The sequence below is a fragment of the Bos indicus x Bos taurus genome, chromosome 18 (genome assembly GCF_003369695.1).
Source record: "Bos indicus x Bos taurus breed Angus x Brahman F1 hybrid chromosome 18, Bos_hybrid_MaternalHap_v2.0, whole genome shotgun sequence".
NCBI classification, from domain to species: domain Eukaryota; kingdom Metazoa; phylum Chordata; class Mammalia; order Artiodactyla; family Bovidae; genus Bos; species Bos indicus x Bos taurus.
This window is the reverse complement of record NC_040093.1, coordinates 10,750,212-10,868,980: the sequence shown is the minus strand read 5'-3', so window position 1 is coordinate 10,868,980 and position 118,769 is coordinate 10,750,212. Positions and strand designations below refer to the sequence as shown.

The 118,769-nt window shown below is 48.8% G+C and overlaps 7 protein-coding genes across 14 annotated transcripts; 3 read left to right on the top strand and 4 right to left on the bottom strand.

Moving 5' to 3' along the window:
- Window positions 1-7,905: 7,905 nt before the first annotated feature.
- On the bottom strand, window positions 7,906-8,847 carry LOC113876439 (vomeronasal type-1 receptor 4-like). The gene has a single exon (XM_027515648.1). It carries the CDS (start codon window positions 8,845-8,847, stop codon window positions 7,906-7,908), a length of 942 nt encoding a protein of 313 aa, XP_027371449.1.
- A 15,316-nt stretch (window positions 8,848-24,163) lies between these two features.
- Window positions 24,164-24,777, bottom strand: LOC113876266 (60S ribosomal protein L11-like). The gene is given in 2 exon segments (XM_027515283.1): window positions 24,164-24,409; window positions 24,411-24,777. Coding segments are annotated over 2 exon segments (534 nt in total). The 5' UTR covers window positions 24,746-24,777; the 3' UTR covers window positions 24,164-24,210.
- Window positions 24,778-34,044: 9,267 nt separating this feature from the next.
- Window positions 34,045-44,671, top strand: ZNF114 (zinc finger protein 114). Its single transcript, XM_027515963.1, has 4 exons — window positions 34,045-34,138; window positions 34,257-34,353; window positions 39,469-39,595; window positions 42,907-44,671. The coding sequence occupies exons 2-4, from the start codon at window positions 34,351-34,353 to the stop codon at window positions 44,091-44,093; spliced, it is 1,317 nt and encodes a 438-aa protein (XP_027371764.1). The 5' UTR covers window positions 34,045-34,138; window positions 34,257-34,350; the 3' UTR covers window positions 44,094-44,671.
- Window positions 44,672-50,279: 5,608 nt separating this feature from the next.
- CCDC114 (coiled-coil domain containing 114) lies at window positions 50,280-77,095 on the bottom strand. Of its 5 annotated transcripts, none has more exons than XM_027515272.1 (15): window positions 76,900-77,095; window positions 76,465-76,557; window positions 75,158-75,257; window positions 74,812-75,001; window positions 63,992-64,114; window positions 63,586-63,699; window positions 60,212-60,279; window positions 54,792-54,979; window positions 54,442-54,576; window positions 54,011-54,093; window positions 53,450-53,915; window positions 52,205-52,371; window positions 52,004-52,107; window positions 51,377-51,455; window positions 50,280-51,247 (listed from the first exon to the last, which is right to left on the bottom strand). In XM_027515272.1, the coding sequence occupies exons 2-15, from the start codon at window positions 76,532-76,534 to the stop codon at window positions 50,738-50,740; spliced, it is 2,397 nt and encodes a 798-aa protein (XP_027371073.1). In that variant the 5' UTR covers window positions 76,535-76,557; window positions 76,900-77,095; the 3' UTR covers window positions 50,280-50,737. The 5 variants fall into 5 exon arrangements, with proteins under 5 accessions (XP_027371073.1, XP_027371074.1, XP_027371075.1 ...); XM_027515273.1 differs by having other exon boundaries at window positions 52,208-52,371; XM_027515274.1 differs by having other exon boundaries at window positions 53,747-53,915.
- Window positions 77,096-77,407: 312 nt separating this feature from the next.
- TMEM143 (transmembrane protein 143) lies at window positions 77,408-106,881 on the bottom strand. Of its 4 annotated transcripts, none has more exons than XM_027515277.1 (8): window positions 106,550-106,871; window positions 105,964-106,204; window positions 104,125-104,229; window positions 96,166-96,360; window positions 94,510-94,637; window positions 93,291-93,570; window positions 88,053-88,242; window positions 86,371-87,456 (listed from the first exon to the last, which is right to left on the bottom strand). In XM_027515277.1, exons 2-8 carry the CDS (start codon window positions 106,180-106,182, stop codon window positions 87,197-87,199), a joined length of 1,377 nt encoding a protein of 458 aa, XP_027371078.1. In that variant the 5' UTR covers window positions 106,183-106,204; window positions 106,550-106,871; the 3' UTR covers window positions 86,371-87,196. The 4 variants fall into 4 exon arrangements, with proteins under 4 accessions (XP_027371080.1, XP_027371078.1, XP_027371079.1 ...); XM_027515278.1 differs by having other exon boundaries at window positions 86,371-87,453; window positions 106,550-106,870; XM_027515279.1 differs by lacking the exons at window positions 86,371-87,456; window positions 88,053-88,242 and adding an exon at window positions 77,408-78,148 and having other exon boundaries at window positions 106,550-106,881.
- On the top strand, window positions 80,325-84,716 carry EMP3 (epithelial membrane protein 3). Its single transcript, XM_027515281.1, has 5 exons — window positions 80,325-80,650; window positions 81,623-81,777; window positions 81,993-82,095; window positions 83,168-83,308; window positions 84,430-84,716. Exons 2-5 carry the CDS (start codon window positions 81,700-81,702, stop codon window positions 84,597-84,599), a joined length of 492 nt encoding a protein of 163 aa, XP_027371082.1. The 5' UTR covers window positions 80,325-80,650; window positions 81,623-81,699; the 3' UTR covers window positions 84,600-84,716.
- Window positions 106,211-117,018, top strand: SYNGR4 (synaptogyrin 4). The gene is made up of 5 exons (XM_027515282.1): window positions 106,211-106,308; window positions 108,077-108,274; window positions 114,548-114,785; window positions 116,369-116,508; window positions 116,764-117,018. The coding sequence occupies exons 2-5, from the start codon at window positions 108,182-108,184 to the stop codon at window positions 116,995-116,997; spliced, it is 705 nt and encodes a 234-aa protein (XP_027371083.1). The 5' UTR covers window positions 106,211-106,308; window positions 108,077-108,181; the 3' UTR covers window positions 116,998-117,018.
- Window positions 117,019-118,769: the final 1,751 nt, after the last annotated feature.

Here is a 118,769-nt window from a genome sequence, read left to right as displayed (position 1 = left end):
AAACCCTTTGCTCTGTGCACACTTCTTTGCAGGAAACTCCTCAACCCCAACCATGGAATAAGAAAAGACTTTGTTTCATTGCATTACTCAGGAGCAAAGCTAAAAATACAACAAGGATCAGGAAATTAAGCAAGATTCTACACTTACATGTAGAATGGAATTTGCATGCACGCATGCTCAGTCGTGTCCAACTCTTTGCAACACTACGAACGGCAACCCACTAGGCTCCTTTGTCTATGGGATTTTCCAAGCAAGAATACTGGAGTGGGTTGCCATTTCCTTCTCCATGGAATCTTTCTGATCCAGGGATTAAACCTATGTCTCCTGCATTGGCAGGCAGATTCTTTACCACTGAGCCACCAGGGAAGCTCCTATAGGATGAAGGATTGTGAGTTAGTGGCTTAGAGTTGAAACTCCATCACCACTTACTATGATGAAAGTGAAAGTGAAAGTCACTCAGTCCTGTCCGACTCTTTGTGACCCCATGGACTATACACTCCATGGAATTCTCCAGGCCAGAATACTGGAGTGGGTAGCTTTTCCCTTCTCCAGGGGATCTTCCCAACCCAGGGATCAAAGCCAGGTCTCCCGCCTTGCAGAAGGATTCTTAACCAGCTGAGCCACCAGGAAAGCCCAAGAATACTGGAGTGGGTAGCCTATCCCTTCTCCAGGGGATCTTCCTGACCCAGGAATCAAACCTGGGTCTTACCAACTGAGCTACTAGGGAAGCCATGATGAGCTCAATCACAAATCTAGTGCTTTGATTTTTGCCATAGAGGCAAGTCAAGATAAAACTCTGAATTTTATACCCAACACTACACACACATACACCTGCATGTCCACAGCAGACAATGCCACATATATTTAAACAGTTACCTCTCCAAGTGCCCACATATTCCTTTCCAGGTATGTCTCCTTCATCTTGGGCAGCACAGATCATGCCTAATGCAAGAGTCAAAAGTAGAACATCCATCCTGATGTAAATTATTCCTCACTTATCTTCAGCATCTGTGAATTTGTTGTTAGTTGGTAGAAAACCTGACTCCCTGACTTGTTTTTATAAGAATTGTGTGTTGATGTGGCATATTATGACTGGCTTGTATGTACCTGCTTATAAGTCATCTTCAGTCAGTCAGTCAGTTCAGTGGCTCAGTCGTGTCTGATTCTTTGCGACCCCATGAATTGCAGCACGCCAGGCCTCCCTGTCCATCACCAACTCCCGGAGTTCACTCAGACTCACGTCCGTCGAGTCAGTCATGCCATCCAGCCATCTCATCCTCTGTCGTCCCCTTCTCCTCCTGCCCCCAATCCCTCCCAGCATCAGAGTCTTTTCCAATGAGTCAACTCTTCGCATGAGTTTCAGCTTTAGCATCAGTCCTTCCAAAGAACACCCAGGGCTGATCTTCAGAATGGACCGGTTGGATCTCCTTGCAGGCCAAGGGACTCTCAAGAGTCTACTCCAACACCACAGTTCAAAAGCATCAATTCTTCAGCACTCAGCTTTCTTCACAGTCCAACTCTCACATCCAACATGACCACTGGAAAAACCAGAGCCTTGACTAGACAGACCTTTGTTGGCAAAGTAATGTCTCTGCTTTTCAACATGCTATCTAGGTTGGTCATAACTTCCTTCCAAGGAGTAAAGTGTCTTTTAATTTCATGGCTGCAATCACCATCTGCAGTGATTTTGGAGCCCAGAAAAAGTCTGACACTGTTTCCACTGTTTCCCCATCTATTGCCCATGAAGTGATGGGACCAGATGCCATGATCTTAGTTTTCTGAATGTTGAGCTTTAAGCCAACTTTTTCACTCTCCTCTTTCACTTTTATCAAGAGGCTTTTTAGTTCCTCCTCACATTCTGCCATGAAAGTAGTGTCATCTGCATATCTGAGATTATTGATATTTCTCCCGGCAATCTTGATTCCAGCTTGTGCTTCTTCCAGCCCAGCGTTTCTCATGATGTACTCTGCATATAAATTAAATAAGCAGGGTGACAATATACAGCCTTGACGTACTCCTTTTCCTATTTGGAACCAGTCTGTTGTTCCATGTCCAGTTCTAACTGTTGCTTTCTGACCTGCATATAGGTTTCTCAAGAGGCAGGTCAGGTGGTCTGGTATTCCCATCTCTTTCAGAATTTTCCACAGTTTATTGTGATACACACAGTCAAAGGCTTCTTACAAATAAACAAATAACCCAATTAAAAAATGGGCAGAGGGCCTCAATAGACATCTTTCCAAAGAAGACATACACATGCCAACAGGAACAAGAAAAGGTACTCAACATCACTAACCATCAGAAAAATGCCAATCAAAACCACAATGAGCTATCAGCTCACACCTCTGAGGATAGCCATTATCAAATGGTGAGAGATAAGAAGGATTGTTGAGGGGGTGGAAGAATGGAGACCTTTGCACACAGTCTGTGGGTTGGCAGCTGTGAATCTAAAAGTAACATCTAGAAATGGGTCCAATTTTGTCGCTGGATTCTAAAGTGAACCATGTATACCAATTAACAAATGAGATGTTAAGAACAATGATATTTTCAGTTCTCCTCAACATTTAGTATTTGGAAAGTCAACATAAAGAATGTAGCTAACCATCTCTGTGTTCTTTCTTTAGTTTGGTCAAATGATCTATTTATATTTCCTTTTAAATTATTTGGTTTCTAGATATCTGCCAGTGGGCTTCCCTGATGGCTCAACAGGTGAAGAATCCACCTGCAATGTAGGAGATGTGGCTTCAATCCCTAGGTCACAAAGATCCCCTGGAGAAGGAAGGGCATGGCAACCCACTCCAGTATTCTTGCCTGGAAAATCCCATAGACAAAGGAGCCTAGTGGGCTGCAGTTCATAGTGTTGCAAAGAGTTGGACACGACTGAGCGACTAAGCACAGCACAGCAATATTCAAATGTACAGTATAATCTTATTGATAAGAGTTGCCAGGCTGTACATGACATCCCTAGGATATATATTTACTTCATAGCTAGACGTTTCTACCTCTCATCCATCCATCCATCAAGAGCCAAGAAAGATCTTGATCAAAATGGGAAATGTTACAAAGAATAAACAGCAACCTCAACTAAATAGAGTCGGGGGACCTGAAGGGGACTCTCTCACACCCTAAAAAGATAGCAGAGCCCAATGAGAAAAAAAGGTAAAGACTCAGCCAATGAAAGCAGCAGAGTCTTTGTTGACTGTAGCCCACCCCCCGCTCCCCACACCAACTTCTTTTTCCTCTCTAGAAAGTACTCTACTTTCCCTGCCATTCGAGAACTTATCATGACTCGCCATGGTTGCATGGTCCCAAATTAATCCATATTTGCTGGAGAAACAAATGCCTCCTAGTCTATTTGTCATGTCAAGAGTAGTCTACACCAAAAAAAAAAAAAAAGTAGTCTGCACCAACAGGTAAAATATAAAAGTCCATCCACGAAAATATTTACTTTCAGGGCACCACTAATAAGAAATCAGAAGTGAATAATTGCTGGGTAATAGTGGGCTGCTTACAATAGATTTAAAGTTTTCTCTATGCAACATCTTATGCCCCACCAAATGAAAACACTTAATGCCAAAATGTTTACTTTACTTGTGCTATTTGTCTCTTAGAAAGATATGTTTAATACTATTTTTTGTGTTGCTGATTTTAAATAATTTTGAGATTAATAGTCTCATTTTAAGAAAATAGATTTATTTAGATAGTGTATTGAGACAAAAATGTATATTCCACCAAAGTTTTCTGTACTGTTTATGTTATCTGTATTTTTAAAGCATACATAATTAATACCTTCCAGCTTTAAGGTGTAATATGATTTTTTATTTAATTTTTGTTTTGCTTTGGAGATAGCTGATTTACAATGCTATGTTTAAGCTGTTAACAGCAAAGTGATTCAGTTATATATATATTTTTTATATATGTATGTATGTATAGTAGAGTTAATGTTCTATACAATAGGTCCTTGTTGATTATCATTTTATGTAGAGTGGTGTATATATGCTAATCTCAACACCCTGATTTATCCCTCCCCCTACCTTTCCCCTTTGGTAACGGCAAGTTTGCTTTCTATGTCTGTGAGTCTGTTTCTCTTTTGTAAATGAATTCATTTGTATCACTTTTTTTAGATTCTACATCCACATTATCATATGCTATTTATCTTTGTTTCACTTTACTCACTTAGTAGATATAATTTAAATGAGCCAAGAAAATATAAACAAAAAATTGTTTTAGTTGTAAGCAACTTTGCTGCTTTTATGGCAAAGCTGCCTGTTGCCTGATGCATACAATTTATTTATTTTTTTTTTTGATGCATACAATTTAACTTAGCCACTGTTGAGAAAGTTTTGTGTCATGGATTGAAAAGTAAACCAGTTTCAAGAGACTGTTCAGTAAAATTTTCAGTTCTGATGATTGGAATTCTACTTTTGGAGGATTTATCATATTTTGCAACAAAAATAAAGCCAAGTTAAATATTTTTCAATGGTGTTGTTGGGGATTAATAAGTAAAAATACTGCCCTTTGCCAAGAAACCATTTGGGTTTTTGCTTGCTTTTTTAGGAAGACAGCAATCTGTTTCTAATATTTATTTATTTTGGCTGTGCTGGGTCTTTGTTGCTGTGTGTGGACTTTCTCTAGTTGCCCAATGAGGGCTTCTCACTGCAGTTGCTTCTCTAGCTGTGGGGAGTGCACTCTAGGACACATGGGCTCAGCAGATGCAGCTCTCCAGCTCTAGAGCGCAGGTTCAATAGAGGTGGCACACAGGCTTAGTTGTCCAGAGGCCTGTGGATTCTTCCGGAACCAGGGATCAAACCTATGTCTCCTGCATTGGCAGTCAGGCAGATTCCTATCCACTGAACCACCATGGAAGTCCAAAAAACTATTTGTTTTGATAGTACAGAATACTTTGAAACCTTCAGAGTTACATTTAGAATTTATTGACCTTAGGTGTTACCTCCAGGGAAGCAGAACCAGACACAATATAATGGGAACCAAAGTTCTGGGGTTGCATGTGGGGTGAGATTTGCTGATGCACATGGTGGAACCAAGACACCGAATGGAATTCCATCTAAGGTAGTATTTGAAAAGACTCAAATACAGCTTAAAAAAAAAAGTTTATAGAATAAATGAGGAGAATTTAACCTAAAAATGTTACAGTAGATGGTGTTATTAGTTCCAGATAGTTAGTAGCTACCCTTATCGGGTAATGACTGGGAAGGGGCATGCCAAGGTTTCTGGGAGCATGAGTGTTCTGTTTCTTGATCTGCGTGCTGGTTACATTGGCTGTGTCTATTTTGAAAATTCATAGCAGGGCATAATCGTTGGCATGTTAATTTCATTACAAAAATTAAGGAAAAAATTAGTAGATACATGAAGAAGATGCCAGATGCTCAGTTGAGTTTGGTAGATCAAAGCCAAAGAAAAAAATATCACATTGTGATGACCAAAGAGGTAAGCACTATAATGGAGACAAGTCACAGAAAGGGTGTGGAGACCTTTAAGGAGGAATAACACTTGTGCTAAATGAGGGTAACAATTCCACAGAGATATAACACAGCTGGTGGAGAAGAGACCATCATTTAAAAATGGAAGACAACTTCCTAACTTGAAGTTCATCTGACACGCATGTCCAAACCACATCTTGGTTAGAAGTGTTAGTGGAAGGAGGGTCTGGAGACCCTCCCTCCTGTGGGCCTCAGTTCTTGGTAAGGACGCAAGGAAGAATCTAAGGTCTTACCCTAGCAAGAAAGTTTACTAACTATAAGGAAAAAAAGAACGGGCGGCAAAGAGTCAGACAGGACTGAGCGACTGAGCCCACACAAACAAAGAAAGAGAGGACACCTCAAGAGAGAGGTAGGCCAGGCAAAGGGAGGCAAACGGCCCTGGGTCACCGAGGTTTTAAGGCAGGATCATTTGAATAATCTGGGGGGGAGGGGGGGAGGGGGGGAGTGTCGCTGATTGACAGCCTTGATTGACAGTTGCAGGTTATATACCAAGATGCTCTACCGTGCATGTCCTTCTCATGATTCAGTCTGTTACAATTAGATGCATGTATTCAGTATTCATAGAATATTTATAAGTAGTGAGTCCAATGGCCACCAAGCTTGCTTTAGTACAGAATGGTGTGAAGTGTGTGCATGTGCTGAGGAGGGAAGGTCCACCATTCTCCAGGTGGGTTTTTGTTTTGTTTTGTTTTGTTTTGTTTTACTTGCCCCTGACTTTTTTGATAACTGGTGGGAACATATTAGGGGCTGCTGCGGCTGCTGCTAAGTCTCTTCAGTCTTGTCCGACTCTGTGCGACCCCATAGACGGCAGCCCACCAGGCTCCTTTGTCCCTGGGACTCCCCAGGCAAGAATACTGGAGTGGGTTGCCATTTCCTTCTCCAATATTAGGGGCAGGGCTGGTAAATTGCTTGGTGGGATTCGGCGGCTATTAGGCCGCTTTTCGGGAGACGGCAATGGCAACCCACTCCAGTGCTCTTGCCTGGAAAATCCCATGACGGAGGAGCCTGGTAGGCTGCAGTCCATGGGGTCGCGAATAGTCGGACACGACTGAGCGACTTCAATTTCACTTTTCACTTTCCTGCATTGGAGAAGGAAATGGCAACCCACTCCAGTGTTCTTGCCTGGAGAATCCCAAGGACGGAGGAGCCTGGTGGGCTGCCGTCTATGGGGTCGCACAGAGTCGGACACGACCGAAGCGACTTAGCAGCAGCAGGCCGCTTCTCGGTTACTCTCAGCTAACTTCCTGGCTATCAGAAGCAGCAATGAAAAACACACCTATTTTAAACTACATAGAGAGTTTAAACCCTATGAGACTTTAAGGATGAAGCACTAATTTTAAAGCTCATGGAGAAAACGAAATCTCTTCAGAGGAAAAGCACCCATCAACGTGGTGTTTGATATCTTGTCTGCACCATGGGAAGCTGGAAATAAAATATAAGTGACCCACTGAATGAAAAGGGTTCAGCTGAAGAATCTGATGTCTGGACGATGTAGAATCCATCAGCCATGATGAAAAGTCATTATGCAAAATTTTAAGTTACCGTTTCACTTACATATCTCTGGGTACTTAAATGGAACAGTGAATTAAATAAAAGACCTCAAAATTGCAGAATCTGAAAATGATAAACAGATGCTGAGGAAATAGTTCGCCAAATTATATTTATTTAAAACAAATATAGTGTAGTACTCCGCAAAGGGCCTTGTTTCCTGAAGAAAAGTTATTGAAAATGAAGGAACACATTTCATTAAAATTCTCATAAGAGATTGGATTGAAGTATGATACACGCACAATAACATAAGTGGAGCTATTATTATGTATAAATATATGCAGACGTTGAAAAGCAAACACTGGCATTTAACTACGCAAAAGAGTAAAATTCCTATCCTTCTCAGCTCTCCTAACCTGCTGTCTTTCTAAAGCTCTGTCATACACCCTTATACTTTTCCTATACTATAAATATTCTCTATATGGCCTATGTTACTCATCAACATATGCCCAACCTCTAAAATAGTGCTGGGAAAAAGTAAACCATGCAATTATATGTTTAATGAATACATAAATGACTTTTCCCAGAGCAACAGTGTTGAATAGAAATTAACTCAATCACCATGTAATTTTAAATTTCTAAGCAGCCACATTTCAGAAAACAGCAAAACCAAGCAGATAAAGTTAGTTTCAATGACATATTTACAATACTTTTAATTTATACATAATAGTATATTTTAACTAAGGAATCTATATGAAAATTATTAATTTCACATTTATGTACCCTTCTTCATTGGAAGATTTCAAATGCGAGGGTATTTCTAAGTTTCCACCTCAATGGGAATTATACTAACCCCAAATTAAGTGCTCAACAGTCCATGCTGGAGAGTGCTCTGTTGTGGAAAGATACAAGCATCAGATCATCTACTAAATGTTCTTTGAGAAAAGGTAATTGTCCCCCGTGAAAGGAAGGAAGTCATTTTGGAAATTTTATTTTTCATCAGCACAAAAGGGCACAGGGATGGGTAGCAGGAGGAAATTATCCCAGTAATTCTCTCCATTTCCGGTTTTTTCGTGGGTAAATAAAGCAAGTAGAAGGCCATAAAGTTGTTTAAGCAATAAAAGAAAACAAAGCAACCTACCAGCAAAAGAATAGTGTGGGTGGCTTTGATTTCAGGAGATGACTGGAGAGAGAGGCTGAGGCTGTGAATATGCTGGACTCTCTGGCGGTGTTTGTAGAGGAGGGTCACCATGTAGACGCTGGACCACATCATGAGGATCACAAAGAGGAGATCTCGAAGCACCATGGCATTCAAAAATGCCATTGAATAGTGGTGTTGCAACTGGTTGCTTTGACAGTATATGGTATAATACCCAAGACCAGCAGTTGTGAAATTGTTCCTTGCCCTTACAGTTTCAATGATGTGGATATAGATGAGCAAGTTGATGACCCAGAAGAAAAGGAAAGAGGGGTAAATGCACATCGAGAGTTTAGATCTAAGCCACGCCCACTTAGAGTTAAGAGGATTGATGGTGATAGCTTGGAACACACTCAGGAAAGCAGTAGTACAGATGGAAAGACCCCGGGTAACTCTATATATGTACAAAGTTGTCTTACAACCAACATCGTCCAGAAAATATCTTTCTCCAAAGGATGGCATGACGTCTGGTATCAACTTGAACAAGATAGTCAAAACATTGACCAAGGTCAGGTGTATGAATATGACATCAATGGGCTTTTTCAGGCAAGACTGAGTTAAGAAAGTGTCTATATATAGTATGAAGAGCACCAAGTTCCCCATGAGCCCAATACAAATCAGAGATATGAAGAAAAACCCCAAGATTGCATCACTTGAAAACATTATCTTCATATTGTTTTATATGTTTTCCTTCGATTCGCCAGGTTTCAAAGAAAGCAAAATCAATTATATTTTGAAATTATAAATAATAGAGCCTCTTAAAGAATATGGTATCTGATGGTTCAGCATAAGGAGAGGGAGTTTGTAGTTTCAACTCTTCCATGTTTCAGGCCAAGATGTGTCATTTCCAGGGATTAAATTCCAGGGTTTCTTAAAAGTCTGAGAGTACAGAATTAGGTTTGTAAAGAGAATAGGATTCAAATGACTATTTCAAATGTGGGGAGGGAGGAAGGAAGAAAGAATGACACTAGCAAAGAAGTAGCAAATTAATCCTACAAAGAAATAAATGGAATCAACACAAGCAAAAGCAGAAGTTAATTGATCACAAACTTCATATGGAAAGTAAAAACATATAGAAAAGTTAGATCCTTCAGAACAATCATAAAATCAACAAATCTATGGGGTACTGTAACATTTCCCTTAGGGAAAGCACAAATGATGTCAAGATTAAATTTTTCTAAAGAGAGTGCTGGAGAAGTTGTCAATATTAGAAAATAACACGATACTGTGATTATTGGAAATTTAAGAAATTTGTGGGCAACTTTCTAGAAGACCTAACTTACCAAACAAAGATACTGGAATAATAGAAAAGCATAAATATGCAATCCTTGTCATTATAAAATTGAACAGTAGCAAAAATTGTTCCAGACGAATTCTCAAACATCTCAGTGTTGAAGCATGCCAAACACATCAGATACAAATCGTACTGGTGAACCACTGCTAAGGGCAGAAGGGAGAACATGCCGTTAGTCACATTATGAGGTTGGCATAAGCTTGGTAGCAACACTGAACAAAGATAATGTGAAAACCACAGTTACAGAACTGTTTCAAGAACCAAAGGAAATACAGAGCTACACAAAATAACTGGAAAATTGTGTCCACCACGTGTAAAAAGAATCAAGCATTTGACCAAATAATTCTCTCAAACACGGATATTAAGTTTAACATCGGAAACCTTATCTGCATGATTATCCAGACTACTAAAGGCACAAGACATGTAGGATGGCTTTAATATATGCATCAGATCATGTAATAAAATGCAACCTATAGTGATGATAAAGATATTTAATTACATAGAAAGAAAAAGGTATATTTTTACCTTGATGATAATAGCTACAATGTCTACAGTGTCATAGTAAGTGTTCAATATTGAAAGCTTTTCCACTGAGATTGGCTGTAAGTAAAATTATCTGCTATCACCATTTCTATATTTCATGGTGATTTTATGACTCTTTCCTGGACTTTATACTAAAGAAAGTAAAATGTATAATAGTAGGAAAGAAAGTGACACTATCTAATCTTTGACAGATTATATAAACTTTAGGAAAACAATAAAATCATTGGCCTATTTATTAGACTCTTAAAGAGTGATTTTCAAGGTTACTGAAAGGAAGGGAGGGTAAGGATCATTTGGATTTCTATATGCCAATGTAAAAAGAAATTTAAAATACATCTGAAAAAATGATACCATTTAAATATAAAAATTTGTTCAATCTAGGAATACAATAACAACATGTAAAACCTCTTAAAAAACAATGCTATAATTAGTCTGTGAATAAAGCATTTTGAAAACAAGGTATGATAATTTGAGATTAAGTATATTATCTATGACAATACAGTAAAAAGTGAGATTAACGGGTGATTAAAAAAGAAATAAAATGCGTACTATATATTAAATAGCTAAACAACAAGGTTCTACTTCATAGTACAGGGACCTTCATTCAACATCTTATAATAAGTTGTAATGAAAAAGAACTTGATAAAGAATAAATATATATATGTGAATATATATATATACATATGTATAGCTGAGTCACTCTTCCATATAGCTGAAGCATGGTAAATCAACTACACTTCAATTAAAATTTTTAATTACAAAAAACAGAAAAGAAGTAAAGTGACACTGAATCAAATTATATCAAGTGTATATGAAAAGCAAATAAAGTGTAGAGAATAAAAAGAATGAAAACATAAGTAAGGTGAGGTATAGCCAATACATGGAATGTATGGAGTTTTTAAATCATTGTGAATAATAAACTGCAAAGTCAAAATACAGTGAAGAAATCTGATACAGTTTTTAAATGAAGCATAACTGAGACAATGAAATAAGAGTGGAAAGCGATGAGATACCCAGAAACAAGAGAATAAAGGAAAGTAAAAACAGCATATATGGAAGAAAAGAGAAAGCGGGACAATAAAGTAAGGAAGAAGGTGAAGTATAATTTCTGTCAAACAGAAAATTAACAGGAAATTAAATCTGAAACAAAAAGTAAGGAAGCTTCCGATGGGGGATGGGAATACTGGAAAGGTCTGCATACCGCGGTCTCTTTCTTGAGGCTGTGTTTTAGATCCTTAAGGAAAGCAGTCAGATTCCCCAAGAAGGTGGAAGCACCTTGGAAAGGCCGGGTCTGACCCGCAAAGACTGTATATCAGGGACCAGATGGCAGAGCGTGTCCTCCCAGCGGGCCCCCTTGTCGCCTGCTGTCTCTAGCACCTTGTCTGTTGGGGTCATCCTGATGCGCCCAGAGGGGCAGCAAATTGCTCTCCCACATGCAAAATGATTCTCCTGGTAAACTTATTAGGTTTACTGACAAGGGGGCAAAGGCACGATCTGGGGACGTACTTTTCCCAGGTTGATCTACATCATTAAGTAAACAAAAAAGTAAACTTCAGAATCTAGACAAGTGATCAAAGTTAGTTTCCACTCCGCTGATGGAAATTCCCCTAGGACCTGATAAAAGGTGACCTCCAGAGCAGCTCCTCAGAGGACACGTTCACTTTTCTTCCTGAGTCCATTGTGCGTGTTTCAGCTCCTTTACATTCTATAAAGGGCGAGCATAATGCAGCGCAGTGAGTTTTATCGTAATCCAACTAACACAGGCATCACTCAAGAGTATAACATACAGAGTGTGCTGTGGACTCCCTTTTTTCTTTCCTTTTTCCTTGGCCACCTCTCAGGGGATGCAGCATCTTAGTTCCCAATCAGGGATTAAACCCACGCCCCCTGCAGAAGGGCAGAGTCTTAACCATAGGACTGCCAAGGAGGTCTCTCTAGTGCTCATTTTAAAGCCGCAGAATAAGATTTAAATGTTTTTTTATTTACATCTTAAATAAAAAGTTGTACTGCTCAATATTTCATTCATAACACATGTAAGATGTTGTTGTTCAGTCGCTGAGTCGTGTCAGACTCTGCGACCCCATGGGCTGCAGCAGGGCCAGGCTTCCCTGTCCTTCACCGTCTCCTGGAGTTTGCTCAAACTCACGTCCATCACCGTGAGATGGTGATGCCATCCAACCATCTCATCCTCTGTCATCCCCTTCTCCTCCTGCGTTCAATCTTTCCCAGCATCGGAGTCTTTTCCCTTTCTTTGTATGTAAAATATAAAAATGGGAAAAGAATGCATACACACATACAACACAGCTTAACAGATAGAAAATTAGCAATAACTCTGAACATTTGAGTATGCTTCTATAAATCATCATAGTCTTCTCTTCCCCTCAGGGTTAACCATTGTGGGTATTTTTCCCCCCAGCTTAATTGAGGTATAATTGAAAAATAAAATTGTAATGTATTTAAAGTGTACAGTGTGATGGTTTGATAATCATATACATTGTGACCTGATTCCCACAATCAAGTTAATTAACACATTGATCACCGCACATAGCATATTTCTTTTTTTTTCCTTTATTTTTGGTGAGAACACAAGATCTACTCTTTCAGCAGATTCAAGTACACAATACAAAATTATCAACTACAGTCACCATTCCTTACTATAGATCCTCAGCTCTAGGTTTCATAATTTTATGTTTTGTTTATCATCCCTTTGCTTTTCCTTACAAATTTAAAACCTGCATGTGTTTTGTGAAAATACTATTCGGTTTCACTTTCTGTCAGTGGTCTTATTCTGGTAGCTCAGACGGTAAAGAATCTGCCTGCAATGCAGAAGACCAGGGTTTGATCCCTGGGTCGGGAAGATCCCCTGGAGGAGGAAATGGCAACCCACTCCAGTATTCTTGCCTGGAGAATTTCATGGACAGAGGAGCCCGGCAGGCTACAGTCCATGGGGTCACAAAGAGTCAGACACAATTGATTGACTAACACACACATTGTTATTGAACTTGGATTCTTTTTTAACCTCAAAGATATATTTGTGGAATTATAGAAGTTTAGATTGGTAGCTGAAGTTAATGTATTTTTCCCGTTGCTCCATATTCCAATTTATTACTATAGCATCATTTTTCATTCATTCTCAAGTTGATAGATATTGGCTCTTTTGACTTCTTTCTGTGGCCCAGAGTGCCACAATTTCTATGGGCCAAAACACACAATAGGTCTCTTACTCTGTCCTGGGACAGAGGTACTTTTGTTTGTTTTTTATAATTTATTAAAATGTGAGATGGGCTTCCCTTGTAGCTCAGTCAGTGAAGAATCTGCCTGCAGTGCAGGAGACCCGGGTTCGATCCCTGGGTTGGGAAGATCCTCTGGAGAAGGAAATGGCAACCCACTCCAGTATCCTTGCCTGGAAAATCTCATGGACAGAGGAACCTGCTGGGCTGCAGTCCATGGGGTTGCAGAGTCAGGCACGACTGAGCGGCTAACACTTACTTACTTACTTAACTAGCCATTACCACTGGGAGCACAGAATGCTATGCTGTCTTGGAACCAGGAGATTCACTGGGGGTGCCCTTGTTATCTCCATATTCAGTGATAGAGTTCTAACTAAAGTGTCTACGTTTCAGTTACTGAAAAAGAAAGGCCAAGACTTGAAAGCATACGCCAGCCAAGTCAGCACTTCTTTGAAAGAATGTAATAGTATTTGTTTATGCAGTATCTGTCATTTGCCATGATCTAATTACACTACCATCCCACCACGGGGAAGGCTGGGAAAAGTCAGTTTTCTCAGCCTGGGATGTTGCTAAAAACAATGGACTGCCTCCAAAATCTCAGAAGTCAAACAGTAAGGCAAAAGGAGAAAATGGATGTTGAATAAATAGCCAACAGGGAGAGTCTTGGTTTTCTGGAGGTTATTGAAGATCCAGTTATACATAGACATTGTGAGTGCTTCTGTGTAATAATGTGAGGTGCCATGGGCAACAAAAATGACTCATAAAATCATGTGCCAACGTCTCCAGATGGGATTTAGCAGCAAAAATATTGATAATCATTTCTTTCTTGCAAAGACACCCAAGGTGGGAACAAGGTATTGGAAACGCAACTCAAAAAGATCATCAGTGAATGGATGTAAGTGATATAACTGTGGAAGTATGAGTTCATGGCCCAGAGTGGGAAAGTCAATGGTTTCTGGTGAGGTCATTTCAGTATTTCAAAGTCTTATACTTATCGTTTGTCATTGCTTTGCCAAGCTTAAAGCTGATTACATCATGGCTTCTGCTTGACCACAGGATGACTGGAGTTTTCTAAGGTACAGCTTGCTTTTTTTTCTTTTTTTCCTTCTCTTTGTTCTTTTTTCTTTTAGAATCTTATTTCTGATTTATGCATCTCAAGTGCATCATCCACCATCACATCAGAGCCCTCCACCCCCAACCTCACAGCTCTTGTTCAGAGTCTCGTGGACATTTTTCTGTTGATCCAGAGTTTTAGGGGCTTCCCTGGTGGCTCAGAAGGTAAAGCGTCTGCCTGCAATGCGGGAGACCTGGGTTTGATTCCTGGGTTGGGAAGATCCCCTGGAGAAGGAAATGGCAATCCACTTCAGCACTCTTGCCTGGAAAATCCCATGGACAGAGGAGCCTGATAGGCTACAGTCCATGGGGTCACAAAGAGTCGGACACGACTGAGCTACTAGCTACTAGGCTTTGATTGCAAACCATAATACAAAATGAAGTAAGCAGATGTAAGCTTTTATATATAAAATGGATAGCAACAAAGTGCTACTGGATAGCACGAGAACTATATTCAATATCCTATGATAAACCAAAATGGCGAATATTTTTAAAAGAAAATATACATGTGTAACTGAATCACTTTGCTGTACAACAGAAATTAACACAGCATTGTAAATCAACTATACATCAATAGAAAATTGACAAAATGACCCTAGAAGATCATTTCCAAAACATAAACATTAGACATATTTCTCTGTAACTTAGAGCCACTTGCACTTAAAATAAGAAACATCTTAATGGGATCAGTTGCCCAGTAATATGTGACCTCATATCTTGAATGGCACCCCTTTTCACATCCAGAACCGTGAAGATTTTCTTTCTGTATTATTTCAACAAGGATACCTTTTGTTCATTTTTTAAAACCAATTTTGTCCCCACTACTTTGAGAAACACTCTTTCCCCTCTTAGAAATAATTGATGTTTCTTTGGTACCATGAAAATATGTGTCTTTAAGAGCACTGGTCAGATTTTTGGCTGCTATTATTATTTAATTATGAACTCCTCAGGTCAGGAAGAGCCCCCTGGAGAAGGAAATGACAACCCACTCCAGTATTCTTGCCTGGGAAATCCCATGGACAAAGGAGCCAGGTGAGCTACAGTCCGTGGGGTCACAAAGAGTTAGACACCACTTAGCAACTAAACAACATACATAATAGTCCAGTTCTGCGAACCCTGCCTCCCATGTAATGAACATTAAGCTAAAATACCTTTCTTTAGCTCACAGGAAACCTCCTGACCAAGCCCGTGAAACAGGCTGCAGGAAGGAAGAAATTAACACATCCAAGATCCAGGATTTCAACCCCTTCACTTCTAGTATAAGAGAAACCTGAATTCTAACTCAGAGAAGATGGTTCTTTGGAACACTAGTCTACCATCTTCTTGGTCTGCTGGATTTCTGAATAAAGTCACTGTTTCTTGCCCTAACATCTCACCTCTCGATTTATTGACTTGTACAGTGCGTAGGACAGGCTTGGATGAGGTAACATGATGTCAAGGTAACCTGATTTGTGTTCAGTTCAGTTCACTCGCTCAGTTGTGTCCGACTCTTTGCAACCCCATGAATCACAGCACACCAGGCCTCCCTGTCCATCACCAGCTCCTGGAGTTCACTCTTCTCATGTCCATCGAGTCAGTGATGCCATCCAGCCATCTCATCCTCTATTGTCCCCTTCTCCTCCTGCCCCCAATCCCTCCCAGCATCAGAGTCTTTTCCAATGAGTCAACTCTTCGAATGAGGTGGCCAAAGTACTGGAGTTTCAGCTTTAGCATCATTCCTTCCAAAGAAATCCCAGGGCTGATCTCTTTCAGAATGGACTACCAAAAGTTATGCTTCAATGGACACACACTTGTAGCAATTAAGGCAGACGACTGAAAACCAAATCATTTAAAAGGAAGCATAGATCACTTGACCAAACTAAAGAAAGGACCCAGGAATGGCTAGCTACATTCTTTATGTTGATTTTCCAAACACTGAAAGTTGAGGAGGAGAACTGAAAATATCACTGCTCTTAACATCTCCCTTGCTAATTGGTATGCATGGTTCACTTAAGGATTCAATAACAAAACAGGACCCATTTCTAAAATGCTACTTTCAGACTCACAGCTGCCAACCCACAGACTGTGTGCAAAGGTCCTGTTTCTCTCCACCTCCTCACCCATCCTTCTTATCACTTGACCTTTTGATAATAACCATCCTCAGAGGTGTGAGATGATAGCTCATTGTGGCTTTGATTGGCATTCTCCTGATGGTTGGTGATGTTGGGCACCTTTTCCTATTCCTGTGGCATGTGTGTGTCTTCTTTGGAAAGATGTCTGTTGAGGTCCTCTGCCCATTTTTTAATTGGGTTATTTGTTTATTTGTAAGATGACTTATGAGCAGGTATGTACAAGCCAGTCATAATATGCCACATCAACACACAAGTCAAGCAGTTAGGCTTCCTGCCAACCAACAACAAATTCACAGATGCTGAAGAAAAGTGAGGAGTAACTTACATTGCGAAGAATGTTCAACTTTTGACTCCTGAATTAGGCATGATTTGTGCTGCCCAAGATGCGGAAGAAGAGATGGAGATGGAAGAGAAAATGTTGGCGATTGGAGGGGTAACTGCTTAAATATGTGGTCCTGTCTGCCATGGGTATGCACGCGTGCATGTGTGTGTGTGTGTGTGTGTGTGTGTGTGTGGTGCTGGGTATAGAATTCAGAGTTTTATCTTGACTTGCTTCTATGGCAAAAATCAAAGCACAAGACTTATGACAGCTCATCACAGTAAGTGGTGACAGAGTGCGTTTCAACGCTAAGCCATTAACCCACAATCCGTCTTCGTACACACGATGAAGTGAAGGATGATGCTTGATTTCCTGATTCTTGTTGGCCCAATGTTGTTGTCATTTAGTTGCTAAGTCATGTACGACTCTTTATGACCCCATGGACTGCAGCACACCAGGCTTCCCTGTCCTTCACCATCTCCCAGAGCTTGCTCAAACTCACGTCCATCGACTCAGTGAAGTCACTCAACCATCTCTTCCTCTGTCTCCCTCTTCGCATCCTGTCTTCAGTCTTTCCCAGCATCAGGATCTTTTCCAATGAGTCGGCTTTTTGCAGCAGTATTGGCCAAAGTATTGGAGCTTCAGCTTCAGCATCAGTCCTTCCAATGAACATTCAGAGTTGATTTCCTTTAGGATGGACTGGTTGGATCTCCTTGCAGTCCAAGGGACTCTCAAGAGTCTTCTCCAGCACCACAAAACAATGGTGCAATACTAATTGAGGGGAGGGGGGAGAAGGAATCTTTTGAGAAATCACGTAGGATGTACCCAGAACAGTACCAACCAAGAACAAGACTTTGGGACTTACACTCACTGGCTTGCATCCCCCCTTGATCAAGGACTAACAAGAGTTTAATTCCTTTCCACTGCCAGGTCTCTATGGATAAATGGCCACATGGGCTCCTGCAGGCAAGAGCCTTTCTCATATTAAAATTCTGTCCATACATTGAATACACACACACAACTTGTAAATTATTTTTGTTCCACTGCAATTACAGCAAAACGCTTGGGGCCTCCAAATGCCTGCAGATTTATGGCATGAAAATCTCTGTTTAAAAAGCTGCTTTCTCACTTTTGGGTCATGGGCCGTGAAAAACAGGCTCAGATTGAATATTCACGCATCTTTATCTTTGAAAAGGATGTTGTATACTTATGGTCAGGCATGCTAAGTTGCTCCAGTTGTGTCCCAACTCTGCAGTCCTATGGATGGTAGCCTGACAGGCTCCTCTGTTCATGGATTTCTCCCAGCAATACTGTAGTGGGTTGCCATGCCCTTCTCCATTACTTATGGCCAATTCACCCTTTTCTTGAATGATTAAAGCAGATATACACTGTATGTCTAATAGGCCATAAACAGGATGATCTATAGATCTAATAGACCATAAACAGGATTAGTGTGCAATTCAAACTAAATCACCTCTAAGTGCAAGGCAAATGTGAAGAAAATGAAAGTGAGCTGGGCAGTTAGCCAAAGAAAAGGGAAATTTATTAGAGGGAAAAGAGAGGGTGACTGGCCCTTGAGGAGAACCAGCCTCCTCCCTTTCTGATGGGGTCTTTCTTATACCCTGCAAATGAAAAATTCTCTGCAGGGATGGTTAATTTTTAGCCTGTAGCTGAGTCCTGCGGTCACATTGCCAGAGGTCTGCAATCTGGTGGTCCCAAAGCCTTGAGCAGGTAGGTGTCAGCAGGTCAATTTGGTCAGTCTCAAGGGTCACTGTGATTTTATTCTTTGTTTGCGAGGTCAGCATCATGAGCCATTTCTACCATGAGCTCCCACGGAGGCCTTATCATTCCAGCCTTTTTGATTTAGGATAAGGGCCGAAGGTCAGTCTTCCCTAACTGCTTCCTGCAGGACAGAGGCATTGTGGGGGGCAGGAAGAAATGAGAAAAGCCTGGAATGTGGATCAAGGGGATTTGTGTGGGGTCGAAGTTTTTGATAATTTGAGCGAGATAGAAGTAGCTCATGGATAGTTCGGTTGGTGAAGGCTTGTAAGTGGTCCGGAAGAAATTTTGCAAAAGACGCATTAAAAATGGGCCAAAAGTTAGAATGGGGGTAAGTAGAATGAGAAGACCTAGGAAAGGTGGGATCCAGGGCATCCAATTCCAACTCCTCCGTCAGTTTTCCCATGACTTACTGAGACGTGGACGTGTTCTCAAGGCCTTGTTTGTCATGGTTCTTGCTGCTTCCTTTCAACACCCAATTTGTTGGTGTAGAAGCGGCAGACTTCCTCCAAAAACAGACATAGGCCTCCTGTTTCTGCTGTGAGGAGGTCTAACCCTCTTCTGTTTGGAGGACCCTGTATACCAGGGGATCTAACTGGTTTGGGGTAGTGATAAGGCTAGTAGCTATTTCTTCTAGGCTGTCAGTGAGGTCTTTAGAAAGGCTTTGGTAGTAATTTAAACAGGTTGTGAGTCCTGCAGTCCCTGTCCCAATCCTTTCTGTTTCCAGCGGCTATTCCTAAACTGATCAATAGAGGAATAAATTGAATTGCCCATCTGGGTCGCTTATGAGTTAGTGGGATAGGGAGGGTCTGATTGTTAGGAGCAATAGAAATATCTGGGGCAGATATAGCAGGGTGCATGTTCCTGTCCATTAGTGGGAAGACATAAATAGGTGCTGGTTCCACATAAGAAAAATATTCCAGGAGTAAGAAGACAACAGCTGAAATCGATAGCAAATAGGAGTCTTTCTGGGAACTCCTTAGGAGTCTCTGAGACAGGCAGTGAATTTGGCCAGTGTAGGCCCTACAAGCGGAGAAGGCAATGGCACCCCACTCTAGTACTCTTGCCTGGAAAATCCCATGGATGGAGGAGCCTGGTAGGCTGCAGTCCATGGGGTCGCTGAGAGTCGGACACGACTGATCGACTTCGCTATCACTTTTCACTTTCATGCATTGGAGAAGGAAATGGCAACCCACTCCAGTGTTCTTCCCTAGAGAATCCCAGGGATGGGGGAGCCTGGTGGCTGCCGTCTATGGGGTCACACACAGTCGGACACGACTGAAGTAACTTAGCATAGCATAGCATAGGCCCTACAAGAGGAGTATTTACACCATAGGCAGAAGGGAGCCTCCCTGAGAAAGTAAGAGAATGTCCTGCAGTTCCTGAGACATGATAGATCTGCCTGAAGGGAAGAAGAGATGCAAAGTGTGATTACAGAGGTGCGATGGTACAGTTCTTAGTTGGGGGGTAAGAATTGTTTATAGAGTTTTGTCTGAAAACAGAAAGGAGCTTGTTGTAGACAAATGTCAGAGGTGGTGGGTGTTAAGGAGCAATAACCAGGTTAGATCAGAAGATGGGCTTGGATAGTAATAGAGGCTTTGAATTTTGAGAGAAGGTCTTTCCCAGGAATAGGCGTGGGGCATTTTGGGAGTATGAGAAAAGAATGGGAAAATGGGGTATCTTGAAGTGTGCAAGGTAGGGGCTCAGTTATTCATGGCATAGATATTAAACCATCAAACCCATAACAGAAACCTGGGACATCTTGGTTTTTCCAGAGTCGGCAGGCATAGCAGAATAAGTGGCCCCTGAGTCAAAGAGAAAAGAGATCGGCTTACCTGCCACTGGGCTCCTTAGAGGAGATGAGGGTCAGAGCCTGGAGCCCTGGGCACCTTCAGTCTTCAGCGACTGAAGGAGGAAGAGGCTGGGCAGAGCTAGGTTGGAGGACTCCTGCCAGGGACCAGGAGGGGATGTCTGGATCCCGAAAGGGGGATTTGGGCAGTCGACCTTCCAATGTCCCTTTTTCCCACAGCTGGGACACAGACCTGGAAGGCGCCTTGGCTTTAGGCACAAGTGGGCCCAGTGGCCTTCTTTTGCCACATTTGAAGCAAGGCCGGGTGGCTTCCTGTCTTTGTTGGTTGATGGAGGTTTGGGCCAGGTAGGGCAGTGGCTAAAAGGTGGCATTTGGCCTGATCTCATTGCGTCTTCTCTAGCTTTGCCTGTTTTTCCTGGTTATTGAAAATCTTAAAGGCTAAATTTAAAAGGTCTCACTGAGGGGTCTGAATGGCTTCTGCCTTGTTTCATTTCTTTCGGATGTCTGGGGACGACTGGGAGATAAAATGGGTGTTAAGGACAATGGTGTTCTGTTGAAGCGGGGTCTATCTTGTATATTTTTGTAGGGCTTCTGTTAACCTAGCTAGAAATTGTTCCCCAGTTTTCGTCTAAGTCCTTGAGTTATCAGCTGCTAAGTCACTTCAGTCGTGTCTGACTCTGTGTGACCCCATAGACAGCAGCCCACCGGGCTCTCCCGTCCCTGGGATTCTCTAGGCAAGAACACTGGAGTGGGTTGCCATTTCCTTCTCCAATGCATGAAAGTGGAAAGTGAAAGTGAAGCCACTCAGTCGTGTCCGACTCTTTGCGACCCCATGGACTGCAGCCCATCAAGCTCCTCCATCCATGGGATTTTCCAGGCAAGAGTACTGGAGTGGGGTGCCAGTTATCAGCTGGGGCTTATCAAAGTTGACGGCTTTATGCCCTGCCTTTTGAAGGCCCACAATGAAACAAGTAACCATATGATTACAGGCTGCTCATCCAGGTCCCCCTTCCTGATGATCCCAGTTGGGATCATCTCAGGGGACAGCCACGGCCCCTACGGGCTTACTGTCATCTGTCCTGTGTACCTCATCAGCGTGAGCGGGAGAGGCTGCCCATCCTGGTTCCTTCTCTTCCGGGAGAAGAGTGGAGGAAAGGATGATGTAAATATCATGCCAGGTTAAGTTGTAAGACTGAGTAGGATACTTGAATTCTTTTAAAATAATTACCCGGGTCTGAAGAGAAGGAGCCAAGCAGCTTTTCGATTTGAAATAGATCGTCGAGGGAGAATGGGACGCGAACCCGAACAATGCCTTCTGCTCCAGCTGCTTCCCGTGAAGGGAGGAGTGGAGCGGGGGAAGGAGCGGGGTCCTCTGCGAAGTCTCCCGTTTCAAAGTTGTTCGGGACCCGGTATGGGGAGGATCTAGAGAGATCGGGGTAAAGCCCTGGGTCCGTAGGGGTAGAGGGTGGGGCTGAGAGAGCTTGCCTCGCACCGACTGGGGAGGGGGGCTGGGAGCCGCGGCGGTGGCCTGCGCTTGAGAAGGAGGGAGGGAGCAGGGGGCGTTAGGTTGGAGGTTGTGAAACGATCTGGAGCGGCTGCAAGGGGATTGGGAGCGCTAGGGAGCGGGCTGTGGTCAGAAGGGTCAAAGGAAGAAGAAAAGTCTGAACAGGGATCGGCAGACCTTGTATTAGGAGGATGTGGCCCAGAGTGGGCTAAGAGTATTTGAGAAGCAGAACAGGATTCACAGCGGGAGGGTCGAGAGCGAAGAGCGAAGAAGCCTGGACTGGAGGGATTTCTAACCACTTGCCCTTGCGGCGGCAGAAGTTATGGAAGTCCGGTAGAATATTATAATCGGGAGTTCCATTTTCTGGTCATTGGGACCTGTTATCAAGTCTGCATTGCGGCCAGACAGCGCTAGAAGAGTAAGTCTTTTTGGTCTTATCTCCCCTTGGAGCCCAAGGCTTTTAGGTTTCGGAGAAGCCATCCTAGAGGAGTAGATTTTGCAGTCTGGGATTGAGAATTTCCCGTTGCAGCCGAACAGAAAGGGTACAAGGGCGCGGGAAAGCCAGGAGAAAGGTCGAGAGAAAAGGCGTTCCCTGTTCTCAGGACTTTCTCAAAGAGTAATATAATAGTTGGCTTGAAAATGGGCATCCCCTATTTCAAAGTCAGACGGCACAAGGCGGAGAGGCCGAGGGCTGTGGAGATCCTCCCGCCTAGAGGATGGGATTTCACTCATCCTTGTAACTCATGGATGAAACGTGGGCCGGTGTGGGTGTGTGGACGTCAGTCCAGCAAGGCACGTGGAGAGTCCCGGTCCAGGGCTCCTCTCAGTTTCTCCGCAAGGTCCAAAGGAGGGGATCACCTCAGGTGGGCTGGGAGCCCACCCAGTTGAGGTGGATCTTTCCTCCCGGGCTGACACCCGAATGCAAGGCAAGTGCAGAGAAAAAGAGAGCGAGCCGGGCAGTCAGGCAAGAAAAGGGACATTTATTAAAGGGAAATGAGAGGGTGACTGGCCCTTAAGGAGAACCTGCGTCCTCCCTTTCTGACGGGGTCCTTCTTATACCCCGCCAATGAAATATTATTTGAAGGGATGGTTAATTTTTAGCCCGTAGCTGAGTCCTGTGGTCACATAGCAGGAGGTCTGGAATCTGATGGTCTCGTAGCCTTGAGCAGGTAGGCGCCAGCGAGAAAACAGAATGTCATTTGGACAATGTGGTCAGTCAAGGGTCACTGGGATTTTATTCTGTTTCCGAGGTCAACATCTTGACCATTTCAACCAGGAGTCCCCACAGAGACCCTATCAATAAGCCAAAATGACTTCCCCATACTGAAGGAGGAAAGGAGCGGGTTGCCCTGACTAAACTGACTCTGTTTTAAAGGGAAGGAAACTCCATCTTGCACTCTCCGTGAACTTTGAACTACATATCTGGTAACCATGGAGATAACATACCAACACCTAGCAAGCCTCCCCAACGGATAAGCACCAGACAAGGCTGACCTCATACCTAGACTCCCCAGAGCCAAAAGAACACCATAATCCTCGTAATCAATCACTTTCTGTAGTTCTAATAATGCCCATTGATGTGGGCTACACTGCATGACTAGATGACCTTTAGAAGATGAATCATGACTACAACCTGTTTGTATCTCTTTCTAACATTTTCCAGAGCAGACTTGAGAAATCTGGGGATGTGGGCTTGGGCATGTACACTTCAGGTATAAAAGGCTGTTGTCACAAAGATCAGTCGGGGTCCTTGGCTAAGGAGGAAACTCTGTCTGGGACCCGCCGGTGTAATAAACTGCACTCCACTATCCACGCTGTCGTTCTGAGTGAGTTTTGCTTCTGGGGGCGTTTGGCTATGACATTTGGTGCCTTGGCCGGGAAGCTCCTCACTGTAAGGAGACAAGTCCCGTTTGGGGCTACTCCGAGGCTTCACGACTCGCATCTTCTAGAGGGGGGAAGGCGCCTCACCCTTCTGGAAAGATTCCATTTCTTGATGCCCGGATTTTTAACATTAGTGGGTAGTGGACGGCAGCAGGGGTGTTGAGCACTCAGGGAAGGAGGTTCCCACCGTCCTGATCAACCCCATGGGAGGGAATAGGGGACACACACTGACGGTGAATGTCACAAAAGAGGTGGTGTCTGCGCCGTCTTGGGGTAAATTATTACCAGGCGATTGAGAGAGGGCTTTGGGAGAAGAAACTTGGTCTTTGTGTGCTCGTATTCTGCCCTCCCCGAGGAGGTGTCCCATCTGCTGTGGAATTCTTTTTTTTTTTTTTCATTTCATTGAAAATGTTTTATTGACCTTTTGGATAGAAACGGGAATTTATTTGCCAGGAAGGATGATCCCATCATACTTCTGCTGGAACCAGCGCATGGCCTCCTCTTTGCTGATTCTGTGTTTGGCCCCAATGCAGCCTGTCCTGCGCTTCTTGTCTGCGATGCTGAAACCTGGCCTACCCAGCACCACGTAGAAGTCCAGGCCGTAGATACCGATGCTCGGGTCATACTTGATCCCCAGGTCGATGTTCTTGGATCCCAAAGTCAAAGTTTCCAGTATCTGAGAAGTTATTTTTTCTTAACTCGTACTCTCGCACCTTTAGACCTTTCTCCAGGATTTCTTCCGCCTTGGCCCCACGGACGGTGCAGTGGACGGCGATCTTTTCGTTTCTCCTGATGCCGAAGGACCTGACAGTGTATCTAGCTTTGGAGAACACTGGGGTCTGGCCCGTGAGCTGCTCCAGCACCTTGGCTGCCCGGGTCAGCCTGTCTCCGCTCTCCCCAACGCAGATGTTGAGGCAGAGCTTGCGGATGCGAAGTTCCCGCATGGGGTTCTCCTTCTCACCTTGATCCTGCGCCATGACGGGAAACAGGAAGAGCTGCTGTGGAATTCTTGATCCCCTCAGGGTTATCAGGCTAGAAGGACACAAGTGAATACGAATTGGCCTTTCCAGAGATGGCCTGGGACATGGGATACTTAACCCATCTGTGTTTTCATCCGCACCCGATCAAGCCCACCAAGGCAGAACCGACTTCCAAAATCAGAGGAGAAACAGTCTTGGACCACGTGGTGTTCTGGTTCGGCCGTGCCGGCCGGCAGGTGAAGATACGCCTATCCCCCTTCTCCCTCTGGGATCTGGCAGGTAAGGCTCTTCTCACCCCAATTAAGAAGGAGGCAGAATGGCAATTTAAATGTTTCATTGAGTGGAAATAGAACGAAAAGGGAAGAGAGAAGAATATCCCAGGAGGTAAGCAAAATGGGAGGAAGTGAATCTGAGGCAACTGTAGTGGAGTGCATGATTAAGAATTTTAAGAAGTGATTTGGAGGAGATTACGGGGTGAAGATGACGCCTAACCTGCTCCGTGTACTCTGTGAGGTTGAATGGCGCTCTCTGGGAGTTGGATGGCCACCAGAGGGCCCCATGGACTTAAATAGAGTAAAAGCAGTCTATGCAGTGGTCCCAGGAGAGCCAGGACACTCAGATCAATATCTCTATATTGATTCATGGTTATGGCTGGCTCAAGATCCTCCCCCTTGGGCAAGATTCTATATTCAGAAATGGAAAGGAAAAATATTCAAGGCACAATAATTGACTGATGACAAAAAGGAAATTCTACAGGATTCCGACAGGGACGATCTGCCCCCTTTCCCCCCATGCTGGATGACACGCCTGCCACCCAATGCTCCACCGGGACCGGGGGCCATCTGAATGCCCGATCCAGCAGCCGCTGCTCTCCTACCTGCCCCCCGGGAGGTCGTAGAGACGCCACCTCATCAGGCTCAGATCCCAGCGGTAGGAACCTCTGGTCAAAGTCCACAGGATTCAGCCCCAGCCGAACTTCCTAAATTGTACCTGCCTCTCCCAGTGAGTACTGACAGAAAGAGGAAAGGACACCCAGGAATTAGACAGGCTGCGCTCCGCCAGTGAGCTGGGGAAAAGGGCCCCACTACCAATGTCCCTCAGCTACAACAGCCCCCGGTTCAGGCCTCACGTAGCCTACTATTACCAACCGTTTTCCTCTATGGACATACTAAATTGGCAAAAACACAGTCCACCGTACTTGGAAGAGCCACAGGGCATGATCAGGCTGATGGAGATTATTTTTCGAACCTACCGTTCTAGGTGGGATAACATAATCCAGCTGCTAGTCTCCCTCTTCAGCACTGAAGAAAAACACAGGGTCCACACTGAGGCTAGAAAATGGCTCCAAGAAATGGCCCCCGAGGGTACCTTGAACTCACAGCGGTGGGCAGAGTTAGCCACCCCTGATGGAAGGCCCGACTGGGACTATAACACAGAGGAAGAAAGGGCCCACCTTGAGAAATATCGGGCGTCTATTTTACAAGGTCTCAAGAGGGGGGCCCCGCAAGCCTATGAACATGGCAAAACCTACCGAAGTAGTCCAAAAGGAAACTGAAACACCTACTGAGCTTTACAAAATATTGCGAGACCTGTAGACTTTATACACCAGTAGATCCGGAGGCAGCTGGGCCTCAAATTGTGATAAATACAGGCTTTGTATCTCAAGCCTACCCTGATATCAGATGCAAGCTCCAAAAGGTAGACGGAGTATTAGCCAAGACCAGCTCACAAATAATTGAGATTGCTGGTAAGGTGTTCTGAAACAGAGACGTGGAGGCAGAAAAAGGAGGCTGAGAAAAAATAACGGAAGGAAGATAACAAGACAACAGATCAGAGGATCGAGGGAAGGCCCCTCCCTGGGCCTTCCCCAAAACCTCCACCCCCTCTAAATCGGGGTCAGTCTCCCAGCAAGCCTCCTACAAGGAAGCCCAGGACCACCCTGCAACCAAATCAAGGCACCGGATGATGGGGCTTTGGCCATTGGAAAAATGAATGCCCCCAGAATAGTGGGGCGGGGGGCAGTAGGGGGAAGAACTGGCATCAGCTGTTATAGGGCTGGCCAGACTAGAGACTGAAAAGGGGTACCGGGGCTCAAAGACAAAAGGTCCCCGAGAGCCCATGGTAAAACTAAAAGTTGGGGACCAAATGATTGACTTTGTGGTGGGTACAGGAGCAGAAATGTCAGCGGTGACCAAACTGGTGGCACTCCTCTCAGAGAAGGCCACTGCTATAGGAGGAATAACTGGGGAAAAGCTGATCAGACCATTCCATCTACCCCGGAAATGCCAGATGGGGGACTGGCCTGGAAGTGACTCATGAATTCCTGTATATTCCTGAATGCCTGTTGAGAAGAGATTTGTCTAAATTGGGGGCACAAGTGACCCTTTACCCCCAAGAAAGACCCACCTAGGGCTCGACCACTTATTTACTCTCCTTCTCGGTAACCCCTCAAGATGAATGGAGGTGGCATGACCCTCCAGAAGGGAAGCCAGATGGGTTAAATGATCAAGAGAGAGAGCCGATCCAACAATTCCCTGAGGTTTGGGCAGAAGATAACCTTCCCCCAACCCCTGGACTCACCAAGCAGCAAGCTCCAGTGATAATAGAACTCAAACCCGGTGCTATACCAGTCAGAAAACATCAGTACCCGCTACTACTGGAGGCCTGAGTTGGCATCTTGTGACATAGAAATAGGCTACGGCAGGCGGGCATCCGGATTGAAGTCCAGTCAGCCTGGAACACACCGATCAGCCAGTTAAGAAGGAAGGGGGACAGGACTACAGGCCTGTGCAGGACCTCAGATTAGTCAACCAAGCAGCCGTAACTCCACCCCCACAGTTCCTAACCCCTACACCTTGCCAGCCTCCTCCCACCGAGTGCTAAGATCTATACTTTCCTAGATTTGAAGGACGCATTTTGTTTTGTATCCACATTGCTTTGGTTCAGTTCAGTTCAGTTCAGTTGCTCAGTCGTATCCGACTCTTTGTGACCCTATGAACCGCAGCACGCCAGGCCTCCCTGTCCATCACCAACTCCGGAGTTCACTCAAACTCATGTCCATTGAGTCGGTGGTGCCATCCAACCATCTCACCCTCTGTCGTTCCCTTCTCCTCCTGCCCCCAATCTTTCCCAGCATCAGAGTCTTTTCCAGTGAGTCAGCTCTTCGCATCAGGTGGCCAAAGGATTGGAGTTTCAGCTTCAACATCAGTCCTTCCAATGAATACCCAGGACTGATCTCCTTTAGGATGGACTGGTTGGATCTCCTTGCAGTCCAAGGGACTCTCCAGAGTCTTCTCCAACACCACAGTTCAAAAGCATCAATTCTTCTGCACTCAGCTTTCTTTATAGTCCAACTCTCACATCCATAACATGACTACTGGAAAAATACATGACTATTGCTCCAGTATCTCAACCCATTTTTGCTTTTGAATGGGAAGATCCAGCAGGGGGCACTAAACAACAGCTCACTTGGACTCACCTCCCACAAGGATTTAAGAATTCCCTGACCATTTTCTGGGAAGCCTTGGCTTCCGACCTGAACTCATTCCAGCCAGAACAGTTTTGATGCTGGCTGCTACAGTATGGGGATGACTTGCTGTTGGCTGCTGAGAATAAAGAGGACTGCTGGGAAGGAACTAAGGCTTTGCTAGAGATGTTGATGGAAGCAGGCTACCAAGTCTCGAGGGAAAGGGCACAGATCTGCAAGGAGGAGGTAAGATATTTTGGGGTTGTCCTGAGAAGGGGCACAAGACTGTTGGACCAGTCTAGGAAAGAAGTAGTCTTGAGAATCCCACGACCAAAAACCCTACGACAGGTCCGAGACTTTTGGGAAGCCACTGGGTTCTGTAGAATTTGGATCCCAGGATACTCTCAGATGGCCCAGCCCTTATATGAACTGGCAGGGCCAGAAGGGGATTCACTAAATTGGACAGAGAGGCAATAACAAGCCTTTGAAAAGTAAAAATTGGCTATTACATCGACACCCACGTAGGGTCTGCCAGAACTTACTAAGCCATTTGCTGCTGTTTATGTAACTGAAAAGGACAACGTGGCTATGGGGGTGTTAATCCAGACTGTGGGGACATGGGACCGACCGGTGGCCTATCTCTCAAAACGGCTGGACAACGTTACTACCGGGTGGCCTGGGTGCTTATGGGCAATTGCCGCGGTTGCCTTACTGGTCCGAGAAGCGACCAAGCTGACTTTGGGCCAAAACTTAACCGTAAAAGTCCCCCATGAGGTCAACGCTCTCCCACTATTGTAGCCACACATTCTGGGAAACAAACTCAGAAGGACATTGCAGATAGTGGAGTGCAGTTTATTACACTGGCGGGCCCAAGGCAGTCTCCTCTTAGCCAAGGACCCCACCAGTTTTTGTGAAAACCTTATATACCCTAAGTGTATAAGGTTCCCTGAAACTAGTCTGAACAAAGGAAAAAGATACAATCAAAGTTAACCTGTGATCATATGCCTTAAGCCTACGTAGTTAACAGTGGGCAGTTATCAATAGGCCTGTGGTCATACCCCAATAAGCATAATAGAATGTTTGATTCTATTCAGTTACACAGATAACTAGGATATTCTTTTAGGCAATGGAGAGCCCTGGGGCTCTTCCTTCTGGGGGTATGTCGTTTCCATAGATACTGGGCATATAGCTCAAAGTCCACAGTCCTGCCCAAGATGGAGTCCTGCTTTCAAGATAGAGCCTGTTCTGTTTCCTCCTTCACTACGAGGGGGTCCCCACAAATGGTTGTCAACGTCCTGGATTACCCAATACCAGGGACTTTTATGAGAGAACCCCCATGTTACTATTGAGCTCTGTCAGGCCTTAAATCCGGCTACACTCCTTCCTGTGGGGAAAGGTGGACCTTCACATAATCGTGAAGCAATCCTGGAAGAAGTTTATGCTAGCACACCTGACCTGAGGGACCAGCCAATCCCGGATGCAGACTGGGCCCCGTACGCCGATGGCACCGGACTGGTGAAACAAGGACAGCGGCTGTCGGGGCACGCGGTAGTCACAGAGAAGACCGGCGTCGAGGCTGGCTCTCAGCCATCCCACTCGTCTGCTCAACGGGCCGAATTATGGGCTCTAATGCAGGCCCTCCAGTTGTCAAAAGGTAAGGCAAACATTTACTCTGACTCCAGGTATGCTACCGCTACTCTGCATGTGCATGGGGCCCTATACAAGACATTAAAAACAAGGAAGAAATCTTGACCCTACTAGATGCTGTATGGGAACCTGAAAAAATAGCAGTGATACATTGCCGGGGTCACCAAAAAGAGGACAGCCCGCAGCTGGGGAAACCAGCTGGCAGATAGAGCCGCAAAACGAGCGATTGAGGAGTTTGGAGGTGCTGGGGGTGGGATTGTTAAGACTTTTGTGCTTAACAACTCTCCCACAGTGTACCCCGGCCCAAGACCAGCTGTCTGAAACAGAAAGGGCCACCAAGAATGAAAAGGGTTGGTGGGAGCTGCCATATGGCAGGCTGCTAGTTCCCAAGGCATTGGCCCCTTCATCAGTGTCTAGGGTAAAGCAGACTACCCACTTGGGATGTGACAAAATGGAAAAGTTAATTTGGAAATATTTCTTAATACCACAGCTTTCTTCCCTGTGTAAAATGGAATCCCAGAACTGTTCTGCTTGCTCACAGGTCAGTGCTGCTCCCGGACATAAACAGAAAACTCCAGGAATACAGTTAAAGAGCACCCTTCCCTTTGAACATTCAGAAGTGGACTTTACTGAGATGAAACCCTACAGACACTATCGTTATTTACTGGTCATGGTATGTACCTTCTCAGGATAGGTAGAGGCCTTCCCCACCCGAACTGAAAAAGCAAATGAAGTGGCTCGCTGTCTGATTCGAGAAATAATCCCCAGATTTGGGTTCCCGACCAGTATAGGATCAGACAACGGCCCTGCTTTCATAGACGATTTAATTCAACAGGTATGTAAAGCTCTAAATGTCAAAAGGAAATTACATACACCATATTGGCCCCAGAGTTCCGGAATGGTGCCGAGAACTAACCAAACCCTTAAAGAAACACTTTCAAAATGTATCATAGAGACTGACTGTTTATGGATGGACTTACTTCCAGTGGCCTTGCTCAAATTAAGAGTGACCCTGCATTCCCACGGTTATTCTCCTTATGAAATTGTCTATGGGAGACCCCCTCCCATAGTAAGACAGGTGTTGGCAAATTTGCCACAGGTAAGAGGAGATGGGATTTCACAGCAAATGGAACAATTAGGTAAGGTAATAAACCAGGGAACTAAGTTTGTCCAAGAAAGGGTGCCATTCCCCCTTGAGAAACAGATTCATGAGTTTCATGAGGGGATCAGGTGTGGGTCAAGGACTGGAAATTTGACTCCTTGGCCCCACAGTGGAGAGGCCCATACACTGCTGTTCTAACTACGCCTACAGCAGTTAAAGTTGCAGGTGTCCCTCCCTGGAGGCATCACAGAAGGGTGAAGAAGACATACCAAGCAGACCCTGAGGATGCCGAGTGGACTACACAAAGGGACCCTGCTGATCCCTGTGAAACCCAGATCATCTTAAAAAAGAGGAAGCAGAAATGAGCTCTGCAATCAACTTCTGCTACATGGGCTTGCCGGCATCATCCTGAGACTCGCCACAGTTTCAGCACAAGAGAACATTTTCATCTCGTGGGCACATTCTTATGCAGACTTTGATAACATGTCTAACTGTTGGGTTTGTGGAGCCATGCCTTTGTCAGTGATGGACGGACTTCCTTGGTGGGTGTCTCCTCTCCATAAGGGAGATTTTAGCCCCCTTTGTTCCTTTTTGAGACAACAACGAGAAACATTTCTTTCTTTGGTTATTCACAACCTGTCGCTTCTTTCTTGGTGTAAAGTGGACTCTAATCAGACTGATCAAGGCCATGGGGTGAGATTTGAAGTAAATGCAAGCTTTATAGAAGTAACAAAAGCCTATACTTTTTACTTAAAAATAAAAAAGGATGAGAACTCTAGGGCCAGTAAAAAGGGCCAGTCCATCAGGTACTTTGAACAATTTGACCAGATATGAGACGAATATTTTTGAAGGACTCCAGATCAAAGCCAGCCTATTGTCCCTGCCCCTATCTGTTGGGAGCAAAGGGAACAGAATATTGGATTTGGTGACCATCCTGTAGATCCAAAAGAATTAAAATATGTGGGATACTTTTCCTCTGAGCAATGTGCACAAATATTAAAGGTCACCTATCGCTGGCCAGGTTCAGACTGGAAGAACAACCCTGGGATCCGATCAGTGGTACCTAACGGTACCCAATGGCAGCGTGGATTGAATTTGTGTCCTTGGCTTCCAGTCTGTTGGGTCAGCCGCTGCACTTTAGGATTTGCCTTTGCTCAGGGAAGTATTAAGCCATCCTTACAACAAGCTCCAGTAAATTTGCCTTATTTACATGCACGGCGGGCAAGGTCCGTGTTTCAATGGTATGATTACATAGCTGCCTTGTTCATACCATCTATAGGAACAACAGATACTATGACTGAAGTAGAAGCTCTAACTAACTTCATGAAACAGGGCCTCCTGGACAACACAAAGGTGACCCAAACTTTAAATGAAGAACAAATAAAAATGAGAAAGGCAGTAATTCAAAATCAGATGGCTTTCGAAATACTTAACGGCTGCTCAGGGAGGGACCTGTGCTACAATTAAAGTTGAGTGTTGTGTATATATTCCTGATTTATCTGGCAATGTATCAGGCGCTCTAGCAGACATGAAAAACCAGGTAAGAGCTATATCTAATGATAATATTCCTTTTTGGACTTCTGTTTTGTCGTGGATAAAGGGCGATTGGTGGAAAACCATTGGCCATCGTTATAGTGGCTCGGTTGATTTTGTCATGTGGACCTTGCATTCTCCAGTGTATTGTCAACTTTGTTTTGCTGAGATTGAATTCATTCACCCAAATATATGCCAGAAGACCCAGGGTACAGTACATCCCTATGAATGATGCTCACACTGAGAGCATCATGAGAGGGGAATGAAGGAGGAAAGGAGCGGGTTGCCCTGACTAAACTGACTCTGTTTTAAAGGGAAGGAAACTCCATCTTGCACTCTCCGCGAACTTTGGACTACATATCTGGTAACCAAAGCCTCCCCAGTGGATAAACACCAGACCAGGCTGACCTCGTACCTAGACTCCCCAGAGCCAAAAAGAATGCAATAATCCACTATATAATCGATCACTTTCTGTAGTTCTAATAATGCCCATTGATGAGGGCTACACTGCATGACTAGATGACCTTTAGAAGATGAATCATGACTGTAGCCTGTTTGTATCTCTTCCTAACATTTTCCAGAGCAGACTTGAGAAATGTGGGGATGTGGGCTTGGGCATGTACACTTCGGGTATAAAAGGCTGTTGTCACAAAGATCGGTCGGGGTCCTTGGCTAAGGAGGAAACTCTGTCTGGGACCCGCCGGTGTAATAAACTGCACTCCACTATCCACGCTGTCGTTCTGAGTGAGTTTTGCTTCCCAAGGCGTTTGGCTCTAACAATAATACCTCATGATGTCAACATTTCTTCCATCACTTGTAAAGACAACTTCATCTTGGGGTTTCCCTGGTCGTTTAGTAGTTAGGACTTCAAGCTTCCAATGTAGGGGACATGGAGTCAATCCTGGTCAGGGAACTAACATCCTGCAAGCCTTGAGGTGTGGCCAAAACCAAACCAAACAACAACAACAATAAATTCCCCTTTGTCATAAGCAAGTGGATTTCCAGTCATAGCAAACCATCATCCAACAGGCAAGTAGGTCCTAAAAAGATGGAGGTGGGGAGGAAACGGGGCTCAAGAGGGAGACTGAGGGCCCTCTATTTGGTTTGGCCCTTTTACAGCATAGATCTGTTTGATCCTTTTTAAAATTTTTATTTATTTTGGCCACTTGGTGGTGTGATATCTCAGCTCCCAGACCAGGGATCAAACTCGCGATGCCTGCAGTGGAAGCGGGGAGTCCTAGCCACTGGATTGCCAGGGAAGTCCCTCCATCAAGCACAGATTTTTAAATGCCTCCCTTTCCTAAGGAAGTGTTCGTCCTCTCCGGGCGGGGCACAGGGCGGCGCCGCTGGCTTTCAAATTGCGGAACTTCCTAGCGGGCCGGGGGACGGGGTAGGTGGGGAGGGGGCGGGGACAGGGAGAGCCCGAGGCAGGGAGACCGGAGGGACCGCAGCAGGTCCGGCTGCCTCCAGGGTCTGGCGGGAAGGTTCTGCCGGAAATGCAAATCTGCTGAGGGTGGGGTCAGTTCCTGGGACGATTCCCCTGGAGCTGGCGAAGGTGCAGGTCTGGGGATTCTCTCCCGGCTTGCCTCTACCACCTTCCCCGCCACACCGTCCACGGTGAGCCGTGGGGATCAGGAAGCAGGTACAAAATCCCCGGGCAGGATAAGAACTTGGTTTTGATCCTTCCTGTAGGGGTGGGGGTGGGGGTCTTGTTATTTTTATTTATTTATTAATGTCAGTATCCTTTTCTTTTTTCACAGTTCCATCCGCCTGCCACCCTGCAAACCTCTGGGACTGGAATGAGTGCTTGCCACCAGCAGTCTAGACCCGTCTAGGAGCCGATTGCCGGGGGAAATGGTAATTTTCCCGGGTTGGGACAAGGATCCACGCCCAGGGCGGGGCCGGGTCGCCTTCCGAAGAGTTGGGAGCAGCTGCCTGCAAAAGGCCGGATTCTTTCCGGCTCGGGAGAAAAGGGAAGCCACGAGGAGCCCTAAGTGCGCCCTTCACGTTGCCCCAGAGAGAAGGGGTCTCCCATCCCTGGGCTGCGACCTTGCAGGACGCCTCTGTCGGTTCCCGGCGCCGACTGCGTTTGCCTGCTCGGTGTCATTTGAATCCACAATGTGTCGGGGGCGGGGGGAGGGTTGTCTGTTGTGCTGAGGGTGAGCCGCAAAATTCTAGGGACTGTCAGACTGAGAATATGCGCACTGGGTTCACTGCTCCTAGAGACAGGGCTTCGAGGTTTGAGCTGGGTCTAATCGGCACATTGTCTTTTGCGTGGGTCCTGTGGCCATCCTTCTGTTCAGTTCAGTCGCTCAGTCCTGTCCGACTCTGTGTGACCCCATGGACAGCAGCACGCAAGGCCTCCCTGTCCATCACCAGGTCCCGCAGTTTACTCAAATTCATGTCCACTGAGTCGGTGATGCCATCCAGCCTCATCCTCGGTCTTCCCCTTCTCCTCCCTCCTTCAGTTTTTCCCTGCATCAGGGTCTTTTCAAATGACTCAGTTCTTCCCATCAAGTGGCCAAAGTATTGGAGTTTCAGCTTCAACAACAGTCCTTCCACTGAATATTCAGGACTGATTTCCTTTAGGATGGACTGGTCAGATCTCCTTGCTGTCCAAGGGACTCTCAAGAGTCTTCTCCAACACCGCAGTTCAAACGCATCAATTCTTCGGCGATCAGCTTTCGTTATGGCCCAACTCTCACATCCATACATGACTACTGGAATAACCATAGCCTTGACTAGACAAACCTTTGTTGGCAAAGTAACGTCTCTGCTTTTTAATATGCTGTCTAGGTTGGTCATAACTTTTCTTCCGAGGAGCAAGTGTCTTTTAATTTCATGGCTGCAGTCACCATCTGCAGTGATTTGGAAGCTCCCAAAATAAAATTCTGTCACTGTTTCCACTGTTTCTCCATCTATTTGCCATGAAGTGATGGGACTAGATGCCATGATCTTCGTTTTCTGAATGTTGAGCTTTAAGCCAACTTTTTCACTCTGCTCTTTCACTTTGATCAAGAGGCTCTTTAGTTCTCTGCTTTCTGCCATAAGGGTGGTGTCATCTGCATATCTGAGGTTATTGATATTTCTCCCGGCAGTCTTGATTCCAGCTTGTGCTTCATCCAGTCCAGCATTTCTCATGATGTACTCTGCATATAAGTTAAATAAGCAGGGTGACGATATTCAGCCTTGACGTACTCCTTTCCTAATTTGGAACCAGTCCATTGTTCTTGTTCCATGTCTGGTTCTAACTGTTGCTTCTTGACCTGCATACAGATTTCTCGGGAGGCAGGTCAGGTGGTCTGGCAGTCCCATCTCTTGAAGAATCTTCCACAGTTTGTTGTAATCAACACAGTCAAAGGCTTTGACGTAGTCAGTGATTCAGAAGTAGATGTTTTTCTCTGATTCTCTTGCTTTTTCAATGATCCAATGAATGTTGGAAATTTGGTCTCTGGTTTCTCTGCCTTTTCTAAATCCAGCTTGAACATCTGGAAGTTCTCAGTTCGCTGTACTGTTGAAGCCTTGCTTGGAGAATTTTGAGCATTGCTTTACTAGCATGTGAGATGAGTGCAATTGTGCGGTCGTTTGAGCATTCTTTAGCATTGCCTTGCTTTGGGATTCGAATGAAAACTGACCTTTTCCAGTCCTGTGGCCACTGCTGAGTTTTCCAAATTTGCTGACATATTGAGTGCAGCACTTTCACAGCATCATCTTTTAGAATTTGAAATAGCTCAACTGGAATTCCATCACCTCCACCAGCTTTGTTTATAGAGATGCTTCCTAAGGCCCAGTTGACTTCACATTCCAGGATGTCCGGCTCTAGGTGAGTGATCACACCATCATGATTATCTGGGTCATTAAGATCTTTTTTGTATAGTACTTCTGTGTATTCTTGCCACTTCTCCTTAATATCTGTTAGGTCCATACCATTTCTGTCCTTTATTGTGCCCATCTTTGCATGAAATGTTCCCTTGGTATCTCTAATTTTCTTGAAGAGATCTCTAGTCTTTCCCATTCTATTGTTTTCCTCTATTTCTTTGCATTGATCACTGAGGAAGGCTTTCTTATCTCTCCTTGCTATTCTCTGGAACTCTGCATTCAGATTGATATATCTTTCCTTTTCTCCTTTGCCTTTTGCTTCTCTTCTTTGCTCAGCTATTTGTAAGGCCTCCTCAGACAACCATTTTGCCTTTTTGCGTTTCTTTTTCTTGGGGATGCTTTGATCCCAGCCTCCTATACAGTGTTACAAACCTCCATCCATAGTTCAGCTGCCAGGGAAGCCCTGATTTTTGTTTTTAGATTTCATATATAAGTGATAAATGGTATATGTTTTTCTCTGAATGACTAATTTCACTTAGCATAATACTCTCCAGGTCCATCCATGTTGTTGCAAATGGCAATTTTCATTCTTTTTTATGGCTAAGTAATATTCCATTCTTTTGCTTTAATAAATAACCTTCCATTTAAATAATTATGTCCATATACCATTTGGGGTTTTCGCCAGGGTATTTTTGGAGTATAATCTCATGAATGCAAATGCCAGATCAAGGGATGCCTGCATATCAAATTTTGGTAAATTGGTTCAGTTCAGTCGCTCAGTCGTGTCTGACTCTTTGCGACCCCATGAATCGCAGCACGCCAGGCCTCCCTGTCCATCACTAACTCCCAGAGTTCACTCAAACTCATGTCCATCAAGTCGGTGATACCATCCAGCCATCTCATCCTCTGTTGTCCCCTTCTCCTCCTGCCCCCGATCCCTCCCAGCATCAGAGTCTTTTCCAATGAGGCAACTCTTCGCATGAGGTGGCCAAAGTACTGGAGTTTCAGCTTTAGCATCATTCCTTCCAAAGAAATCCCAGGGCTGATCTCCTTCAGAATGGACTGGTTGGATCTCCTTGCAGTCCAAGGGACTCTCAAGAGTCTTCTCCAACACCACAGTTCAAAAGCATCAATTCTTTGGCGCTCAGCTTTCTTCACAGTCCAACTCTCACATCCATACATGACCACTGGAAAAACCATAGCCTTGACTAGACGGACCTTTGTTGGTAAAGTAATGTCTCTGATTTTCAATATGCTATCTAGGTTGGTCATAACTTTCCTTCCAAGGAGTAAGCGTCTTTTAATTTCATGGCTGCAGTCACCATCTGCAGTGATTTTGGAGCCCAAAAAAATAAAGTCTGACACTGTTTCCACTGTTTCCCCATCTATTTCCCATGAAGTGATGGGACCAGATGCCATGATCTTTGTTTTCTGAATGTTGAGCTTTAAGCCAACTTTTCCACTCTCCTCATTCACTTTCATCAAGAGGCTTTTTAGTTCCTCTTCACTTTCTGCCATAAGGGTAGTGTCATCTGCATACCTGAGGTTATTGATATTTCTCCCAGCAATCTTGATTCCAGCTTGTGCTTCTTCCAGCCCAACGTTTCTCACGATGTACTCTGCATATAAGTTAAATAAGCAGGGTGACAGTATATAGCCTTGACGTCCTCCTTTTCCTATTTGGAACCAGTCTGTTGTTCCATGTCCAGTTCTAACTGTTGCTTCCTGACCTGCATACAGGTCAGGAAGCAATTTTGGAGAATTTTGAGCATTACTTTACTAGCATGTGAGATGAGTGCAATTGTGCAGTAGTTTGAGCATTCTTTGGCATTGCCTTTCTTTGGGATTCGAATGAAAACTGACCTTTTCCAGTCCTGTGGCCACTGCTGAGCTTTCCAAATTTGCTGGCATATTGAGTGCAGCACTTTCACAGCATCATCTTTCAGGATTTGAAATAGCTCAACTGGAATTCCATCACCTGCACTAACTTTGTTCATAGTGATACTTTCTAAGGCCCACTTGACTTCATATTCCAGGATGTCTGGCTCAATAACCTCAGATATGCAGATGACACCACTCTTATGGCAGAAAGTGAAGAGGAACTCAAAAGCCTCTTGATGAAAGTGAATGAGGAGAGTGAAAAAGTTGGCTTAAAGCTCAACATTCAGAAAACAAAGATCATGGCATCTGGCCCCATCACTTCATGGGAAATAGATGGGGAAACAGTGTCAGGCTTTATTTTTCTGGGCTCCAAAATCACTGCAGATGGTGATTGCAGCCATGAAATTAAAAGATGCTTACTCCTTGGAAGGAAAGTTATGACCAACCTAGACAGCACATTAAAAAGCAGAAACATTACTTTGCCAACAAAGGTCCGTCTAGTCAAGGCTATGGTTTTTCCAGTGGTCATGTATGGATGTGAGAGTTGGACTGTGAAGAAAGCTGAGTGCCAAAGAATTGATGCTTTTGAACTGTGGTGTTGGAGAAGACTCTTGAGAGTCCCTTGGACTGCAAGGAGATCTAACCAGTCCGTTCTGAAGGAGATCAGTCCTGGGTGTTCTTTGGAAGGAATGATGCTAAAGCTGGAACTCCAGTACTTTGGCCACCTCATGCGAAGAGTTGACTCATTGGAAAAGACTGATGCTGAGAGGGATTGGGGGCAGGAGGAGAAGGGAACGACAGAGGATGAGATGTCTGGATGGCATCACCAACTCAATGGACGTGAATTTGAGTGAACTCCGGGAGTTGGTGGTGGACAGGGAGGCCTGACATACTGCAATTCATGGGGTCACAGAGTCAGACACTACTGAGCAAGTGAACTGAACTGAGGGTGGGGACTCCCTAAGGAGTCCTGATATGAACAGATGACTCCTTGGAAAAGTCCCTGATGCTGGGAAAGATTGAGGGCAGAAGGAGAAGGGGTGGGGCCAGTCAAAGGATGAGATGGCTGGATGGCATCACCGATGCAATGGACATGAACCTGGGCAAACTCCAGGAGATGATGAAGGACAAGGAAGGCTGGCGTGCTGCAGTCCATGGTGTGGCAAAGGGTCAGACACGACTGGGTGACTGAATAACAACAACGGGGAGGGGACATGATTCAACTCGATGACAGTCCATACCCCACTGAGCCAAAATGCGTGTGTTGTTCAGGACTCGGTGACCTTCGAAGATGTGGCTGTGAACTTCACCTGGGAGGAGTGGGCCCTGCTGGACTCCGCACAGAGGCAGCTCTACAGAGATGTGACCCTGGAGACCTGCGGTCACCTGGCCTGTGTGGGTAAGGAGGCCCCTTCTTCCTGCACTTGCTGACGGACAGGGCCCACTTGCGCCAGGCCCCTCCTGTTCTCCAGAGACTCACCCACTGCCCCCAGGTGGCAGACATGGTTTCCCCCGTGACCCTGGAAGTCTATCCTTTGCTTTCCTTTTTTTAATTTATTTATTTGGCTGCGAGGGGTCTTAGTTGCGGCACTCGAGAACTTCATTTCATCACGCCAGATCTTTTGTTCTTTGGTTGTAGAGCATGGACTTATTTGTCATGTGGGCTTCGGTAGTCATGGCGCCTGGGCTCAGTTGCTCCCCAGTACGTAGGATGTTAGTTCCTGGGGATCTAAGGGGACACCAGGGATCAAAACTGTGTCTCCTGCATTGCAAGGCAGATTCTTAACCACTGGACCACCGGGGAAGTCTGAGGAGTGATTTCTTAATAAGTATGAGGCTTCCTTGGGTGTGGGGTGGGCAGGGGGAAAGTTTTCAAACTAGATGGAGGTGATGGTTGTAAAGTGAAAGCGAAGTCACTCAGTCATGTCTGACTCTTTGCGACCCCGTGGACTGTAGCCTGCTGCTGCTGCTGCTGCTGCTAAGTCACTTCAGTCGTGTCCGACTCTGTGCAACCCCATAGACAGCAGCCTACCAGGCTCCCCCGTCCCTGGGATTCTCCAGGCAAGAACAGTGGAGTGGGTTGCCATTTCCTTCTCCAATGCATGAAAGTGAAAAGTGAAAGGGAAGTCGCTCAGTCGTGTTCGACTCTTAGCGACCCCATGGACTGCAGCCTACCAGGCTCCTCCATCCATGGGATTTTCCAGGCAAGAGTACTGGAGTGGGGTGCCATCGCCTTCTCCCTACACGGTACCAAATGCCAGAGCTGTACACTTTGGTTAATTTTATGCTGTATAAATTTCATCTCTGTTTTTTGTTGTTGTTTTTTTAATTCATTTCATCTAATTAGTCCAGGCTGATAAAAACAAAATACCATGCACCGGGTAGCCCAGACAACAGTTGTTTATTTCTCACATTCTGGAGGCTGAGAAGTCCAGGATCAAGATGCCAGCAGATTCAGTTCCTGGGAGGGCCCTCTTCTGGCTTGCAGACGGCTGCCTTCTCACATGGCAAAGAGGGAGAGACCCCTGGTGTCTCCTCCTCTTCTTTTGAGAAAAGTAACACCATCTTTGAGTCCCATCCCACCCTCATGAACTCATCTAAACCTAATTACCTCAGGAGGTTCCCACCTGCAAATAGCATCCTGTTGTGGGACTGGGGTTTCAGCATGGACTTGCGGTGGTTGTTGCTTAGTCCCTAGTTCAGTTCAGTCGATCAGTCGTGTCCCACTCTCTGCGACCCCATGAATCGCACCACGTCAGGCCTCCCTGTCCATCTCCATCTCCCGGAGTTCACTCAAACTCACAACCATCAAGTCGGTGATGCCATCCAGCCATCTCATCCTCTGTTGTCCCCTTTTCCTCTTGCCCCCAATCCCTCCCAGCATCAGGGTCTTTTCCAATGAGGCAAGTCTTCACATGAGGTAGCCAAAGTACTGGAGTTTCAGCTTTAGCATCAGTCCTTCCAAACAACACCCAGGGCTGATCTCTTTCAGAATGGACTGGTTGGATCTCTTTGCAGTCCAAGGGACTCTCAAGAGTCTTCTCCAGCATCACAATTCAAAAGCATCAGTTCTTTGGTTCTAAGCTTTCTTCACAGTCCAACTCTCACATCCATACATGACCACTGGAAAAACCAGAGCCTTGACTAGACGGACCTTTGTTGGCAAAGTAATGTCTCTGCTTTTCAATATGCTATCTAGGTTGGTCATAACTTTCCTTCCAAGGAGTAAGCGTCTTTTAATTTCATGGCTGCAATCACCATCTTCAGTGATTTTGGAACCCAAAAAAATAAAGCCTGACACTGTTTCCCCATCTATTTGCCATGAAGTGATGGGGCCAGATGCCATGATCTTCGTTTTCTGAATGTTGAGCTTTAAGCCAACTTTTCCACTCTCCTCTTTCACTTTCATCAAGAGGCTTTTGAGTTCCTCTTTGCTGTCTGCCATAAGGGTGGTGTCATCTGCATATCTGAGGTTATTGATATTTCTCCCAGCAGTCTTGATTCCAGCTTGTGCTTCTTCCAGCCCAGCATTTCTCATGATGTACTCTGCATATAAGTTAAATAAGCAGGGTGACAGTATACAGCCTTGACGTCCCTAAGTCGTGTCCAATTTTTTGCAACCCCATGGACTGTAGCCTGCCAGGCTCCTCTGTCCATGGGATTTCCCAGGCAAGAATACTGGAGTGGGTTGCCATTTCCTTTTCCCTGGCATCTTCCCCAACTCAGGGATTGGACCCTCGTCTCTTAAGTCTCCTGCATTGGCAAAGGGGTTCTTTACCACTAATGCCACCATAGTGGTGGGGGGCATCACAAATTCAACCCATAACAGACTCTTTGTCCAGTTTGTCCTGGCAGTCGTAGGTTGGATTGGAAAAGAATTTCCAGACATGGAGTATTTCAGAAAGGAGTGAGTTTATAAGAACAGAGATAATGAGGGTGCTACCAGCACAGCAGGTGACCTCCTGGCAGACAAGAGAGTGTTGATGCTTTTTGTGAGTTAGTAGCCAATTTTTATAGCCTCAAGACAAAGAAAATTCCTTCTGGAAGGGTGGCATTATGTGATTGGTTAGGGTACTATAGAGTGAGTACCCAAGTGGGCATTTTTACTTAATATGGGGTCAGGGAGCTGGCCAGGAAGGATGGGAGTGGAGTGACAACGGTTGCTATGGGACTCAGTTCCGAAGGCGACCTTGGTGCTGGGCTCTGCGTCTGTGGCCTTGGTACAAAGCCTCACACTTGTGATCTTGGCATAGGTCCTCACAGTTCTCTCATGCTTGGCATTCACGATTGTACCTTCAATCTCACAGGATCATATTTACATATCTGGCTGCACCGGGTCTTAGTTGCAGCAGGTGAGATCTTTAGCTGCGGCATGTGGGACCTAGTTTCCTCACCAGGGATTGAACCCGGGCCCCCTGCATTGGGAGCGCCAAGTCTTGGCCACTGAACCACCAGGGAAGTTCCCAGAACTGTTTCTTACCATCTTGCTGTGTGTATTGAACCTCTGATCTTAACCATAGTCAAACTCCTCATACGTCCCAAATTCCAATATCTCTCTCTGCCTCTCTGCCTGCCTCCTCTTGCTTTCTCCCTTCTCCCATTTTCCTTACAGAGGGAGCATTTGAAAAGAGATCCACGGGCATTCACCTGCTTTCTCCAGCCCACTTTTCCTTTCCACAAAGACCTGACTTTTGCACCACTTCATTTCAGATTGGGCGACTCGACATCAAACCAAAGACTCGACCCCTCGGCAGAACAGCCTTGCTAAAAGGACATTTCAGGGAGTGAACAGAGCATGTCTGGCAAGCAGCGGTTCCCGACTCTCCGATTTCAGAGAAGACTGGATGTCCCATAGAATAGAGGAGCCGGGCAAGCAAAGAGGGCGAACATTGAAGCAAGTCGCAGCCGCCCACGAGAAAGATGCCTCTCCCGTTGGATTCTGGGAATATCCTGAGACGAGAGACATCTCTAACCCTGGCCAGAAGATTGTGCCATCACAGGGAGATTCCATGAGGAAACATAACCCAAGACGTAACTCAGATATTTTGAAACAAATTCTCCTCTTACACAGTAATCAAAAAATCTCTACGAACAACGAAGATGACCGAGTCAAGTGGCAGGAAATGCCGTGGATTCCACGTGCAAGAACTCAGACAGAGCTGAAATCAAAGGCGCGGATGGATCATCAGAACGACCTGCTTCATTTGCAGGCTGAAATGTACATGGGCATGAGCATCTGTGAATACAGTCCACGTGGGGAGGCCTTAGAGGGAGACATCTCCCTTAGGACAGGAGGGACGCCCATGAAAGAGAAACCTCGTCATTCTCATCAGTGTGAAAACACCTTCCTAAATAACTCTCTCCCTGCCGGGCAGACGCAACCCTACGAGGCAGAGACAAATAATGAGAATAATCAAAGTGGGAAGACATTTGTCCCTGTTCCAAGTTCCGATTCGCACAGGAGAACTTCGATGGGAGGGAAGAGCTATAAGTGCAGGGAATGTGGGAAGGCCTTCGTGTATCAGTCGTTCCTTAAGAAACACATGGAAATTCACACGGGAGAGAAGCCCTACACATGTGAGAATTGTGGGAAAACCTTCAGATACATCTTACACCTTAATAAACATTTGAGAAATCACAACCTGAAGACCTTTGAATGTCCGGAATGTGGGAAAAGTTTCAACAAGTCCTCAAAGCTTAAGGAACATATTAGGATTCACACTGGAGAGAAACCCTATAGATGTCAGGAATGTGGGAAAACCTTCAGTAAGTCCTCAAAGCTTAAGGAACATACTAGGATTCACACTGGAGAGAAACCCTATAAATGTAAAGAATGTGGGAAAAGCTACACTAATTCTTCAAGTCTTAAAAGCCACCTGAAGAGGGTCTGCGGATGAAAGGAATGGGGAGAAGCCTTCATTCATTTTCTCAAAGTACTGAGTGCAGAAGGATGACGTGGTGGAAGGGAGCTCAGTGAATGAACAAAGATGGAAACATCTCTGAACTCTCAGATCTTATGGAAATGTAAGATTTCACACTTGTATTTTTTTTAAGGGAATATGGGAAAGCCCTCTGTTGTCTCAAAGGTACAGTTCCTGTAAAAACACACTGCAGGACTTCCCTGGCAGTCCAGTGGGTAAGATGCCACCCTTCCACTGCAGAGGGTTGATCCCTGGTGGGGCAGCTAAGATCCCACATGCCATGTTGCAGGGCCAAAAAAATAAAAAATAAAACTCACACTGCAGAGGCATCATATGGGATTAAGGAATGTAGGGAAAACCTTACATACTCATCCTTCACTTTACACATGAGACCAAACCCTGGAGAGAGACCCTCTCATCAGTAATAGATTTGAGAAAGCCTTTATTTCCCTCTCTTCATTTGCAGGGCACAAATGAGTCTTAAGCTCAGTCAGGTCTGACTCTTTGTGACCCCCATGGACTGTAGCCCTCCAGGCTCCTCTGTCCATGGAATTATGCAGGCAAGAATACTGGAATAGGTTGCCATTTCCTTCTCGAGGGGATCTTCCCAACCCAGGAATCGAACCTGCGTCTCCTGCATTGCAGGCAGATTCTTTACCAATGAGCCACCGGGGAAGGGAAGCCCCTAATAGTAGAAGAGAAACAGGGTAGATGTTCCGATCGCTAGCATTATCCATGTCTCCTCCTTCCATTGGAACCAAAATTCTGTATTTGCCACCATTTCTAATAAAATCCCACAAGAATGCTGACTGCCTCTCCACGGACCCTTTCAGCTCTGCCACGTGAGTTTTGAGCTGTAGGAGCTTCATAACATTTCACTTGTGCATCACTGCACCCGTGTGAATCCCTGTTTGAACTACGTTGAATTTAGACTCAGGTTTACTGTGCTCCGTGATGCCATTTCTCTCCACTGATTTGACCGCATTATGGTCAGAGTATGTGATCTTTTTGGTACTGATAGGAAATACTTGTCTTGACTTTCATTTTGGTCTCGTGATGGGACCAGTTCTGTCATTGCCTGACCACATTCTTCTCATCTTCTTTACTAAAGAGACATAGATTTTTTTCCAAAGTTAACACAGTTGGATTTCTTTTAACACTGTGTGTTGGGTTTTACTTCCCTGACCAGGAGTCGAACCCACTCGCCCTTCAGTGGAAGCATGAGTTTTAACCATGGGACCGCCAGGGAGGTCCCTGTGGAATGTTTTTAACTGCATTTGTCAGGACTTTCCCGGTGGTCCCATGGTTACAACTGCGCTTCCGCTGCAAGGGTTTGACTCCTGGTCAGGGAACTAAGATCCCACATGCCATGCAGCAAAAAAAAAAAACAGAAAGAAATGCCTTTCTCAGATTTTCTCATATCTGGTGGTGAATGGAGCTTATTGCCAGTACGGAGGGAGGTGGTTTGGATTCCTGGAGGGCTGTTGGAAAGGAGAGAATGTTCTTCACCCTCTCTCAACCAGGTCCCCTGCTCTCTCTTTCCTTCGTAGCAGTCTGGAAATGGGATGATATTCCCGGAGTTAGCTCATACAACTTGAGGATCATTGAAATGAAAATCATGGTCCCAGTAACACGACCCTCAAATAGAAATACACAATTTCTCACTCTTGTATTTGAATGGCATATTTGGGGATATTCATGGCTGCAGTAGACTGCATGTCTAGATTTATTCCGTAAAGCAAAGCCCTAATTTGGTTAAGAAGCATTTCAGGGGAGTTTTGTTGTTTGTTAAATAGAAGCTGTTATTTATCTTTGTTTTTGTATGTGCCACACCTGTTGCAGGATCTTAGTTCCCCAATCAGGGATTGAACTCCTGGCCCAGAACATCCCCAGGGATTCAGCTGGAAGACTCTGCACTTCAATTCAGGGGGCATGCGTTCCATCCCTGGTCTGGTTGGGGACCTCAGATCCCACATGCTGCAGCCAAAAAACTCTCCAGGCCCCCTGCAGTGGAAGCACAGAGTCTTAACCACTGGACTGCTGGGCAGTTCTAGGGGAGGTTTTATAACTCAGAATGATAAAGTTAGTATGTGACCAATTTTTATAATTCCTCGTGTGATTCAAGATGCTGTACATTTCTTTGGTGTTGGGTGGCCTCGTCAGTATTTGAATGGTCAAACTTCTTAAGAGTGTTTTAGACTCTCTTACTAACGACATTTTTACTCACTGAGCAAGTTCATAATAAAATATCTGGGACTTCCCTGGTGGTTCAGTGGTTAAGAATCGGCCTGCAAATGCAGGAGGTACCGGTTCGATCCCTGAACCTGGATGATCCCACATGCCATGGAACAACTGAGCCCGTGCACCCCAACTACTGAGCCTGTGCTCTAGAGCCCGGGAGCCACAACTACTGAGGCCCCAGCGCCCTGGGGAAGCCACTTCGGTGAGAAGCCTGTGTGCAGCAGTAGGGAAAAGCCCTAACAGCAACAAAGACCCAGCACAGCCAAAAATAAAATACTTTCAAAAATTAAAATAATGCTACTCAAAACATAGATTCTCAAAGTCTTGCAGTTTTGTCAATTCTTGTTTAATGTATTTGGAAATGTGTTATTAGATACATAAGAAATTGGACATTTTCTTTATTAAAGGTGAGTTTTTCTTTCTAGTCTATGTTTAACCATCTTCTACAATAGTGATTGTTTTTGTTTCTTCATACAGTAAGGGTGAAAGTTTATGTGCTTCTTACCATGAGCTAGTATTTGCATATAGTTCAGTCACTCAGTCGTGTCCGACTCTTTGCAACCCCATGAACCGCAGCACGCCAGGCCTCCCTGTCCATCACCAACTCCTGGAGCCCACCCAAACTCATGTCCATTGAGTCGGTGGTGCCATCCAGCCATCTCATCCTCTGTCATCCTCTTCTCCTCCTGCCCTCAATCTTTCCCAGCATCATCAGGGCCTCATCCTGTTTATTATGTACCAACACTCCTCTCATAAACACTTTAACATTTTTTTTTATGAATGAGAAAACTAAAGCACAGAAGTTAAGAAAATGGTTAATGTTAAGTGATGTGTTTTGAGTTTCAAAGCTACCAATGTTCTCATCGTCAAGTTCAGGGTTCAGAACAGGTGTTTTCTGTTACTGCTATTGCTATATATTTATATAACTTTATTTTTTGACTGCACTGTGCAGCATTGGGGATCTTAGTTCCCTGACCAGGTATCAAACATGTGCCCCCTGCAGTAGAAGCACAGATTCTTAACCAGTGGACCACCAGGGAAGTCCCCAAATTAGAATTTTTAACACTGAGTTTAAGGAACACATCATGGCCCTTCTATGTACTTTACATTCACTCATTTAATGCTCACCAACAACCCTATGAAGTGGGTGCTATCAGTACCATTTTTAGAGCAGAGGAAACACACACAGGCTAAGCAAGCTGCCCAAGGTCACACAGCCCCACTGGGAGAGGGCAAAATTCTAACTCCAGTGTCCTGCGCCAGACTAGGTGGGGAGGCCTCCCTATTGGCATTTTGTCTGTCCTCCCCCATCCGAGTATGAGCTCTGGGAGAGGCACATCATCTGGCTCACAGAGGCGTTTAGTGGAATAAAGAAGGGATGAGTGGCTATCTTAGGATGGCCACTCATCCCTTAGTGACCGCCTGCTCCCTCCTGCCGTGCTCTGCTCGAGGAATCCTATTCATAGGTAAAAACCGTATCCTGCGGCGAGCGGGCGGAGAAGGCAATGGCACCCCACTCCAGTACTCTTGCCTGGAAAATCCCATGGACGCAGGAGCCTGGTAGGCTGCAGTCCATGGGGTCGCTACGAGTCGAACACGACTGAGCGACTTCACTTTCACTCTTCACTTTCATGCATTGGAGAAGAAAATGGTAACCCACTCCAGCGTTCTTGCCTGGAGAATCCCAGGGACGGGGGAGCCTGGTGGGCTGCTGTCTATGGGGTCGCACAGAGTCGGACACGACTGAAGTGACTTAGCAGCAGCAGCGGCGGCAAGCGGGACTTCAAAGAAATCCCAGTGGCTTGGGCTGAGTCAGAACAGAGCAGAACCCACTCATGGCGGGGTACGGGCGCCACCTGACGGCAGAGTCCTACTAAGACAAAAGCCAGGAGACCAGGAACGTTTGCTCTGGACGAAGAAATTATCTGAAAGGGAGTTGATCGCAAGTTTTGTGTTTTTTTTTTAGATATTTATTTGGCTACAGCCGGGTCTTATCTGTGACACACGGGATCTTTAGTTGAGGCATGCGAACTTAGTTTCAGAGTGTGGGGTCTACCCCCAGCGTCCCCCATGCCCCAGCAAGAGGAGGCAAGAGTGGCCCCCTTGAACCCTGGGCCCCCTACATTGGGAGTACAGAGTCCTAACCACTAGACCACCGGGGACATCACTGAAATGCCAGTTTTTAAATTTCTTATTCACTGTTATACCCCCAGAGCCTAGCACCATGTGTGGCACAGTCGTGCGTGCGTGCTCACTTGCTGTGTCTGACTCTGTGACAGACCCCATGGACTCGGTAGCCCACCAGGCTCCTCTGTCCATGGAACTTTCCAGGTAAGAATACTGGAGTGAGTTGCCATTTCCTCCTCCAGGGGATCTTCCCGACCCTGGGATCAAACTCGTGTCTCCTGCCTTGCAAGCAGATTCTTTACCACTAAGACACTTGGGAAACCCCTGGCACATAGTTAATACTCAGCAAATATTTGTCAAATCAATGGGAAAAAGAGATGGAAGAGATGGAATTCCCCATTATAACATTACTTCAAAGGATCTGATTTGATAAGGTGTGAAGGAATTTTTTACCAAAAACCTTAACTCTGTCCTGTGCAGTAGTAGACTGAAAATTAATTCAACATCTCCTGTTTCTTGTATCACCCAGAAGTGACTTCAACAAAAGTGTTTTCTAGGATGCCCCAAACTAGCACTTGTGGTCAGTTTCAGTGACTAGGAGGCTTTCACCCTGATGGGTTGTCTTGAACATGTGCTGCCCTACTAGTAACATCCTGCCTGTAAACTGCATAAACACGGGTAAGCTTGCTCATCAGATCACAGATAGACCTCTTCTCTCTTCGCATATGCATGATGGGAAATTAAATCCCAGCTCTCCAATGGGTTAATTATTTTACAAACAAAACTAGTGAGCCCACGTTTGAGGTAAAATAACAAACGGCCCTAGGATTGAACTTCCAGAATAGCTGAGAGTGGAAGGTGGCGACCCCTGCCGGCAGCCCCGACTCACACAAGCGTGAGTCACCTCCACAGGAAGTGATTTCAAAGATTTTTCTGTGTTCTTTTTTAAAATGATATTTGCTTAATGTTTTTTTTTTTTTTAATTTTATTTATTTATTTACTTGCTGCGCTGGAGTCTTTGTTGCTTTGCACAGACTTTGTCTAGTTGCCACGAGCGGGGTCTACTCTTCAATGCGATGCACAGCTTCTCATTACGGTGGCTTCCCTTGTTTCGGAGCTAGGCTCTAGGGTGCTCAGGCTTCAGTAGTTGTGGCGAACAAGCTTAATTCCCTGGCAAGCATGTGGAATCATCTCAGGGCAGGAATCGAACCTGTGTCCCCTGCACTGGCAGGCGGATTCTTATCCACTACACCACCAGGGAAGTCCTGTTCTTAAAGCATTGTTATAAAGGCTGTGTGTTGTTGAACTGTATTCATGAGAACAAATGTGTGCTGGGTCCCTTATTTTTCTTTCAGACTTTCTTCCTGTTGTCACTAACTATATTCTTGATTATGTTTTGATTAGCACTAATTAAAGACCTGAGAGGCAATTTGGATTTTTTTCTTCCTTGTGCAGTTTTGAGGAAGCAAGGTTGACATGCTGCTTTCAGCCCTCTCTTTGGAGACCTGGAGAATTCCAAAATAGAACCTTGAAAATTTTAAAGGTACCCCACAGAGATTCTGGGGTTGCTTGTTACTGCGACATAACCCAGCCTATCCTGACTGACTGATACAATTCCCAGTTCTCAGTAGAGCCTGAAATGTGGAAGTCTCAAAAAAAAAAAAAAAAGGGAACGAATGAATGGCAGGGAATAGGAACAGGCTCAAACATTTCCCCCTGGGCCGGAGGTAGAGGAAACAGCCATGTCTCAAGTTTTCTCTCACACACACAAATACACTTATAACCAGGCTGGAGTAAAAGTCAGACTCTGGCCTTTATTTCCTATGGTCACAGCTCACGCCAACCCTGACACCTTGGCCCCTATTCCTCCCCCACTAGTCAGTACTGAGGACTCTTGAGGGGAACAAGGAACTACAGGGGCTGGGACATGAGATGCAAGGAGGGCCTGGGAGATGGAGGTGAGGAGAGGGAGTTAGAAACGGGGAAGCTGAAACAGGAGGGGAAGGGGTCATCAGAGAGGTCAGAGCAGAGATGAGAACGCAGACATGGGGACAAGACTGGGACACACTGAATGGGAAACCCAGAAACAGGAAATCCGGCAACTGAAAGGGAAGGGTGTGCCAGAAACAGAGAGGGAGACCGGGAGGCTGATGAGGGAGGGCTAATAGAAGAGATACGGAAACACAGGGAAGGGAATCAGAGACGCCGAGAAGGCCCTGCGAGGAGCCGGGGCCCGGCTGGGGCTGGGTGCCCTAGTAGTTGCTCTGGGAGTCCTTGCTGGTGCTGGAGGCCTGGCCGGTGCTGGAGGCAGGGCCGGGGCTGGAGGCAGGGCCGGGGCTGGACCCGAGGCCTCCACTCGATTCTGACCCAGGGCCTTTGCTTGCCTCAAAGCTGTCGTGGTCTCTGCTGGACCCCACGTATCCAGTGGACCCCAGGTAGCTGCTAGAGTTGGGGGATCGGAAGGTCACGCGGCCCGGGATGGAGCCTCGACTGGACATCAGTCCCCCTGTGGTGGCACTGGAGTCCCCGAAGGTCACGTGGCCCACGTTGGAGCTGGTGGCGCGGCCTCCGCTGGACACCAGGATGCCGCTGGTCCTGTGGCTCATGATGGACCCAGGAACTTGACTGGGCCGCTGGGTCACCAGGCGCGAGCTGGAGCTGACCTTCTGGGTGCTGGAGGTCATGCTCGGGGTGCTCTCCACCTTGATGCTCTCGACCAGCTCCTTCAGGTGCTGCTCCTTTGGCTGCTCCCGGGCCTCCAGCTGCCGGGGAAGTGAGTTAGGGCTCCTGGGGGAGGCCGCGCCCACCGGCGCCCTCGCCCCCGCCCCGCCGGGATCCCGGCCCCGCCCCCGCCACGTCCCGCCCCGCCCCCTGCCGACGCCCATCCTCACCGCCTTCATTACAGAGCTCAGCAGCTCCTCCTTGCTCAGAGGATAGTCGTCTTTGGCCTCAAAACCTGGGGGGTCCTCCCTGAAGTGAGGGAAAAGGCAGGAAGGGACTCTAAGTCTCTACCTTCGAAAGTTCGATGGCTCCTCATTGCAAGGTCCCGAGACCCTCAGCCACGCGCCGGGGTCAGAGCGTCTTTTCCCTGTCTGGTCCATCCAGGGCCCCATCGTCCATACTGTCCCTGGAGACCCTACTCTTCCTGGCTCCCCCGAAGCACCCGCTTCATATTCTACCACCCCCCACCCTTTAGTTCAAGGAAGTGATAATGTCAGTCACTCAGTCGCCATGGACTCTTTGCGACCCCCTGGACTGTAGCCTGCCAAGCTCCTTTCTCCATGGGATTTTCCAGGCAAGAATACTGCAGTGGGTTGCCATTCCCTTCTCCAGGGGATATTCCCAACCCAAGGATCGAACCTGAGTCTCCTGCATTGCAGGCAGATTCTTTACTATCTGAGCCACTGGGGAAGCCCCCCTAGTCCAGGGGATCCCCCCAAGAACGGCCCCTTCCCACATCTCGCCTCCATCCCCAGGGCACGTCCTCCCCAGCCGCTCCCTCTGGCCCTCTGGCTCACAGGTTGTCTGGCGGCTGAGGTGGGGCCACCTTCTTAGGAAAATCCTCGGAGCTCTGGCCCAGCACCATGAGGGCAGCGTTGAACATGCTGGTGGAGGTGTAGTTCTGGAGGGTGGAGAAGTCGGCTGTCTGTTCAGGTCCCTCTTCAAGGCCCCGGCCCCCGCACCGCCCCCCCCCCCCACCTCCATGCCCTCTGCACCACAACCTGCGTTTCCAGGAAGGCCTGCACGGTCAGGAGCTGCACCAGTCGCTTCTCGATGAGGCTCAGAAAAAGGCTGATGTCCCGGTCTCTCATGTGGGTCTTGATCCCGAGGAGGTCATTGATAAGGGTGCTGTCACACTGGGCCCTGGTGAAGAGGTGCTGGATGTCTGGGGTCAGAGGGGACAGGTGGTTATGGACCCAGTGTCCAAGGAGTGCCAGCTCTCTCCTCCTCAAGGCCCTGCTGCCCTGGCTGAGGAGACGCCAAACAAGGCTTAAAGATGGCAAGGGACTTGTCCAAGTTCAGACTGCCAGGGGAGGAGGGTTGGCGGGCATCTCGGGGTGCCTGGCCCCCAGGCGCCACATGACAGAGGACAAAAAGCAAGGGAGGGGCTTCCCTGGTGGCGTAGTGGTAAAGAATCTGCCTGCCGATGCAGGGGACAGGGGCTCAATCCATGATCCAGCAAGATCCCACATGCCATGGAACAAAGACCCAGGGCCACAACTATTGAGCCTGTGCTCTACAGCCAGGGAGCTGCAAGTACTGAGGCCACGTGCCCTACGCTTGTGCTCCGCAACAAGAGAAGCCACCGCAATGAGACGCCTGAGCACCACAACCCCAGGAGCAAAACCTCAGCCTGGCATCCATTTAGGATTTGAGGCTCTTCAGCTTCCACCCACGCCCCCTTCCATTCCCCTCTCTGCACAAAGAACCTACCTTCCTTGAACACATCTCCAAGCCTGGACCCCACCTGCTGGGAGCATTCCCCCCCTCCAGGTTTTTGCTTACTCATCCTTTGAAATCAGCCTCAAGCATCATTGCTCCCAGGAGACCTCCCCTGTGACCCGACAGAGCCAGTGTCATGGGTTCTGCTGCTGGCACTTGAAATTCTTGCTGGTTTTTCAAGAAGGGGCCCCACTTTTCACTGAGCACTGGGCCCCCCAAATTCTGCATTCCATGCTGACTTAAAGGCATCCTCTCGTTCCTGCAGTCCCCAGGGTATCCTCTATCCCAGCCCCTGGGTTACGAGTATCCAAAGCCAGTCTCTTATCCCGCCCCCCAACCCGCCCAGTCCTCATCACCTAGCACAGGGCTTTGCGCTGTGGCAAACAGGGTCTACCAAGACTTGAGCTCCTACTGTGCAGCAGACTTCCTGCTTGCTCCCCGTCACCACTGCCACCTCTCCCTGTCTCTCTCCATCTGTCATCCCACCAATCTCATGCCAACCCCACGAAGTAGGCACTTACGGGGGGCTCCAACAGAGGATACCACACACCAAAGTTCACAGATAGGGGAGCTGGGATTCAGACCCAGCTGAATCCCAGCAGCCTGACTCTTGTCCCTCTGCACTGGAAGGAGGAATAGATGCTGCTGCAGGATGGACAGATGGATGGATGCAGAATGGATGGATGGATATGGGACAGACAAGGGACAAGGGAATGCACAAAGTGGTCCTCGGAATGTCTGTCCGTGGCCAACTCTGGCAGGGCTCCCCGCCTGCTCATCACAGCCTCCCAGAAGAAGAAGCCGGGCCTGGGGCTCACTGGTCTTGAGCTTCTCCAGCTGCTCGCGAAAATTGTGGTAGCGGGCCTCCAGGTCGTCGGCCTCCGAGTGCACATCGTCCACGCGCTGCTGCAGCTCTGCCCGCTGCTGCTCCTGCTGCGCTCGCCGGTCCTCCTCGCTGCGGCGCCCGCTCACCAAGGCCTCCTGCATCTGCGGGGGTAGGGGCGCAACGCTGGGCCCAGCTCCGGAGGGGACACAAGGCGGCCAGAGGAGTCAGGGATGGGGAGGGGGCGGGTCTCGCCCACCTCCTTGATCTCCTCCTGCAAGTGCTCCAGCTCCGAGTTCTGCTCATTGATGAAGTTGAACTCCGCGAAGTTCCGCTCCTCCACTGGGGGCCAGTGGGGAAAGGCAGGGTCCGGAGAGACAAGAGACACGCACGCAGAGACAAACACAGGAGGAAGGGGTCAGAAGGCCCGAGATGGGGGAAGGAGGGAGATTGGGAAAGACGGGGAGGAGGAGCGTGGCAGAGGCAGGGCGGATGGTAAGAGCCCAGTAGAGCGGAGCCTGATCGCTGGGTCCTCCAGCGAGGGTGGAAGACCCATCCCCCCCCCCCCCCCCCCCCCCCCCGCCCAGGCCCAAAGCGGTGGCCCTCGGTGACCGAGACAGAGCACAGCCTGCACTGGATTCTGGGGGCCTGGGGCCGCGAGCCTGCCCCTCTCCACCCCCAGGTACTCACACTCCAGATACTTTTCCACCAGCAAGTCCGGGTCGCTCTCCCCGGTCATCTGGGACAGTTTATTCAGGGCGTCCTCGTAGCGCAGCACCAGCTTCTCCTGGGAGGTCTTCCGGAGGCCTTCGGCCACCTCCCGGGCTGGGGGGCGAGGGGACAATGAGGTCGCCGTCGGGGCGGCCACCAGTGGCTGCTGTGGCCTGAGCCGGGAGGCCAGTGGGGAGAGGGCGGCCCCGCAGTCGCGCAGACCCCGCCCCTCCGCGCCCCGCCCCTGGAGGCCCCGCCCCACGCTGAGACCAGGGGCCGGCGGGCCCGCCCATCCCGCTGCCCAACATGCTGGAGGCCCCGGGCCTCACCTCGCTGCTCGCGCTTCTCCACGATGGCGGAATCCGGCTGCCGGTCGCCGTTCTTGAGCTTGAGGAAGTGGTGCAGCTGCTCCAAGTGTGCGATCTGCCGCTGCAAGATCTGCACCTCCGTCTCGTTCTGGGCCACCTCCTTCTCAGCTCTCTCCCGCAGCATGCCTAACTTGGCCTTCGCCTCTTCCCTGGGAGGGATGGGGGGTGGTTAGACCAGGGTCAGGGAGACAGGAGGTTGGATTTGGGGTCAACCTGGGTTTGGAGGGTGAATGGGGCAGGGTTAGCTATCAGGCTGGGGTCTCAGGGATGGGGGAGGTCAGCCTGGAGTCACAGAGATGGACAGAGCCAGCCTGGGGTCACAGGATGCATGGGATCAGCCTGGGGTCCCAGGGATGGGGCAGAATCAGGTTGTCACAAAAGGCAGAGAACTGTCTAGGTTCCTAGTGGTGGGTCAGGATGGGGTTACGGGGCAGTAGGGGGTGGAGGAGGAGGAGGTGGGTAGGCCATGTAAGTGACTGATGGTCTTGCCCACTGAGGGGGCACCGCTGCATTGCCTGCCCGGGGCATCGGGGAAGCCTGGCCATTATTATGTGGCTGTGGAACAGGAGGCAAGAGGCAATGATGGCACAGTTAGAGATGATACTCAGACTCCAAAAGGTGGACCCAGGTGATAAGGTAACTGTGCTGGAGTTTGGGGTGAGGGTGGGTACTGTGGTTGGAAAGATAAGACGCTTGGAGCCTGCAGGGCCTCACGTGGACAGGCACGTGCCATCACCAGCCCTTGAGTGTTCACCCTGTTAGGATGCTGGGGACACCTGCTGACTGAAACTCCCCCGGCCTGCTCAGCTGGAGGTGAAGCTTTTAACAGTAGTGCAGCCAACTGTGAACTCAGAGTGCCCCAAGCCTACGTCACAGGTCATAGGATCAAAGGTCAGAGGGTCATTAGGTGGGGAGACCAGCAGCTCAGTCTTCTCAGGTCCCACAAACCAGTCTAGTTCCCCTTTCCACGCTTTTGCCAACCTCAGTTGCCTCGACTCAGGGCACAAGCTTCTGGCTCTACTCAAATTCTGCTGAGTCCTCCTTGGTGGGAGCCCTCTCCTGGGCTCCCAGGCCCAGCCCGCAGAGACCCCTCTAGGAGCCCCTCAGGGATCAGGACTCACCGTTCTTTCTGTGTCTTGGGCCCCAGGCCCACTGAAGGGCCAGGAAGAGGGAACCCAACTTCCCAAGAGCCAGGCCCTGCAGGATATGTACTAAAGCAGCCCACAGGGGTCCATGAGGAAGATCCCATTATTATTGCCATGTCACAATAGAGGAAACGGAGGTTCAGAGAGGGTAAGTGGCCTGCCCAGGTCACCCAGCTAGGAAGCGCTGGTCCGACAAGAAGTGTTGATCCTGACACCTGTCCCTTGCCTTCTAGCTGAAACCACCCTTCCTTGCACCCAGCTGGGCTGCCCACTGCAGACAACTGGACAAGTGCTGGCAGGGGCCAGATGCTTCTGATGCAAAGACAGGCCAACAGAGCATCACCGGTGGGGCTTGGCAGAAAGCATGAGGCAGGCCAGTCAGATTCTCTCCTCGGAATTCACACTGGGAGATGCTAAGAAGGGGACAGCAGGAAGCCAAAGCTAAAAGGATGTATAGAGAGAAGCCACAAGAAGTCATGTTATGAAGGCCAAGTTAGGAAGAAGCCAGAGCTATGTGTGAACAGAAGCCATGAGTTGAGGCTCTGAAGAGGTCATGGCAGACCACAGGTAACAAACGACAGCATCAGCCATAAAAGGACTTCCCTGGTGGCTCAGCGGTCAAGATTCCACGTGTCCACTGCAGAGGACGCAGGTTTGATCCATGGTCAGTGAACTGAGATCCCACATGCCATGCAATGTGACCAAAAAGTAAAAATAAATGAGTGTTTTAAAGAAGTATAATTTAAACAACAAACAGACAAAAAGAATCAGCCCTAAAAATGCAGGAAGTTCTGAGAGATGCTACAACGTGGGTGAACCTTTGAAAGCATTACACTGAGTGAAAGGAGCCAGACACAGAAGGACACGTCATATCATTCCATTTACATGAAACATAAAGATACACTTAGGGACAGGTAGATGTACAGGTAAATCGTCCAGATGACAAGGAGACTGGTTGCCAGGGGGCTGGAGAAGAGGGGACTAGAGAATGACTGCCTACTGGGCACAGATCTCCTTTTGGGGTATTGGAAACAGAAATGATGGTGCACAGCATTACGAATGTACTAAATGCCTCCGAAAGGTGCACTTTAAAATGGTGAATTGTATGTGCATCTTAACTCAAAGCAAGGGAGGAAGAAGGAAAGAAAGAAAGCAAAAAGAGAGAGAAGGAACAAAAAAAGAAAGATTATAGAAACCTTAAGGTAGATTTGGGCTAGAGCCAATGTCTCATGGAGTCACAAACCATAATCAGCAGAAGTCGTGGGGTAGAAACAAGATACTGAATAGAAGCTAAGAAACCCCTTGCAGTAAGAGAACAGTGCTGAAGCTTAGAAAGTAGAGATGGGATAGGAGAGAGAGAGGGTGGAGCCCCCAAGAGCCCAGAGGCAGAGAGTGACGCCCATCAGCTGAGCAGCCGGGACTTCAGGGTTCCATACAACATGACCCTTTACCTGAAGGTGTCTTGAGAGAATCTCTGTCTCTTTCAACCAATATTGATAAATATCATAGCAAACACCCTCTTCCAACAACACAAGAGAAGACTCTACACATGGACATCACCAGATGGTAAACACCGAAATCAGACTGATTATATGCTTCGCAGCCAAAGATGGAGAAGCTCTATACAATCAGCAAAAACAAGACCAGGAGCTGACTGTGGCTCAGATCATGAACTCCTTATTGCCAAATTCAGACTGAAATTGAAGAAAGTGGGGAAAACCACTAGACCATTCAGGTATGACCTAAATCAAATCCCTTATGATTATACAGTGGAAGTGAGAAATGGATTAAAGGGACTAGATCTGATAGACAAGAGTGCCTGATGAACTATGGACTGAGGTTCGTGACACTGTACAGGAGACAGGGATCAAGACCATCCCCATGGAAAAGAAATCCAAAAAGCAAAATGGCTGTCTGAGGAGGCCTTACAAATAGCTGTGAAAAGAAGAGAAGCGAAAAGCAAAGGAGAAAAGGAAAGATATAAGCATCTGAATGCAGAGTTCCAAAGAATAGCAAGGAGAGATAAGAAAGCCTTCCTCAGCAATCAATGCAAAGAAATAGAGGAAAACAATAGAATGGGAAAAACTAGAGATCTCTTCAAGAAAATTAGAGATACCAAGGGAACATTTCATGCAAAGATGGGCTCGATAAAGGACAGAAATGGTATGGACTTAATAAAAGATATTAAGAAGAGGTGGCAAGAATACACAGAAGAACTACAAAAAAGATCTTCACGACCCAGATAATCACGATGGTATGATCACTCTCCTAGAGCCAGACATCCTGGAATTTGAAGTCAAGTGGGCCTTAGAAACCATCACTACGAACAAAGCTAGTGGAGGTGATGGAATTCCAGTGGAGCTCTTTCAAATCCTGAAAGATGATGCTGTGAAAGTGCTGCACTCAATATGTCAGCAAATTTGGAAAACTCAGCAGTGGCCACAGGACTGGAAAAGGTCAGTTTTCATTCCAATCCCAAAGAAAGGCAATGCCAAAGAATGCTCAAACGACCGCACAATTGCACTCATCTCACATGCTAGTAAAGTAATGCTCAAAATTCTCCAAGCCAGGCCTCAGCAATATGTGAACCATGAACTTCCAGATGTTCAAGCTGGTTTTAGAAAAGGCAGAGGAACCAGAGATCAAATTTCCAACATCTGCTGGATCATCGAAAAAGCAAGAAAGTTCCAGAAAAACATCTATTCCTGCTTTATTGACTATGCCAAAGCCTTTGACTGTGTGGATCACAATAAACTATGGAAAATTCTGAAAGAGATGGGAATACCAAACCACCTGACCTGCCTCTTGAGAAACCTGTATGCAGGTCAGGAAGCAACAGTTAGAACTGGACATGGAACAACAGACTGGTTCCAAATAGGAAAAGGAGTACGTCAAGGCTGTATATTGTCACCCTGCTTATTAAACTTATATGCAGAGTACATCATGAGAAACGCTGGGCTGGAAGAGGCACAAGCTGGAATCAAGATTGCTGGGAGAAATATCAATAAACTCAGATATGCAGATGACACCACCCTTATGGCAGAAAGTGAAGAAGAACCAAAAAGCCTCTTGATGAAAGTGAAAGAGGAGAGTGAAAAAATTGGCTTAAAGCTCAACGTTCAGAAAACGAAGATCATGGCATCCGGCCTCATCACTTCATGGCAAATAGATGGGGAAACAGTGGAAACAGTGTCAGACTTTATTTGGGGGGGGCTCCAAAATCGCTGCAGATGGTGATTGCAGCCATGAAATTAAAAGACACTTACTCCTTGGAAGGAAAGTTATGACCAACCTAGATAGCACATTAAAAAGCAGAGACATTACTTTGCCAACAAAGGTCCGTCTAGTCAAGGCTCTGGTTTTTCCAGTGGTCATGTATGGATGTGAGAGTTGGACTGTGAAGAAAGCTGAGTGCAGAATTGATGCTTTTGAAATGCGGTGTTGGAGAAGACTCTTGAGAGTCCCTTGGACTGCAAGGAGATCCATCCAGTCCATCCTAAAGGAGATCAGTCCTGGGTGTTCATTGGAAGGACTGACGTTGAAGCTGAAACTCCAATCCTTTGGCCACCTGCTGCGAAGAGTTGACTCATTTGAAAAGACCCTGATGCTGGGAAAGATTGGGGGCAGGAGGAGAAGGGGACAACAGAGGGTGAGATGGTTGGATGGCACCACTGACTCGATGGACATGAGTTTGGGTAAACTCTGGGAGTTGGTGATGGACAGGGAGGCCTGGCGTGCTGCAGTCCATGGTGTTGCAAAGAGTCGGACAGGACTGAGTGACTGAACTGAACTGAACCAACGCTTCCTACGTTCCTGGCCCCTGCATCCTGAGCTTACTTAAATCTGTTTATATATTATTTATTTATTTGTTTATTGGTAGCACCACGGGGCTTTTGGGATCTCAGTTCCCCAACCAGGAATTGAATCCAGGGCCTTGGCAATGAAAGCCTGGAATCCTAATCACTGGGCCACTGAGAACTCCCCTTAAGTTTCTCTACATCCCTATGTGCTATGTGCCATGAAAAGACAGGGGCCAAAAGGTTAATTCATACACCCAAGAAGAAGGACCTTGCCCAAGGAGTGGAAAATTGGTGGAGGAGGGGCAAGAAAGGGGCATCTTATGAAAAAGTTGGGGGCGGGGTTCTGACAATCCGTTTCATGAGGTGGGAATCTTCCTAGCACTTTGTTAAGAAAATGCATGGACTGAGTCATCTAGGACGCCTACCGGGGCCCTACCTGACGGTGTAGGCGGAAGTGGAGGAGACCATGAGGTTCCTGACAGAGTCCTTCAGGAGCTGGATCTCCTGCCAAGAGAACAAGACCGAGGCCACTTCTGACACCCTCGCCACTGGAGGGCTTTCCTTTGAGCCTGTATCTCCCAATAAGAAGTGGGTTTCCTGTGTCTTAGAAATGTGGTCCTTCCTAGTTAGTGGCAATCCATGAAAGGGTTTTCAAGAAGGTTCCAAGGGAGAGGAAAGCCAGACTGATGACCAGGAATGCAGTGAAATACCCAATTCAGGATACTCCTAAGAGTGCTGACCTAACTTTGAGGTAGAGTCAAAAAATTGTGTGAATTTCAAAATTGTGACCACACTAATCTGTTTCCTAGTTCTGTGGAAGTGTCTGTGCAGAGTTATGGGTAAAAAGGGTTCTTTCAGGAGAAAGAAAGGAAGAAATTACATGTATATATTTTTACACGTATAGTGTATATGTATGTACTAATGTGTATAAACACATATATATCTATGTTGCATGCATCCTCAGTCGTGTCCAACTCTTTGCAACCCCATGGACTGTAGCCCACCAGGTTCCTCTGGCCATGGGATTTCCCAGGAGTGGAATACTGGAGTGGGTTGCCACTTCCTATTCCAGGGGATCTTCCTGAAGCAGGGATTGAACCCACGTCTCTTGCACCTCCTGCACTGGCAGGCAGATTCTTTACCACTAGCGCCACCTGGGAAGCCCCTATATATGTATGTGCACACATGCACACACACACACACCCTTTTGCAACAAGAAACCCAGGCTAGAGAACCAGAAACTACGGAGGCTGAGTGGGAATGGATAGAAGAAATGATGAGGAAATGACTAAACCTTTGGAGTAGTTTTTTAAATTTATTTATTCATTTCGCTATGCCAGGTCTTAGTTGCGGGACTTGGGATCTTCAGTCTTTGTTGCTGCATGTGGGATCTAGTTCCCTGACCAGGGATGGAACACCGGCACCCGCATTGCAAATGCGGAGTCTTAGCCACTGGACCAGGGAAGTCCCTGGGATAGTTTTGATTTGGGAACCCATCAATGGTTTACGTGTTCACAAAGAAAATTCAATCAACAAGAATAGGGGACAGAACTAAAACCAAATATGAAGAGAAGCAAATGAACCTAACTATATTTCAAAGAACAGAACCACAAAGAAGACCAAGAAAAAATAGGAACTAATCCTAGTAACTTCTGAATAAGGTGTAGATGGATGGATGGATGGATAGAGGATAAAACAATAAGCAAATGAATTGTGATCTCTCAGGTTCAAGGGTTGTTAGTACAGTTGTAACAATTCCAAACCTCTCTTGGGCATTTCGTAGGGTTGAACGTAAGTACGTATAACAGTGCTATCGGCAGCTGGAGTTCCCACTGTGGGGGAAACAGAGATAAAATGGGGAGTGTTCAGGAATCAGGCAGTGGTGCTGGGGTCAGAATGAGAGACACCAATGCAAACTCGGGATTTTAAAATGTGTGTGTGTTTCCTAGCTCTCTCCAGAGAAAGGGCCTCAGGTCAGTGACACCCCAATGGCAGTGAGGACTCCTAGAGCCTATATTTTGGTTTCTCAGCACCTACTTCCCACTGGGAAGAACCAGGACTCTGGAGAAACACCAACTCGAGAGTTAAGGCAGAACAAGTACAAGAAAGTCTGGACTATCTTCTTGTGCCAGAAAATAAGGAAGTCCTGTGGTGGGGGGGACGATGGGCTTGTCAAAAAAGCCAGCTCAAAGGCACTCCCACCAGAGAAGTCTGGGACAGTTTGAGCATCACAATAAGTAATGCACACTATGGATTATAAGTCATAGATAAAGTAAGAATACACGAATGCTTACTGACAATCCACAAATATACTTAAGAAGTTCTTCCTTAAGTAAAATGCCATTTTCTAAATGAAGAAGAAATGATAGAGAGTTTAAAAAAAAATCACTCTTTGGTAGCCATTACAGTAATAATTGGACTTCTCAGGTGGCTCAGTGGTAAACATTTCACCTGCCAATGCAGGAGACCCTGGTTTGATCCCTGGGTCAGGAAGATTCCCCTGGAGAAGGAAATGGCAACCCAGTATTCTTGCCTGGAGAATCCCATGGACTGATGGGCCTGGCAGGCAACAATCCACGGGATTGCAAAGAGTTGGACACAATGCATGCATGCACAGTAATAATTATCCAGGCAAAAATCATCATTATGAGAGGCTAGAGTGGAAATGTGTTGGGAAACAGGATATTTACGGTTTCAAAGAATCTCCCTGGACCCATTCATTATAAAGAGGGAAACTCTCTATTGGAGAAACCGGCTGACCAAGCGATCAAGGTCAACATCACTAGTTACGGGACAAACTGACGTTACGTGCTCCTGGTGTAATGCCCACAAATGACACACCTCAGTGATATTTCACCTAAAATGCACGACTTGAATCTAATCATGGAGAAAGATCAGATAAGCCCACAGTGAGGGATGTCCCACAGCACAGCTGGGCTGGGTACTTCCAAAATGTCAAAGTCATGGAGACAAAGAAGTGCTAAGACACTGTTCTAGATGAAGGGAGCCAGGACAACCAAACGCACTGTGGGATCTTGGCCAAGAGCCTGCAGCAGGATAATTAAATTAACTATCACGGGATGCTGTTGGCATAATCATGAACTTTAAATATGGACTATTGAGAACTGTAACGATGTTCAAGCTCCTGACTTGGGCAAGGGCACTTTGCTTATGTAAGAAAATGGTCTCATGCTTAGGAAATAAGCACTGACGTTCTTAATGACGTTCTGTAATGTCTACATCGAGCTCTCAAATCGTGACAATGTTATTTTCAGTAAAAAAACAATTACCCGGAGACAGAAAGACAGACAGAGCAAAATGACAAATTACCAATCTTGGTGAAGGATTGATAGTTCTTTGTACTATTTCTGCATCTTTTTCTGCAGATTTGCAATTATTTCAAAGTAAAACTTAGAGAGAGGGGAAGAGAAAAAAAAGGAAGGGAGGGAGGCAGAGGGAGGAAGGGAGCGTTCTTCAAAGAACCTCTAAGCTTATTGAGAAACGTGTGGAATGTAAATGGTCTGGCTGAAGCCTTTGTTGCCCGCCCACCCCGCCACCACCCCTCCCCCCCAACCCCGTGACGTGACGACACTCAAAAGTGACATCTCTGCTTCCATCTGAGGCAGTTGTCTTTGTTGGAACATTTTCAGGTCTCCATTCCCTCCAGACTCAAGTAAATCCATGGTTCTGGGTGGTTCTGCACTTGAGGCGGGAGGGTTGGAGAAGATAGGGTGACTCTTGCATCCCCACCCTCCTCGCGGGCTGAGCCGCGGGCTGAGCCACGGGCTCCTGGGCTTCAGGGCCACTGACCTTCTGGAGCTTGCGGTCCACATTCAGATAGCGGTTCCTCTCGATCCGCAGGAGATCTAGCTCCTCCCTCAAGGTCGCGTTCTGAGCCAGCTGGATGTCAAAGCGACAGATGACCTGGGGTGGGAGAGGGTGCTGAGAGCCTGTCTGACACCTGGCCTGCCTCCATTCTCCGCTTTCAGCAGAGGAGAGGGCACTTGCCAGACTGGGGGCCCGTTCCCAATTTGGGGACCCTGAGAGCGTCGCCAAGGACCCAAGGATCAGCCTCCTTCCCAGGGAGGACCCTCCATCCCTCCGGGATCGTGTCTCCTGACCTGGTCCACCATTTCCAAAACTTGACTCCCATGCTCAGGTCTTCCCGTAAACCCCAGAGCTCGGGCCTGGGGACAGCCAAGGGGCGGACCCTCACCTTGTCCAACTGGTTTTCGAGACTCTTGATCCTTCGCTGGCTCTTGACCTTGTCATGCTGGACGCATCCTGGAGACCTGGCATTCTTGCTGTGGGCAGAGTTCCGGCTCTCCCATTCCTGGATCTGGGGAAAGAGGGTGGTACCTGTTGGCTGAGGAGATGTGGGAGAGATGGAGGGAGGGAGGGAGGAGGTGAGTGGGAGGGTGAGTGACTTAGGGCGGTTGACAGGAGCAGTCCTTGTGTGCCTGGCCATCAGCTGGACCTGCTTCTGAGATCAGTACCCAACTTTCCATGTGGGTCTGGCTTCCAACCGTAAGAAGCCGCCCTGCTGGCCACATGACCCAGGTCTAGACAATTCTTTTTTTTTTTTAAATAATCTTTAAATTGTATTTATTTTTGGCTGTGCTGAGTCTTCATTGCCACGCAGGCTTTTGTCTAGTTGCGGGGAGCAGGCTTCTCCTTGCAGTGGCCTCTCTGCTTGCAGAGCACGGGCTCTAGGGTTCGCAGGCTTCGGTAGCTGCACCTCATAGGCTCCAGAGCGTGGGCTTGGTAGTCGTGGCGCACAGGTTTAGTTGCTCTGCAGCACGTGGGATCTTCCCAGATCAGGGATCAAACCCGTGTCTCCTGCATTGGCAGGCGGATTCTTTACCACTGAGCCACCAGGGAAGCCCCAAGCTAATCCATTTAGGGATGGATGTGTGCCCCAAACTGAGCCAGCCTGAATTCTTTCTGGTATTTTGGGAGAAACATGTGATCTGGGTGGATGAGACACCACTCACAGTGAACAAAGTGGAGACAAGAGTCTGAGAGTGAGATAGACTGGGACCTGGGGCCCTTTGCTGCAAATGCTTGCCCCTGGACAGACATCTCCTCAAGTATAACCTTTAAAATTGTATAATTTTTTTTTTAAGAGAAAAAAAAAATAGATGAAGGCAAAGATCAGCGTGATGCTTCTACATACAAAGGAATGCCAAAGGTTTCCGGTAGACCAGCAGAACACAGGCAAGAGACACAGAAGAGATTCTCAAGGCTTCCAAAGGAACCAGTCCTGCTCACATCCTGATCATGGACTCCTGGCCTCCAGAGCTGTGTGACAATGAATTTCTGTCGTGTAAGCCACCCTAAGAAATGCATGCATGCACCAAGGCACCCCCAGAGTGTTGCAGCAAACTCAAAGGGGCAACCATAGGGATATTTTAAAATTTGAGGGAGACACATGGACATTAGTCAGACACCACATGAACTGGGAGCTCAAGGTCGTTGCCAGGTTCAACAGGATGTGGCGCTACATTCCTTTGGATGACACATCTTTTTGAAAAAACAAGAATCAAAACTCCAAAATGGTGCCATTGAGAGAAATTGGGCAAAGCATACAAGGACTTCTCTGCTTGTGAATCTATCATTATCTCAGTAAAATTTCAGTTTAGAAAAAGAACGCAAGTGCTGCACAGAAATCAGTATGGAATGAGTGGTGAGTCCAAGCTAACCAAGATCTGAAAAGTTGTACAGTGCCCCAAAGGCAGAAACATCCCACAGGTAATCGTGGTTTTAAAGAACTAAACACGATTTTCTTCAACTTATGTATATATATATATATATTTTTTTTCCAAGTGGTTTCTGGTTGTTAGGATGCAAACCCTTACTGGGTTGTTCAGCCAAGCCGCTGTAATAGAGTTGTTAGCAGTGTGATACTGGGGGTCCTCAGACAGTGCTTGAGAGCTCACAGTTACATTTTCAGGAAGTACATGAGTTCAATTGCTGGTAGCTTGAAATTGACTATACTAGTTTCCCAGTTCTGCAGAAAAATTACATTCTTCAGTGTTCACAGGAGATTAGTTCCAGGACTCCTCTCAGATACCAAAATCCAAGGATGCTCAAGTCTCTTATATGAAGTGATGTAGTAGGGACCTTCCTGGTGGTCCAGTGGTTACAACTCTGCACTTCCAATGCAGAGGTCCAGAGTTCGCTCCCTGAGTGGGGAAGATCCCCTGGAGAAGGAAATGGCAACTCACTCCAGTATTCTTGCCTGGGAAATCCCATGGACAAAGGAGCCATGTGAGCTACAGTCCACGGGGTTGCTAAGAGTCAGAAACGACTGAGTGGCTGAGCACACACACATATATTATGTCATTATAAAAATATACCAATTTATTTATTCATTCAAATATTAATGGACATTTGGGTTAATCTGGAGCTAGATGATATGAATAATGCATCTATCAACATTTTTTCACGAATCCTGGTTCCAGGGTATATACACAGAAGTGCCATTATTGGGTGGGAGGATGGGTTACTGACAAATCTAAACCAGTTTCTTTGCATTGATCGCTGAGGAAGGCTTTCTTATCTCTTCTTGCTATTCTTTGGAACTCTGCATTCAGATGGGTATATCTTTCCTTTGCTCCTTTGCTTTTCACTTCTCTTCTATTCACAGCTATTTGTGAGTCCTCCCCAGACAGCCATTTTCCTTTTTTGCATTTCTTTTCCATGGGGATGGTCTTGATCCCTGTCTCCTGTACAATGTCACGAACCTCAGTCCATAGTTCATCAGGCACTCTATCTATCAGATCTAGGCCCTTAAATCTATTTCTCACTTCCACTGTATAATCATAAGGGATTTGATTTAGGTCATACCTGAATGGTCTAGTGGTTTTCCCTATTTTCTTCAATTTAAGTCTGAGTTTGGTAATAAGGAGTTCATGATCTGAGCCACAGTCAGCTCCTGGTCTTGTTTTTGTTGACTGTATAGAGCTTCTCCATCTTTGGCTGCAAAGAATATAATCAATCTGATTTCGGTGTTGACCATCTGGTGATGTCCATGTATAGAGTCTTCTCTTGTGTTGTTGGAAGAGGGTGTTTGTTATGACCAGTGCATTTTCTTGGCAAAACTCTATTAGTCTTTGCCCTGCTTCATTCTGTATTCCAAGGACAAATTTGCCTGTTACTCCAGGTATTTCTTGACTTCCTACTTTTGCATTCAAGTTCCCAATAATGAAAAGGAGATATTTTTTGGGTGTTAGTTCTAAAAAGTCTTGTAGGTCTTCATAGAACCGTTCAACTTCAGCTTCTTCAGTGTTACTGGTTGGGGCATAGACTTGGATTACTGTGATATTGAATGGTTTGCCTTGGAAACGAACAGAGATCATTCTGTCGTTTTTGAGATTGCATCCAAGTACTGCATTTCAGACTCTTTTGTTGACCATGATGGCTAGTCCATTTCTTCTGAGGGATTCCTGCTCGCAGTAGTAGATATAATGGTCATCTGAGTTAAATTCACCCATTCCAGTTCATTTGAGTTTGCTGATTCCTAGAATGTCGACATTCACTCTTGCCATCTCTTGTTTGACCACTTCTAATTTGCCTTGATTCATGGACCTGACATTCCAGGTTCCTATGCAATATTGCTCTTTATAGCATCGGACCTTGCTTCTATCACCAGTCACATCCACAGCTGGGTATTCTTTTTGCTTTGGCTCCATCCCTTCGTTCTTTCTGGAGTTATTTCTCCACTGATCTCCAGTAGCATATTGGGCACCTACTGACCTGGGGAGTTCCTTTTTCAGTATCCTATCATTTTGCCTTTTCATACTGTTCATGGGGTTCTCAAGGCAAGAATACTGAAGTAGTTTGCCATTCCCTTCTCCAGTGGACCACATTCTGTCAGATCTCTCCACCATGATCCACCTGTCTTGGGTTGCCCCACAGGCATGGCTTAATTTCATTGAGTCAGACAAGGTTGTGGTCCTAGTGTGATTAGATTGACTAGACTAGACTAGAGATCTCTTTAAGAAAATTAGAGATACCAAGGGAACACTTCATGCAAAGATGGGTTCGATAAAGGACAGAAATGGTATGGACCTAACAGAAGCAGAAGATATTAAGAAGAGGTGGCAAGAATACACAGAAGAACTGTACAAAAAAGATCTTCATGACCCAGATAATCACGATGGTGTGATCACTCACCTAGTGCCAGACATCCTGGAATGTGAAGTCAAGTGGGCCTTAGAAAGCATCACTACAAACAAAGCTAGTGGAGGTGATGGAATTCCAGTTGAGCTATTTCAAATCCTGAAAGATGATGCTGTGAAAGTGCTGCACTCAATATGCCAGCAAATTTGGAAAACTCAGCAGTGGCCACAGGACTGGAAAAGGTCAGTTTTCATTCGAATCCCAAAGAAAGGCAATGCCAAAGAATGCTCAAACAACCGCACAATTGCACTCATCTCACACGCTAGTAAAGTAATGCTCAAAATTCTCCAAGCCAGGCTTCAGCAATACGTGAACCGTGAACTTCCTGATGTTAAAGCTGGTTTTAGAAAAGGCAGAGGAGCCAGAGATCAAATTGCCAACATCCGCTGGATCATGGAAAAAGCAAGAGAGTTCCAGAAAAACATCTATTCCTGCTTTATTGACTATTCCAAAGCCTTTGACTGTGTGGATCACAACAAACTGTGGGAAATTCTGAAAGAGATGGGAATACCAGAACACCTGACCTGCCTCTTGAGAAACCTGTATGCAGGTCAGGAAGCAACAGTTAGAACTGGACATGGAACAACAGACTGGTTCCAAATAGGAAAAGGAGTACGTCAAGGCTGTATATTGTCACCCTGCTTATTTAACTTATATGCAGAGTACATCATGAGAAACGCTGGGCTGGAAGAGGCACAAGCTGGAATCAAGATTGCCGGGAGAAATATCAATAACCTCAGATATGCAGATGACACCACCCTTATGGCAGAAAGTGAAGAGGAACTAAAAAGCCTCTTGATGAAGGTGAAAGTGGAGAGTGAAAAAGTTGGCTTAAAGCTCAACATTCAGAAAACAAAGATCATGGCATCCGGTCCCATCACTTCATGGCAAATAGATGGGGAAACAGTGGAAACAGTGTCAGACTTTATTTTTGGGGGCTCCAAAATCACTGCAGATTTGAAATTAAATTTAATTTGAAATTTAATTTCATGACTGCAGCCATGAAATTAAAAGACGCTTACTCCTTGGAAGGAAAGTTATGACCAACCTAGACAGCATATTCAAAAGCAGAGACATTACTTTGCCAACAAAGGTCCATCTAGTCAAGGCTATGGTTTTTCCAGTGGTCATGTATGGATGTGAGAGTTGGACTGTGAAGAAGGCTGAGCGCCAAAGAATTGATGCTTTTGAACTGTGGTGTTGGAGAAGACTCTTGAGAGTCCCTTGGACTGCAAGGAGATCCAGCCAGTCCATTCTGAAGGAGATCAGCCTTGGTATTTCTTTGGAAGTTGCTAAGTCGATTCAGTCATGTCCGACTCTGTGCGATCCCATAGACGGCAGCCCACCAGGCTCCCTCGTCCCTGGGATTCTCCAGGCAAGAACACTGGAGTGGGTTGCCACTTCCTTCTCCAATGCATGAAAGTGAAAAGTGAAAGTGAAGCCACTCAGTCATGTCCGACTCTTTGCAACCCCATGGACTGCAGCCTACCAGGCTCCTCCACCCATGGGATTTTCCAGGCAAGAGTGTTGGAATGGGGTGCCATTGCCTTCTCTGGAAGGAATGATGCTAAAGCTGAAACTCCAGTACTTTGGCCACCTCATGCGAAGAGCTGACTCATTGGAAAAGACTCTGATGCTGGGAGGGATTGGGGGCAGGAGGAGAAGGGGAGGACAGAGGATGAGATGGCTGGATGGCATCACTGACTCGATGGACGTGAGTCTCAGTGAACTCCAGGAGTTGGTGATGGACAGGGAGGCCTGGCAGGCTGTGATTCATGGGGTCGCAAAGAGTCGGACATGACTGAGCGACTGAACTTAACTGAACTGAAACCAGTTTCTACTGGGGGATGACTTTGGTTTACTTCCTTCTAACACCATTTCCATGGAAACATACTGGGTTTAAGGTAAATACAGAATGCCAGCTGTGGTTCCCAGGCAACAATGTTTACTATAAAGGTGGCCCCTGATTGTGAACTATGTCGGACTGGAAGGACTGTGAGTGGACTTGTAGACACCGGAGGCTTATGTGATCATGAATGAATAGAAAACTGGTTTCCTTGTGGGGTATTTCTTATAACGTAGTATGTTCCTGGTGGGGTCATACAAGCTGCTCTGATAATTGGTTACAAGTGGTGGCTCGTGTTGAATATAAAAAACATCCCCATGCCAGGGTGGGCAACACCCACCCATATGGTATCGTCCAACTGAAGATGCTGAGCAGTAGCCCCTGAATGCTCAAGGAAGATGCACTGGATGCTGTCGTGCAAAGATGCTGCTGCGTCCTGCCCTCTGTCCTTCTGCAGTTAAGTGAACCTGGTGCCAGGTGACAGCCTGTTGGATCCTATGAGTGTCATGGTCAGGTGGAGCCCAAGCCTGCTTCCGGTGACCATCCGTGTGGAGTGGATGCAACCCCAGCTCACAGGGTATGTTTCTCTTCAAATTTAATAGATAATGGGGGAAAAAACTTTTCAGAATATACATGACAATTTAGACTCCCTCTAGGTGGTGGGCTCTTATGAACCAGCAATTCTTTAAGAGTTCCCACTGTTCCTTCTCTCCCTGGCACTTGGCGTATTTGGACACTCGCTTTTGAAAATCTGGTGAGTGTGTAATGATACCTTTTTATGACTTTTCTCTCTCTTTTTTGGGGCTGTGCTGGGTCTTTGTTCCTGTCTGCAGGCTTTCTCAAGTTGCAGAGAATTGGGGCTACTCTCTATTTGCCGTGTGAGGGCTTCTCATTGAGTGCTTCGCTGGTTGCAGAGCACAGGCCTTAGGTCAGTGGGCTTCAGTAGCTGCGGCACAAAGGCTTAGTTGCCCTAGGGCATGGGGGATCTTCCTGGACCAGGAATCAAACCCATGTCTCCTGTATTGGCAGGTGGATTCTTTACCACTGAGCCACCAAGAAAGCCCTATGGCCTTTTCTTTTTATTTTTAAAATTTTTCCTTTTTGGCCTCTCTGCATGACATGCAGGATCTTAGTTCCCTGACCAGGCATTGAACCTGTGTCCCCTGCAGTGGAAGCATGGCGTCTTAGCCACTGGATTGCCAGGGAATTCCCACACTGTTCTTTTAAGTAAATCTTAGTCATCTTGTTCACTTCACTTCTCTATAAATCTTAGAATCTGTCCATTTCATCCATTAAAAATAAAAAACTTTTAGTGTTTTGATTGGAATTACATGACTTTTATTAATCAGTTTGGAGATCTGACATTTTACAACACTAACTCTTCCAATCCATGAACATGGTATACTTCCACATTTATTAAATTCTTCTTTGGGATTTCCCTGGTGGTCCAGTGGTTAAGACTGCTCTCCCACTGCAGGGGGTGTAGGTTCGCTCCCCGGTTGGGAATCCTGCATGCCGTGCAGAGCGGCCAAAAAAAAAAAAAGATGACTCAAATATTAAATTCTTCTTTTGTTGTTGTTCAGTCACTAAGCTGTGTCCAACTCACTTTGACCCCATAGACTGCACCAGGCTCCCCTGTCCTTCCCTATCTCCTGGAGCTTGCTCAAATTCATGTCCATTGAGTTGGTGATGCCATCTAACCATCTCATCCTCTGCTGCCCCCTTCTCCTTTTGCCTTCAATCTTTCCCAGCATCAGGGAAATCTTCCCCAGCATTCTTTAATATTCCTCAATACACTTTTACAATTTATTCTATAGGGGTCTTGCATACTTTTGTTAGATTTCTTCCCAGGTACTTCCTTTGGCTATTATAAATGTGTCTTTTTTTTCTTTAATTGCCTAATAGTTACTGCTAATATAGAGAAATATCATTAACCTTTGTTTCCAGCCACAATGCTAAAATACCTTGTTAAATATAAGTTAGTTTTAGATTCTTTTGGACCTTCAATGTACACAAATAGATCACCAACAAATACTGACCATTTCATTTCTTCTGATTTTTAAATTGTTTTATTTTTCTTTTCCTTCCCATACTGGGCTGGACAGGAATTCCAGTACAATGTCAAACAGAAGTGATGCTAGCTAACACCCTTATATTGTTACTGATCTCAAGGAGAATTTTTTTATGTTTTGCTATCAAATATAATGTTTGCTGTAGATGTTTTATAGTTGCCCTTCATCAAATTTGGGGAATTCCCTTTTATTCTTGGATTGCTAAGAGTTTAACATGAACGGATGCTGAATTTTATCATATACATATATATATACACATAGATTGTTGCTATGAACTGGTACAATCCAAGGATTGTCTGTCATCAGTTTCTGATGTGATAGGTTCAGAAAATGGGAGTAAGCATTTAGAAGCTATTCTTGGGTGCTGCTGAATTCATGCAACAAGTCACATAAGCCACCCCCAACACCCCACACTCTCCTGCCCAGATATCCACATCCAAATTTCTAGAACTTGTGACTATGTCACTTGAAGAGGCAAAAAGGACTTTACAGATGTGATAAAGCCAAGGATGTTGAGATGACTCAAGGTTAATCTCCTGAATTGTCTGGATGAGCTCAACATGATAACAAAGGTCGTTACAAGTGAAAGAGGGAAGCAGGAGAGTCAGAATCAGAGGAGAAGAGATGACAAAGGCATCAGAGTGATGCAGCTTGAGAAAGATCGACTGGTCATTGCTGGCTAAGAAGATACAGAAAGGAGTCATAAGGACGTCCCTGGCGGTCCAGGGGTTAGGAATCTGCCCGCCAATGCAGGGGAACACAGGTTCGACCTCTGGTTGGAGAGCTAAGATCCCACATGCCACTGGGCAGCTAATCCTGTGCCCACAATTACTGAAGCCCACATACCCTAGCCATGCTCCACAGCAAGAGAAGCCATGGCAAGGGAAAGCCCATACACTGTAACTAGAGAGTAGCCCCTGATTGCTGCAACCAGAGAAGGCCCGAGAGCAGCAATGAAGACTCGGCACTATCAAAATAAATCATTTTGAGAATAAAAAATTTTTAAAAGAAAGGAGCGATAAACCAAGGAATGCAGGCAGCTTCTAAAAGCAGGAAATGGAGTCTCCCCTGAAGGGTCTTAAAGGAACACAGCCTGCTAACACCTTGATTTTAGCCCAGTGAAACTCATTTTGGATTTCTGTCCTCCAGCACTGCAGGATAATTAATTGGTATTACTTTAAGTCAGTTCAGTTCAGTCGCTCAGTCATGTCTGACTCTTTGCAACCCCATGAACCGCAGCATGCCAAGCCTCCCTGCCCATCACCAACTCCCAGAGTCCACCCAAACCCATGTCCATTGAGTCGGTGATGCCATCCAACCATCTCATCCTCTGTCGTCCCCTTCTCCTCCTGCCCTCAATCTTTCCCAGCATCAGGGTCTTTTCAAATGAGCCAGCTCTTCGCATCAGGTGGTTAAAGGATTGGAGTTTCAGCTTCAACATCAATCCTTCCAATGAACACCCAGGACTCATCTGCTTTAGGATGGACTGGTTGGATTTCTTTGCAGTCCAAGGGACTCTCAAGAGTCTTCTCCAACACCACAGTTCAAAAGCATCAATTCGGCGCTCAGCTTTCTTCGCAGTCCAACTCTCACATCCATACATGACCACTGGAAAAACCAGAGCCTTGACTAGACGGACCTTTGTTGGCAAAGTAATGTCTCTGCTTTTGAATATGCTATCTAGGTTGGTCATAACTTTCCTTCCAAGGAGTAAGCTTCTTTTCATTTCATGGCTGCAATCACCATCTGCAGTGATTTTAGAGCCCCAAAAAAATAAAGCCAGCCACTGTTTCCCCATCTATTTCCCATGAAGTGATGGGAACGGATGCCATGATCTTAGTTTTCTGAATGTTGAGTTTTAAGCCAGCTTTTTCACTCTCCTCTTTCACTTTCATCAAGAGGTTCTTTAGTTCTCAAGTCACTTTAAGTCAAGTGAGTGGTAATTTGTTACAGCAGCAATAGCAAACTAATACAGCCCATCAAGATAACTAACTTTCAATCTCCTATTTGTGATCCAGTAGTGTGCAAGAAATCTTTTGGTCTCGGCAAGCAACTTTTTTTTTTAAGATTTTTTTGATGTGGACCATTTTTAAAATCTTTATTAAATTTGTTATAATATTGTTTCTGTTTTATGTTTTGTTTTTTGGGCCCAAGGCATGTGGGATCTCAGCTCCCCCACCAGGGACTGAACCAGGACTCCCCAGCATTGGAAGGCAAAGTCTTAACTATTGGACCTCTAGGGAAGTCCTTTGGCAAGCAACTTTCTAAAATGAAGAGTAGAATTGAAATTAGAATGGAAAAAAAAGAAAGAAAATATAACGGATCCCATGTGGAGAAGAGTATTATTTGGGGAAACTTTGTTTCTGATATGTTTGCTTGTGTGTGTGTGTTTACATCCATATGCATCTCTTTGTAAATGAACAGTGTCACAGTGAGTCCTGGTCCTAAAAACTGAAAAGAACACTAGCCTAGAAAAGTCACACATTTCCAGGGTCAAACAACAGGATCTTGAAGCCAACAGGATGAAAAGTCGGTCTAGACTCTGCTGCATTACCCACATTCTCTTTTTGCAGATGAAGAAACTAGGGCCCGGAGAGAAGAAGACTTGCCCACGGTCACACAGCTCTGATGCGCCTGGACCAGAATTTTGTTATAATGCAGGATGCACTGACTCCAGAAGGTGACTCTTTCCCTCTTAACCGCCTTTTTGAAGGCATGGGGCTGTGCTAAGCAGTAAAGACTCATAATTCCTATGGGAGCCTGAACACAAACTCCCTTGAGAGGACGCTTTCAATAACTTTCAATAACCCCATTGAAATGACCCCATTTCGATGCTTTCAATAACCCCACTTTTCAGATGAGGAAGGTGAGGCTCAAAGAGGTTATGACACTTGCCCCCGAGTAGGACCCACCGAGTCTGGCCCCAGGACCCACCTCTCTGTCCAGGGCTTGGTTCTGCGCCTGCAGCTCCTTGACCTCGGCCTGCACCCGGACCTGGCACTTGAGCAGGTGACCCATGCTCTCCAGCCTCTCGCTGTCCCGCAGCCGCCTGACCTGGCTCTGGGCAATGCTGATCTGCACCCGCAGTTTGTGTCGCACCCCCTCCAGGCGCTGGATCTCCTCACTGCCCAGGCAGGGAGAGGGAGGGGAAGCCAGAAGGGGCAGAGCTCAGCATCACTGAAGTCCAGACACACTGAGCCTGCCCTCCCCTCTCAGACCCAGGAATGCAACCCCCACCTCCTTAACAGCCCCCTCCCCAGCTCCAGGGACCCAGGCTCACAGCTGCTTGTTGATGCGCTGATGAACTTCTTTGCTGTAGGCTCGCCTTTCATCTTCCATCACTTTGCATTGTCGCTGCAGTCGGCTCAGCTCCCAGTCCACTGAGGCGTGGGACCAGGCAAGGGATTCATGGGAATCCAGCCCCTCCCTCTCCAAACCCCAGGAATTCTGGCTCCCTTAGAGGCTCACCGACTGCAGCTGAACTGCAGACCCAGTCCCCCTCACCACTCTAGGGCTGCGTCTCAGTTCCTGTCTCTCTCAAGCTTCCTCATCCCTGCATACTGCCTGTACCCTAAGCTGACCTCCGCATTTCCCCCGCCCCAAACCCACTTCTATCCAGGGTTTGGGCACGCCTCTGTTTCCCCACTAGAGGGCACTCCAGGGAAGCCTCACAGTCCTCAGGGAGCAGAAGCACAGGACCTAGAACTTGGGAAAGCTGGGGACATGTGCCAAGTCCCCGGGGGCGGGGGGGGGGGACACTTTTCTTGTTACATCCCTCCTGTTCAACCCCACCACCACCCTTCCTCAGCCCCACCCTCCCGCCTCCTCACTCTCAGCCCATCCCCTTGGCTCAGGCCTCACCCTCCCTTGCCTGGACCATCACCCCAGCCTCCTCCCCAACCTCCTGGCTCCCTTCACAGCTCCAGAGGGTCTTTCCATGCCTAGAGTGGTCACAGACCTCCCTGTGCTCCAGCACCTCCAAAGCTGCAGTTCCACAGCCTGGGGTTCCAGGCCCCACAAACCCGACCCTACCCACCTCTCTGGTCCCATCCACTAGCTCCCCATCCCCCACGGCATAGTTCTCAACCAGGATCAATTCTGTCCCCTTACGGCCATTTGGCAGTGTCTGAAGACATGTTTGATTGCCACAGGGGAGGGGAGGGTCGGGAGGGTACTACTGGCATGCAGTGGGTAGAAGCCAGGGGAGCACTGCGCATCCTCCAGCACACAGAACCCTCCCCCTAATATCCAAGAATGATCTGACACCTGACCCCAAGGGTCAACGATGTGGAGGTAAAGAAACCTTGCTCTAGTCACATCCTGTTCTCTCTGCAGAAACACTCTTCCCTTCCTTCTCCTGTTGGTAATTCCTGGGAGACGTTCCGGGCCTCACTCAGACTTCTGCAGGAAGTCTTCCTGGCCATCCCACTCCCTCAGGCCCGGCTCCACCTTCATTCTGGAGCAAGTGTGTAGCCACTAGAGGGCGCTCCTGAAAACCCTCCCGGTCCCCAGGGCCCCGCTGCACAGGACCTGAAACATGGGAAAACCGAGGAAAAGAATGAATAAAATAAAGAAAGCAGGAATTACCCATTCCCTCCAGGAAGGCCTCACTTCCATCCTCGGAGCGAGTGCTCCCAGCCGAGAGTCCAAAAGGCATCTTGGCCAAAGAGGGTGAGGCTTCTGTAGGGGCGACACAGGACCCCTTCAGACGGCGAGGAGAGGGCGAGGAGGGTGGGCAATGAACAGCGAGGTACTAGGCACTGGAAGAGGGTGACCCCAGAACTGGCCTCTCTTTGAGTCTCAATTCCTCCAGTGAGTCAGAGCGGGGCACCTGTCAGATCTCTTCCCACGCCCCTCCCAACCTCCCACCTCTCACATTCTGTCTTGCGTCACGGCTCTGACTCTGGGACGGGGTCCTCTAGACCCTCGGTATCTCCGAGGTGGGGCTGTTTGGGGAGGAGGCAGCACAGAGGCAGGGGAAACCCCCGCCCCGGTCGGCTGAGAGCGAGGCCCGGTCCCTACCTGCTGGAGTGCCTGACCTGTCCTGGGTACTCCAATCTCACTGTTGTGGTCTGGTTACTGGGGAGATAAGAGGCCAATGAAGGTCTGAGGACAGCAGCCGGGGAGGGACCAAGGCCACAGAAGAAAGCCGTGGGAGGGGAGGCTGGGGAGGAGGGGCCGAGGAGGCCTCGACGAAGCCTTCAGAGAGGTCAGGTGCTAAGAACAGATGAGTTAGGGGAGCACTACAAGGGGCGGGGCTGAGGGAATCCTGCGAGGGGCGGGGCTGGGAGGGCCTGTGAGGGCTGAACTGTAAGCCTTGTGAAGGGCGGGACTGTAGGCCGGGCGAGGGGGGAGCTGTGGAGGACTAGGATGGGCGGGGCTGAAAGGGCCTTTGAGGAGAGGAGAATGTGTGAGCCTGAGGCGCGGCGCTTCGGGGCTAGCGAGGGAAGGGCAGAGCTGCAAAGACTGGAGAGGGCTAGGGCTGCGGGACCTGACGAAGGCAGAGACACAGATAACCGTCCTGAGCAGGACTTCGGAGCTTTGAAAGGGGAGGGGCAAGAATACCTGTAAAGGGCGGGGCTGCGGGCCCTGTGAGGGGTGGGGCTTCGGGGGGTGGCGAGGGGTGTGGCTGGAAGAACACGTGAGAGACCTGGCGGGAGGGCGCTGAAGGACGCAGGTTCCCAAGACTTGTAGGGGGTGCTGAGGCTAACCGCCGAGATGATCTGTGTGGGGAGCACGAGGTTGTGAGGGGTAGGCTGTGTGTCTCCAGGAGGGAGAGGCAGTAGCTGGAAGAGCCTGTGGAGGCAGGGCTGGGAGGGGAACGTCTGGAAGGCTTTGGAACTGTGCCGAAGTCCTTCGGGATGGGGCGCGAGAGATGCGTGTATTAAGCTGATTAAAACCACGTTATTTTGAGGCTTCATTAGCAGGCAGGCGGTGCCGATGCCGGGAGTTGTGAGGGAGAGGAGCGCTTACCACCGCCTCAAGTCCTCGAAGCCGCTCACTACGCATGCGCGGCCAACGGCCTCGGGAGAGACTGCCAAAACCTCAGCTGCCAGAGCTGTCCGCGCTCTGAGAGGCGGAAGTGGGCGGGGCCTAGGGCGCTCCGTGCCGCCCCTGCCTTCCGGTCACGCCCTCCCGGGCACGCCCCCGAGCTCCGCAGGGCACGCCCCCTCCTTTGACGGCCGCCTGCTGTCCACGTGGGCCTTCGCAGAGCCTGCTGTCTGTGGGCGCCGCTCCTTGCAGGCTGGGTGTGCCCAACGCCTGCGGTTTCCTGTGGGAGGAAGAGGCCCGCGGGCGCTCAGCTCGTGGCTTTGGAGGCCCTGAAGGGGAAGATTCCACCACCGCCCTCGGGTACCCTAATTCTCCCCCTTCTGTAGGGCCCTAGCATGGGGGACCCCCTGCCCAGAACATCTCCAGGGTACCCCAACCTGGCGCTAATTCCACTCTGGGAGTTTGATTCAGAGTCCTAGCTTCCTGTTCTCCACCTCCCCCGCCCAAATTCCATCTCTATAGCCCTTGGTTCCCAGACTCCTCCCAGGACTCATGTCCAGCCCCTTTGCCTCCTTGAAGAACTTAACGATCTCCAGTCCCTCATTTTCCCCTCAGTGACCCAGGCTTTCTAACTTACTTGGAGAACTGAGTTCAGACCTCCAGTCTCTGTCCTTCTCAAAGATGTAACTATTTTACCCACCCCCAGCAACCTTCATTTTGTACTCCCAACTTCTTAGCCTTGGGACCCAATGGACTCAAGCATTTGTCCCTTCTCCAAATCCCAGACATCTCATCTCCCATGTCCCAGTGTCTGGTATAACGTGCATGTACAACAGCGCTTTCTCTATGCCAGGCACTCCTCTAAGCACTGCTCCTTGAGGTATTTACTATTATTATTCCTGTTTTACCAATGAAGAAACTGGGGCATAGAGAGATTAATAACCTGCCCCAAATCACAGATAATGAGTAAAGCCTATGTCATAGTGATAACAGCTTCCGGGTTAGGGTTAGGAGTACCACCCAGTCACTGAACTGCCCCTCCCTCACCCCCTCAGGGAGCCCAGATAACCAACCACTCTCCCTCCCTCTCGCTGTGTCTCCCTCAGATACCCAGCCATCCCATCATCCAGTTCCTTTCCCTTGTGGGGACCAAGATTTCAGTCCTCCAGGTCTTAATTCCACATCAGGACCCCAGACACCTGGCTCCCTGTCCCTTGCTTTTCACCAAGCACCAACCCTCCATAGAGACCCAGGTACATAGTAGTAATCATGCCCCACACTTATTCAATAATCTAAGAAATAATAATGATAACAATAATAGTTATTAATAACATTAAGTCCCTGGTACTGCACTTCTGTTTAAAAGCCTCCAATGGTTTCCCACTACCCTTAGAATAAAATCCAAACTCCTCCTCTAGGCTTCAAGGGCTCTCTTTGAATTCCCTTCCTACCACTCCCTCTAGTTCCCTATATTCTGGCCACACTGGCCCTTCTGTCTGCTCCCCAAACAACTTGAGCTTGTTCTCCAATCCTGTGTCCTTCCTCTCCCTCCAGCATTCAAATGACTCCTGTCTTCAAGTCTCAGTCGCATCTCAGAATGAGGTTTCTCCTTAGAGAAACCTCACCGGATCACCCTTTTAAAGTTGCCTCCCATCATTAGCAGGGTCACTGTATTTCATTCCCTTCAAAGCCCTACCACTACCTGAAGTCTATCTTCTGTACTGATGTATTATTCTCTCTCGCTCAACTAGAAGGTAAACTCCGTAAGAACAGCAGGGCTCGCATCTGTTTTCTTCATTATTAACTCCTGGTTCATAATAGATGTTCAATAAATGTTTGATGAGGGAAAGAAAAAATGTGTTAGTGTACTGGTATTGCCTTGTTTGTCTAGAATAAGTATCAGAATTGTCATCATTGCCATTAGTATATTGTCAGTAGTATAAGTAGTAGTGTACCCACCTCTCGATTAGGAAACTGAGGTTCAGAGACTTGGAATAATTGGTGAAGGTCCCCCAGGCAGGAAACAGTAGCCCTGGGTTCTTAACTTCCACCTCCTGCCCACTTCCGGAGTTCCACACTTCCCTATTTCCCATCCCAATTCTCACCAGGGTGCCAACCCCACAAGTCCTCAGCCCACTCCCCGCGGCAGGAATCTGATCTCCCAGCCCAGACATCCCCCTGAGGATCCAGTCCTAAGCCCCAAAGCAGCTGTCGGTTCCCGGGACAGGTCCGGGAGCAGAGGCCTGAGAATCAGATCCTCCCACCCGTGATGCTTGCTCCACCTGAGGGCCCAGCTCTGTTTCCTTCCCTCCAAGGACGTGTCATCTCCACCGCAGGAGGGGGAGCCCCAAAAGATGCCTGTCGGGGCAGTGGGTGGGGGCCCAGAAAAGGAGGAACGGAGGAACGCGAGTGCCTGGTCCCTCCCTCTGGCTGTCGACCTCAGCTGGGTGCGGTGAGGGTGGGTATAAAAGGGTCAGTATATATTGAAAGGGCCAGAGAAAGAGAAAGCAGGAGAATGAGGAGAGAGGGAGCAGGATCGAGGTACAGACCGTGAGGACAGGAGAGAGAGACAAGAGGCAGAAGGCGAGAAAAAGAAAGAGGGGGGAAGAGAGGGTTCCGGAATTGGAGGGAAGAAAGAGAGAGAGAGCCAGAGAGACGGAGGGAGGGAGAAAGGCGGTGAGAGGCGGGGGCCTCGAGAGGGTGGAAGGAGGGAAGAGAAGGGCGGGGCACGGAGGCCCGATTGAGGGACCGGACTCAAATCTGACGACTTCTGCCGCTCTCGGTAAGTTTTCAATCCGTTATTCAGCCTGTGATTTCTTTCTTTACTTGGGTATGCAGCAGTTTGGAAAGGAGACCCCCACTCTCACCTCCCTGCCAGCTTGGAAGAACCTTGGAAATCCTTGTAATTTAAGAAGTGAACTCTTGGCACTTGGGGTGGAGACTTGGAAAGGGGTGGGGCCCGACCGATTTTAGGGTTCCCAGCAGAACCCCCCCACCCACCCAAAAACTTCCTGTAGTTTTACTCTATGCTGTCCACTCCCCCCGGAAGACCCTGAGGTCAGGGCTTCTCGTGAGAACAACCGAAGTCTGGAGACAATCCAGCCACCACCCGCCACCACCCCACCGCAGCCCTTTCTGGACACTGAAGGGTCATGAGGGCTGGCTCCTTCTTCTCAGGCCCTCTCCCACCCCCAACATGGATCTTGTCCATTTTCCCTACAAGGTGTCCAGTGGACACTGGTCTGGCAGCAGGGCAGGGTGGGGTGGGGACCTCGTGGGCATAGACAGGGGCTGGGGTTTCCCTGGTGCTTGGAGGCATGCGGGGCGGGGGGGTGGGGGGGCGGTGAGATGAGTCACCGACCGGATGACTCACCGGGTCCCCCTTCCTCCCTCCACCCCAAGAGAGGAGTGGGGTGAGTCAAGATTGTCCATCTCTGGGGGCAGCCCTCAGCTTCTGATCTATCTGAATAGGCAATGATAGGAATTTTTCACATCCTTGCCCATATGTCCCCAGGGACAGGGCTCTGCAGAGATGGGAGCCAAATTGCTAGTCCTACTCATTCCTGGACCCAAGTCTATCACTGGCCCCCTCCAGGCCCTGGGAAATTCATGAGTCCCTGCCCTCAGCTGCCTCCTCCTTCACAACCAGGCATCTAGCTCCCAGCCTCCTCCTCCCTCAGACCAGAAGTTTGGGGCTCCTAGCCCCCTTTTCCATTAGACCTGGGAGTCTGGACTCAGCCCCTTTCCTCACCAGGATTCAGGCATCTTACCTGCCCCTGTGCCAACAACCTCTTGAAGTGACCGTTCCTGCCCCAGGCTTCCAACACAGCCATGTCTCTCCTCCTGCTGGTGGTCTCTGCCCTCCACATCCTCATTCTCATCCTGCTTTTCGTGGCCACTTTGGACAAGGTAAGCCAACGTGGAGGACGGGGGCCCGCCTGTCCCTCTGGCCCCGCTCCCTCGCCCTAGCACTCCCTCGTGAGCTCTGCCTTCACCCTACCCTTTCCCGGGAAGCCCCCACCCCACACTTTGCTATTAAATCCATGCTTTCCCATGGCACCTTGCCCTTTTCCCAACCCTGCCTAGTCTCCCTGACTTTGCCCTTGTTCCTCTACCCATCCCAGTCCTGGTGGACTCTCCCCGGCAAGGAGTCCCTGAATCTCTGGTATGACTGCACATGGAATAGTGACAACAAAACGTGGGCCTGCAGTAACGTCAGTGAGAACGGTGAGGCGTGAGGGGCGCTGGAGATGGGTCTGCAGAAGGGAGGGATAACCCCAAGTCTCCTCCTGGGACCAAGGATTGGGAACCCCCCAAGGTTTGAGTGGGCAGGTTATGGGTCCCCATGCTGAGTGACTGAAGCTGACGTATGATGGCCCACCTTTCTGGATGGGACGCGGAAGTATGCTCATGTTCTAGAGTGAAGTGAAGTGAAAGTCGCTCAGTCGTGTCCGACTCTTGGCAACCCCATGGACTATATAGTCCATGGAATTCTCCAGGCCATAATACTGGAGTGGGTAGCCTTTCCCTTTTCCAAGGGATCTTCCCAACCCAGGGATTGAACCCAGGTCTCCTGCCCTGCAGGAAGATTATTTACCTGCTGAGGTTAAAAACCCCACTCCTGATGATTTAGGAGTGGAGGCCACAACGCTATAGGTTTAAGGAATTGGGGGAAAGCTTTCAAGATTCTGAGAAGACAAGAACATGTTCCCAAAGTCCTAAAGAGGCAGGACAGGTGTTCTGAATGGATGGCTGGGACCACACTATCCAAGTTCCAATGGGGTGGACCACATTGAGGTTCTAAAGAGGTGAGACTGAATCCTTGCAAGGTTCAAAAGAAGTGGGGTCAGATGCATCTGAGTTCTAAAGGGGCAGAGCTGCATCCGCTTAAATTTCTAAGTCAAAGAAGGTGAAAGATTAAATGCTTTTTCCCTAAGAGCAAAGGAAGAATTTCTGCTCTCACAATTCGATACCACATCATACTGGAGGTAGCCAATGCAACAAGGCAAGAAAAAGAAATAAAAGGCATAAAAGATGGGAAAAGAAGAAGTAAAACTGTCTCGATTCCCAGTGAGCATGTTTATATAGAAAATCCTAAAGAATCTGCAAATGGCTTCTAGAATTCCTCAGGGAATTTAGGAAAGTTATAGGGATCAAAGTTGATATAAGTGATAACTACTGAGTATCTGAGGCTGAATGACTCTAAATGGAAGAACGGTTGGTGGGAGCAATGATGAGCAAGCAGGTGGAGCTGAACTCTGGACCTGCTGTAACTTCCACCCCTGTCTCCTTATTGCAGGCTGGCTGAAGGCAGTACAAGTCCTCATGGTGCTTTCCCTCATCCTCTGCTGTCTGTCCTTCATCCTGTTCATGTTCCAGCTCTACACCATGCGGCGAGGAGGGCTATTCTATGCCACTGGCTTCTGCCAGCTTTGCACCAGTGAGCACGGTTTCCCAGGGAACTGAAAGGAAGGGAGGAGGCCTGTGAGGATGGGGGGAGGGCGGGGGGAAGAATGGACACCTAATGAAAGAAAACAATTCTCCACAACACAAAGACTACCTGAGGTTCTGCCTTTGGCTACCTCTCTGCCCCAGGGACTTAAGGAACTTGTAGTTTTCAGTGTCTCAGTGATGGTTTGTGGTGTGGGTCTCTGAGTCATGGGGCAACTGGCACTTAGAGCTTCAAGGAGCCAGGGATGGGGAAAGGGCTGTGGATGAATAATCTAGATCCCAGGAACAGAAGGAGGCCAGTAGGGATAGGTAGCTAATTAATAACACCAGGCTGCTGCTGCTGCTGGTAAGTCGCTTCAGTCATGTCTGACTCTGTGCGACCCCACAGATGGCAGCCCAGGCTCCCCCATCCCTGGGATTCTCCAGGCAAGAAAACTGGAGTGGGTTGCCATTTCCTTCTCTAATTCGTGAAAGTGAAGTCGCTCAGTTGTGTCCGACTCTTAGCAACCCCATGGACTTCAGCCTACCAGGCTCCTCCATCCATGGGATTTTCCAGGCAAGAGTACCAGAGTGGGGTGCCATTGCCTTCTCCAAATAACACCAGGAGAGAACTCTAAATCATAATAGCAGTGGTCTTATAATGTCAACCAGTTGCTATTTCTTGTGGACCGACCTTGTATCAGACACTTAAGGGATTTTTATGTACTTTTCATTTTTTTTTTACTTCAGGTGCAAAGAGCAAAGTTAATCATAGTTATCAGTTTGGGGGAGCATTTCGTTTCTAGGTTCCCTCTTGTTCTATTAATTTACTACCTGTGTGCTTGGCTTGTATAAAGTCACTCAAAAATATTCCTTGAATGGATAGATGGATAAGTTGGTATTATCGTCCCATGTAATGGATGAGTAACGGAGGCCCAAAAAGATCAACTAAATTGCCCAAATCCAGTCTGCAGCAGCCCCCAAGGCGCGGCTCTAGAGTGAACTACAACTCCCAGTAGGCAGTGGTGCTGCGCACTCGCCCTCAGGCGGTTTCTTTGCCCCATGGGTTGTTGGGAAATGCAGTCCTGTTTTGCGGGTCCAGCGTGACGTGTGGTTCCCGTCTCCCCGCAGGCGTGGCGGTGTTTACCGGGGCGCTGATCTACGCCATTCATGCCGAAGAGATTCTGGCGGACCGCCCGTCGGGGGGCAGCTTTGGTTACTGCTTCGCCCTGGCCTGGGTGGCCTTTCCCCTCGCCCTGGCCAGCGGCATCATCTACATCCACTTGCGGAAGCGGGAGTGAGGGCTGCGCCTCCCCTTGGTTCCCCAGCCGACTCCCGGCCCCTCCATCTCACCCGCAAGCCCCCACCCTTCCTCCTTTTCTATTTTAAACAGAAAATAAAACTGTTTAGCCGCCGGGTCTGCCTTTGACTCCTTCCTTCCTTCCTCCTCCCGGGACCCTGGCTACTCACGCCTGATCATTCCTGAATTGGGACAGCCCCCATCACCAGCAGTTCAGCCTTCAGAACGTCGAACTCATCCCATCCCCTTCTAATCTGGGACACAGGAGCCCGCGGTCCTGACGGCCCTTCCCCTTCCACAGACTGAAGGACCCCAGCCCTCCTGGTGCAAGACTCAGGATTCTTCCCAGCCTAGATATTCAGGTACTTCTAGGTAAGAACCAGCCGTCCCTCCTTGGCCAAGGGGTCTCTCTCTCTCAACCAAGCAGGATGTGTGTCTTGTTCTAGGTTACTGAGACCTGAGACCCTTTACTGCAGTGCAGTAATGCCTGCACCTGGCCAATCGGTCTCCTCCAGTTACAAAATGTAAAGAAACTATGAAAGACTAAAAATAACTGCGTGCATGCGCATTAGGGGCAAATTCTGGACAATAAGATACAAACAGACCAAAAAGCCCAACTGCCACTTCCTAAGAGCCAGGAGCAAAAGCAGGGCACTACACACGTACACCAGCAAGGGGATGGGCAAACCACCTAAGGACCCCTCCACCCCACCCCTGGACACACCCTTACCCTCACCCCACAGAAGGGACCAGCTCGTTCTCCCTCCCTCCCCGCTATAGCAGGCCTGAACTCCTTGTCTGGCCTCTTTATCAATTTCAACTGATTAAGAAGGCCAAGAACCTTCATTGCTAACAGTGGTCTTTTTTTCCTCCCTGACACTTCCTCTGGGAAGATACTTTTCCATTTCCCTCTTGAAACCCAGCCCCTCTTCTTCACCCATCCTCTGCAAACGGTGCCTCTAGTCCACACGACACCTTAGTAAAAACTAGATGAGATGCCTCCCCCCTCCCCTTCTCCAGGCTCAACCTCACATCAGGACACTTGTGAGAAGGGGAGAGGTCGGGTTTTAGACCAACCCACCCCTAGGCCGTGTGTCTTTGTGCAGTGAACAATCTGCTCTATCTCGGGTGTTCAGAAGACCCAGTGTTTTAGGAAGTCAGGTCCTCCGTAAGATCCTCTTCTGTGACGCAGCCCAGAATTCAGCAATTACAAGCCCAGCCTCTCTCCAGAACTACAGCTTTCTTTGCCAGTGTGTGCATGCTCGTAGCTCAGTCGTGTACATTATAACTCTGTGACCCCATGGACTGTAACCTGCCAGGCTCCTCTGTCCATGGAATTCTCCAGGCAAGAATACTGGAGTGGGTAGCCATTCCCTTCTCCAGGAGATCTTCCCGACCCAGGGATCAAACCCAGGCCTCCTGCATTGCAGGCAGATTCTTTATGGTCTGGGTCACCAGGGAAGCTGGAAAAGTGAAAGTCATTCAGGCGTGTCTGACTCTTTGCGACCCCCATTGTACAGTCCATGAAATTATCCAGGCTAGAATACTGGAGTGGGTAGCCTTTCCCTTCTCCAGGGCAGCTTCCCAACCCAGGGATCAAACCTAGGTCTTCTGCACTGCAGGTGGATTCTTTACCAGCTGAGTCACAAAGGAAGCCCTAGGGAAGCTGGGGACCCACCCAAATGCATTCCCCCAAGACCCAGAGTCTCTTCTTTCCAGGATTCCGAAACCTTCCTTCTTTTCAACCCCTGCAGCTCTCTGACTCATCCAGATTTATGAAACATGATTTATTCCTTTGGGAGAAATTGATAGACCAATAAATATTGCACAGGGCACTGGTGGAGTCAAGATCCAGGCCGAGGTAGTTTCTGTAGAAAGGGTGAGGGGCCTGGGCAGCGAAGGCACCTGAGTTTTGTTGTTGGGGCCTGAGTGGACACGAGCCTTGGTTTCTGGTTCCTCCTGGCCCACAGCTTTGTGCCGGGCACAAAACTCCCGACCCCTTCAGCCTGGACAAGCTGATGGGCAGTTGACCAAATGGCCTGCCTTATAAGTAGCGGCAATTGATAGAAAGAGCAGGTCTCCTTCAGAAATTCTGATTGGTTGCTTCTCTGCAGGGACAACTGGCTGCCCAAGGTTCATAGTGCCTGGCAGCTGTCTCACTGGCAGTTTGCCAGAGGAGCGGACTAAAAGGTTCTTATTGGCTGCAGGCTGGAGCTCCGCCTCGGTGAACATGATGGGCATTTTGCCCAGTACGGGCTAAACAGACAGTGATATATGGCCTCCGGAGGGCACAGTTTAACAACTGGGCCTGGTGGTGTGTAGCATTGCACGGCTGTGATTGGCTGGCCCTCCCTCCTCAGCCAAACTATGTTTAGAACTTTATGATGAAAGAGGGAGTAAGAGATGGACCAGAAGCAAAGCCAAAAAGCTTTGATTGGCTGTTCATCGGAAGAGGGGCGCCTGGCAACCGCGGGCTGCCTCAGTGGGCGGTTTTGTTTAAGAAAACAGCATAACGGAAGTGGTAACGAGTAATTGGAAGTTGGGGAGTGGCGAAGCATCTTAGCCATGATCGACAGCTTGTCAAGGAGGAGGCGGCGCTTAGTTCCCAACCAGGTGGCTGGGTTGGGCTGGGCCGAGAGGTTTCTCTAAGGAGTTGTCATCGCTAGGTGCGGACTTGGGGGAAGAGAGAGTAGCCAACAGGTCTAGTTTGGGGAGGCCTGGGGGCGGGTACATTCCGACGGTGGGGGGCAGGGCTTGCAGGTGGGCCAGGGCCCTCTTTCCGTTGAAGGCCACGTCACAGCCTGACTGGGCTAGAAGCCAGTTCTCCACCTCCGACTGGAGCCACTGGGAGGTCTCTGCTGGGGGAGAGGCAGGTGTTGTGAGGTCAGACCAACCCGAAGGACTAAGAGTGGGCAGCGGGGAGGGTGCAGGACAAGGAATAAGAGGTGTCTGGGTTTGGAAGAAGCCTAGCGGAGTGGGACAGAACCTAGGAGGCTCAACGTTGGGGCTCTCATCCGGGGACCAGCCAGGGACTCTTGTTCAGGGAGGAGCCATCTGGGCTCTCTAGTAAGGGAGTATTTGGGTTGGCATATAGGAAGCAGCGGACGGGGAGTGGGGAGCATACCACAACAGGAGTCTGATCCAAGACTCCTATCGCAGTTGAGGTTGAGGTCATCCCAGGAGCAGGCCCACCGAGATGGGAACCGGGTCAGGGGTCCCGACTGTTGAATCCGGTTCACCAGCACGAGCCGGGTTTGGGAGGCGGGCATCGTGGAGACGGGAGTCTCACTGGGGCAAGGCCATCTGGGACTAAGAGAACTCTCGACTCCGTAGTGGCGGGGTGGAGTTTGTTCCAGGTGGGGCCACATCTGCGCCCAGCAGTGTTAGGAAGGGGCGGGGCCTAGCAAGTGAGGGGCTGCAAAGGGGTGGGGCCTCTTGGCCCCTGCGGGCCTACCTTCCGGCGGGCCCTTTGCCCCCCCGGGCCGCCGGGCCAGGAAGCTGTGCGCAAGCAGCGTCTCTTTGGTGTGCTCGTCCTGTGCGCGCAGGACTAGGGCGCTGAGCAGCTCTGCGTTGTTGGACGTGCTGCGGTAGTAGAGCATGTGCGCCAGCTCCAGCGCCTGCGCGCTGCGCCGATGTCCGAACATCTGCATGCAGGACAAAATCCGGGAGGGGAGGGGCGGGGCCTGCTGGGACTCCACGCCCCGCCCATACACACACCCCACCCAATCACACAGGCACCCATATACAACCCCACCCATACGCACACCCCTAGGTCACTCGGGCAGGTACCGCCCTTCCCAAGGGCTCCCGGGACCTCTGCGGCCCTCTCCGGCTCAGGTATTTTTACGCTTAACCCACACGCTCTGGCCCTAGTGCCTCGGAGGCCGCTGCCCGGGTTTGCTTATCTGAGCCACGTAACAATGGATGTGTTCGAGGATTCACAGACAAGAGTTTTAGCCTGGGCACTTTTCATTACAATTTTTTTTAAAGTCCTTATCATCTAGACACATATAAGTATTTCCAGATGATGTGTAGAATTTGCTTCAAAATAATCCAGTGGTGGTGGGCGGGGGGTAGGGGCGGGCGGGGTGTCTTTAGGTGAAACCTGATTGTTACTAATTGTTGATGCTGGGTGCTGACAACAGAGGAGCTTATCATACTATTCCATCTGTGCATTTGTTTGAAATTTTTTGAAAGGTTTTAAATATTGTAAAGAGTGTTGTTGTTGTTTAGTTGCTAAGTCCTGTCCGACTCTTTGTGACCCCGCCAGGCTCCTCTGTCCATGGGATTTCCCAGGCAAGAATACTGGAGTGGGTTGCCATTTCCTTCTCCAGGGGATCTTCCCAACCCAGGGACTGAACCCAAGTCCCCTGCATTGGCAGGTGGATTCTTTACTGCTGAGCCACCAGGGAAGCTGGAAGAGAAGTGTTAATGGACAACAAATACTTGATGAGGGAGAGGCGGGTCTGGGGCCCAGCTGTCTACTGGCTACCCCTTCCCCACCCTCCATCCCTCCTGCCTGGACCCCTTTCCTCATTCCTGTTGTCCCTGAAGAGGGAGATGAGAGCCCATCAGTGCCCTCTGGGACTCGAACTCAGATTCATCCACCCAGATTCGTCCTTTCATCCACCAAGTGAGTTCAGGGTTGCTGGGCCCTGCGGCCTGCAGGCCTGGATGCCAGTCCTCTCTCTGCCCCTCCAGCTATGAGGCTGTGGCCAAAACCTAAGTCTTCGGGTAGCCCTGTCTGTGAGCCAAGGCAAATGACAGAAGGGGCACCAGAAGTTAATAAAACATGGCACAGAAGCTGGCAGGTCACACGTACTTAGTTATTGAAGTATCTTCTGCCCAAAGAGTGTTGCCCACCCTACGTGGAAACCTATGGTGAAATGCCTCTGAAATGAACACAGCCCTGGAAAATCGCTGAAATGGCCTGCACGGTCCCAATGACACGCTCTGTGTGAACTGCACTCTCTTCTTACAAGGCCAGCACAGTCAGTTTATGTCCCTGCATTGGAACGAATCGCCAATTTCTTTGGTTGGAGGCAAGATGCAGGAATTGGATGCATTCGCGACTGTTATGAAAAATACATTGGGTTGTGTGCCCGTTTCTGCCAGGCTTATGGAGTGGAATTCTCGCAGGCTAAGTGAGCAGGTCATGCCATTCCGAGGCAGACACGTGAGGCCAGACCTCTCCCTGGAGAGGGCTCACCACTGGCCAGCTAAATGGCCCTCAGACACTCACCAAGGCCCACGCTGAACGCAGTGTCTCTCCTTATCCAACTCCTCAGTCCCTCCTTCCTCCTCCCCTGGGGTCCGTATCTGGGGTGGCCCCACCATCTACGCCATCACAGATCAGAGCCCTGGCACCATCCTGCCCCCTCCTCGCCAGCCTGTCACTCTCTGGCCCCATCCTCCTGCCTTGACCCTCTCTGCCCTGTCCCCTCCTGTCCAACCCACCTAATGCATCACCCAGCCTCCTCCCAGGCCTCAGTCTCCCCTACTCCCTTCTCTCTGCAAAGCCCCAGAGTTGAGCCTGCCCCTCCCCTGCTCACACCCTCAAATAGCTCCCTAGTGCCCTCAGAGACTCCAAACTCTGTGGCCTGGCCCCAGGGATTACTCCCACTCAATATCCTGCTCCTCTCCCATGAATGCAGCCCGTGTTGAATGAGCCCAGTCTACCCAGATGGTTGCCCTGAGCGCGCCCTGCTCTCTTGGGCTTCTGGGCCTTGGGACAGGCCAAGTGGCTTCCAGTCTTTTCTTGAAAAACACTGTCTTATCATCAAGGTTCAGGATAGACATCGCTTTCCACAGACAAGCAGCTACATCCCTGGGTTCCTACAGGGCCCACTGCCGCCTCGGTCAGGCACGTGGCTGTCTGTCCACGGGCCCCACGCCTCTCCTTCCAGGGCAGGACCAGCCCTGAGGCATCTTTGGGATGCCAGCTCGACAACCTTCTCAGGCTGCCCCACGGGCCTCCCCGGGGAACCAGGACATGTCAGGAGCCCCCTCAGCTCAGGAAGTCTGGGAGGGCTTTCTGGAGCCTCTGAGATGAGGGTGAGGAGGGGTTGGTCAGCCTAGCAAAAGGATGCATGCATGCGTGCTAAGTCGCTTCAGTCGTGTCCGACTCTGCGACCCCATGGACTGTACCCACCAGGCTCCTTTGTCTATGGGGATTCTCCAGGCAAGAATACGGAGTAGGCCGCTGTGCCCTCCTCCAGGGGAGAGTATGTTTCAGAAGGAGGAACAGCATATGCAAAGGGAGAGAAGGGGAGAAAAGTAGCGGTGGGAGGAGCTACAAGTATATTTTGGTGGAGCTGAAGCTGAGAATTGTGTCAGATGAGGCTGAAGAAGCAGTGTCTCTGAGGCCAGGTTGTGAGCAAGGGAGGAGCAGGGCCAGCCCAGGGGCCATCTGGGATGGGCTAGAGGGGATCACTGGGTGGGGGAAGGCTAGGAAGAGGATCTGAGCTGGAGCCGAGACAGAGGAGGGGAGACGGGCACAGGGAGCTTGGGGAGCAGAGCACTGGGGGGCAGGAAGGACAGGCTGAGGACTGACAGGTTGGGGGGCAGGGTAATTTCCAGAGGTCTAGTCAGTGATTTGGGGACAACAGGGCCATCCACAGATGGAGAACCAGGAGGAGGAGCAGGTAGGAGAGACGCTGTCCTCCACGTGGCTGCTCCAGACTTGAGTGCGGAGCTCCTGGATCTAGGAGGCACGGGGGAGCAGCTTGTGGAAACCGTGGAAGTGGATGAGCTCTCTGGGGGAAGGGTAGGAAGAGGGCCATATATCCTGCTGCAAAATCAGCCTCCCAGGTGTCTGATCAGAGCAACTGTCCCGAGATGCGGAGCTGGGGAGGAGAAGGGGGTTTCAGGGGAAGATGGATGCTCTGTGGGCAGCTGGACAGAGGCCAGGGAGGCCTGCATTTAAGGCACGGAGGGAGTCCCTGGTAGTCTAGAGATTAGGATTTGGCGCCTTTGGTGCCATGGCCCGGGTTCAGTCCGTGGTTGGAGAATGGAGATATGACAAGCCAAATAAAAAAAGAATGAACTTAAGGAGGCTCAGCCTGGGGCATGGAAAAATGTCTAAAAGGGATCAGTAAATGAACAGGTGAACTGGGCTTTAAACTGGGTGTCTGAGCCCAAGAGACTCAAGAGTTCTCCATCCCCAAGGGCCACTGAGAGGTGGGACAATGGTCCTCCCTGGGCTGAAAAGGCGCATGTCCTCCCCAGAGTAGCTCAACACCCTCTTCCCCCTGCCCCTCTGATCCAGTCTGTGGTTGCCACATTCCCTCTCTGCTTACAGCCCTTCTGTGGCTCCCCTCTGCCCTGAGGACGAAGCCCAGAGCCCCTGCCTTGGCATTCAAGGCCCTCGCCACCCCTCTGGGGCCTTGCTTCTCCATCCTGCACGCCAGACCCCATCCCTGTGAGATTCCCCAGGCTGTGCTCACCACGCCCCTTCTCCACCAGGCTCAATCCCCGCCTTTCAGAGCTTCCCTCAAATGACACCCGACCCCTGGTCCTCAGCAGGAAGTGCTCCCTGCTCAGCCAGCGCAGCCTGGTTATTATCTGTGGGATTTATTACCAGGCTTCCTAAGAGCCCGTTGGGATGGCTGAAAACAGCTTGAAAATCAATGAACCAGCAAGTGAATGATCAGGTACAATGGACAATTCGCGCCAGTTCGCACTCTTGGGGCCAGTGCCAACCCCAGGGAGAATCAGTAAAAGGTAGCCGCCTCAAGGCAGAGCTTGAGGTTCAGCAAGCAAAGCACAAGCTGGATTCCAGCGCCCACCTGTCCCTTCGGCCATGAATCCTTGGATGATGAACAACCTGTACAACTGGATGGGGCAGCCCTGCACTCACACGTAGCAGGATCAGGAAAGCAGCTTGTTCAAAACACAGGCCCTGGTCCCAGAGCTTGGCGGTGGGGAAGCCCAGACTCAGCGGACAAGAGCCCAGTCAGTAATAATAGGAATAAAGGTAACGGTGAACTCTCATATGACACGTCTGTACTGTGCACCAGCCTCTGTTTTCCATGTTCAGCGCATTAATGCATTTAATCACCACCACAACTCACTGTCATCTCTGCTTCTGAGATGCACAGAGAGGTTTAAGCAGCTTGTTCAAGGTTACATAGCTTAGGACTTCGCTGGCACTCCAGTGGTTAAGACTCCGCACTTCCACTGCAGGGGGCATGGGTTCGATCCCTGCTTGGGGAACGAAGATCCCACATGCCACATGACATGGTTCTCTCTCTCTCTCTCTCTCACATACACACACGCTAAAAGAATAGGTCACACAGCTAGAAGATGGTAGAAATAGATTCAAACCCAGGCAGTCTTGTTCTAAAACACACCCTTCACATCACCAAGTGCCCAGTGAGTGGCTGTGAACACTTGTGTCACACTGGCCATGTGCAAGCCCTGCACCCAGTGCTCATTACAGATTCACTCATCTCTTCCTCACAATAGCCCTCCTAGGAGGGTCTCGCTATTTATTAAGCCCATTTTCCAGATGAGAAAACTGAGGCTCAGGGAGATCAAGAAACCCTCCCAAGGTTGTGTTGAGTGAATAAGGAAGGGAAAGAAAGGCCAACCCGAAGCAGGAATCATCCACAAAAAAAAAGAAACAAACTGACAGGGTGGCCTGACCCTCTAGCTGACCATCAAAGGGCAGGCTTGGTTGGGGGTCACGTACCTTGGCGGCCCGCAGGCCCATGAAAGCAGCGAAGAGCAGCAGCAACAGGGAGGTGGCCATCTTGAGGTCAGAGAGCACCACCATGCCCACGTTGACAAAGAACACTACACCCGAGACGATCAGTGTGACGTTGAGGATGGCACGCTGCAGGGTGGACGTGCGCACCTTCAGCTCGGGCAGCAGCTGCTCCAGACCCTCCAATGGTGTATCCTTGAAGCTCTTCAGCACTAAGTGACCCTTCTTCGTTCGGGCTGCTAGTATCACCCGCTTAAAGTATCTCCTGATGGCCAGAGATGGAGGGGCGAGGACAGTCAGAACAGCCCCCGGGAGTCCCCCTCCAACCCTAGGTCATTCTCGCTGGCTCTGAAGTCACACCATCATTTTAAAAGCTACTTAAAAATGGTGAGAGGAAAGTCAGAAGTAAGCTAAGTGCCCAACTAGAGGGGATCACTAACATGATGCAATCCCCTATTATTGGACACATAGGTTGCTTCTGATTTTATGGACTTGATAAATGAGAGCTGAATAAAAATTCTTTAGTTAATGTTCAAACCCAAATTCTATATATATTTCAGGGTATCTGCTAGGTGCCAAGGAGTGCTATTTAGCTCTGGAGAGACAACAAAATGAGTCAGTCACTGCCTTTGTGGAGCTTATAGTCCAGCATGAGAGACAGATAATTAAAATAATTAAATAGACAGTCTGCAAGTATAAATATCTCCCTGGAATAGATTCCTGGAAGTGGAATTACTGGTTTAAGGGATATGAGAGGCTTTTTGTCTTTGGTTTTTGTCTCTGAATTCGTAACCATATTTGATAGTCTGATTTCCAGACCGATTGGGTGACTGACAGGCCCCCTGGCCAACTGTGAGACGATATGGCTCTCCTAACAATATCTGTATCTAACTACGTGTTAAAAACATAGTGTTCTTCAGAAACCTGGTGGTACCACTTTTTCAGAATGTGGCCTTCCCTCTCTGAGCCTCAGTTTTCCTCATTTGGAAAACGGAGAGAAATGTCCCTAGCCCTTCTCTTCCCCTAAGAATTGCAGGTCTTATTTCTCCTTGGGAAGAAGAGGCAGTATTTCATTGACCCTTTCTCCTTTCTTGACATCCCACCCAGGTCCCAGACACCCAAATCCAGACACTGACCTGTCCGTCCCCTCTCGACTCTAACCTTGCTCCCTCTTGCTGCAGCTGGGGAACAGGGGCCGCCTCACCTCTCTGCAGGGGGTGATTTGAAGAAGAAACGCTTGGAGCCCACGCTGGACTTACGGGGCATCTTCCCAACTCGCTGGCCCAAGGCCCAGAAATGCATGTAGATATACTGGTCCAAATTTATTGTCACCTGCCAAAGGGAGGGAGAAGGAAGCAAAAGCAGCTGAGCATAAGCCACGGTGTATGCAGGATACTAGAATTACATGCCTCACCCCCAGTGATCCTCTGCCTCCCCACCTACTTCCCAGACTCATCATCATCCAGTGTGCAGACAGACAGCCATGTATGGTTGTTCACGTTGTACACTGCACAAGGACACACCATCCAAGATGGCACCATCCACGTCATAGTCATCTTCATGACCATATTTCCTAGCATCTATAATGCCACTGATTTTAAGGTACTCTATCATTTTATGAAGCAACTAAAAGGGAAAATATATTGTCAATTAAACTACTCAACAGGGGCTTCCCTGATAGCTCAGTTGGTAAAGAATCTGCCTGCGATGCAGGACACCCCGGTTCGATTCCTGGGTTGGGAAGATCTGCTAGAGAAGGGATAGTCTATCCACTCCAGCATTCTTGGGCTTCCCTGGTGGTTCAGCTGGTAAAGAATCCTCCTGTAATGCAGGAGACCTGGATTCAATCCCTGGGTTGGGAAGATCCCCTGGAGAAGGAAAAGGGTACCCACTCCAGTATTCTGGCCTGGAGAATTCCATGGACTGTATAGTCCATGGGGTCGCAAAGAGTCGGACACGACTGAGTGAACTTTCACTTTCACTTTTCAAACCATGCCACACTACTGCTTCTAAGTCACAATCCAATTTCAGAGACGGTTAAGTCTGACTTTAGAAAACAGCACAACTTAAAATCACCAAAATGTGGTGATTTTTAGTATTTTGATGATAATACTAACAGTGTTTAGTATTTTGATTATTAGTATTTTGTTGACTTTTTCTTTTGGCTGTGCCATGCGGCTTATAGGATCTTAGTTTCCCGACCAGGGATTGAACCCAGGCTCCAGAAGTGAAAGCGCTGAGTCCTCACCACTGAACTGCCAAGGAATTCCCATATTTTGTTGACTTTAATGGTGAGTATTTTGTATTATTTATTATAGTCAGCCCTCCATAACTGCAGGTTTCACATCTGTTGATTCAACCAACTATAGGACTGAAAAAAATTTTAATTCCAGAAAGCAAAACTGGAATCTGCTGGTATCACCAACTCTTTTACACAGCATTTACATTGTATTAGGTATTACAAATAATCAGAGATGACTTAAAGTATGCAGGAGGATATGCATAGGTTATATGCAAATACTATGCCATTCCATATAAGAGACTTCAGCCTCTGAGGATTTCTATATCCTCAAAGGCACTGGAATCAATCCCCACCCCCCACACCAAAGGACAGCTCTCTTAATAGTTTGCAGGCAGATGGTGATAGAGTCTCTAGTCCTAAGAAGACCTGTAGCTTATGATGCTTTTCCAACAGGTGGGAGTGAAGTTACCTGAGAAGAGGCACCTTTTTCTATTTCACCAAAGGTGCCACATGGGCTAGTGTTCAGGACTACAGCTCCCAGCAGCCTCTGCTTCCCAAAGGCTCCACCCCTGCCCAAGGTCTCCTGGGAGTTTGGGTTGTTTTCTGGAAGACAAGCACCTGGACCTCATCCTGAGGGTGATGGACCACCAGAGCGTAGGCCAGGGTGTCCTCCGTGAGTGGGGAGAAGTTGGCCTGGGCCAGCAGGGGCTCCAGGGCCTGAAGCACTTCCTTCTCATTGGACAGACGCTGAGGGTCTGTAAGTGAAGGCTGGTCAAGAGTCTCCCTGTCCGGGTTGATGGGGTCATACAAGGCCTGAGGAGAGAGTCAGAGAGAAGAAAAATGGACTAGGTCAGAGTGTGAGGGATTGTGGGTACATGTAAGGATGTTCCTGGCCCCATATTTTAAATAATGGGCTACCCCAAGGCTGGATTTGGGGCCCTCTTCCTGTCTCTCCCCTCAAGCTCACAATATGTTGCCTCACCATTCCCATGGCCTTAAACACCATCTCCATGCAGGTAACTACCCAACTCACATCTCCAAATCAGACCTCTCCTCTAAGTTCTAGACCTAATATCCATGTTCAGTTTGTGGGGATGTTTAGTAGTAATGGCACCCCACTCCATTACTCCTGCCTGGAAAATCCCATGGACAGAGGAGCCAGGTGGGCTACAGTCCATGGGGTCGCTAAGAGTCGGACATGACTGAGCAACTTCACTTTGACTTTCCACTTTCATGCATTGGAGAAGGAAATGGCAACCCACTCCAGTGTTCTTGCCTGGAGAATCCCAGGGACCGGGGAGCCTGGTGGACTGCCGTCTTTGGGGTCACACAGAGTCAGACACGACTGAAGCGACTTAGCAGCAGCAGCATTACAGTAGTACTTCCCCTTCCCCCATAGTAGTAGAGAAGGCAGCGGCTGTGGGGCTGCCCAGATAGACTACATTTCCAGCCTCCTTTGAGACTAGGTGTGGCCAGAATTCATCCACAGAATATGAGCAGAAGTAACAGATACTTCTTGCCCCTCCTGCACCTTCCACTCGTTCCTTGTTCTTAACAGCTTAGAACGCTCTCCTGCCTACAACCGAGTTCTGAGCCCACAGAGATGAAGACGGGGCCCTCAGGGGATGGCAGAGCAACAACATGGAAGGAACCTGGGCCTGGCATCATCTCATGAGGAACAGAGCTGCTCATCTACCGTGGCCAACTTACCACAAGGCTGTTAAATGGGAGAGGAAGAATCCTCCACCTTCTTTAAGCCATTGCCTTGTGGGGTCTGCTTGTTACAAGAGCTAAGCCTTTATAGGAACTAATACAAACTCTCTACCTGACATTTCTTTGGGATGTCACAGTTGCCTCAAATCCAACATGTCAAGCCCACAAGATCACATCCTCCCATCCCCATCTTCCAGCAAAATAACCATCCTGGATGCCCCCTCCCAAAGCTATTCCCCCCAACCTTCCCTGGCCTCTCCCCTGAGCATCAGATTCTCATAGGCAATTATGTCTTTGGCATCTCCAGCTGGATGTCTAATGTCTAATACCATGTCTAATGGTATCTCAGATCTAACATGATCTAAGGAAAACTCTCCATTTCTTCCCCCTCCCCATCTCAGTCTTCTTTCAGGAAATGGCACTGTGATCCATTCAGATGCTGATCAGGAACCCTGGAGGCATCTTTGATTCCTTTCTTATCATCACCCCCGTATCTGATCTTTAGCAAATTCAGCAGACTCTCTGAATCGTTCTGGACTCTAGCTTCCTTTCCATCCCACTGCTGCCTTCTCGTCCCAGCCACCATTGCCTCGCACCTAAACAGGTGCATCGGGTTTCCACTCTCCCACCATGTCCAAACTAGTTCCCACGTGGCTGTCACGAGGAGCTTACTGAGATTATAAACAGACTCTATCCCTCCAGAGGCTTCTCATAGCATTTGGAATAAAATCCAAACTCTATGACCTTCAGTGTCCCCATAGAACTGGGTAATGCCTTGTCCATCTCATCTTATGCACCTATCAATGCTGCCCAAAATTGTTGACTGAATGAATGAATGCATGAAAAAAAAAAAAAAAAAAGAGCTAGGGACTTCCCTGGCGGTCCAGTGGTTAGGACTCTGTGCTCTCAATGCAGGGGGCCCAGGTTTGATCCCTGTTTGGGGAACTAGATCCCACATGCCACAACTAAGAGTTTGCATGTCACGACTAAAGACCCTGCAGTGCTACAACAAAGATGGAAGATCCTGCATGCTGCAACTAAGACCCAGCACAGCCAAATAAATAAATATGTGAAAAAAAAAAAAACAATTTTTTTTTAAAGAGCAAGCTTCCAGGTGGCTTGCCTATTTGTTCACAGAGAGATGGAGTTTCAGGGTGACATATAATGTGTCCCAGACTATCCAACAAGCCCCAGAGGGAAGCACCCCTCCATAAAACCAGCCCCTAAACCCCACCCTCTGTGTGTCTCTCAGGAGAGGCAGCCTTAAGGAACAACATATCAAGGTCAAGGGAACCTTTTGTTAGTGGAAGGAAACCAGGGAGGGGACATTCCAAGTGGGAGGAATGGCCTGGGCAAAGGTTTGGAGACGGAAAGTCCAGGGTCTCCGAGACAACGGAGCCAGGTGTCTGATGATGTAGTAGAGAATCGAGCCCAGCAAGTCCTCATGGGAACTAACTCTGAGGGCCGGCCCGTGCTGGCCCAGAACAGTACTGGGGCCCAGAACTAAGGCCTGTGTCCAAGTCCTTCCAGCCAGGCTGACAGAGCAGGTCCCATGGGCCATGTTCTCAAATTCACGGAATGACCTTGAGAAATGCCTTTCCCGGGGCTGAGCTGCACTTTGAGAGTGAGGGACTCTCAGAGCTGGAGGAGGGAGAAGTGCATTCATCTAACGTCCACTGCGAACCAGATTCTCTTCTGGGAACTTCGCATCCGCCCATGGCTTCGAGCCAGAAACCTGGATGTGGTGGGTGACCACTGCTGTTCCCTTTCCTTGCATGACTTATTAATCACGATGATTCCACCTCCAAAACAGAGAGCCACTCCGCCAGGCTCTCTCCTCCCCACCAGCCCTGCCCAGTCCACACCACCATCGCCTTCTGCCTGGATGAGTCCAACAGCCGTCTCCAGGGCCCTCACCTCCCTCCTCTCAAGTCCACTCTCAAGCCCTCTGTGTCCCAAAGGGGGTCCTGAAATTCCTCCCCAATCCTGCTCTCCCTCACCCCCATCTTCTCCATGTCAGAGAAGTGCATTCTTCCAGGTGCTCAGGCCCAAAGCCTCTGGTCATCCTGGACTCCTCTCTTTCTTCAATCCATCAGCAAATCCTGATGGCACCCATTCAAAACAGACCCAGGATCCGACCACTTATCTCCTGGGCAGTCGTGACTGCCGCGCCAGTCTCCCGGCTCCCAACCTCACCTCCCAGTCTGTTCCCGGCAACCACCAGAGGGCGCCTCTTGGAACAGAACTCAGCTCACGTCTGTTCGCTCAGAGCCATTTCCTGGCTCTCACCTCACTCAGAGTCAAAGCCAAGTCTTCACTGTGTCCCATAGGGCCCTGAAGGATCTGGCCACGGGCCCCTCTCTGGCTCATCTCCAGCTTTGCCCCTTCACTCACTCACCTCTAGCCCCTCCTACACACCATGCACACTCCAGCCACCGGGCCTTTGCACTTACATTCTCACAGATCTCCACACGGCTCACTCTGGCCTCCTTCAGGCTCAAATGTCACCCCCTCAGTGAGGCTGTCCCTGACTACTCCACCTAAAACTGCAAAAAACACCTCTCCTTTCTTTTTCTCCTTAATTAGGGTTGCCAGATTTAGCCAAAAAATAAAATACAGGACACCAAGTTCAGCTGTATTTCCAGATCAACAATAAATAATTTTTCAGTTTAAGTATGTCCTGTGCAATACTTAAGGATTGTATTTACATGGACATAATTCTACTTTAAAAAGAACAATTTCTCATAGCTTATCTGAAATTCAAATTTAACTGGGTTTAGAGGGTAGAAGAGTGTCCCCTAAAAATTCCTGTCCCCTGGGAACCTCAGAATATGACCTCATTTGGAAAAGGGTCTTTTAGGTATAATTAAGGTATCAAAGTGAGACCATATTGGATTAGGGTGGGCCCTAAAAGCCTTTGACTGTGTGGATCACAATAAACTGTGGAAAATTCTGAAAGAGATGGGAATACCAGACCACCTGACCTGCCTCTTGAGAAACCTATATGCAGGTCAGGAAGCAACAGTTAGAACTGGACATGGAACAACAGACTGGTTCCAAATAGGAAAAGGAGGACGTCAAGGCTGTATATTGTCACCCTGCTTATTTAACTTCTATGCAGAGCACATCATGAGAAACGCTGGACTGGAAGAAGCACAAGCTGGAATCAAGATTGCTGGGAGAAATATCAATAACCTCAGATATGCAGATGACACCACCCTTATGGCAGAAAGTGAAGAGGAACTAAAAAGCCTCTTGATGAAAGTGAAAGAGGAGAGTGAAAAAGTTGGCTTAAAGCTCAACATTCAGAAAACGAAGATCATGGCATCTGGTCCCATCACTTCATGGGAAATAGACGGGGAAACAGTGGAAAGTGCCAGACTTTATTTTTTTGGGCTCCAAAATCACTGCAGATGGTGATTGCAGCCACGAAATTAAAAGACGCTTACTCCTTGGAAGGAAAGTTATGACCAACCTAGATGGCATATTCAAAAGCAGAGACATTACTTTGCCAACAAAGGTTTGTCTAGTCAAGGCTATGGTTTTTCCTGTGGTCATGTATGGATGTGAGAGTCGGACTGTGAAGAAGGCTGAACGCCGAAGAATTGATGCTTTTGAACTGTGGTGTTGGAGAAGACTCTTGAGAGTCCCTTGGACTGCAAGGAGATCCAACCAGTCCATTCTGAAGGAGATCAGCCCTGGGATTTCTTCGGAAGGAATGATGCTAAAGCTGAAACTCCGGTACTTTGGCCACCTCTTGCGAAGAGTTGACTCATTGGAGAAGACTCTGATGCTGGGAGGGATTGGGGGCAGGAGGAGAAGGGGACGACAGAGGATGAGATGGCTGGATGGCATCACTGACTCGATGAACACGAGTCTGGGTGAACTCCGGGAGTTGGTGATGGACAGGGAGGCCTGGCGTGCTGCGATTCATGGGGTTGCAAAAAGTCAGACACGACTGAGCGACTGAACTGAACTGAAATCCAATAAGAGTGTCCTTATAAGAGACAGAAAAGGACTCACAAAGAAGAAAGTGATGTGAAGATGAAGACAGAGATTAAAGTGATGTGTCCACAAGCCACGGACTGCCGGAAGCTTGGAGAAAAGCATAGGATGGGTCCCTTCCTCTGAGGCTCCAGAAGAAACTAACCCTGCCAGCACTTTGATTTTGGACTTCCAGCTTCCTGAACTCTCAAAGAAGAGATCTCTTGTTTTAAGCCGTCCAGTGGATGCTCATTTGGTATGGCAGAATTAGGAAATGAATAAGCTGGGCGTCCTGTACTTTATCCGGCACTCTCTCTGTGGTACTTAGTACTTCTTAACATATTTTACTTCTTTACCTTGTGGAAGGTCAGTCTCTCTCCCTGGCACGTGATGCCATGAGGCAGATACACAGGCGCACCACTGAGGCCGGGGGCCTGGAACCTTCCAGGACACAGTAGGTGCTCAGTAAACATGCACTGAGTGAATCCAATGAATGAATGCACAAGGGAAAGGAGGCCCAGAGAGAGGGCACCTGCCAAGGTCGCCCTCACTCCTAGTGAACGACAAAGCTGGCGTCTGAACTGGGGCTCTTCTTGTTCTTTGCCTGCTCCAAACTGCTTCCTCAAGGGTCTTAGGTCATCAGCAAATGGTAACCCAGTGTGTCTCACTCACCTCTGATGTTTCTACCTACCCTCTCAGGGTCTCCATTTAAAACCTGCTGCCTTGGGACTTCCCTAGTGGTTCGATGGTTAAGAATCTGCCTTGCAATGCAGGGGATGTGGGTTTGATCCCTGGTCCAGAAACTAACCCATATGCCACAGAGCAACTAAGCCCATGAGACAAAACTAGAGTGCCTCAACGAAAGATCTCGAGTGCCAGTTAAGACCCAATGCAGCCAAACAAATAAATAATAATAAAATAAAATATGCTGCCTCAGTGAGAATGTGTGTCTTTGCTGCATATTCTATGTTTCAATATGGTTAAACATTTGCATAACATTTAAAAATAACTTTTTAAAGAAAAAGAATCCTGACTCCAGAGGCCAGAGATGCCCCAGAGAAAAGCTTGGAGGCCAGCAGACAGGAGCACAAATCTTGGCTCTGCCACTTGGGACCTGCCTCATCTTGGGCTCAACGGGGCCCTCTTGGAGCTTTGGTTTCTTCTTCTGCCAATGGGGCTGCTGGCAGCTACTTGGTGCTGCAAGGAATTGATAAGCCTGATGCAGAGGGGCCAGAGCTGCTACTCACCAAAGCAAGGAGGGGAGCTATGGGGGGCAGGGGCAGTAAAGGGTTAATTCCGCAGGCCTGAGTTGTCCAAACCTTGCACATTCCAAAGATCTGGTCCTTGAAGGGCTCCTGGGAGAGAATCTTGAAGCATTCACTCCCCAGGGCTCAGTTAATGTCCCCGGTGGTCATGTAGGTTGTACTGTCTAGATCCTCCCAGGACTGTTTCTTAGCCCAGTCTCCTTCCTTGACTTCCAGACTATGGGCATTGAGTCCATCTCTCCACCCAGCTGTCCAAGAGGCAGCTCAAATTTCTAAGTCTAAACTGAGCTCTCAGTCTTCACTGCAGACCTGTCTCTGCTCTGCTTTCCACATCTCAGTAAGTGGCAGCCGTATCCTTCAGGAGGTGCGGGCATGAACTGCTGGAGGCCCCCTGACTTCTTTCTCTCCTTCAAGGTCCCGCCCACTCAGCCAAATGCTGATGCCTTCCAACCATTACCAGTGCCTGACCACTTTTCACCACTTCCACTGCTATTACTCTTGTCTGAGCTGCCATTATCTCTTACCTGGACAAACATAATAGACTCTTTAATGTATCTCCCTGCCTCTGATGGTCTGTTCCCTGCTGAGCAGCCAGAAGAATCCTATTAACACCCGAATCTGTTCATGACCCGCCTCTGCTCTGAACCCTCCTGTGGCGGCTCCCAGCTCGCTTACATAAAAGCCACGTCTCCAGCACAACCCACAAGGCCAGGCACAGTGTCCCCTCACTCCCTCTCTGCTGTCACCTCCTGCCCTCTTTACCTCCAGCCAGTAGTTCTACTGCCATTCCCCCAACACTCCAGGCCCTTACACCTCAGGCCTTTGCAATTGCTTTTCTCTTGAAAAAGAACGTTTTCTCAACGTTTTTCCTTGAAAAAGAGGACATTTCTACCTGAAATGTCCATCCCCAGACACCCATCGAGTTGACTGCCTCAGTTCACCCAGGTATTAGTTTATCTGTCACCTCCTCAGAGAAGCCTTCCTTGACCACCCTGTCTAAATCAGGCCCTTTTCTCATCGCTTTCCATCCCACCTTCAATGGCACTTACCACTCCTGGGTGTCATATTTTACATTTTTTGTTTTCAATTTGGCCACACTACATGCTGAAGAGCCGACTCATTGGAAAAGACCCTGATGCTGGGAAAGATTCAGGGCAAGAGGAGAAGGGGGCGACAGAGGATGAGAAGGTTGGATGGCATCACCAACTCAATGGACATGAGTTGGAGCATGTTTGAGCACCAGGGAAACAGTGAAGGACAGGGAAGCCTGGCGTGCTGCAGTCCATGGCGTGGCAAAGAGTCAGACACAACCAAGTGACTGAACAACACGGCGTGTGGGATCTTAGTTCCCTGACTAGAAATTGAACCCGCAGCCCCGGCATTGGAAGCTCAGAGTCTTAACCACTGGACCACCAGGCAAGTCCCTTATTTATTCATTTATCATCTTCCCACCTGGAATATCAGCTCCAGAGGGCATGGCTTCATCTGTCCTGTTCACTGCTGCATCCCTGATGCTTAGAAGAGGGCTGGACTCCAAGTAAGCACTCAGAGAATTTTTGCTGAATGAACAGATAAGCAAACAAGGACAACAGGGCCACAGGGTCCTGGTTCTCACCTGCAGCTGGGTCAGGACGTGATGGTAGTGGAACAAGGTACAAAAGTCCACGTGGGCTGTGAACTCCTCCAAGGCAGCCTTCTCCGCAGGAGTGGAATGGAACTCCTATTACCTCGGGAAGCAAAACATCTCTTTAGGCCTCTCTCTCCTTCCTCATGGTGGGGCGGAGGGGTGGGGGTGGGGGGTTGGGATTCTTTCCTGGGCAACCCAGACAGACAATCAGAGCTCTGGGCTCTTTAAAATTTTGTGGGTTTTTTTGGGGGGGTGGGGAGGGGGAGAGAACTGATAAATTTCACTGAAAGAAACTGAGGTAGCCCTGAAGAGTGAAAAACAGATGGCTTAAAGAGCTAGGGTTTCAAGTTACCACTCTGATACTTACTGGCCAGCAGTCACACAATGCTTATTTGTGTGCCAGGAACTGTTTGCTGGCATGATCTCATCCTCCAGAGGACACAAGAAGGCTGATGGAATTATAACCCTCATTGTTCAGAGGGGACACCTAGGTTTAGGAAAGTCACTTTCTGAGGGCCACACTGTCCATAAAAGAGAAGCTGAGACTCTAGACCAGGCCTGGTCCAGAGCACACAGATTTACCCACTATTTTAGCATTTCTACCTCAGTGCCCTGGGTGAATGCCATCCCCTCTCTGAGTCTGTTTCCTTTGGCAACAGAGGATCACACCCTCTTTCTGAAAAAATCGATAGTGACAATTTGATGTGATTACATGTGTCCATATATCTAAATGTGTGTTTGTGTGTGTATATATATACTTCTGTATATGGATAAAGCCCAGCATAGAACTTAGGCCATACAGAGGCATTTCAGTTCAGTTCAGTCGCTCAGTTGTGTCCAACTCTGTGACCCTATGAACCAAAGCATGCCAGGCCTCCCTGTCCATCACCAACTCCCAGAGTTTACCCAAACTCATGTCCATTGAGTCAGTGATGTCATCAAGTAATAATTATTAAATGAAGGAATGATGATAAAAAATAATCACAAGTATGAAGGTGACAGTGGGGTAAGAACTTAAGCTCTTAGGGTCGAGCAAGTATCTACTTGTCTCACCTAATCCCCACCCTGCTCTATAGTCAGTACACTTTGGTTCAAATCTGAGTCACTAGTCATGACCTTAGGTGAGTCACTGCCCTTCTGCTTTAGTTATCTCCTTTGTAAAGAGGGAATGATGGTGGTACCTCTTACTGGGTTGTTCATTATTCAATTATATGCGGAAAATGCTTAGCACGGTGCCATATAATAAGAGCTCAGTGTAATATGATTATTGTTTCATTGGTACAATAATTATTATTAGGGAGTAGTCCTTGTAATGACGAAGATGAAGATCATACCCGTTTTGTAGAGGGTAAAACCACCCAAGTGTGAGTGCTTGTTCAAGCCCCCAGAACGAGCTAGAGTCTGGAATCGCTGCTTCATCTACATCTCGGCAGTCAGTCCCCAGCATTCCCACTCACTCCTCGCTCACCTGGGCCTATAAAGGGTAAGTGAAGTGAAGTCGCTCAGTCGTGTCCAATTCTCTGCAACCCCATGGACTGTAGCCTACCAGGCTCCTCTGTCCATGGGATTTTCCAGGCAATAGTACTGGAGTGGATTGCCATTTCCTTCTCCAGGGGATCTTCCCGACCCAGGGATCGAACCCGGGTCTCCCGCACTGTAGACAGACGCTTTACCGTCTGCGCCACCAGGGAAGTCCCATTAAGGGTAAAGGAACTACAATTCCCAGGGGGCGCCAAGGGCATTCTTCTATAGCTTGAAGGGCTGTACCGCCGCGAGGCCTGCCGGGATTCGTAGTCCCCAGGCTCTCGGACCCGGGACGGGCGGTACCTGTATCAGGAGGCGGAGCAGCTGCTCTTTGGAGAACGGGATGTGCCGTTCGCGGTATTGCTGGGCCCAGTCGCGGGGCTCCGTGGGGTTCCACATCTTGCGGTACTCCCCCATCTTGGCCTCCAGCGATGACAGGGCCCGGGAGTGACCGAGAAACGAGGGCAACAGAGGCCATACTCGGACAATGGATCCCCAGACCCCTCGGGTCACATGCAGCATGGCTAGACCCTTTCCTCGCAGCCTAAACGAGGGAAATGGGAAGAGGTCAAAAGTCATCTGGGGGAAAGGTGCCCCCTCCACCTCCGCCTCCCAACTTCCAGGGGCCGTTTCTACCCCAGGCAGCGGGTTAGAGCCCATCCGCCCGCCTCGTAGGCCCTCCTGTCCATCCCCTCCCACACTATTCAGTTGGCCTGAGTCCCAGGCAAGAGTTTTGGGGGAGCGTTTTGCGGGCCCAGAAGCCCTGTGGTGACAAAACCTCTGCGGGGTCTAGGCGTCAGGTGAATCTTTATAGGATATGCTCGGAAAGCTGCATGAGTCTGCAGGGCCGCCCACCCCCGGCCATGCAATCTTTCACCCTTTCCCTCACCTTTAGGCAACGCTCGACTGTCATTGAGCCTCCTGCGCATGTGCAAAACGGCGCCCTGGGCCTCCGAGGTTCGGCTTCAAGCCGTGGTAGGACGCATGCGCAATGCCTGGGTCATCGAACGGAGTCCATTTTCTTCTACTGCCCAGTCGCGACTACGCATGCTCAGTCTGCCTGGCTTGCTTCATGCGCTTTGCTTGGACTCGGCGCATGCGTTACAGAAGTATCTCCTTGTCCACAAGCTTCAAAGAGGAACAGGCGGGGCGGGCGCGAGACTCCGGGGGCTACTGGGACTGGAGCAGGGATTCCCGTGCGCAGCCCGCCAACGGCGGGCCGCCCAACGTCCGCTGAAGCCACGCCCCCGCTCGTGTCAACTCAAGAATAGGCGGGGGAATGGGGCGGGGCTTCAGTGTAGCCAATCAGCTGTGGAGGAACGAAAAGGCGGGAAAAAGAGGAAGAAAAAGAAGGCTGAGGTGGTGCCGGGGACCAGGCAGGGAGGGTGGGCGGAAGGAAGATCCGGCCTGCAGGTGACGTAAACCCGGCCTCCAGAGTAAGGCTGACCCTTTATCAGGCAGCATCACCCCGAACCCTCACCACCCCCATTCCACGCCTTAAAGGAAGAACCCGGATTCTCTGAAGGTAGCTTAGCGCCAGGGGCTCGGTCTCCTTATTATGAGGGGACAGATGAGTTCGGAGACCATGTTCCCCACACATCTGAGGTCCAAACTTGAGGAGATGCACTTTTATGAAGATGGAGCTGAATTCTAAGGGAAGGTCCTGATTCTAAGGCAATCACCCCATCACCAGGACAGCCTAAAATCTACCCTGAGGAGGCTGGGGTCTCTGCTCTGCGTGCTGTTGCCCCCAAATCTGAAAGAGGTCCTCGTTTTCAGACCTCCCAGGTGTTCTGACCGCCATTCTAGCACCCCTTATCCCTCAAAAATCCCATTAACACAGTCCTTAAAATGGGCACTCTGGCTCCTGTGTCAGAGACATCACCCCAATATCCTACCCTCTCCTCTCTCCTTCTCCCTGGCCCAAGATCTCCTCACCCTGCCCCTCCACTTCTGGGATTCTGGAAGCCCCCTCACCCTACATCCTCCTCAGCCTACATTCCTAGTTCCTAGGCTCCTCAGCAGCCCCCCTCACCCTGTACCCCACTTTGGAATTATCTGAAGCCCCCTCAGCCTGCACCCCAACTCATAGGACCATCGAGCCACCCTTTCACCCTGCGCCCCCACCTGGAGGTGGGGCTTCCTAACAGCTCTTTCATCCCATGCACCAATTCTAAGAACCCTGCAGACCCCTCACCCCATATAACCCTGTCCTTGGACCTCGAGAACCCTCTGTCATCCCCTGCCCCCTTCTCCTGGGACCCTTGGCAGACCCCTCACCCCACAGAACCCCATCCTGGTACCCTCCCCAATACTCTTCCATCCCATACCCCCTCCTCCTGGGACCCCTGGCAGCCCCTTTACCCTGCACCTTGGATTCTAACCACCCCCCACCATTCCTGTTGTCTTGCAACAGCCGAGCCCCAGCGTGGGCCTGGAACCTGCAGACAGCAGCGCCCAGCCGGCAGAACCCAGCATCCCTGCTCTGGCTTCCCAGAGCCCGAGCAGCAGAGCAGCCGCCATGCACATCCCGGAGAGCCTCCAGGACCTGGCCGACAGTGAAGCCGTGCAGTTTCTCAAGAGGCCAAAGGCGATCACACGGATCTTTGCAGGGGTGAGGCCCTTCTGTGGGCCAGCTGCCCTGTGGGTGACATGAAATAGGGCTTCTCAGCTCTCAGACCCAGTGCACAGGGTGGTGGGAGGAAAGGAAGGGCCAGCTTGGGGGAACAAAGCCAAAAGGAACTTGTAAATGAAGTCACCCTCTACTGAGCATCTTAACTATAGGCCCTGCAGTATTCTGAGCACTTATCAACTCTCCTGGGAAGAAAGAACCCCGCAAAGTGGGTGCTCAGGAGCCCCACTTTTGAGAGAAGAAAACTGAGGATCAGAGAAAGTTAAATAATTTTTTGAAGGCTGTGCTGTCCAGGGGGGTAACCATAAGCCACATGTGGCTATTCTAATCTAAATTAATGAAAATAAAATATTCAGGGACTTCCCTGACAGTCCAGTGGTTAAGACTCCGTGCTTCCAGTGCAGGAGGCCAGAGTTCGTTCCCTGGTCTAGGAACTAACATCCCACAATCTGCATGGTGCAGCCAGAAAAAAAATTTTTTAATTCCCCAGTCACAGTGGCCACATTTCAGGTGCCCAATAGCCACACATGACTGGCAGCTCTCATATTGGACAGTGAGGATCTAGAACATTTCCATCATGGCAGAAAGTTCCAATGGACAGTGTTGGCTAAGGTCACACAGTAAGAGGCAGGGACTCAAACTGGGGTCTGTGAGAATACAGCCCATTCATTTTCCACCTCTCAGACCTAGGATGCCAGGGGGGTGGGTGGTCTCTGTGTGCCAGGCACGGTGCCAAGCAAGGACTTTACCTGCATTTGTTTCATCATTACCACATTCCCAAAGAGTCCAGACACCTGGGGGCAAATCCTCATTGAGCCCCTGACTTTGCTGTGTGACCTTGACCTGCTCACTGCCCTTCTCTGGACCTCAGTGCTTGAGGAGTTAGAGCTGTGACTCTGGGCTTTACACTGTGTAGCCTCCACGGTGCTCCTTTGGCAGAGTTGGGAACTGAGGCCCAGGGAGATGATGAGACTTGATCTGGGTCAGGGGGAATATCTGGAATTGAACCCAGGGTCCTATTCCAGAAGGATCGATCAGGCCTGGCTGAGGATCCTAGTTTGGCCACATGATGTCCACATAGAGCAACATCCTCCCCTGCTTGCCTGGCTCAGTCCTGGCGTGATTATCAGCAGCACCTCCTTTAAGTCTCAAAAGTGCCCTGTTTTATTTGATAACTTGCCTGGTCACGCTAGGGCTATGTGACCTTGAACCAGAAACTTGATTTCTCTGAACCTCCAGACCCTCGTGTGTCTAGTCCTTCCTGCTCATCAGGAAAGACTATGTCCAAATGAAATCAATGCCTCTCAGCCTGTCACCATGGGCCTGGCAAGTAGTCATCATTCCTTCAATAGCAATGATTACTGGGACCAACTTGTGATCAAGCAGAGAGATGGGTTGGGGGAGGCATAGGGTGGTGGGGACTCATCTCCATCGTCGTCGCCCCAGGGAAGCGGGGAAAACGCCTTCCACATCCCAGTTCCCAGTCCCTTGGTGGTGTCAGCATTTCCGCTCCTCACCATGACCCTATGACGTGGGCATTGCGACGCCTGCTGGACCCAAGAGGAAACCAAGGCTCACAGAGGTTGAATGACTTGCCCAAGGACATCACCCAGCTGGCGGGCAAGTCCCAAGGATGCACAGGTTTCCAGTCTTCAGAAGGAAGGGCGGGAGGTGAGGGAGAAGGAGGCCCAGCTGGTGTGGACTGGTGTGGGGAAGGGCTGGGGGGAAGGGCCGCCAACCTTGCCAGACTCTTCAGTCACGGACTTTGCCTGCCGCCTCCTTCCTCCCGCCTGCCGCCCTCTCCTCCTTCCCCCCCTGGCCTGGCTCCTCAGTAGGGAGTCTCTGGGCAGCTGGTGCTCTCGTCCTTCTCACGGCCGCCCGCCAGCTGGTGCCTTAACTGATGAATCTTTGCTCCCTCCCTGGGGAAAGGCCAGGAAGGGTGTGGAAGGAGGTCAGACTCAGGCTTCAGAGGGTTGAAGTCCCTCCAGCCCAGCCAAGCCCCCTTCTTGTGGGTCCAAAAGCAGCCCAAGGATTTAGGGGGGTCAGCAGACAGACAGCCCACAGACCTGGAAGTCAGGGGGGCTGGATTCCAATCCCATCTCTCCACGACTAACCTTGAGAGGACATGTCTCCTCTCTGGCCAGTCATGAGAATTACCTTCAGAGCCAGGCCCCCACCTCTTTGGGGCACAGGACAGACAGGGAAACTGAGATGCCAAGCAGTGAGCAGTTGGCCCAGGTCCACCCAGTGGGTGGGGTCAGACACGTCTGGCTCTTTCCACTGCGCCATCAAGGCTTCTATTTATCACCTGTGAAACAGCAATGAATTATTATTGTAACCTCGAACATGCAGGACTGGAGCAAGGCTGCAGGGAGGTGGCGCAGGTAAAATGTATCTGGGCTCAAAAATGATCAATGAGCCTTCCTGTCCTTGACCTGGCTCTGTCTCAGACCAGCAGGGCAAGACGCTCCCCTCCTGCAGACTCTGCTGCAGCCCCGAAGCGGAGTGGATGTGAATACCCTCCCTTAGAGCTAAAGTGCTGGACAAAAGGAGGGACTAGTCACTATTATTGGGCTTTCCTGGTGGCTCAGCGGCAAAGAACCCACCTGCCAATGCAGGAGTCTCAGGTTCAAGCCTTGGGTCGGGAAGATTCTCCAGAGGAGGAAATGGCAGCCCACTCCAATATTCTTGCCAGGGGAATCCCATGGACAGAGGAGCCTGGTGGGCCAAAGATTCGGACACGACACAGCAGCAACAACAACAACAAAGTCATTATTATTATTTTGTTTGTTCTTATTCAGAGAAGGCAAGTAAGACAAAGGAGAGAGGCGGATGGACAGAGGCTGAGGAGTTTAGGGTCAGTCCTTGCCTCCCTGCTCCTACTCGAAAGGGCAGAGCAAGAGCCAAAAAGAAGGGCCAGTCATTCACTCTTCCAACATGTGTGCAGAGGTCCAGCCTGGCACTGGGTCCTGGGTGCAGACAGAAGGGTCCCACGTGCAACCTGTCCAGGAGTTCAAATTCTAATGAACTTCCTTCCCCTTGTCTCCTCCCTCCTTCCCATCCCCAGGCACCACCACATCCAATCAGTCACCAAGTCTAATGTCAAGTCCTAAATCTCACTGGATTCCCAGGAGCCCCTTCCCATCCATCATGACCCTGGAGTTTGCCTTGAACCCCTAGATCTAACCCTGGCCATCCTCTGCTCAGAGCCCTGCCATGCATAAAATTAAGCCTAAGTGAGAAATTTAATTTTTCCCATGGTTCCCAAGTCCAGTCCCCTCCGTCTGGTGTTCAAGGCCTCTGAGGGTCTGGCCTCCCTGCCCGCACTTCCAGCCTCACTTCATACCAGATCCCTCAGCTAAGATTTCTCTCCAACCCCTGCAGGAGCTTCACTCAGCAGCAGCTGGCTTTTGCACACATGGATCGGCCTGCCTGGAATGCCCTTCCTCCTGTCTGCCTGCAAAACTCCTCAGTTTTTTCTTTTTAATTCTTACTGGAGTGTGGTTGATTACAGTTGATATTATGCTAGTTTCAGGAATCAGTATACTGAATCTGTATAACGCGATTCGGTTATACATACATACATATCCACCCTTTTTTTAGATTATTTTCCCATATAGGCCATTAGAGTATTGAGTAGCGTTCCCCATATTATACAGTAGGTCCTTTGTTTTGTTGTTTGGTTGCTAAGTCGTGTCTGATTATTTGCAACCCCATGGACTGTAGCCTGCCAGACTCCTCTGTCCATGGGATTTCCCAGGCAAGAATACCAGAGTGGGTTGCCATTTCCTCTTTCAGGGGACCTTCCCGACCCAGGAATAGAACCTGGGTCTCCTGCTTTGGCCGGCAGATTCTTTACCACTGAGCCACCCTGTTGTTCAGTCACTATGTCGTGTCAGACTCTTTGCAACCCCATGGACTGCAGCACGCCAGGCTTCCCTGTCCTTCACCATCTCCCTTACTTGTGAGCAACCTTACTTGTGATCTATTTTATATATAGTAGTGTGTACATGTCAATCCCAGGCCCCAATTTATCCCTCCCCCAAAACTTATTAGTTAAGGTACTGTTCAGATCAAGCCTTACTTCCTCCTAAATCCAGCCCCCTGGGTTCAGTTTCTGCTCAAATCTTGACTCCCTCCACAACTGCAGGCCCCAGCTTCCTCCCCAGCCTCCCAGCCTCCTGGCCTCCAGTCTCACCGGCTCGAGTCCATCTCTGCATGGCCCCAGAGGGGCCTTCACACACCTGGAGCCGACCCTGCCCCGCCCCTGCTCTCAGCCCCCTCCCTGGCTCCCTCCCAACGCCCAGAGATCATCCCACTCCATAGTCTTCTTCACCCTGCCTGTTCTTATAGGCCTCACCGAATCCAGAAAGCACCCCCTGGACCAGCTCCCACCCCCCAACACATACACAACGGTTCCTTCCATACCTGGTGTCACCCCTGCCAGGCTGTGTTGTGACCGTCAGGGACAAGCCACCGGGGCTTCAAATTGTCCCTGAATCACAGTGATAGGAACCGCTGCCCTCCAGGCATCTGGTCCAGGCAGATACATTAATAGCAGGAGTTAGGGCAGATTTAGGGTTTCCCTACTGGCTCAGATGGTAAATAATCCTCCTGCAATGCAGGAGACCTGGGTTCGATCTCTGGGTTGGGAAGATCCCCTGGAGAAGGAAACGGCAACCTACACCATCATTCTTGCCTGGAAAATCCCATGAACAGAGGAGCCTGGTGGGCTACAGTCCATGAGTTCGCAAAGAGTTGGACACAACTGATCGACTATGCACAGCATGTACGTGCGCAAAGCGGATTCAAGAGCCAGACCGCTTGGGTTCAGATCCAGGCGCTGCCCCCTCACAGCTGATGGGCTCTGTGCCATTCACCACCTTCTTTGTGCCTCAGCTCCACTATCTAAAAGAGAGAGAGAGACTTTTGGCAGCACCCACATCCTAGGGTGGCTGTAAGGATGGCACGGGTTGGTGAAGTACACTGGTGGTTTCATCGATGAACATGGTAGAAGCCAGCAGTAGAGGCAGACGGTGCTACCCCGGTGTGCTGAGCGGCGACAGGGCCAGCCTATCAGCGAGACTGCGTTTGCTTGTTTTTTTTGGCCACGCCGGGTGGCACTAGTTCCCTGACCAGGGAAGTCCCAAGGCTGTATTTGCTTTACTTATTTTTTAAGTTTTTTAAATTTGATTTGATTTATTTACGTATTTGTTTTCAGCTGCCCTGGGTCTTCGTTGCTGCATGCAGGCTTTCTCTAGTTGCGACGAGCGAGGGGCTACTCACTAGTTGTGGAGCGTGGGCTTCTCATTGCAGTGGGTTTCCTTGTTGCAGAGCACGGGCTCTTCAGCACCCGGGTTCAGTGGTTGCGGTGCATGGGCTTAGTTGCTCTGTGGCATGTGGGACTGAACCTGTGTCCCCCACGTTGGCAGGCGGATTCTTAATCACTGGACCACCAGGGAAATCCCTGTATTTGCTTAAAAAAAAAAAAAAAAAAAAGCCTTGAGATTTCCATGGTGACCTAGTAGTTACAATTTGGTGCTGTCACTGCCGTGGTTCGATGCCTGGTCAGAGAACTGACATCCTATAAGCTGTGTGGCATCGCCAAAATAGTTTTTTGTTTTTTAAAGAATCTTGGAGCAAAAGGTGAATGTTTGTCAGGTTCTCACTGTTGGTTACATTTCCTCTGTTCTTTTCTGTGTCTTTGGAATATTTCACAAGTTCCTTTTTGAAAATGGAGAGGAATTAGCTGAGCGGGGAGGAAGGAGGAAGAAGTGGCAGGCAGAGGGAAGGGCTGAGAGGCAGATGGGATCAACAGGATGGCAGAGACTCATTGCTCACTCTTCCTGTGTCCCGGGCGATGTGCTAATAAGCATTTCGTGTTGGGTCTGGCGGCGGGTACCTGTTTGTGGCGTGGAAGGCAAGAGTGAGTGAGGAGAGGTGAAGGGCTGGGGAGGGCAGGCAGCGCTGGGAGCCAGGATGGGCAGTGTGGAAGGTTCCCTGGAGAGCTGACTGGGGAGACTTGGAGCCAGGGAGGCCGGCAAGAGGCTGGGGCAGGGCCCCAGCAGGCGGGATGAGGCCCGAGCCAGGATGGAGGCTTGGAGGACGTGACCGGGAAAGAGGGCTTGGAACCACCGGGAGAGTGGACAGCAGACCCCTCCCCCCGACTCAGTGATGGGGATGAGGGATGAGGAGGGGATTTGGGAAGACATGGAGCTCCATTCCGGCTCTGGGAAACCCCCCTCGCACCCACAGGTCTTCTCCCTGATCGTGTTCTCCTCCCTGCTGACCGACGGCTACCAGAACAAGACCGACAACTCGGAGCTGCACTGTGTCCTCAACAGCAACAGCACAGCCTGCAGCTTCGCTGTGGGGGCCGGCCTGCTGGCCTTCCTCAGCTCGCTGGCCTTCCTGGCCCTGGATGCCCATGAGGTCCGCCTCGCCAGCACCCGCTTCAAGACGGCCTTCCAGCTCCTGGACCTCATCCTGGCCGGTGGGTGAGCCCCGGCACTGCCCGCCCCGAGCTCTCAGCCCCCACCACCAGGCTCCCCTGGGCCCCCAGGATGCCACCTCAGAGCGTCCTCCGCCCGTGACCCAGAGCTTCATCCCTCGCTTCTCGAAGCTCTTCTGCACCCGCTGTTTGAGGGAATCATTGCCCATCCCTCAGACTTGGTGCAAAGGTCGCCTCTTCTGACCCTCAGGGTAACTCTAGAAGCCTCTCTTCTGCCCAGCTTTCTCCAGGCATTCACCTCCCTTCTTCACAGCCTTTCTTGAAAAGCCACCAGTGGTGGGAGGCAGGGTGCAGAGCGCAGCGCCAGGCAGAGCAGGGTTTGAAATCTCACCTCTGGCGCAGCCTCGATGTGCAGCTCTCCTCCCCTCTCTGAGCTTCCATGGAAGCTGGGATGGGAACCCCCACTGCCTGGTGGTCCAGTGTTTAAGACTGTTCTTCCACTGCAGAAGGCACTGGCTCAGTCCCTGGTCAGGGAAGTTCCACGTGCCTTGTGGTTATGGCCAAAAACCAAAACCAAAACAAAAAACCACCTCCAGGGTTTTTCTGAGGATGAAAGGCGAGAAAGGACACCTGTAGTAATGCTGACACTTCCCGGGCATGCCCCACGTGTCATGGCACCGTGTCAAGGGCGCCCCACGCCCCGTCTCCTTTCTTCCTTAGAACCCCTGAGGGGGGAAGGCCTGTTCAGATTCCCATTTCATAGAGGAGGAAACTGAGGCTTAAGGAGGTTGTGTAATCAGACCCCGAGTGGCAGATCCAGGCTTCCAAGCCAAGCCTAGCCTCCTAACCAATGCCGAGCACCTTAGACAGAGCCTGGCACACAGCGCCCGACACTTGCTTGTTCCTTTTTCTCATGCCCCAGGCTCCTTCCTCTCCTCTTCCACACCTGCCCAGTTCCAGAGACTCAGGGCTGGGTGGGCCCCTAGAGATCACTGAGTCCAGCAACATCCAAAAGAAGGTTCTGTGAGGGCGGAGCTGTTCTGTGCCTGGGCTTCCCAGTGCGGGAGCCACGGGCCATGCATGGCCGCTGAGCACTCAAAGTTTGGCCAGTGCCATCGAGGGGTGGAAATATTTTTTAAATTTTTTCCTTATCTATTTATTTTTGGCTGCCTGGGTCTTCATTGATGCACTCAGGCTTTCTCTAGTTGCAGCAAGCGGGGCTACTCTCTAGTTGCAGTGCACAGGCTTATCGCAGTGGCTTCTCTTGTTGAGGAGCACGGGCCCTAGGGCGTGTGGGCTTCAGAAGTTGTGATCCACAGCCTTAGTTGCTCCAAGGCATGTGGGTTCCTCCTGGACCAAAGATTGAACTTGTGTTCCCGGCATTGGCCGGCTTAGTCTTAACCACTGGACCACTAGGGAAGTCCCGAAATTTTTTTTGTAAGTCTATTTTAATGGACTGAAATTTTTAATTGATTGAATTGGAAAAAGTCACAGATGGCTGCCGACCCCCACAGCAGATATAGCAGCCCACTCCAGGTGGTTCTTTAAAGAGGGCTGGGAGGGAGAGGCCACAGTGGAGACCTCAGCCCCCCACACCGCCCCTCTTCTCTCCCTCGACCCCCCAGTCATCTGGGCAGGCGTCTGGGCTGTGGGATTCTGCTTCCTGGCCAACCAGTGGCACCGTTCGCCGCCCAGATACTTCCTCCTAGGGAGCAACAGCGCCAAGGCCGCCATCACCTTCTCTTTCTTCTCCATCCTCGTCTGGGTGAGGAGGGCCCCCGTCCCACCCCTACTCCCCCAGCAGGGCAGGGCGGGACGGTGTGGGTTAACAGGGCAAGAACCTACCTGCTCTCAAAGCTCACCCAGGCCTCCGCAAGCCCCTTCTGTGTCTTGGGCAAATGGGGAAGAAGGCCCCCCACCTTCTTCCCGGCAGACAAAGCCCAGCTTCAGGGAGTGCTGCCCGCGGCCCCCTCCCCAGCCCGCCCCAGCCAGTCTCCAGCTCACCCTCCTCTGCCCGCAGATATTCCAGGCCTACCTGGCCTTCCAGGAGCTCCGAAATGATGCCCCGGTCCCCTACAAGCGCTCCCTGGATGAGGGCGGCGTGGTCCTGACCTCCCTCTCCCCGCCGTCCGCCGCCAGCCCGGTCAACACGCCCACCACCGGCCCCCACGGCCCGAGCTACGCCAGCTCCTCCCTGTCCCCCTATCTGAGCACCCCGAAGGCCCCCCGCCTCGCCATGATGCCCGACAACTAGAGAGCCTCCTCTACACCAATAAAGACAGAATCCTCCCTCCAGAAGGGTTTCGGAAAACAGCCCTTTTCCTCTCACGTCTGTTCCTCTCCGGTCCCTCGGGCGGCCAGGGGTCTCCTTGAGAGGAGGGTGTCTCTGCGGCAGGTCCCATTTCCATCCCACCTCCCGGACTCTCCATCCGAGTGTCACTTTTTTTTTTAAGTTTTTTTTGTATTTGTTTGCTCCAGGTCTTAGTTGCGACATGTGAGATCTTTAGTTGCGCGTGGGAGCTCTGAGTTTTGGTGTGTGAGATCTAGTTCCCTGACTTGGGAACGAACCCAGGCTCTCGGTGCCGGGAGCGTGGACTCTTAGCCATTGGCCCCCCAGGGAAGTCCCTTGGGTGCCCTCTTGACAGCTACGGACGGTGATGGGAGGGAAAGGAAACCCTTCTTTTGGGCCTGCGCACAGTGAGCCCTTTACCGCTCGCACTGGCCACGGGAGGGAGGCAGGAGGTGCCCCGCTGTCCAGCCGAGGAAGCTCAAGTTCACAGACAAGATGCTTCCACCGCTGGAGAGGGCGCCAAGGAGAACCAGGGCGAACACTCAGGCCCCCCCCCAAGCTGTCCAGCGAGGGCCCACACTCTTTAACTCACCCCAGTGACAAGATACCAACTCCTCAGCTCAAAACCATGCTGAGTGAGGACTAAAGGATGACAAGTCCCTGACCTACATCAGAGGAGATACTCGTCTTCAAATATTTGAAAGCTTGTTTGGGGAGAAAGGAAGGAATCCTCTAGAACCCCAAAGCTTCTCAGGGTCTGTGCTCGGGTCACAAGACTCAGCAGGTGACTCCAATGGGTAAAGCACCCATGAAGGGAGTGGTGGGGGCCAGGAAGGGGCAGCCTTCACTCAGCACCCAGCGTTCAGCACAGTGGCCCAGGATGTCTAGGGCAGTGCTGTCCAGGACTTCCCTGGGTGTCCAGCCATTAGGCCTGTGTTGCCACTGCAGGGGGCATGGGTTTGATCCCTGGTCAGGGAACTAAGATCCCACAAGCAGCAGGGCAGCCAAAAAAAAAAATAGAACAGTGCTGTCCAAAAGAAGTCAAATTTGAGCCTTGGTGTCAGGGAAATGGGGCATTTAAATTTGTCCCCTGGCCACAGGGTGAGAAGTTGAATGAGACAAGTGAAATGAATATACATTTTATTTAACCCACCTGGTGGCTCAGATGGTAAAGAATCTGCCTGCAATCGGGAGACCCAGGTTCGATCCCTAGGTTGGGAAGACCCTCTGGAGAAGAAAATGGCAACCCACTCCAGTATTCTTGCCTGGACAATTGTGTAGACAGAGGAGCCTGGCAGGCTACAGTCCATAGGGTTGCAAAGAGCTGGACACAACTGAGCAACTAACACACATATCCAAAATATTATCATTTCAACATATCATCAGTATAAAGTCACTAGCCAGATAGCTTACATTCTCGGGCATTGAGTTCTTTAAATCCTTCATGTATCTTACACAGACAGCACACCCTGACGTGGGGCCACCAATTTCAAGCACTAACGGTCACCGTATTGAACGGTGTAGCTCTAGAACCTTCTGGTATTTCTAGAACAACTGGACATCCATTTATTTTTATGTAGGATAGGTTGGCAATGAATACAAAAACAAAGGAAGTTTAATGTTATGCCAGCAAAACCAAACACACCCACACAAGGGCCATGGTGGCGGCAGAGGGCTCACTTACAGATTGGGCAAAGGGATGTGAGTTGTGGGGAGTCCAACATGGGCTCCGTGGT

What these genes read in the sequence shown, in the direction of transcription:
- SYNGR4 (XM_027515282.1), top strand. Translation starts at nt 108,182, where the DNA reads ATGCACATCCCGGAGAGCCTCCAGGACCTGGCCGACAGTGAAGCCGTG. An exon ending in CCTGGACCTCATCCTGGCCG is followed by an intron (nt 114,786 to 116,368) that starts GTGGGTGAGCCC and finishes TCGACCCCCCAG; the next exon opens with TCATCTGGGCAGGCGTCTGG. An exon ending in TCTTCTCCATCCTCGTCTGG is followed by an intron (nt 116,509 to 116,763) that starts GTGAGGAGGGCC and finishes CTCTGCCCGCAG; the next exon opens with ATATTCCAGGCCTACCTGGC.
- TMEM143 (XM_027515277.1), bottom strand. Translation starts at nt 106,182, where the DNA reads ATGCTGCATGTGACCCGAGGGGTCTGGGGATCCATTGTCCGAGTATGG. An exon ending in TGCTCCGCCTCCTGATACAG is followed by an intron (nt 104,230 to 105,963) that starts GTACCGCCCGTC and finishes CCGAGGTAATAG; the next exon opens with GAGTTCCATTCCACTCCTGC. An exon ending in ACCCTCAGGATGAGGTCCAG is followed by an intron (nt 94,638 to 96,165) that starts GTGCTTGTCTTC and finishes TCCCTTTGGCAG; the next exon opens with GTGACAATAAATTTGGACCA.
- EMP3 (XM_027515281.1), top strand. Translation starts at nt 81,700, where the DNA reads ATGTCTCTCCTCCTGCTGGTGGTCTCTGCCCTCCACATCCTCATTCTC. An exon ending in TCGTGGCCACTTTGGACAAG is followed by an intron (nt 81,778 to 81,992) that starts GTAAGCCAACGT and finishes TACCCATCCCAG; the next exon opens with TCCTGGTGGACTCTCCCCGG. An exon ending in CAGTAACGTCAGTGAGAACG is followed by an intron (nt 82,096 to 83,167) that starts GTGAGGCGTGAG and finishes TCCTTATTGCAG; the next exon opens with GCTGGCTGAAGGCAGTACAA.
- LOC113876439 (XM_027515648.1), bottom strand. Translation starts at nt 8,847, where the DNA reads ATGTTTTCAAGTGATGCAATCTTGGGGTTTTTCTTCATATCTCTGATT.
- CCDC114 (XM_027515272.1), bottom strand. Translation starts at nt 76,534, where the DNA reads ATGCCTTTTGGACTCTCGGCTGGGAGCACTCGCTCCGAGGATGGAAGT. An exon ending in TCGAAAACCAGTTGGACAAG is followed by an intron (nt 63,700 to 63,991) that starts GTGAGGGTCCGC and finishes CTCCCACCCCAG; the next exon opens with GTCATCTGTCGCTTTGACAT. An exon ending in CCTCAGCCGCCAGACAACCT is followed by an intron (nt 51,456 to 52,003) that starts GTGAGCCAGAGG and finishes CCCTCACTTCAG; the next exon opens with GGAGGACCCCCCAGGTTTTG.
- ZNF114 (XM_027515963.1), top strand. An exon ending in CGGTCACCTGGCCTGTGTGG is followed by an intron (nt 39,596 to 42,906) that starts GTAAGGAGGCCC and finishes ACTTCATTTCAG; the next exon opens with ATTGGGCGACTCGACATCAA.